Consider the following 139,768-nt stretch of genomic DNA (forward strand, 5'->3'; position numbering starts at 1 on the left):
AGAAGGTAGAAAATCCTGAAATGTCACTGATGTTAATAACACATAGGCCCATGCAAGTTGTTTTGGTCACACAACACGCCACTGTACGTCTTGATATTCCTACATCAATGCTCATTGTTTTTGTTCCTTTTTCATGTACAAAACTTCGCTTTTGTGTAACGTACGTTGCACGTGACCCTAGTGATTTACAACTTGTGATGGTGTGAATGTTAAGACATGGTTCAAAGGGCAATGAAAATATAAAATTTAAGTTACAATAAAAAGTCAGTCTGGATGAATAAAAAAGGGGTAATTTATATTTATTTTGATTTTTTTGTGGTTACAAGGTCGGTCAGATTGACTGATCCCGTTTTGAGTTAGGGTAGAGAAAATAACACTTGAAATATATTTTGGAGGTTTCAGGAATTTCACAAAGGAAACTTGAGATCTGGGCAACTGATCCGATCACAAGATAATGTTAACCAATAAAATTAAACAAAAGCTAACAACACACACAAACATAGTTTGATATATAAACTTTATTCCAGCAGATCGTAACATAAACTTCAGTTTCAGGAATATACAAAACTCTCGTTTCAGCACAATCGGTTAAGTCTATTGATTTCATTAATTACACAAAATGCATAGATCCACAAAACCAGTCACCCACGGCTGGTCATCTAAAAAGTTGTGACGTCCAATGACCTCGAAATTAAAACTGACATCACGTAGAACTGTTAAGAATATTTATTTTTGCATCCTAATAAATTCACAGAAGCATCTTAACTTTAAATGTTGCTCAACTTTAAAAGATATACGTATATAAAATATATATATCCATTGTACGAAGTAACTGTGTATTACATGAGGGGTCAAATGATGGAGTACTTGCAAACACTGAACGTGCACGTGGCATACAATTACGTCTTTTGGTATAAAACAAGTAATTTTTGGGATACAGTGTAACATTATTTTAAAATTACGATGAATAAGACCCCATAAAAATACTTTGGATTAAAATACTGCCCCATAAAAATTTAAATGGATTACATTACTACTTCATAAAGTGTAACTGTATCAAGGTATTTCTCGGTAAATTCACATAAGATTAGACCACTGCCACTGAGAACCATATCAAAGTTATTGTCCAATAAATGATCGTTGGGTACCAATGTCAAAAGTGTTAGAAATTTAGCCAAATATCACATGTGAAATATGTATTCATTTGGCTATACTTCTAATACCAGCTAATGACCCTTTATGTATTAAACAGTTCACACTGAAAGAAAAATAAACGTACCAGAAACGAAAGAAAAATTAAGAGAAAATAATCCAAAAAAAGTGGTTGATACCATAATTAATTTACCCTGATCCTTTACAAAATTTCTTTATGCTACAATTTAAGGGAAAATGGCGTCAGTTTATTGTGGTAAAAGACACTCATGACATACACGCACGCACGCACACACACACACACACACATTAATTGGAAATTTTCTTTAGTCCAAAATTACATACCCGAATGTAACAGAGATAAAATTTTCAGTTCTTAAACATGTATAAACAAAAAAATAACATTTTTTCCGATTCAACAGAAAGTTGAATTTCTAAAATTTCTCGTTGAAAACACATTAAAAAAAACTGTATGGATAGTCCACATAATTCCTTCTTGACCAATAAAAATACTACTTGACAAATTAAATGGCATATTTCAGGTTAATAAAAATTTTTGAAGCTCTAACTATTACACATGGAACAAAAGCTAAACATCTCTTATTTATATTTATATATTACTCAAGAAATACAACACGCCATTGCAGACAAAACACATTTTAAAAGATTTTTCACCTTCAAAACTAAAGAAAATGGGTGAAGCTCAAGAAAAAGCAAATAAATGGCAATCAACAAAAATCTCAGAGTTATCAAAAAGCCATTCTTCAAATCTGATGGAGATAACACGTAATCTCACCGACGAGGACCCCATGCTACAGGTTTAGGAGCATCTCCAGAGCCAAAGGACGGGAATTCTTGTGTACTTGTGGTGTCAGGAGCATTTTGGGATTGTTCCCACGGTCCACCCTTTATGATGATCTCCTTTGTTTCACCTTTATTTTGAGGGAAATCTTCACCAGACGATCGTGCAGTTGGTGCCTGATACTGATACATAAACTCATTCTCCGTTATATCTTGCAGCTTTAGAAAGATATTTGATAAAAGTGGATTAAGAAATATTCATACGTTGATACGGCTTTTTAAGAAACCAAAAATAATATATGAATTTAAAAACTTTACACAAAATTTTGACATACTTCAACTTTGAATGATATATGTTCTATACAACTTCTGTTGGATTATTTATAATCTCCAAATTGAAAATAATGGGATTTCAAAATTCTGACAACGGAAATACACAGAAATGTCATACTGAAGGTCACTAAATGAGACCACATTTTTAAATTAATACTGACTTGTTAATTACATTAGACAATAATAATAAACCTGTCAAATGATCACTTACTGCCTCTACTAATATGAAGGCATACAAAAAGCAATGATAAACATAAACAAACATAGAAATACAATTTTGTTATTATTTAAATCATATTTATGTTGTAAATAATTTCCAGCAACATGCAGAAGTAGCAGCAAAAATAGCCCACATTTCTTCTTCACATAAAGTTTAAAAATCACCAAAAGTGACCCTTGTGGACTCAGTTTGTTATTAAGTACAAAGCCACACAATTGGCTATCTGTGCTGTAACCACCATGAGTACTGAAACCTGGTCAGTCTGCAAACTTACAACTGAGCGACTGGGGTATGAATCTAGGAGGCATTTTAATACATATTCTGTAACCCTTACTTGACTGTCAGAACGAATCAATAAAATATAACCGTAAAAGTGAAGACAGGATGTGGCAACACACCACCTAACACTAGAATTGTTGTTTTAATGCAACCTTCATAGTCTTTCACTGGAATAAACTTCTCTATATGATATATATCCCCAGCTGATTTTTTGTTTTTTAAATCACAAAAATTGTACTTTAAGAAAGTTTGTCTCACGAGTACACAAGTTAACTTACAGTACACAAGTTGCTGGTTAACTTACAGTACACAAGTTAACTTACAGTACACAAGTTAACTTACATATTCTTCTTCCAAGTTCAACATATGATCTTTACAATCTTCAACATTTTCCTTCATTCCTGTGATTACCACCAAGTTAGGATTCGAGTCCGTAGTGCGAGCAAACTGGAGATCTACATCAAATTCATCCATAATCTTCTTTCTTGTGCGTCCTCTTGTGCCAATAAGTCGAGAGTGAACACGAGAGTCAATTGTCACTTCTTCTGTAACCATTTCTTCCTAAGATAAGAAAGAACGTTAGTAATCTAAGACCTTTGCATTAATACCGAGAAATGAACATCAGCTTGGTACTGTATACTTCCACAGAAGTAACCGATGTTTAACAACAGACAGATTATGTTCTTTTCTCATTTGTCAGCACAGTTCTCTACATCAGCTTTGGTATATCATGTACATAATTTTTAATGTGAGGAAATAAATGTTCAATCAAACTCAACTGTAAACTTATCAAATCAGCAATGAAAATGAACAGCTTTGAACTTTTAGTAATTCTTCACCCTAAAATTATTGTTGATGGACCCTCTCCCATCAACTTTTTCAATGAATATTTCATTAAAATAGAAAAATATATACATATGCATGTATTTTAGTGAAAATTAATACATTTTGATAAAGGTAAGTAAATTGTGGAAATACTGATACAAAAATTAATAGTTAAAGGATTTAATAAAGAAACTTTAAATAATTAAACTATTCTAAAACAAATATAAAAATATACTAAATCAAGAAATAAAAATTGGAGAAATTTTCCTTAAATGACCTTCTCTGTGACTAAAAATAGTTATTAGAAATTTTAATAATTCTGCCCTACTTTATACACATACACTCTGCAATACTAGTTTGTTTAGGTAACTGGATGAGGTGCTTTATACTAGTATAATTTGTCTTCTGTGCTATAACTTAATCCCTTTCTATCATATTGGGGGCTGGAATGCTAAATTCAAGATGTATGTTTTCAATTTATCTCCAAATGGTAGTACCTTATTTTTTTTATTCTTATTTCAATTAATTTTTCTTCTTCAGTGAAAGATATAGATTTGGGACATTGTGGGCTTGAGCACTTGCATCTCGCTCTCCTAATTTCTATTTCTATATCTATTGCTACTCTTTTATTTCTTAGGTGAAACTGGCAAATTGAGGTTAAGACTGATAGATGGTGTATCCCCACTGCAATATGGGTCCTACTTCTTCAGTCACCTCCAAAACTTAGGGTACATTTTATGTTTGTACCCTGGGATATTTCCAATTAGTGCAGCATTTCTTTATTTTTGTTTCGTCTGGTTTTTTAAGTTATAACAATATAATACATACATATATATGTATATGTTTGCAACTGATTCCTTAAGAGACCAGAACTTTAACTTACAGGGTCTACAATAAAGCTCACATACAATTTAAACAAAACATTATAAATATTGCAAACAATCACTTTTTGGTCAGTTTCTACACTGGGTATTGTGACAGAGAAACTTATCTCCATCACAATCCAATAACTTTATTCAAAGAAGGATCTATAAGTCATTTCATTGTTCCATCAGCTAAGCTAGATAATCCAGTCATTTCGTTGTTCCGTCAGCTAAGCTAGATAATCCAGTCATTTCGTTGTTCCGTCAGCTAAGCTACAGGATTTGTCAGTCACCTCATCTTTCTATCAACTGTTCAACAGCCATTTTGTTCTTTCCATTGATAGATCTGTAACCCATTGTGTTTCCATGAACTACAATTGCTAACAAATTTTTCTTTTTGTCATTCAATCAGTTACACTACAGGATCTGTCAGCAAAAATTTTGTTTTTCCAACCATTAAGATAAAGAATTTTCAGTTGTCTTTTCATAACCTAGTTTTTAGTTCTTTTATAGACATTTTGGAAGGCCAACAGTTATAAAAGGAGGGGAAAAAAAGCAATTTTGGGTAACATATACACACAAACAACTAATTTCTACTTACATATTTGTGAACAATCTTCAAAATATCTTCCTTGGCTGCTTCAGCATTACTTTCGTAGCCAATGATAGTAATAAAGTTCTGATTGGGGTCTCCTCGTTCAGGCAGATGAATCTGAACTTTATGATTCATTCGGATCTTGCTAATTACAGCCCCTTTCTGACCAATGATGTGTCGGTGGTGCTTTGAATCAACTTCGAGGGTCAACTGGAAGCTACGTAGCACCTGGCCAGTAAAATTATTATTAGTAACCTTCAAAATGTGTTTCTCATTGCTTAGTGTACTTGCTAATCCTAACAAGATTACCCAATCTTGTGACACGTAGACCACAAAAAAAATTCTCAGATGTGTGATTTAATTGCAAATATTCTATATCACTAATTAAATTCCATCAACCTTCTTTGTATGAACTGCATTTAGTTACATTCCTGTAAAAACACAAATTATTTCTCACACAACTTCAATCATTCTACATTAATGTAGACATTTCTTAAGCTGCTTATCCAATGGTATTGAAACTTTGCCTGTAGTCATTTTAAAATTTGAGATTCATTAGTAGTCATTCAGATCGTAAAAAGGTTGAAACAACAGCTTGAAGTCATAAAACCAAAGAAAAGAGTACTGTGAGAAATAAAAAATTAGTTATATTCTGAATGGATGATAGTTTCTTAGCAAATATAAAAATACATTTCAAATGGGCAGAAAAATTCTAAATAAATGTGTGTGTTACTTACAGGCAATGTTTATGGAACTGTGGAGAAATGAAAGTTTGTTGTTTTTTTTACCTGTGAATGGCATTAAACAAATGCTACAAAGTGACAAAATATTAATTTTAAAACATCTCAGTTAAAAGTTGTTGATAAAGAATGAAATTTTCATGTAACTTTTAAAATTTGATATGCAAGTGTACATTTAACATCTAAAAGGTGCTCTGTAGTCTGAAATGGGGTTAATCATCAATGTGATAAAATAATCCAAGGTGAAACATGGGCCATTTTTTGGGCAACACTGCACTGCAAAAGAATTAAAGAAGGTACAATGTCAAAACTAAAGGATTTCTATTATTACTAAAATATGACTGTTTTGTTACAATCTCTTTAAATGGTTCAGTTGAAAGAATTTATTACTCTCAAAATACTACATACAGCAACAAGTTTTCTTAACAAGCTTTCTAACAGTTGCTATAAAAACCTTGATTGAGAAACTTACATAATATAATCTATTTGAGTGATGCCATTTACTCAAAGCAGTTTGGTTTCATGTCTTGCTTTAACATATTTAACTGTGAAAGTCACTTACATACATTTGGTCATGTCATTTCTAATTTTACCATAGATCCAACTTTCCATTTGTATTTTTCACAATTTCTCAGTCTGCATTCACAATGTTGTTATGTGCAAAAAGCTTTTGGTAGCATAATTTGTAAACAAATTGAGTATGGGGAATAATGCAAGTCAACACAGTAAAGTGTGTCCTAATAGTGCTGTGATATGTACTGCTTAGAAGTAACTTGAGATAATCACCAAGTCTGCAAGACACATTGGATTTTTGTGATCACTACACTTCACAGCACTATTAGGACACACTTTACTGTGTTGACTTGCATTATTCCCCATACTCATTTTGTTTACAAATTATGCTACCAAAAGCTTTTTGCACATAACAACATTGTGAATGCAGACTGAGAAATTGTGAAAAATACAAATGGAAAATTGGATCTATGGTAAAATTTTGTTTTGAAGAACCACAAACATTATTAATAGGCTGGAGAAAGTAGTTAAGATTCTTAACTACAATATATTACAAAACAAACATTATGTGACAAATCTCAGCTCAAAACTATAACACTGTGTGAAAAAAAAATATTCTTTAATCTTTACTAACATAAAAATTAACAAGAGATCAAACTCAAGAAAACATTTTCAGTAAATCTCCAAACTGAAAAACTTAAGTATATATCAACAATGAAAGACAAGTGTAATAATGATAATTAGACAATTCACTGTTCAGTAAATAAAATAACACCAGAAAATGAACCAGATATTTTCCCTAAAGATAACACGTAGATCATGTCAAAGTTTATAACAAAAACACAGTAGTTTTGTTAATCTTAATATTTATGGAAATAGACCAAAATGCAACAGCAACCTTTGACAAATGATGACTGCTGATTTTAATAAAGAAATAAACCCAAAGTGGGTGATATATTTAAAAAGTGCACACATATGCACAAATACAATGCACCCACAAGTTTGCTAATAAAAAGTAAATAGCAGCATGATGTAGTCTTTCCCTTCATTATTTGTACCTAGTTTTATAAATGGGCATCTTTCCAACAATATAAAAAAATTCAACATCCAAACAACACGTGAACACATTACAAGAGCCTTTACTACCACAAAATGGGTAGAAAATGTTATATTTACCCTGTCCTGTTTCTCTTCTTCCAGCTCTTGAACTCTCTTCATGAGGGCTTCTCTGGCTTGCTCTACGTTTGCAGGTGGCCCACTTACTTCAATTATCTCACTTTCCGAGCTGGCAGCAGGCACTTTGATGCTCACATCATACCTGTCCATCATATCACGAACATCTTTTCCTTTCTGACCAATTATGTACCGATGAAAGTCATAGGGGATACTCAACTCTATGGTAACTGGCACAAGAGCCTGAAAGAATATGACACTTTTAAATATTGTTGTGAAAACCTGTAATTTTTTTTTTACACTTTAAAATCGCATAACAGCTATTACACATATATAAAATATTTAATGTTAACATGCAAGCAACTGCCCAATTATTAGCACAACTAATAACCTTATGAATTTAATATTGTTTATTATTCAATAAAGAAACTTAAAGGACAAAATAAAATGGTTTATCTAAGATTTTACCAGCAAAGCTTCCTTGGCTGCCAAACAATTCTCATGCTTTCCAGTAATATAAATGATGTCAGATTTTCTAGGTTTTTCATCTGAGTCAACACCATCAATGTCACCATTAACAGCCATTTCTTCACCATTATGATGTGGATCGGTTTGATCTGGAGAAATATACTAACTTTGTAACAACAGTAGTACCATCACACATCAGAAAGGTAGAAGTAACATGCCTGGAAAATGTACAGTCGATAAGCTGCACAAAGTATTACGTTACCAAGAGTGAGAACAAGTTAAATGCTTGACCTGTACAAGAAGAACATTAAAGGAAATTAAAAACAAATGTAGGTGAAAGTTCAAACTGTCATTCTAGATGCATCAGTATGATTTTTATGCAAGTAATTCAGTTCTAAACCAGTTTAAAGTCCTACACGAGTACAGGTTGTAAAACTGTGAAACAGAATAAGAAATTCTTAGTTTCAGATTTTCTTTACAGTAAGTTATTAACTGTTACATATCCTTCAGAGAATTTTCAAAGTTAGTTTACATTTATCAAACTCCTCTAACTTTTCTGGATCTCATCATGAAAAACAGACTAAATTTATTACAACTGCTGCACTATTCCAATTGATTTTACACAAATAACATCTTGCTATTTCATTAGATTAGTTTATCATCTTACAGATTAAAAACAACAAAGCAAGATTTGCAAGTGTTCTGATACTTTCCTAAAGCCTCTAACTGGAGATTGTTTCTTTATTATTATCACTAGTATAAATACACAAACAGTTTCTGCTTTTGGTCTCGAATCATGACCTCCAATGTTTCCAATTTTCCTTTTTAATAGGTTTAAAGAGATTAGTCCAATTTTCCAAAGTCTTTAACAGACATCACTTAGCTCAAAGTTTTAATACATTAGTTCACAGAAGATTTATAGGTGCTAACAGGTACCACCCTACCTCAAAGTTTGAAGGGACTAACCTGCACAGAAAATTTAAATTTCTAAATGAATTATATCTAAAATGTCATGGAAACAAACTTCTCCATTTGTTGTTGGAAAGCTACTTACCATCTTTCACTTCACGATCTGGAAACTTGACCTGGACACTGTATTCCTGGGTGATTGCTTGTACTTTGTGCCCTTTAGCACCCATCACTGTTCGATGATATACTTGTGGGATGATACATTCAGTTGTAACCATTTCCTCCTAAACAAGTGAAAACTGAAGTCAGTAACATATTTTGTGGAACAAAGGGGAAAACTTCCTTTTAAATATATTAAGAAATATATTTAACTTTTAGAACATTTACACAAACAATATCCATACATAGTTGACCCTCATTTTGAACCAAAAGGGAAGGTAGCCAGCTATTTAACACCACCACTAGCTTTTAGGCTATTCTTATTTGATCACAGAGTGGGACTTCACGTCACTCTTATGTGAAGTGCTTTATGTGGCGTCAAGACTCAAACTAAGAACCTTTGGATTCATAATTTGGTCATGTTGACAGTTAAAGTCACACAAAACCAAAAGAACGATGCAGTCTCAGATTAGTTCATTTTTTGTTTGCCATTGTTGAACTAAAACCACTTGAACTGTTATGAACACTGAGCTTAAAACTCAAAACTAACAAAATATATATATTATAGATTTGCTACCTCTAGTTTGTTTTGATCAAGGCCAACAGACATTATAAGCACAGTAATTCAACAGCCTGACAATTTTGTCAACAAAGTAAACTAGAAGTTTCAAATCTGGAAAAAGTATTCAACTTAATGCAATTTGAAGGTAGATCTATATCTCTTAAGTTACACTGCTGATTCAGGTTTTTTGTTAGAGTGACATTAATTCAACTCATTAGGTAAATTTTGCATAAACAAATTTTCAGATGTTGTGGTATTTGTTCATTATTAGCACAAAACTACATGATGGAGTATTCATACTGTGTCCACTATGAGTATCAAAACCTAGTTTTTAGCTTTTGTTGGTCCTCTGACTCACTGCTGAACCCACCAGGAGGCAAGCTAAAACGTTTTGTGTGACTACTCAAACATCTAAGATATTAACTGAGGTTATTCTCCTTGAAGAACAACATAATATGAAATAATGTAGTCACTTGGAAAAGTTCCTTCAAAGCAACAAGTTATATATAAAGTAGAGTCCTTTATCAACTTGTAAATATTGTCATTTCATTCTCAATACTCTAATTCATACTTGGACACAACATCAGATCTTTTAACATTAGCTTTAGATCCATATTTATTCTCTACTTAGCTTACTGCACACATTTAATGCAGCCGTGAAACTTACCAGCTCAGAAACAATTTCCATTATCCTTTGTTTGGCCCCTTCAACACATTCTTTGGCTCCCTTTAAAATAACCAGATCGCTATCACTGCCACTACGAGGAAAGCTAACATTGACTCCACCAAAATCTTCAGCAATTTGACGAAGTACCTCTCCTCGACGTAAAACAAAATGCCGATGATGCCTGGGAGGAACTCTCATCTCTGCTGTTACCACCTTGTCCTAAACAACAACAAAGTATCTTTACTTTTTGTCTTCTTAAATATGACTTTGGTCTTAATGTAGAGTAGTTAGTTAGGCCTTGGAGGTTATAATCTGAAGTCAGTATATCTATCACTGCATCTTTAACAAGTACAACTCTTTAAAAATGCAGAGACCTGAAATATGATCTCAGATTTTGTCATAAGCTTTTTAAATGAAAGATAAGCCATGTAATCCTTTACATGTGGGTAGGTCAAGGTGCACAAAAAATAACAATAAATAATGCTCTCCAAAATATTTAGGGCTAATTATAACCAACAGAAAGTTTTAATTTACTGGCTTTTTACAAGTCTAGATTTTTGTAGCTAGTATTATTAAGTTGGATGAATTGTAAAAATTAAAAACTTTCAATTAGGTAAGCAAATCTATATGAAAAAATACTAAACAGGATTTCTCTGCCTGTGAGCTACTCATGCATGATGTAATTCAATGTGTTGTTTACTGTAAACTTGCACTATGCTTTCAGTGTTGAAAAGTGCATAGTTGTATTTCCTTAGTAAGTTAATTATTAAAGTTTAAAATAAAAACTTTGCACTGCAATGTACATAATTAAAAAATTCAATTTGTCACATACAATAAATGCATACTAAAAGCTTGTAAAATTTTGTGAAGGTACACTTAGTAAATTCAGTTATAGTATGTATACTTTCATGGTTACAAGGTCATATATATATATATATATATATGCATGCAAGGGGTAAAAATATAATTTAAAAAAACAAAAAAAAAGCACATCATTTCTGAGAGTTTAAAAGTTAAATGTATGATGTTTTTGAAGTGTGTATACAATATAAATTTGTAGTTTCATACATTATTTTAAATTACACAGAATAAGCATACTGCAACAGTGTTTTTATTATAATATGAAATATGCATTGCAAAGCTTTTCCTTTCTCGAACTTTAAAATACAAGTATTCTGTAGTAGTAACACCGTATAGCAGTCACATTACTAGGCATAAATTACTCAATATGACATTCATTTCAGAAGGAATAAATTAATCAACATACTGGCCTTATCTATATATTTTTATAGGTAGAATAAATACTATAGAAACTAAATTAAGTGAATTATAATCCAATCTATCATAAACAGTGCCAATGCAAAATATATTTTTAGTAGTTTCTTAAAATCTTTCTTTATTGTGAACATACAATGGGTTGTGTATCATATACCCTTAAATAATAATTCTGTTATAAATATATTTCTTTAAAATGTAAGTTGAATATATAATTAAGAGTTCCAAGATGAAAATCTGGAACAGTACATGAAACATTCATTAATTCTTTTAGGCATCAAAAATCTCAGACGTATACCCTAGACCTTTGATAGGCTGCAAATGTATGGCTAGTGTGCCTGAGAAACAGGTACAACACATTTATAAAACTATAATGAAATCCATGTCACCTTCAAACCAAATCATCAATATATGCACATCACTTCATACAGTTACATTCAAAATTTAATTGAACCACTTTATTATCAATGTATATAAACAAACTGGTCATATTACAGTTAATAAATTAAAGTTCAATGCAGTTTAAATTCTTTAATTTCAATATTAAGATACAAAAAGGAAATATTGAAACACAAACTACTGTTAGATTTTATTGCCAACTTCATATTTTTGTCATCACTATGATGTTCTGAATGTAATATAAATTACCCATTATAGAATAAATATTATTAATTCTCAGACTAACTTTTATAGTATTCAATCTTTGTTTACAGAGACGCGAGCCAGAAAGTAACATCTTATGTTTCATAAATTACCAATAATTCTCTAACAATTTCTATTTCATCATTCACAACAACAAAATAAAAGAACAAAATGTGTCAAACTTCTAACTTACTGAAAGCCATATAATTCTACCTTGTTCTCAGTAAGGATTTTGTTATTTTGCCTACAGATTCAAAGTTGCTATTACTTGTGTTCAAAACAAATAGCTAAGGTAATTATTTTAAAGCACTTATATCTCAGTTAGAAAGCCAGTTAAAATCATAATAGCTATACGATGCTTTTTACTTTGTGTGATTATTTTGTGTTCTTATGTATGTATTTCAAATAAATTATTCTTTTAGTTACTATAATATCATTACAAGAAACTACAGTTAAGTTCTGTCATAGGACCAACAGCAAAACAAAAAACAGAGGCTAAACGCAAGTGTTAATTTCTCGTTTCTATGTAAATGTTATATTTATTGCTCTACCTAAAAAGGTGAAAACTAACGACGTACATGGTTAAATAATGAAAAAGATATGCTCAAGAGTAGCTTGTGCGTTATATCATTTAGTACTCTCACTTTACATACATTTCGTGATCTACAGTTTGTACCGTGGGTCTATTAAATAACAACTTTCGAAGAGCAAAGCAAACATTATAAGCCTTATGACAGTTATGGTAAATATTTGTAATTTTCTGTTACAATCTGCAGGCATTCTAGACAGAAAAACAGGTATTTCAGCCAAATGGACTGAGCCATAAAACATTAAGTGTAAAGAAAATAACAAATAAAATAGAATTTTAATTAAAATATAACCTGATATTCATTTATGAGGTTTTTGAAATAACTCTAATGTAATAAGAAAAATAAGACAGAAAAAAGTATTTTTACTCTTAACATGATAATCATTTTACACTCAGACCATATATTCACAGATTAATCTTGTAAAAATACTTAATTAAAATATCCAATATTTTTGCGTACAAACGACTTTTAAGGTTTACTAAAACTTGCCAACTTTTGTGAAAATACACATACCACATTAGTAGTTAAAATATAGATGCTTTTATGGTTATGTAGTAGTCACAAGGTCAGTCAAAATGGGCAAATGTGTGTAGAGAGAGTTAACACATCAAGATACTAATATTTAGTTGTTTGTATCCATTCATGAAAGTTATAAACCAGTAATGCTTCAATTTGTTATTTCTGAAAAGTTGAGATATGTAGTACAAAAATAACTTACCAGATCTTTTACCATGTCTTCAAGCGTTTTCTTGGCTTCCATTACTGCTTCTTTACGACCAATTATCACAATGGATTCCCTGTCTTCATCTTTGTCTGACGGGAAAACAACACGAGCTCCTGTCTTTTCTCGTACCTGTTGAAATAATTTAAAATATATGAAACTATATGAAAGCTTTTTATTAATGGTGCTAAGAAAAAAATTAATTACTTGTTTCAAAGAAAACTCAATAATGAAGGCTTGATGAGTTGACAGATCTGCATATTCTACAGTAGTTCCTGTACACTAAATCCAAAAATACCCATTTTTCTCCATCATGTGCTTTTACATTTTTTATAGAAATTGGATAACATTTTGTCATGCTTTAAATGTTGACAACAACTGGCTATAGATTTCTCTAGACCAATTGCAACACGAGTCTTATCAATCATTCCAGAACCCAAAAATAATGGATTAAAATTAAAGTTGTGTAAAACAAAAGTTATCCTCATCCGTTGAATGCTCCTGAGACCTGAATGCTTTATACAAAAAATTAATAGTAATTCCACTAGAAGTCTATGATCACATAGTAGTACTGATGTTATTTTTTATGCCTATCTACCTACATGCATATACATTTGCTAAATGACAATATTCTTTTTGTAAAAGACTTGCGTTATTATCTTGGCATTATTCAAACTTATACTTGCTTTAAGAAAGGCAATTAACACATTCAGATATCCCTGGTCTAAAGTAAGCGTCCTGAAAATAAACACTCTTACCTTTTTAATATTTGTCCCATTCCTTCCAATTAAGAACTTGTGATGTTCAGGTTTGGCTTTCAGTTCAACTGAGTAACTAGAGAGTTGCTGGAATGGAACACAAACATTACAGCAAGTAATGAATAGCAAACCAAAGTTAATCTGGCCTAGAACTTTTACACAATACCTGATGTGCAATTTTGATAAGTACCCATTCAGTCTTGAAATATCCTGTTCAGAATGGATGAAAGATAAACCAATATGGCCTATTCTGCTCCACAAAGCAGTAGGGACATCCACTTGTTGAATGATGTTTTAGGTAAATGCCCTTTATCAAGCCTATTGATATGACAGTTCAAGTGGCAAGCTATTGTATAAACAGACTTAACTGAGGCTTACTCAATAAATCTTGTTTAGGCAACAGTATTCCACTTACTTATCCTACAATTTTTTAATCACTTTGACATTCATTCCTCAATGCTTGCAACATAAGACAATTCATTTTTGAAAACACAAATACACCTGAGATTCTTGGATACTTTGTTTTGTAATACCATAAAATTGTGATGCTAAATTTTCCATTAGTATAGACTGTGGCCACTGATCTGTTAGAAGGTAAGGAAATAAAAACATTGAAACTCCTTTGAAAAAAAACAACTCGTGGCATGATACTCATTTTGAAAATGATTAAATATTCATTATTTATAATGTTTTTTAACAAAAGCAACAAAACGTAGCTATTCAAGTGTTAGTACAAGTTGAAAATTTTTTTGTTTAGTGTTTAAAATCAATTTCCTAAATACAAGATAACCATACGATATAAACTTAAGCAAGAAAAAAGGTATTATTAAAGCAAAGGGTTATTCAAGTAAAAAATACAAGTTGGCCACAAGAAACAAACAATATGTGAATGTCACACATACTAACAAATGAAAGATCTATAACAACAATGGATAAGGTACACAGTTATAACACATAACAAAAGCTGTACAAAATGGCTACCAACCAATACAAAACTTGATAATGACCATACATTTTGAAACTATTAGTCATTTATATTTTACAATAAAAAATTAATACTGCAAACAAACAATTACAAAATACTGTCTGTGCATGATACGTTAATCATGTTACAACTAAACACAGGTTCGTATTGTGTTTGACTTATTACTTCCACTCAACATTATAATGAAAATAGAAGTGGAAGTAATAACCTTAATGAGATCTTATACACATGAGCTAGGACTGGAATATAACAATACCAGTTTTTAACTATTGACCAGAAGCAAAGAAGTTAGCCAGCAGAACCAACTGCCACGAAATCTTTTTCTAGCTCTTTGATCCAGTAAATGTAACTTCTAGTAGCATAAAAGTTAGAAATGAGTTCAATGAGACATCACATCTCCAACCAATTATTAACTCTCCAGTTTATTTAGGCCATACTGAGCCTTTCATAAATTAGATTTGTGACCACCTTCAGGCAGGAGGTAATAAACAAGATTTTTTTAATAAAAAAAATTTACTTGCTAAAGATTCCATTTCAAAAAAAAAATTTAAATATGTTTCAAGAATGCTTTCATGAATTTCTAAAATAATTTCATAGTTTTCCTTAAAGTATTTAGTGTAAAGTTACCAGTCAAGAAATATAACATTGTACTTAAAAACAACAAATGCCCAACACCAACACTGTAATCAACATTTGGGAATATTGTTAACAGTGTGACTTGCTGCAAAATATTCTTCCAAGACTTAAAACAGTTTCATCAATAATCTACACTAATAACACTCTGTGTGTTTGTACATGCGTGGGTGAGAGAGAGAGAGCGTGCACCAGTCAGTGGCAAAACTTCAAGAGGAAAGAACCTATAGACCTGAAACTTTGCATGCAAAATAAGGGGATTATGAGGGTGTGCACCTGGGTATTATTTTCTTCTATAAAAAGCCAATTTTTTTTTTTGGGGGGGGGATGGCTTATAAACCTTAAGCCATAAAAAAATAAGATTTTTAAATAATTGAAAGAGGTACAAATGATGCAAAACCTTCTTCAACCATTTCTGGATGATGAACAATGCAGCTATGCATTTCATAAAAAGTAAAAAGTGAGGGAAGAGGAAACACCTACTTAGAAAGAGCATCATAAAAGGTAAGCAATATTTTTGATCATTCTTAACTAGTCCCTAAAAATGTTAAGACTCATAATGAGGGTAAATTAATATATAAAATTATAAATGGAGTTTTATCTATGTTAAATCACTTGTTTGCATGCTTTCAGCCCTCTCACCAGGTTTTCATTGGATAACAAGGTACTGTGCAATAAAAAATATTATCACTTCTGCCAATAATGTATAACAGCAGCTTTTTAAAACAAAAACACACATTAAAGGGTTAGAATTATTATTATTAGCAGAAATTATTATATTTAAATGTTTGTTCATCCAAATTTCATATTCATAGAATGAGTGCAAACAGTACATCTTTCTTTTCACTATTAATATGATTTTACATTTCATGTTTAATGATACAAAAAAGTAAAATTTTTATCCTTTCTGTTTAAATATTGCTAAATATCAATCCTCCATTCAGGTAATACCTAGATAATGATGGCTAATGATACAATATTTCAACCAATGTTTTTCTAACCCACAACACAAATCACATTTTGATAGGGATTCTGGCAGGTGTCATGTATTACTGTTCTTAGCAGTTGCTCATTTACTAGTACTGATCCAAGAAAGGAGAAATATATATACATTTAACCTTTCCAAATATTTTACGAAGAAATAAATTGCCAAATAATCATATGAAATGTCTAGCTGTTTAATTTCTTGCCAGTTCGATCACAAGACAAGAGTCTTATGATCATGTACTCAAGATACTGAGTTGTTTAATTTAACATGCTTGTGCCAAGTTCATTTTATAATCTCAACAACTATGAAAGATTTAATCATTACAGTAGTAGTAATGCATGTAAAGTGAATTAGAAACAATTCTGTTTTAATACACATTTATTTTATTCACGTTGCTATACTTTTCCCTAATTCTTATGTTAGGAAAGAATAAGTTTCCCAAACAGATTCCAGACATAACAACTACTTTTGTGGTTTAAACCTGTGTAACATAACATTAAGGCTATCACTGTTGTATACAACTGACACTAAAACCATCAATTCTCTAACAGAGAGTATATTTTAAGAGTACTTTGGAGTTTACCTCAAAAATACTTATATAAAAGTAAATACCTGATTCATAAGCATAAATAAATTTAACATATATTTAAGGTCCAGTCACCTTTGTACAAAGCTTTCCAGCTGGTTTAAGGCACATACTGTGCAACCTGCCAGTGTTGCAACCTAAACTAATAATACCTTGGAGACCAATGAAAATAAATTTTATTCAATGTATTGTACTATGGTTAAAATATTAAGTACAATTCTGGCAATATCCACACCTTATCAGCATACCTTTTCATTAGATAATTCAATCAGCTGTTTTTTAGCTTTGTCCACATCTTCTTTTGGACCTCTTAAGTTCACTTTGTCACTTCCAGAGCCCTCTGGAGGAAATCGAATAGTAACTTTTCCACATTCGTCCATAATGGAGCGAATCAACTGTCCCTTGGCACCTATGATTGAGTTGTGGAACTTTGCTGGAATGATAATATCGACTTCAACGATATTGCCCTAAATGAAAAAAATCAGTGGAAGTTGTAGGCATGACAAAAACAAAACATTTATACATCTTATATATCAAACTACCTAGGTAATGTATTATACTCCTGAAGAACAAGTCCGAATCTTCAGAACAACCTTTAGCACTAAGGAGAGACTAATTAATTATAAGAACTCTTAATTATGGGGTCACAGATACTTAAGTATGCAAATGTAATACAAAAATAAAGAATTTTAAAAAATGATAAAAAACACTACTTAACCCAGAGAGGCCTGTTGCATTCATGCTTTAACATCCAGTCTTCAAGTTAGTAAGACTACATTTTGAGATTGCATGGGATAAGATAGGGTATGGGTTGTCAACCTTAAAACACCACACACATTACTTCTAAGAGATTCACCCATCAATGGTGTTTAACCACAAAGTAGTAAAAAGCATTGATGTCAGACAAAAACAGAATTTTAAAAAATGATAAAAACAAACTTAATCAAGGCCTGTGGTATTTATTCCTTAACATCCAGTCTTCATGTCAACAAGACTAAATTTTGGGGAAATATATTTTTTTGGAATTAACACTAAACATTTTACTTAACTCGATGTACTATGATCTGTGATGCAGAAATCAGTTTAACAGTTTATTCTCACACTATGCTCATGTTTCTGACTTTTCCAATGCATGCTCCAAATTTTCTCTCTCAAACTCTCCCTGACACAGAATTATTTAATTAAATTTAACAGGAAAACTAAGAGAAGAGGTAGAAATAAGTAGTAATTAAAAAAACAAACAAGTTTCTCTTCCACAAATTCAAAGGAGAACAAACTAGGGCATGACAAACTCACTACTAATAAACCATAAAAATGATACTCAAACCTTAACTAAAAACTTAGTGAAAATTACATATATAAAACACATACTTGGCTCTGCTAAAGATTAATTAGTTTCAATATTTTAGGAATATTTAGATCTTAATTAACAAGTTTTAATACTGACAAGATACAAATGAATGAAAAGAACTGAAAACAGATTTTAATATTAGTCCAAAACAACACAATAGATGTGTAAACCCTCAAGCTTAGCACAATTATAACCATATATAAATTGAAGAGGATCAACTGTTATATGCATTCAAATGCTTAGGTTTATCAAAATGAACTTTTTTGTAATTTAAACATAAAACATACCATCTGTTGAAAATTACCCTTTGTCACCTATTTTCCCAAAATACTAAGTGTTTGTCAATTTGTAGTTTGTAAAGTAGCCAAGCTACATTAGATTACTGTAACTTTACTAATATGGGTGCATACATATTCTACCTAGAGATGTTCCTATTAAAAATCTATATAATTAACATACTGGTAACAACTTTGTGTGCTCTGTACAAGTAGAATACTTACCTTCCTCACATCTCCAAATACATTTTGATAAGTATCCATGCTTACAAAATGGTATGGATTAGTAGAACTGTACATAGTGCAAGTTTTATTCTTTAAGAAACACAAGGTTTTGAATACTTAAAAATAAAACTGCTGTAAAAATACCCCTGCTGGTAGCAGTAAGTCTACAGATTTGCAATGCTAAAATCAGAGGTTCCATTCCTCTCTGTGGACTTGGCAATAGCCTGATGTGGCTTTGCCATAAGAAAACACACAAACTGTAAAAATATTTAACTTGCACAGATAGAAACAACAAATTAAATTTCTGGTTGGTTCTAGGTGTGAATCCATAAAGTCCAAAGGTTTAGGGACCACCCAAGACCCCAGAAAATTGAGGGCCATTCTTGGTGCACTTTAATATTTACTACAAGGATGATCAGTAAACACTGGATTTAATCCACTTTAACTCAGGTTCAAATGATCAAATTTATAATCCTGTTAACACACAAACTGGTCATTTCGTGAAATATTAATGAAATACTTTTACAGATCAGTTTCTACTGAGGCAAGTTACTAAATGATCATTTACAAACCAAGTCTTTTAAAAGGAAGATATGGAATATTATGTAAATTCATACATGAGCTTCTGCCTATCATACTATACTTTTGTCTTCAATTCTATAATAAGCTTGTACATTGTATTGTAATTATTAAATAAAAGGAAGATGGGAATTTTGTAGAAATACAAGATGGTATATTCCACAAAAAATATGTTTGCCTTTTCAGATGTCTCATAAAAAGGGAAGAGGTTTGGAGAAATTGACTAGTTTGAGATTGGCATCAGTATCTTGTCTAATAGATGGAATATCACTAATATATTTAGGTACTATGACCACATACATTATCCATCATGAGTTTTAATGATGACAAGGACTGGTGATGGAAAAATGAATTTTGATCTCAGAACATCTTTGTAATGTTTTTTATTTATATCAATTTCATCATTATTGTTTAATAATATTCATTTTAAAAAATTGTCTGTTTACAATTAATGTATATAATAGCTTCAGAACTATTGATTTATATATATAAAACACACATTTCATATATGTCCAATAAACACACTTATAAATAACTGAAAGAGTAGGTTTTCTTTCTTCTACATATAGCTTATTATTGTTGTTCATTTTTGGCAAGCATACTTCTTCGGTCCTGAACAGCTAGCAATTTTTTTTTTAACCTTGTCACAGCCTAGTTCAAAACCTAGATAAATTACAGTAGTTTATGACTTTCTGTTCTAATGACTGATACACATTTTGTGTTCTAAAATGCATATTTGAAATCTGAATGAATTTCTTATTGAACACCCAATATTGATACACTATAATGCTTACCAAAAGTATCTACTAAAGAGAACAAAAACAAACTGATTTTGTGTATAGTTTTTCATGTATACATTTTTTTGTTGTTATTGTTAACCGAGGCAATTAAGTTGCAAAAATTACAAATTTAGGTAACAACTAGAGCTTTATGACCTCATCTAACTGGGTAGGGCATGCTTACATGACTGTAATTTGATTGCCTGATTACCCTAAGCTCCAAGAAAAAAATCTAAATGGGTTACAACTGTGATTTGTTACTTTTCACATCAGTATGGACCAAAGGTATTGTAAAGAAACTATGAAATAAAAAAAAAATTTTTTGAAAAGGTTAAAATCTGAAGCTGTCAGGATAAATTACAATGGTCTGTTACAATTTGCAGTCATGTTAAAATGAAAAAAATTGTATTCTTTGTTTTATTTCTTATTCTAAAACTGTTTATTTCACTATACACTGATGACTTTGCACTAATGCAAGTGCCAAGGTTGAGAATACGAGGGCTGTTAAAAAAATACACGGACTGACGTCATAAAACAAAATGTACTTTATTTAGAAGTTACAGGTCTGGGACCCCTTTAAAGTACTCTCCTCCCCAACGCACACACTTATCCCAATGGTGTTTCCACTTGTTGAAACAGTCCTGGTACGCTTCTTTTGTAATGTCCTCCAGCTCCTTCGTCGCATTTGCCTTAATCTTGGGAATCGTCTCAAATCTTCTTCCTTTCAAGGGTCTTTTAAGTTTGGGGAACAAGAAAAAATCGTAAGGAGCAAGGTCAGGTGAGTAGGGGGGATGGGGAAGAACAGTGATCGAGTGTTTGGCAAAAACTCACGAGTTCTGAGGGCTGAATTTCGCAGCAGCGCGGTGCATCTTCAATTTTGGTCAAAATCTCGTAACAAGATCCAACTGATATCCCACACTCTTTAGCAAGCTCCTGATAGTCAGGCGTCGATTTGCCCACACCAGGGTGTTGATTTTGTCGGCGTGTGGGTGCGTCAGTTGGCGTGGAAGGGCGTCCAGGATGCTCATCATCTTCAATGGACTGTCGACCATCCTTAAAACGTTCATGCCACTTGAAACATGCCGTGCGCTTCATAGCAACATCACCGTAAGCCGTGTTAAGCATAGCAAAAGTTTCAGTCACAGATTTTCCAAGTTTAACACAAAATTTCACAGCAAGTCGTTGCTCCTTCAGGTCATTCATTCTGAAATCCGCCAAACGAAAAAATCGCACTTCACTTAAAACCACGTAGCTAATACACAAATGAAGATATCTGCAATCGGGAAATGGCGTCGTAATCAGCTGATCTGTGTGAACCTAGCTACACCAAGCAGATTCCCCTGGAACCAACTGGAACCACGCAATTCAAACAGTCCGCGTATTTTTTTTTAACAGCCCTCGTATAAGAAGTTTTATTGAAAAAACAAACATTTATTTAGAAGTTTCTAGAGATTATACAAATAAAATATGTATATTATAGAATGAAAGTAAATTATTTTATCACCATGCACTTAACTATCTTGGAAAAGGTTTCACAATTTATGAACAACTCTTTAGTAAAAATATTTCATTAACAAAACTCAGATTTTTTTTTTGCAGGGAAAGTACTTTAATGATTATTAAACTTACTGAATTTGATGAAGATATACTTCCTAGAATCAGAGTTATTACTAGGTAGCCTTGTAGTTACAAGATCAATGAAACTAACCAAGTATATGCACAGATAATTAATAAACATGGTAAAAGTTTTATATTATATATCACTGTAGTATGAATGTAATACTTTAAGAACTCTATTTTACTACAAGACCAGCAGACTTTTTAGACAACTGCAAATCGATAACATAATTTAAGAAGCAGGTATAAAAATCTTATGATACATAAAATAATTATGAAATCTTTAATATTTAAAACATTTGTAATTACTTTCATTCAGAGAAATTTGTTGTACATTTGTCCATCCCCTCCACACACACACACACACACAACCTTGTGCATTTTAGTCATCTAAATGATCTATCTTGTGCAAATAATATCCCAGGAATGTATCATTCTTAAAAAATAGATAAAAAGGGTATAAAATTAAGGTGGATGGTAAAATACTTAAAGCCAACCTCTATGCTAATCCTTTGACTACATATCAAAAATGGATACATTAGACTTCATAAAGTGTTTTGTAATTGATTGACTTAATAGTAAAAGAGAGCTTCATGTATGGATTTAGGTTTAACAGAAACATCAAAGCAGACAATTCAACATCAGATCAAGCTTCCATATTTTTTTTGTTGCAGTACAGTACCTCCAGCAACATGTTACTAGTGAGATCCTAACAAATTAGGTGGATTGCCAATATGACAGTAGAAAAGAAAGAAATCCACTAAATGGCAGCAAATTATCATCTCCACATGTGAAATACTTCAAGAGTCAACAATCAAATTTTTCTTCCCTTTATTTTATCATGATGATAAAATTCTTAAATTTCTTTTTTTAAATATTCATGTAAAATTGAACAATAACTATCTGCATCTCTAATTTTGAACTTGGAGTACAGAGAACAAAGTTACTCAATAGCATTTATTACCAACTCTTCAACTTTTCTAAGCACATGGTGATAATACCATCTCTCTCATGTATCTAAAGTACCAAATATTTTTTTGCACCAAAAGCAATCATGTTCCCAATACGATAATCATTTGGCCAATACTTTTAAAGAAACCATAGTCATATTTTGCCACAATAGGCCATTAAATAAATTAAAAGAAAAATATTTTAGTTACACAATTAGAGTGAAATACTCTATAAATTTATTTTTATTGCTTAACCCTTAAATTGCAGATGGCAGTGTACAGACCACTCTGACATTGCATTAATTAAACGTATCATCACTACATCTGAAATACACACCCTCCAAACACACATATAATAACTACAGAACCTTTTAAAATTTACAATTGATTGTGTTTGTCAATTTATGAGCAAGAAATTTTAAAACCTTACCATCTAATATAACTACACATGGTTGCTGTACTGTAAATATGCTGCAGCAAAAAAATCCATTTTCAGATAATAAATTTAAAATTTTATTAGTTTTAGTAGCTTCAAAGTTGTAAAATGAAACATGCAAACTGTTTCAGAGATCTTGACATCACCAATTTCAAAGATTCACCATTTCCAAACTACATGAGCTAAAATAAGTCTCAAATGAGTGCAATATGTACAAACTTATTTATGGCTTCACTTCATGTTTATTCAAGTTGTATAAGTGCAAGTGGGAAACTTGATGATTTCTACTACTTCAATAACAGTTAAACAGAGACAAAAGGTGTGATAATATTGCCCTAAATCTGGTATTATACTATTATACAAAATAACTGTTAATAAAGGTTAAATCAAAAGAAAATTTAAAATCAACATTTTTTCTGTAAGTTTAATTTAAATTAACATAGAATTTTTCAAAATATGATTCTGACATTTTGTTTTTAAAAATCTATGAAATTAAGCTAAAAAGGTTTTAATTGGACTTTACTGATTAATTTTTAAGCTTAAGATTTTTTTCAAATACAAATTTTATATTGATAAATTTTGTATCCCTTTTCTATTTCAGTGGTAATCAAAGTCGATTATCATTTATTAATTGGCTCAGCTGATTCATTAGCATTGCCACCAATTAAGTTAATCCAATTAGCTGTAAACTAGTTTGCACAGTTCTACTACTTATTACCTAATCATAATGTTAAATAAGTTCCTTTATAGGCATTAAATTCCAATGTACAACATCTGATAAAAAAAAATAAAAATAAACACATAGATTTTCCATCATAAATAAGTCAACCTGAGGACAAAACAATCTTAAAATGAAACCAGTTTGTTCTGAATAGCAAAAATAACCTAAAATCTTACCAGTTCATTTTGAAGGGCAAGTATACGTTCTTTAGCAGCAACAGTATTTTCCATTTTACCAGTGATAATAATAGTATCAGAGTTACTGTTCTCAGGTGGTAGTTCAATTTTAGTTTCTGTTTCTGCCTGAATCTATAGGAAAAAAAAAAGACATTGCACATAAAAAAACATAAAGTGCAATAGATTATTTAACCATCACAAAGTATTAACATTACTTATATATTAAACAAGTAAGATTTACTCAATTTCTGTGTGATAAACTTTTTCTGCAGTGTCTATCTCAAATAAAATATCATAGCTAAGACATGATTTAATACAAATGCACAGTACCTTCTATACTTACATATATGTTCATACCTATGGAATAAAAATAAATTTAAAATAACATTTACTCGTTCCATTTATTTAATGTTTTTACATACATGTAACAAAACTATCTTCAAATGCATACACAAAACAAAACAGAAGGGCTTGAAAATTCAGATGTAATATGGTCAATATGGAATCCAGTTCATCCAAATGCCTTTTATAGTAAGGTGCCTTTAATATTAAAAATCAGCCATTCACAGTTGGAAGGGTACCCTTAACGTTGAGGTTCTTGTGAAATTTTATTTTTTTAATATTGCATTTTTATCTAAAACGATGCATGTGTAGAACTTACTTTTCGAATATCAACCTTTCCTTGGCCAATTATATACTTCAAAAACTGTCTGTACACTGAGAGCTCTATGCGGTGATTGTTTATAAGAAGGTCTCGTTTCAGCTGAGCCAGATATCGGTAGCAGTTTTCCACATCTTCTTTAGGACCTCTTATAGTAACTTTGTCACTTTTAATCCCTTGCTCAGGAAAATTCACATTCACCTACAAAATTACAAACATTATCAGGATAAAACATTTTTTCCCTAATATATGCTATGAAGGTTGTTTTCTTTACTTTTTACACTTTAAGGCTTAAATCCTACAAAGGCACAAATTACCTGAAAAACATTTTCTTAACAGCTCAATGGTGTTTTGTGAATTTTGCAAGTTTGGAATCTTAATTTCCTGTCATGTCTTTATTATTACGTCTGTCTAAAAATACATTTAAAATACCAACAGTTTATGATGTGCGATTTCCTAATTTTTAACGTGCATCTCATGAACAAAAGGTGGTCTTTTACCAGCAAGATTATTGGTTACCAACACTTTTCCAATGCAGAAACAGCTAAAAACTGTGCATTTAGATATATCTGAAACTAAAATTTCAATTTTGAAATTAAATATTTCAAAAGTTATCATGCTTTGTTTCCTAGTGGATATGCACAGTAAAGCACACAGGCATAGTAATACAATTATTATGGAATGGTAGCCACTCAGCTCTTGTTCTTCAACTTCAATTGTATTCAAGAAACTAACGATTCCAGGTCAGACTTAATTCCCATGAGAAATACATTAATGCACTTAGTTGTATCGTCAAAAGCAAAAGAAAGACTATTAAGTACTATATTTCTTTTTTTCATGTGATTACTTTACTTTTTATGTGATTATTATAAAAATAGCTAAAATGTAAAAATTATAAACTTTTTAAGCTGGATAAAGTTAAATTGGGTAATTAATAATGTTTCATGAGTTATGCTCACGAGCATACTGTGTTACATAATTCAACAGAACAACATTAGCTGTATTGTTAACTGATTGGTTTACATATTTTATGGTAGAAATATTAATTCAGAAACAGTTTAATAGGCAATAAAATAAAATGTATACTGTTGTGTTTAAAGCTATTTAAAATAAACAAATGTAGGTTTGTATTACAATATGATTTCAAGTCACTCTAGAATGAAAAAAGGATAACCGATTTATTTCTAATTTTTTTGGTGGTTACTAGATCAGTCAAACTGATCAAGTGCATGTGTGAAATTGGAAAAGTTTCAGACAAATAAAAGTATTTTTAAATTTTATCATAAAAGTCAGTTTGCATTCAGACTAGTATATAAAACTACTCAATACACTCACATACAAATCTTTATTAAAAATACATAATGTTTACTAAAAGTCTGCTAAACTCTAAGAAGATACACTAAACATATAAAAAGTTATTGTATGGAAACTTTAGTGAGTATATTATGGTTATGAACTTGGTCAACTGGCCAAGATCTGGAAAGCTAGATATCATATGAATTTTATTATCCAATAAACCCAAAATGCATTTAATGTATTTATACCAAAACATGAAAAGAAAATGAGTTATAAAATCCATGAAAAATCTATACATATCTGTTTCAAGATAAAAAAAAAAAATATGCAGAAACACTTTTAACCTAAATTATCACATTCAGATGAAATAGTTTTATTACAAACCAAAATTATCTTTGAATATCAGACGTTTTATGCAGTGTATCTTAAAAGTATGTCTTAAAATGCTTAACTATATTTTAATAAAGAAGCTGAAACTGTTTACATTCTGTCTCAAACACTAGCAAGTAACATCAGAATAATAGTGTTATCACAAACAAGCCAACCTTAACAGCCAATTATGATATATTACAGTGCTTATTTTTATGTTTTATACAAATTTTTCTACATTCTAGTGATTTTATTATAAGGTAAGACTAGACAAAATATTACATGTACTTTTATTATAATACTTACAATTTAGCATTTTTGGCCCTTTTCCAATTCCTCTCAATAATCCAATACTCCAAGGCAGAAAATTACTTGAAATTGCATGTTGAACTTCATGTAAAGCTACTCAAGGTTTAAATATCCTAGCTATCCTTAATTATGAAGTGATAGGCAAGATGAAAGGCAACTAGTCAACACCACCCATCATCAACTCTCTTTGTGCTCTTTACCAATGGATTGTGGCATTTACTATATTATAACACCCTCCAGAGATGAAAGAATAAATAAGCATGTTAAGTGGTAGGTTTCAATCACACAACCCAAATACAAATCAAATGCCTTAAACACTAGGCCATACCACACCCAAAATTAATTGGGAATTTGCTCACGAGTAAAAAAACGTGTGCATATTTGAGTGAAAGTGTGTGTACATATAGCACAGAAGCATTCTGGTAGATATATTCATAGTGTTGCTAAGACCTAATAAAGGTGAGAAATCTGTAACATTACTCAAAAATAAAACTTTTATTAATTTGCTTAGAAATGTGCGTTCATGTGAACAATAAACTTCTGTGTATCATTAAATGAAAAGTTGTGAACTATATTCTCAACCTGTTTCTTTTATGAAAGAAAGTTTGTAAACACTACAAGTTTGGTGAGCTACATTACAACTCTTACACAACTGAAAGAGAAACAAAAGCAGACTCCAGATCAATTGAAAATTCTTTGAGACAAAATAATAAATCATATCACTGCTGCAGAAGTTACCTGATTGAACCGGTCACGAATATCTTTGATGTTTTCTCCTTTAGTACCAATAATGTTACCGTGGAATCTCTGCTCGATTATTAACTCCTTGGTTGTTTCGTTTTCCTGAGGAACAAAATGCAAAATACTGAATTGTTCCAAAAGTTGCCACTGATTCTTTTTATTTCTTAAAGTATGACCATTAACAGAGCAATTCCATGATAAAGTACTGAATAAAAAGTGTGAATAAAAATACTGTTTAAACAAACACTTCCTCATATGGTGTGTAATACTTCCACATCCTCATCTACATTTATAACTTTAGTACTACTATAATCAGCCTTTCTCATAAAATATATTCTAAACACACAACAGATAATAATACAATTTAACCAGCTATCTTGTAATAGTTTAACCATAATACAAAACCATCATTATAACATCGGGGGCAAAAAAATAAAGAAAGAATCAAGAATATAACAAATACAAAACAAGAAGATTCAGAAACCTAAACCTGAGGTACATTAAACTTAACAGAATTGGAAATAGCTGGTTAAATAAAATACAAGGTGGGGGAAAACCTAACATAAATGTTTTAAATTGCTGAATCTTTATTTCTTGGTAAGCTTATCTTTATTTTGTTTTGGACAACTCAGTTCTCTATACAATCATACTCATTGTTAAAACTTCTGTAAAAACCTCTTTCATTAAATAAACTGTAAAGAAAAGCAAGAGTTGTTTATGATTTGTTAAATTACATTTTAACACATTTATACATTCTAAGCTCTCACCCCCATCGAACACACAAGCATGCCAAGAAAATAAATAAATGACAACAGGAAAAAAACCTTCCTGAGATGAGCAGTTCTCACCATTTTTTTAACCATGTCCAGAAGGTCCTGCTTAGCTTGAGCAACACCTGCAGGATTTCCCTCAATCCTGATTATGTTGCTGTGTTCCGAGTCAGAAGGGATGTGGATAATGGCATTCGTTTCCTGCTTCAGTCGATTTACTACCAGAGATATGAACATGTGAATGAAACTACCAAATGAACAAAGTTTTATTAATGAAGCCTAATTATCCTCCTGCTATCCTTAAGCTTATACATTTAGCATCACAATGCAACTGTTTGTGATGCATATAAACAAAAATTTCAAATACAACCCACAGTTGCCATAGGTTCAGTACAACAGATGATTTCCTATTTTTTGAAAAACACCCATTGAGCAGTGACTTATGGAAGATAAAAGACATATGAAGTTTGTTTTGGATCTCTAAATTTAAATCCATAATATAAGTAACTACTGGGGAATTTATAAAAATAAGTTGTAAACAAATGTCTTTTCATCAAATTTGTTGAACCTAATTATTCTTATTACTATACCAAAGGTTTCTTAAAATTACCAACATGTCAGGTTACTTCATGCATGTTTAAAAGAAATTAGAATGACTAAGCAGCAGAAAATTACAAACCACTTATTCATTCTAATTGCTTCAGACATTCATGAAATAAGACAACATTACCATCACTAAGTTTTTTATCCGGGGTATGTGTTCTTTTCAGTTATCAATTTATATTCGTGTATCACACTGTAAAACTTAAGAAAGCCTTAAGCCAAGATACTGGGTTTGATTAAAATATTTTTTCTGGAGTTTAACTAAGCATTTTTATAAAAAATATTTTCAATCCTCTAGTCTGATCTGCAAAATTAAAAACTGACATCTTTTTACTAAAGTTTTATCTGTGAATTTATGAAGACTTTACAGAGTTAGTCTGAGTTCATCTTACATTTACACCACTTTTAAAACCTCATAAATACAATGTAAATAGCAAGTTGTTGTTGTTTGTTAAAACCACCTCTTATTTTCACTATCTTAACATTAACTGTAATGAAATCATCAGTGGAATGAAAAGTATATCATCAAGTACAATCCAATTTTTTTTCTGTCTACAATGACTGAACATATCAAACAATTACCCTAACTGTCTCACCTTCTAATCTTTACACAGCTGCTTTTTTTAATTATATTAATTCACAATGTACTTAAAAACCCCTCTAAGAAAACAAAAAGCATCAAATCACAGTGAGATTGTTTTTGCTCACTTCTGTTCTATTTAACCTAACAATTTTCTAATATTTCATTTAGTTACTTTAGTTTAAAATGTATACCAATAAATAAAACAGATAAAGAAAAGACATTTAACACTCACTCACCACTAAGGCTGTTTGCACTCCAATGCACTGCATAAGTAATTTTTTTTTCACTGTATTTGTTACCCCAAAATAATTCATAGGAGCTTTTAATTTATGACAAAAATACATAATGCACTAGAATAGACTGTCCTAAAACCATTATAATTTAGCTGGCTTTCTAAGCTAAAAAAAGTTAAATAAATATCCATTACTACTCGAAGCAATGACTTTACCCAAAACACAACTAGCAAACTGCTGGCTGTAAATGCCAAAACTAAACAAATGCAAGAGCCTAGTCTATTTACAAGTACTGTACTGTTCGAAGACATCCATAAAACAAACACACACACTTCAGACAATAAACCTAAAGCTATGGTAACATGAGAAGAGCCTTTGGCGAGTTCAACAAACAAACACCTCAACAAATTGATTAGAGGTTCATATTTTCTATTCTAACTTGCCCCTATCAATAGTTTATGTTTCTAATTAGTTGAATACTCCCAAATCCACATAAAAAAATATATAAGGGAAACACCTGAGCAGGAGCAGCACAAAAGCTAGAACAGTATTTAAATATTTCTTTCCTTTAGAAATTAAAGGAAGTTAAGTTTAAAAAGGTTACACTTTAAATTTTTATGTTCATTGTCATAGGTTAATATGAGTTAATCAATTAATTTTTGAGTGTAATTTTGTAAAATGTTCATGACACACAAACTTTGACCCATCTGATGCATAGTTAACACAATCACTCAACAGGTGCAGCTTCATTTTACTGAGAGTTAGGACAGGAGAGAAAAAAAAATGTTTCTTTGCAAATACCCCATCATATAGCTAATGAAAACATCCAGTTAAGCAATGCAAAAACCATTTGTTAACATAAAACAAACCAAATGTGTTTAAAGAAGTTCTCCAAGTTCTGTGATTTATAAACGACTCTCATACTCAAATATTGTAAATCTTTTTCACCATAATCAAGAGAGGACAAGCTCAAATCAAAGAAAAAATAATCATATCTATCAAAGTTACTTCATATCTACAATTAAACTATACTCAATAATCCATCATTAAAATATGTCATCATGAAAAAGAAAAGTATCCTGATAGTTAGTTTGAAATCCAAGGCCATGGGTTCAAACAGGAAATATCTCAATACATCTTCTTAAGAAAACAATCACTGAAAGAATCATCATATAGAATAAACTGGTCAATCAGAAGAGAAGTTCAAACAGGCTGCAAGTACCAACCTAACAAAGAGCAACTGGAAAGTTGAAAAAAATCTTCAGCACAACTTCGACAACAAATTCTCAGTCACAGGAAAAGAGAACCTAATTTGAAGGTAATTGAAAACATGGTGATAAATACAAAATGTATGCCACATATTTCAGCTCAAATCTAGAACTTCCTTTAAAGATTTTAAGAACATACCAGAGCTTTATTAAGAAATTGTTCCCCATACCATTGGCTCCATTCTTTCCTATGATATGCCTATGATATTTTGGGTCTACATGAATTTCTTCATATGTCACAGTTGCCTTCAGATCTTCAATCACAATCTCCAAAGCCTGAAGTGCTCTATCTAGTTCATCTTGTGGTCCCTCCAGCTTAATTTTACCAGCATCATTGTTAAATTCCACGTGAACCTTTGACAAAAAAATGAATAATTGTATTCATTCTTTCTGGGGTAAAAAAAAAGTCTGAACAAAGATTTTTAAAGAAAGAAACAACATCAAAATTTTGTTTCATTACCTTCACAATTTTTTGCTTTATTATAAATTTTACACTACAATATTGTTTATGTTACATTAAGAAAAATTGCCTTAACCAGTCTTGAAAACTATGGAAATTCCAAAGTACCAGCTCATGAGTAAACTGTTATAAATACCGGAACTGAATACTTTGTTAAAATGTGCAAGAATAAAATGTTAATTCACATCACGTCCAATTCCTTGCTAAGCAGATGTACCCTCCCAATCCAATTTCTCTCTAACTTGATATATACATCTTGATTCTTTCCATAGTATAATATTCCAGTAATAAAACATGAGTATTCCACACGTATGAAAGGGGAGATACCAAATACTTTAAAAATGTCTACAATATTTAGTTGTAAACAAAATGCCAAAATCTAAACATTATATAAAGTTCACAGAATTCTGTATCTCCTAAAATTAACTTATCAAACTTTCTGGTTTGTTCCCATTTAATTCTAATTAAGAATTTGTGATTCCATGTTTCTTGGACCTAAAATTTACAAATTTTCTAACATTTTGGATTGAAATGCATATAACATCAATCACAAAACATTGTATCACATTCTTATTTCATCCCTATAACCAAGAAAATTTCTTTACATTAAATTCCTCAGACCTACAGACCAATGCCTTGAAAATTTGCCTCCAGTAATTGCTCAAAGTTCCCACACATTCATGACTACAGCTTCTCATCCACTACTTTCCTACAAGTAGTTTCAAAGTTCTTGACAAAAAAAAAACACAGAACTTTATAATGCTATGAACAACACTACATACAGCAGGAAGATTAAGGCATACTTGTTTAATGGATTATTTGACACTCAGGAACTTCTCTAATAAATATTTTCACACTTTCTAAACACTACATAGTTTTTAATTAGGTAAGTGTTGTTTTTAACACAAGTTGGTGGGTGAACTGGTGTGTTTAAAGTTTATAATAGAATTACTAAGAACTAATTAGTCACTAGAGATTTCCATCAGAGTTAACAGTTGTTTTTTAAATATGAATTAAAAAGCTATAATCAAAATTCCATAGAAAATTTTTAATTAGTTTCTTATAAACTTTGTACAGAGCAACAGTCACTAGTATTTACCACCCATATTTTCAAATAAAAAAATTAATTAGTGAAGATTTATGATAATTATTAGTCATTTTTGCCAATTTTTGTAATCGTTAACCCATTTACTGCTGATTTGTCCTACAGGATAATGTCAGCCTCCAGCAGTTGAATGTGAGTGTGCAGTATATGGTGTATGGCTTGAAAAAAATGAGAACACCCTCAATCAATAAGGTTAAATATTACACCTCCTTTATCAAAACTTTTCACTGTGACCATACAGTTTCTTAAAATTTTTTAATTAAACTAATTACTTCTACATTAAATCATGCAAAAGAAAATTTATTAACTATATAGATAACTGGAACATTAGTCAATTACACCACACCAAAGAAAATTATACTAATTACAATTAAATACAGAGGATTATTCATGACTCGTTGGTTGGTTAATTTGGCGTTTTATGGCACAAAGCAGCTAGGCTATCTGCACCAAACATCTGGTAAAAAGTTAAAATTAAAGTAAAATTAGTAAAATTCATAAAAGGAAATTAATGTAAAACAAAAAATTTAAAAAAAAGCAACATAAATAGCATAAAACCAATGATTACATCTAGTCCACAAGGTTAAGAGAAAAACTACAGTAATACAAATTGTAAAGGACTTTCTGTAGCATAATTGTGATTATCATAACTCACCAGGAAAACTAACAGACAAGTACAAAAACCACTGTCAGTCACCTGAAGTTCGCCTTTCCAGTCCTAGTTACAAGTTATTTGATGTTATGGCCATTTTCAGAAAGTAATAAAATATTGCTACAAGTCTTTTAAAACTTTTAATAATAACTTACCAGGATGACTAATGGGTAGTTCAAACAGCAGAGTTAGTCACCTGAAGTTGCCCTTTCCAGTCATGGTTGAGTTACTTGATGTAATGGCCAATTTTTAATTTCAAATTGAACTAGATGGAGTGCGATTCTTAAAAGGGAAACATATTAAAAAAGGTCTAATGTATAAAGTAAAAAACTTAAATGGCATTAAAAAGATTAATATCACCATCACCAATAATGCTGTCTAATGTTACAGATAAACCTTGTGACAGAACATGTTTAAAATGATGCCATCATTGAGAGCAAGACAGTAAAATGTGGCTTATTGTGACCTGAGTTTCACAAAGACAAACACATTGGTGCATCATTTCCAGATAAAAGAAAACGATGAGTTAAAAAGCTCTAACCAATGTGTAGTCTAGTTAGGACAACTTCCTCTTTCCGATCCTTACGGAAGTAAGACAGCCAAAGTCCAATACAGGGTTTTATTTGGAAAAGATTATTTTCATGTTGCTCACAGCAAGTTGACTGCCAGCTGGCATGGAGTCAAGTCTTGAATTCAGAGCCATAGTCCATGTATGGAACATGCACTGTGGTGATAGTATAGTTCAGCAGTGAACACAGATGCTGTAGAGGGGATTTTACACACAACCACCAAACCACAACAAACCATGGCAGAGCCCACACAGTCACATGATTTTGAACCATCTATATAAACAGTAATGGAAGGATGGTTCAAAAGATGTTCAGCAAATTACAGATAGTATTTCCAATCATAAGCGTATCCTTTTCTCAGATGACTTAAAGATAGGTCACATTTGTGAACTGTAAGAAGACATGGTGGGACGAGATGACCAGTGGATACAGCAATGTCATCCAAGGACAGACCCAATTCATCCAACTGCAACTGGATACGAAGGCCAAAAGGAGCAATAGCAGATCATTTGTTCTGAAAAAGTATGGCCCACCAAGGAAGGAAAACACAACCCCAGGTGGGATGCTTTGGTAAGGAATGAAGTTTTGAAGCATATAGTAAAGACAGTTGCAAACGGCAGAGATCCAAGGAACGTTCATGAGACTATGTACAAGCTCTGAAGTGGGGAAGTGTGGAAAGCCCCAAAGCAGAGCCAAAGTCCTTGGTGATGAATGGGGTCCAGCATCTTTAAGGACAATGTTCTGGCAGAGACATAGACCAGTAATCCATAGTTGAGTTTCAATTGAATAAGAGCACGATATATCTTTTAGCATAAAACATTGCCCCAAGTGGTGGAAGAGAGGGCACAAAGGATGTTCAGTGCTCCTGTACATTTGACCCATAGCTACTTGATGTGTAGTCAGAGATAAGCCCCAAGAACTTTGTGTCAGGGACCACAGTTCAGCACAACTTCACCAATACCGAGTTCAGGATCGGAGAGAATACTCCATTGGTGGCAAAAGTGCATACAAACGGTTTTAGAGAGAGAAAAGTTAAGGGCATTTGCTGTGGTCTATTTCATTAAAAGACTGAGGGCAGTCTGTAGCTGCTGCTCAATATACCTCATGTTCAAGGACTGACATGAGATGTGAAAGTCATCGACATAGAGTCCATTTGCAACAGTGAGTGGGAGTTGTTCAGTGATGGCATTAATTTTTATACTGAAAAGTGTGACAGTCAAAACACAGCCCTGAGGGGCTCCAAGTTCCTGTAGAAAAGAACGGAAAGTGTTGAACCCATATGAACTTAGAATCTCCTGTTCATTAAAAATTTTTTAATAAAAATGGGAAAATGGCCACATAACTCATATATATGGAGGTCTCACAAAATGCCATACCTCCATCTTGTATCATATGCCTTCTCAATGCCAAAGAATATTGATACAAGATGTTGTCATTTGAGAAAGGCTTCTCTGATTGATGTTTCAAGTTGAACCAGGTGGTCTATGTTGGAGCGATGTTGTTGGAATCCACACTGGGTGGGCGAGAGGAAGTTGTTTCATTCGAGAAACAAAACAAGATGAGCATTAACCATCCTCTCTAAGGTCTTACAGAAACAGCTTGTCAAAGCAATTGGACAGTAGTTTGAAGGAATCTTGGGATCTTTCCCAGGTTTGGAGAAAGGTAGGACAACAGGCATCAGGAAAAACATTCTCCTGCCAGATCTGGTTAAAAACAATCAGAAGAATAGCAAGAGAAGCATTTCATAGTGTAAATCATCAGGTCAAACTGAGGTACTGTCAGACCAATGAAGGGCCAGTTTGAGTTCCACCAGCATAAAGGGACGATCATAGTTATAGAGTCAATCATCTCAAAAGGAAAGAGGTGATCGCTTTGCCCGAGTTTTAATAGCTAAGAAGGTGGAGGAAGAAGCAGAAGTGCTAGATACCCAGCAAAAGCTTTCACCTAGAGTATTGGCAATGCTCTGGGTATTAGCTACTTCCGGCCATCAGAGAGCAAGATTGAGAGGGTGACAGGATTATATTGCCCACTGACCTTACAAATCTTGTCCAATGACTTTGGAACTGGTGGTAGAAGATATGCTGGTTGTGAACTTAATCCAAGATTCCTTCTGGCTTTTGACATTTTACCTGCTGAGCATGTGCACAGGCATGCTGGAAAGCAATGCAGTTCGAGAGAGTGGGATATCTATGGAAAATATCCCAGGCCCATTTCTGAGCCTTCCATGCAATGTGGCACGCAGGATTCCACCACGAAAAAGGATATCATGGAAAATGTATCGAGGTTTTAGGAGTACATTGAACAGCTGCTTCTATAATACAGTCAGTTACTGCTGTCACACATTCATCTATTGATGGCTTACAGACAATGGCAGGATCAAGTTCTGCAAGAGCAGTGAAAGAAGGCCAGTTTGCATGATTCAGCTTCCATTAGTCTCTCTCAAAAGTATAGAAAAATGATCACTGCCTCGAGGATTATTGTCAACCCTCCATGAAAAATGGAAGAATAGTGAAGGGGAGCAAACTGAGATATCAATAGCAGTAAAGGACTGACTAGGAGCATGAAAAGAAGTAGAAGAACCAGTATTGAAAAGAGAAAGGTTGTGATTAGAGAGCATATGCTCTACAGAGCAACCCCTCCTATCAATATCAGCACTTCCCTAGAGGGGATGATGTCCATTCAAGTCCCCCAGGATTAGAAAGGGAGACAGAAACTGTTTAACAAGAGCATCAAGGTCTGATTGATCAGTTCTCTCCAGGCAACAGGTGGAGAGAAGAAACAGTGATGGTATGACCCAATAAAACAAGGAAGGCTACAGCCTCCAAGGGTGTGTCAAGTGGCAAAGATAGGGTAGGCACATGCTGATCAACCAACAGTGCCACCCCTCTATGCATTCGTCCATCACACAGCCTGTCATTTCTGTACAAAGAAAACTGCTAAAAGGTGACTGTACCTGCAGGTTTCAGAAATGTTTTCTGTAAGGAAAGACATACAGGATGGTAGGAAGCAACCAGTGTTTTGAAGTCATCCAGATTAGAACGTAAACCTGGACAGTTCCATTGTATCAAGGTGGTCATTGTTATTTATGTGTAAGTGAATTGGGTTTAGAGCCCTTCTATTTTTGACCACGTCTTCTTTCTTTAGTGTCTTTATTCGTGGGAGGTCCTTTCAACCTCCATGGATCCTGCCCAATTAACCCAGGGAAGAGGATTCCAATGACTGAGGATGTGAACAAATGATTGCTTTGCATCTTGGGGTGAGAGATGTATCCAAGGAAATGCCTGTAGCCAGAAGCAAAGGAAATGGATCTTGGGATTTATTGGAATGCATGTAAGGGACAGAGATGGGTGTTGAAGTTGATTCATCAATTTTTTTAACCATGGAGGTCAAAAGACTTTTCATTTGTTTTGAGAATGATTCAGAAAGATCTGTCTGGACTCCCACTGTAGTAATGGAATGAAGATCAGCAGCATATGTCCGAGAAGAAGTGGTGGACAGCAACTTTCGAGCCTCAAGATAAATAATGTTATGAATCATTTTCAAATGATCCACCTCTTTTTCTTCCAACCATTTAGGGCAAGAACGAAAGTAGGACAGGTGAGAGCCATTGCAACTGATGCAATGAGGGTCTGTTTCACACTCATAGGCATCATGGTCCTTGCTGCTGCAACGAACACCTGTCAAAGAACCAGGACATGTAGTTTTTGAGTGACCAAACTGCTGACACTGGAAACATCGGAGAGGGTTTAGAATGTATGACCCTATCCGCAATTAAGATAACCTACCTTGATGGACGTGGTGATGTAAATGTCAAAATAAGGATATTGGTCAGCATCGTAATTCCATCTTTGCAAGTGGAGATACGCCTCACTGCAGAAACTCCTTGAGTGGAGAAAACAGCAAGAATCTCTGACTCTGACTGAAGAATGGAGTATGTTCAATGTTAAACCTTATCAGTATAGCAAGGGATGATGCAATTCCAGCAAAAGTTGGGGGAATGTTCCATGTCCAACTATTGGATAAACAACAGAGGTAGTGAAAATTTTAACTTCTTGCCACAACAAAGAAATCAAGATTAAAGCATACCACAATGGCTGATGTAGGAACTTCTGTTAGAACTGTAAAAAAATATGAAAGACCATGACAGTGGTTCTACAGAAGCCACACAAGAGCAGTACTCTATAGCACCTTTCAAAATGGTCTAAAAAACCATATGTAATACTTACATGTGATAACTGAAAGTATGTTAACGTGACGGACAAAACATATGACTGACTATAACCTTAGCAGATACATTCTCATGGATCTTTCAACCAAATTCCTGAATTTGCTGATCTGGTTACAAATAACAACACTAAATATCATGGATTTAGCTTAATAGTAAGCAGTTCCTATTATTTTATATCTGAAACCTGTAAAATGAGTGACCACTAGATTTAAAAGAGAACTCAATTTTTCTTGAAACAATGAAAATTATGTTGCATTTTCAACATTTTGATAAATCCATTAGCAATTCTTACCATAGGTTTATAATTAATATTTCAGAAATATAACTCTCACCTCAGCATTTCCAATTCATTTCACAAAATTCTTTGGTAAATTTCAATATTTAGTCCCTGATCACTAATTCCATATATCAATTACTATAGACACTAAAATATCTATATTATGGATTTGCTGCAGCTTTAAAAAATTTATTGGAATCATTGGTGACTCATGCTAAATGCAAGCCATATATTATAATGTTATCAACAAAAAACTTTATTGATTTATATTTTTAAAGTTTTCAATTGTATGTCTGTGATTGTTGAATATATTATGAATTAATATGAATACAAATTTTAAACTAATTGTATAGAACTAATAACAAATCTCACTCGAGTCAGGTCTTGAGTCACATGTTTAATATTAACTCCTTTCCTTCCAATGATGTACTTGTGAAGCCAACTCGGAGCATCAACTTCTGCCATTACTACACTGTTAGCCTAAAGAACAAAAAATATTACTACCATAAGCAAAAGAACTACTAAACTGGATATAAAAATGAGGGGAATTCCCCCCTCCACTTGTTTCAGTAAACATTTCAAATTCCAAATAATTTCCTTTCAGCATAACATTTATTTAGTAGTTTCTTTCTTAAGCTTATCAGTAAGAAACCTACAAGAGACTACCTTTTCATACAACATAGACAGCCCAGGTCCAAGTTTTTCCTGCTCTCCACGTAAAGTAATCGTTTCAGAAGGATTGTCTGTCGAAGGTACTTCAACCGATACACCTGTCTGAGCCAAGATTTCTTGAATTGTTTGACCCCGGGTACCAATCACATACTTGTGTTGAGCCTTCTTTACTTCAACAGAAACGGTCTGGCATTTACGTTGCTGAAGAAATAATTACATTTATTTATTTATTTCATTAATACACAACAATGTTACTTAACAGTCCTATAAAAAAATTGGTTACTTTCTTTTACAAATCAAGGTTACGTACCAATAGGTAGGGAGCAGTATTAGATAAAGTACATAAAGATGAAGGGTAGAAGAGAGTTATTGTTAGATTGTGTGCATGAAGATTTGGTACCACCTGATAAAATGATGTGATTTTAGGTAGTTACAGGGTGAGGTTTAGATAGCAATGGACAGAGAGAGGTATTTTTAAGAAATTATAAATGCAAGCAAAGAATAATATGTAAACCACTCTACAATTGTTAAATCCAGGGGTGAGAACACCTTTCACTCAGTACCACAGGTCATCAGGTAGTTGGAATACAAAGTAATGGTTGATGGTAGAGGTACTATTTATATCAACAATTTCATGAAAAACAACATATGGTGTGAACTAGATTAAGTAAGCAAGTGGTAATTATTATGTATTTTACTTAAGTCATTTATAAATCAGAATTAGAGTAAAAATTAAAAACAACATTAATTATTTCATTTTCATCATCTATTTTTTTTCTTTACTGCACAAACACAAATAAATCTTAAATCACTGTTACCTTCTCTTTGTAGATCTCCATGATGGCTTCTTTTGCTGCAGCTACAGCTTCTTTCTCGCCAGCAACTGTTATTTCATCCTTGATGACACTAGGTGGTGGCACATTGATACGAGCACCTGTCTGGTTCTTCAACTGATTAATATACTCATTATAGGGTCCACAAATGAAAGGATGGTAAATCTTGGGTATGTTTAACCTCTCAAAAGCAAGTTTAGCCTATCACAAAAAAAAAGTAAAGCATTTTATTTACAGAACACAAAATACTTCAAAACTAAATTTAGGCAGTTTCAGAAGCAGAAATCAATGTATTTTAAAAATGTTTAATCCTCCAAAAGCCTTTTTTAACCTGTTGTAAAAAAATATTATACATTTCAATTTTTTTTCATACACACTCATTCTATTATAAGAAGAATTTTTAAATTTATATTCAAAATGACAATCATACAAAAGTTCAAAAAAACCTAAATTGCTATTATAACTAGAGTTATGGATGTGAATTATTAGGTAATATTAATTGAAGAATTTGGTTATGAATACTTTTCTTATGCCTTACTTTCAATATGTACAGCCACAGGCAAGTACAAAATCAACTAGATACATCTTTCAAACCTTTGAAACAGATATTCTCTTATTTAGTTGCAAAAAAATAAGTAATAGAAATACATAGGTTTTTTCCAATATTATTTCTTAACACTGATTCTCTGCAATATTCCACAATGAATTGTCATATTTACCTGTTAGATGATACTTCACTTACAGTGTGGTCGTACTGTGCCTTTCTGATGCATTACCATGCTTAGCTGAGTGGTTACATTACACCATTCCAGTGTGTTATCATATTTAGCTGTGTGGTTACATCAATGTATCAACATAGTTTACACTTCACTACTTCAAGATTTACTTACCTGCTCATCAGAAATAACTTGAATTTCATGTGCAGCCTTGTCAGTACCTTCCTTGGTTCCACTGATTCTGATAATGTCAGAGTTATCCTCAGGTCTAGGAACAACAATTTTAGTAGCTGTGCTCAGCTCCAGTTCAGACAGTTTTTTGGCATTTTTACCCAATATGAAACGATGATGTTCTTTTGGAATGGATATATTTATAACAGCCTAGAAAAAACATCTTATATCACATGAAAAGTATCTATTACATGTAAATATTTCCCTTTTGCTTCTTTTCAGAAAAAATAACAAAAACAACTAAAAGTAATATCAGTAACAACACTGCTCAACCATTGTGGACCTCAGACAAAACACTGGAGTAGCCGCTAAACAAAATCACTGCACGATTTGAACACTGGTGGGAAATTCTATATTTAATTTCAGACCTAAAGACCTTAGGTTTTATTAGGCTCTTTATATACATATTGACTTTCATGAAGGTTAGAATGACAATTCAGAAAACAAGTTGGTCACTGTAGACTTGTGAAAAAATAGTTGCAACTTGTTTTATCTATTTATGTTTCTTAATTTCATTCAAAGAACAACTAGTTTCCTACAAGTGGTCACAGATGGTGAATAGTAGCTTCAGATACTAAACATTGCTCTTAAAGCATTCCATTTCACTTTCATATTTGAAGCTTGTGACTAAAGGTCACATCTGACAGCGTATCCTTATCAACATACGATTCCTACCTTTACGGATAGATGTATCAGTGTGGGAAATTTTCCCTTACCCATATTTTAGTTAAAGCCCTAATTTACTTTGGTTTCTTTTAATTTTGCTGTTTATTTTCAACATGTTGTTTTGGTCTTGTTGTCTTTTTACTGTCCAAAACTGTAGAACACTGCAGTTTATGTTAACCAAAAATTACAAAAGAACTATAAAGTATTTTAAGATGTCATCTAAAGTACAGAAGTATCTCTGTTACATCATCTTTCTTTTGGACATGACAATACTAATAATACCCAAAAAAGTTGCCAATATTTTTGGTGTAACACTTGAAACATTTCTAAAACAGCAAGTTTTTCTTCATGTCAGCAGGCTAGCCTCTAGACATCTCAGTCCATTGCTACAAACATTCTCCAGTTTACTTGACTAGTCTGTGGGTAACCACTTTTAATATTCCAATAAATGTATATAGATTTTTTTAAATAAATGGTAAGTATATTGTGCATGTATTTAAGTATCTTTTAACCCCAAATCAACCAAATATATGGTGCTACATATTGATGTAACATAAAAATTAAACAAACAAAAGTATTCAAAATTATTAATTGTTGAAATAAAGTAGAGATTCTGCTACAGAAAATTGATGAAACAAAAATTAAATTCCTTGTTTGGAAACTTTATTCACTTACCTATAAGTAAGGATTGCATTTTATAAATTTACAATTTTAATTTAGTTCTTGTCAAAGTTACAGCTATCAGGGATATAACTATAATGAAAGTATATAGATGTGTACATTCCATAGTAATATAAAAACTGAACCAATAAATAGGGGAAAAAAGTTAATTTAACAAAATTGGGATCATTGGTCATTCAATGAAACACTATTTTCAATCCAAAATAGAGACAGAAAATAATTTAAAAATATATTCAGCTAGTATAACTTTCCTTGTTTGTGTACTTTTCATTGAATCATTGTTTTGGAAACTTCTTATCATAATTCATAAGGTTTACTACACTCAGGTTAGTGGTACCAATATTCTATGGTAATTTAAACCCTTTTATCATACACAACCACATTTTAGTATTACCCCACAAAAACCATGACAACAAAACAAAGTATTATCAACCATTAAGAGTTACTGCCAAAAAAGACATACAATGCTTCCATTATTAAAAAACAACTAATTTTGAAATGTATCACATAAAGGTTAATAAGTTATTTTAACTTGTTCTTCCTTTATACAATTTGGCTTAAATAACTTTTTGTAGCCCATGCTGCAGCATTAAGTGACACTGGCACCATGAACAGACCCTGTAACTCGTGATGACGAAAAACCCCACTTGCAGAGAAAATTATATATTTAAAAATGACTGGTATGGATAGAAAAAGCACTATGTAGAGGAGCAAACAACGTTTTGACCTTCTTCAGTCATCATCAGGTTCTATTAGTGCTTTCTCTACCCATACCAGCCATTTTTAAACATATAAAAAGATCTTGTAACAGTCAAAACAGAGAAGCAATATTTTGGTTTTTAGGTGGAATAACACCTAACAAACCACTTTTTTGTTTTAATTCTAGAATCTAAATACAGGTTTAAAACACCACAGTGAACAACGCATTATAAAAATTATATCCCAGTTTTCTAATATATACACACACACTTAGAAGCTGTGATGTCAAAAGCAAAAACAATTAACCGAGATGCAATTTAAAATTTTTCTTTAGTCTATTAATATTGCTATATTCTGAGTTTTACAATAAATGTCAAACAAACATGAGAAAAATCACTTCAATATTATCACAGAACAAACCTGAGTCTGCAGTTCATTCACAATCTTTCGTCGAGCCTTCAGTACAGCATCCTCCTTGCCAGTCACTAAGATAGTCAAGCTTTGATCCTTTGAAGAGCTGACCTCAATGTGAGCCCCAGTTTTCTGCATGATCTCAGCACAGGTTTTGGCTTGCTCTCCCTGCTCACCAAAGCGGTTTGTACTCATCTCCCTGTATTTCCTTTCTTCTAAAGGGACTCGAAACACCTGTAAAAGTTAAAGGGAAGCATCAGTATTACACTAGTAAGATGTAACAGTCACAAAGATGCTAAAAGAAACCCCCCCAAAAAAACTGTGAACTGCTTTATCTTAAGTATTTTCTGATCTTATTATATTATTTATATTTTAACATTTGAAAAAAGGTTTACAGATTAATCAAAAAGCTAGATGCAAATAAAAAAAAAGCATAAGAATGCAAGTTTATCTTCTTAATGTACAGACTAATAACAATTAATTTGTAAACTATATAATCATTTTTCAAATCTGATATGTTACAATAATAAAATGCAAAGTTTTTTTTAATGGTTGACTAACGAGATCTAATGAAACTTTTTCCTTAATTTTTTTTTACATTTTTTTAACTTAAAATTTTTGCATAAGATTTACTTAAGTGCTATTTCTCAAAACTGAACAGTATACATATACTTTTTAACAGACAGTTATTAACATCCAATATAGCTGAGCAATTATGAAAAAGGTGAAACTTCCCTAAGCAATGTTACAACATAGTGTTACATGTTATGATCAAAACAAGGTCTTGCTGAACTGTTATTAATTTACCTACCTGTTCATTATCATGTTGGTCCTGGAAGGTGCTGCTTCAATAACTTGTAAAATAATTAAGAATAAAATTAAAAAAAAAAATGCTCATCAACGATCATTGCAGATTCCAAACCAGGACTTAATTCTCATGATATCCTCGACTAGACTTATACAAAATTGTTAATTGAACAGGGTCTTAGAAATTAATATTTTGTTGTGACCTACAAATGTAAAAACATCTACCTTTTAGCATTTTTAAAAAAATTAAGCTAAAGAGAATTAAGAGTTACAACACTTATGTATGGTTGTAACCAAACTGACCCTAGTATCATACATAATTGTAATCATGCTGGTCTAATATATCAAACTAGCTCATCTCAAGTATCTATCAACCTACCATAATATGGAAAGTCCGATCACAGTAATTAACATAACCATCACAGTCTGTTAACAGTGGAGGCTAATATGCAATTAGTTTGCACAAAAACTTGGCAAAAAGTGTTAAACAGTGCCAGAACACTATTGGTTTCACCATTTTATTTTCCACAAAATCTTAACTCTGAACAAGTTTCTTGTTTTTCTGTAAAACCTGCATATGGCATCCCCCACAATTCATTCTGAAAAACCTTCAAGCCCCAACTACCACATATACCCATTTGTATAACATTTAATTAACAATTGTATAGGCAATAATATTTACTTCGTTATATACAAGTAACTACTTTACACATACTATTGCAATGAACTAAGTGTTGAAGACTTTTAATTATCTCTAAAAATATTTTTACATCAAAGTAATGAATGGTTAGAGTGGAATTATACTGTCAAAACCAATACAACTTTAATATAAACATTAAGTGAATAACAGGACAAAACAATTTGAAAAGTACACAAACTTACTGTTTTGAATTGGTTATACATACATCAACCAAGATGCAACTTAAACCTTTTAAATTTGTCAAATATTTTAAAGATGCAAGTTGGATTACACCCACAACCATTATAATTTAACCAGCTCAATAAAAAAAAATTTTCAAACTTTATTATATAAAGATAAAGAAACTGTTTAAACACTACTTAGAAAATTTCAAATCTGCTCAAAACTTTCTGTAAACCAAACTTTATCCACTTCATTTTGTTTTAACAGTGTAAGACCAGAGGAAAATCACCACCCACTGCCAACTCTTGAGCTATTCTTTTATCTATGAAAAGTGGGATTGACTGTCTCAAAGGGTGAGCATGTTTGGTGTGATGCAGATTCAAACCCATGACTCAGATTGTGAGTTGACCACCCTAATCACTTGACAATGCAAAGCCATTTACCCACTTAAAAATATAAAGATATGTATGAGTTCTTGTTTGAAGCTTCTACTGATGGATAGATTTTTCCATCTTATCAAATAATTAACAATAGCAGTACTTGAAAAGGAAACAACATACCTGTGTTATGACAGAGCTTCGGACTTTCATTTGTCTGTTCCATTGTCCCATATCAGTCTGCGGTGTCATCTGGATCAGCTCCTTCTCCGGAAGAGCCGGAAAAAGGTCATCATAGTTGTACACAGTTTGAGGTGTGTATGCTTCACTACCTTCCAGAGACAAACCTTTCAGGCTAGCATCTGAAATTTCCTCATTTGTGCTTTGATAGGCTGCAGAATGTTGAACTGCGTCCATTTTAAGAGCCGGTTACACGTGCCAAGTCGAACAGTACAGCTATTTAAAAAAAAAAATTTCTATACATACATCATACCTATATGGATTAGGTGAAAAACAACGGTTTTAAAAAATGTGGCATACAAGCCAAAATTTAGTTACATTAAGCTTGAATATGCTTATCGTGTATACCTGATTGTTTATGTACAATATAATGAGCCTATACTTTTTACTCATTTTTTAATAAACAAGTCAAAATTAAACAAAACAGATCTCAAGTTTGACCCCCTACTACCTTATATTATTCACAGATAAAAGAAAATTACTTGAAAAAACAAAAAAATCCCTGAGTACCAAAAATTATTGATCTGAGCTGAAACTATCTTATTTAGGCTTTAGCAATGCAGTAGTGTAATTTGAAATGAAGTTTTACACAAGACCCTCAAACCATCAGGTAGACTAATTACAAATTCTCTTTACAAAATTTGTTAAACCAAAAACTAGTACAAGTTTAAACAACTACAGTAAAATCACAAGTAAATGATACCAACAATTTTTGCCCAAACTAATACTACTCCTATAACTTAATTACCTCATAATGACAATCTAATAATAAGGCAAATATAACACTTCCAATAGTCAGTGGAATGCTTATATCATCATCTCTGGACTTTCAGCACTGAAAGTGCATTACAATGCAAGACTCCAAGTAATGCAGTAACTCAGAACCTTATCAAAGAATGGTATAAGCTTCACAGCCAGATGTAATTATCAAATAATCACAAAATTGTGGATGAATATACATTCATTCCAAGATAGTACGAGTTTCAGCTGTCTAACCCTTGTATCCAATATAATCTCAACTTAAATACACCATCCCTTATTGAATCTTATTAACTGGTGAGGTAGTAGAAATGGCATTCCACTAACATTCTGAAGAAGGCTCTTTCAAAACCTCAGTGACATACAGCAACTATTGGCATCTACCATGGAAAACATTTAAATAGCACAGTAGTGGTACCTAACCAAAACAAATTTAGAAATTTAAATTTTACTTTAAAGATACAGACTATAAGTATTGTTATATGCCATGTTCTTAATATTTTAATTTATATATTTAGTATTAATTGCTAGAGGAAGTTTTGGCATAACATAAGACTGCAACGTCTAAATTTTTTTTAATGTCTAGATCTGATGTTTCAAATTTCTGCAAGATAAGGCAAACAAATATATATATTGGGAAGGGTATAAACAAAGATTTATAATAGCCAATACAAGGATATCCCTTGCACTTATCGGCATTGGAAAATGAATATGGATCAACTTAGGATACCAAGGACCATCCAGAAAGGGACCTGCAACAAGTCGTAATCTAGAGAGCATATCCAATGTTATGTATAAAGATATTAACATGTGTGAATTGATTATAAACAGCATAATAACAAATATACATTTACTGTATCAAAATTGTATTTCAGTAACAAAGATTTATTGCTTTAGTTAGATTCTTATTTCTGCTTTAATTTAAGGTTTTCCACATACACAGCACATGAAACAAAATAAAAAGATAAATTTAATGAAAAACACACCAACACAGCTTTAAATTTTATTAATTTATTTATTGAGGAATCCCAGTTGAATTTCATATTTGGTACAAAGCTACTTTACTCTTTTTAACTTAATGTTCATTTTGTTTACACTCCATTCATTCTATTTATCTATCCTTCTTCACCCTATATCATGTGTTAGGTGCAAAGCTACACAATGGGATATCTGTGTTGTGCCTACTATAGGTACTGAAACCTTTAGTGTTACAAATATTCAAATTTACCACTGTGCCCATGCAGAAGATTCCTGATCAATTTATTCCAATACATCAACAAAAACATCTATATTTCTATGACTGACAGGGAGTATATCACGACACTGTGCACAGAGTGTGTGCATTTTTCTTAAAGCAAAGCCACATTGGGCTATTTGCAGAGCCCACCGAGGGGAATTGAACCTCTGATTTTAGCATTATAAATCCATAGAATTACTGCTGTACTGGCAGGGTGCTCTGTGCATAAAACTGGCAAATATAGTTAGTACTTTTTTTATACTTGTTGAGATCTATGGACAGGACATTCTAATTCATCACCATCATCCTCAAGTATTTTCTGAATCTATTTACAAGTTTCTCAAAAATGATATTAGGTGGATCATAAAACTTGGAAATTATCAAATCCTTAGAGAGTTATTGTGCATATTTAAAACTAGCAGTTATTGGATCTTGCTTTTTCTTTAATGTTTGGTTTAATCCATTACTTATCCACACACTTTAACAAATACAAATTATACAAATGTTAATACACAGTATTTTATATACTTTAAACATGCCTCAAATTTTTGTCCTATTATTTCAGACTTGATGGACTGAAACATAAAAAAATATATACATCAAATTAGAGGTCTAATTGATTTTCTACTCGAGTTAGTTATTTCAAGCAAACATCAAATCCAACTTCAAATTTCATATGATTCACTGCACCATTTCATACTAAAGATTACAGAACTGGCAGCATTGATTTCATGTAGAACATTAACAGCAACATAAATGATTTTACAGATAAAAAATTATGATATTTATCTACAATAATAACCTTCACACTTGATAAAAACAAAATATACCTAGGTCTGTGATAATAAAAATATTACAGAAGATATTACAAAAAAAAGGATAGTTTTTAATCTCACTTAATTTGTATTTATTTTTAAACTATACTTAATTCATAAGTACCATCCGACTCAAAATCAAATTTGGTAGGGTCAAGTATTCAATACACAGTGAAAGCTTTGTGCAATATTAAAAAAATAAATAAAAAAGTTTAATAAAGATGTTATACTTCTGAAACCTTGCTCTACAAAAACGTGTTTTTAAGATTATCATTTCTTTTATATTACTAGACTTTTCACACTTAAAATTGACAAATTTAACATGGACAAATAATACTATAAGAATTCCATGAATTACAAATATGATTAATTCATTAAGTTAAAACTTAAAGAAATAAATACAAGTTGTATTCAAATCAGCTAATACGAAAGGTTTATAATAAAAGTATGTATTATTCTCGAAATCCCCGTTTAACAAAACATCAACTAATTCCATCAAACTAAATTTACTAGGACAAACAAGTATGGCCCATTCGCCGACGTGTCACCTAAATCCTAACTACCCGTCTACATTTGTTCGTCATTTAGTCAACTACGTTCAACATAAAGATAAGAGACCTACCGTACTGTGTACAGGAAAGGCAGTCCTAGAAAAAGTTAGAAGCACCCGTTTCGAGATTTCGTCTCCTGTCGATTTATTCTGTAATATAAAACATAAGTTAATACTTCATAGAGCTATTCAATAATGAATTTAACCAATTATAACTGAAAACAAACTATAAATACGAATCGTTAATCATTTACCAACAAACGAAACTAACCTCACAACGTCGTCTACTAATATCGTGCGTCAAGCATGAGTTTACTTGCTCCCGTGTCCAAAGCTTGTATGACACGAAACACCTTATTGGTTAAGTTTCGAGATATGTGGCAATTTTAGTCCAATTCCCTTTTCGGAAATAAAATCAAGCTGTAGTATTAAAAGACACAGCATAAAAACTAAATACAATTACATATTATTTATTCTGAACAAAAACTTTCCGTTAAGATTTCATATTAAAAAAATGATTTGAAACAAAATACTCTTAAAATTATAACACAGAAATAATACTGTTTTTATTGATACAATAGTCTTTGTGAGAATCCAAGGTGAAGTAAAAACTGTTTTTAACACATTTCTTCAAATTATTCAAATATGTGGATCCAGACAAGTTACATAACTATATAAGATTAAAAAGTCAGATGAAGCTTTATAAAGAAATTACCCATTGTGCCCTAAATTATGTGCCAAATTAACGTCGCCAACAGTAAATAAGGGAAACATAATTCATGATGACAAGAAACCCACTTGAAGTAAAAAATATGTTCTCAAGACGGCTGGTACGGGTATTAAAACTAATTAAAGTACAGAACAACGTTTCATCCTTCTTAGGTCATCTTCAGGTAAGCGTGTATACATCATGATGTTTAGTAATTTAATAATGTCTAAACTACGTAAGAAAAATAATTATGTCTAATTTGATTTAATCAGTTTAATTAAAAAATAATGAAGGCTTAAGTTTTAGACTTAGACTTACGCAGCCCTTCATGCTCTATAGGCTATGTTTATTTAACTTGGTTAAGATGAATAACACTGCTACAACTAAGACTTATTTAAATTATTCAAATTAATTTTAACATTTTCTCACATATCGTGGTGATGGTAAAATACACACACTACCTGCTAGCATATTTAAATGAAAACGAATGGTTTTGTTCTTTTCTTCTTGTTTCAGAATTTCGCAAGGACCATCTACCTATATCAATTCCACAACTTCCTCTTGGGCCACTCATATTTAATCAGAAAGTGAGAATTGGTCGTTCTCTTATAACGCATTCGTATACATAAAGTGCGAATAACATTTTTTTTAAAAAAATCGATAATCATTTCATTCATATTCTCGTCAAGATAACGACCCGACCACGTTCCACGGTATTATTCACTTAATTCATTTCACCTAGAAGGATAAAATTAACTTGGCCCTCTTTGACAAAACGGAAATAAAATACCAAAAGATTACAAGTACAAAAATATAATTATACCTAACACACACACAAAAACGTTAAACACTTGGACTTATTTTATTGGAGCGTAGATGAAGTATAGCTACTGTCACTTGTGACATGGAATAGCAGAAAAACATTAATAATATGCTTGTATTTCTATAAAGCTTCTATCTGATATGCATCTTTCCATACGCAAAAATGAACTTCCAACTAATACAATATGAAAGTATTTAATAAATTAATCAAAACGTTGACGTTTCACTTACACACACACACACATATATAAACATATACATAACTGAAACTTATCAAAAAGTATTAGTCTAAGGAAAACTTAAATTCATAAAATTTGACTATTTGTTCTAATACCTAAATAAAATATTGTGAAAGTGATGTAGTTACTTTGCGAAATTAAAAATATGAATTATCTGTAACTTCCTCAACTCTTTTTATTACACACTGTGAGCGAATATGCAAACGTATAGATTTTTTTAGTTTTTATTGTTGAAGAAAATAATAATAAAGTTTCAAACACGTATTTTCTATAATATTAATAAAGATGTTTATTTATTCAATAATGTAACAACTCTTAAGCACTTGTAACAAAATGAGGTTATACAGTTCAATATAATAAAGTACACAACTGGCATTATGAAAACAACATTCGTAGGCTATTATTCACAATTCTAATATAATTATTAAGGAATTATAAAAGTGGGTTTGCAATAAATATAAAAATAAATTATATTTTTGAGAAAATTATGGAAATAAGTGGAGGAAATATTGGAAATAGATAAATTATGCCAACTAGTCGATTAAAATATCTAATAAATATTTTATTATTTATTGTGCAAAAAAAACGTCGTTTATGTCATACACTTAATATCATGGTACAGTGTACGTGAAAAGAAGTTATAAAATTAATTAGATGGTGTTTTAGTCAAGGAAAGTGTCAGTCTGTTGAGAAAGATATCAACTGAAGTTCCAGAAGTGGTGAAAGATATCAACTGAAGTTCCAAAAGTGGTGATAGTTGGAAAGGTAATTTAGAAACTTGTGCAACACAAGTTCATCTGATGTAGTTCCTTGAAATTTGGTGAGCATACAAGTTGTTGTGGTACAGAGTATTACCACGTGTTTCCTACTTCTTAAGATAATATTTACTTTTTTACGAAACTTCTGTATTTTCTTTCAGTTCAGTTTTGACGTGGAAAGTCAATCAAGTAAACACTTTTCAACTTTGCTTCTTGCTAGTTTTATCCAGGACCTCGTCTTTTAATTGGCAATTAACAAAAGTTCTTCATGAAAGATAGCAGGTGATGTCAAAGAATAGAAAGCTTATTCTTTAATCAACAAATTGGGTAACGGCCTGGAGATCTTCCTGCCTCTGTGATCAACGTAAATATAAAGAAATCATGTGGATAATATAGTTTAATGTGCATACTTGGCTAAACTTGTCATTTTATGATTTCTAGTAGATTGTTTCAGAACTTTTGCTGAATTTCTAAATTAAATTTGAATTGAAACTTTACTTTTGACGTTGAATATATAACGCAGCTGAACTGAGACTTGAGTTAAATGTTTTGCTTAACATTTCTCCAGGGCTTTTACTTTACTGTAACTTTAACTTCGTTTACGAGTTTTTATTTAGTACATTATTTTATCACATTATTTTGTTTTAACTTAACTTTGGGTTTAAGTTAATTATTGCATAGTTCTAGTTTAACTTATAGAGGGGCATCTAGTAAACTGATTAGAGAAAGCTTTAACATATCACTTCCATTCTGTCTTATACCAGTCCACTTCCATTCTGTCTTATACCAGTCCACTTCCATTCTGTCTTATACCAGTTCACTTCCATTCTGTCTTATACCAGTTCACTTCCATTCTGTCTTATACCAGTTCACTTCCATTCTGTCTTATACCAGTCCACTTCCATTGTGTCTTATACCAGTCCATTTCCATTCTGTCTTATACCAGTTCACTTCCATTCTGTCTTATACCAGTCCACTTCCATTGTGTCTTATACCAATCCACTTCCATTCTGTCTTATACCAATCCACTTCCATTCTGTCTTATACCAGTCCACTTCTATTCTGTCTTATACCAGTTCACTTCCATTCTGTCTTATACCAGTCCACTTCCATTCTGTCTTATACCAGTTCATTTCCATTCTGTCTTATACCAATCCACTTCCATTCTGTCTTATACCAGTCCACTTCCATTCTGTCTTATACCAGTCCAGAATACTAGACACACATTTCCCCTTTTTCTTTATTTTTAATGTTTTATTGGTAATTGTGTTGTAATTTGTAAATAAAGATAATTTTATGCACCTTCTGTGATTCTAACATTTCGTTTTGATAAATTCCTTTAGAGATCGGAAAGACAATCAAATACATCTTCCATAATGCAATAACCTTTGAGCCTACAGTTAATGGATACTGACTGACTATTGCGAGGAAAAGACCACAATGTTCAACGTGGTCAAGAAATAAATTTGAATAAAAAGGTTTCATTTTGTCTTCGTGTGTCTGTTTATGTGTTATGTCATTAAAAATAATGTAATTCATGGTGAAGTCCAATTCATTAGACGAGGAATCGTACTAGTAAATGATTTTCTTCAAGGAAACGTTAAAAAGCTTTAAGGTTTTTATTGTGTGGAATTACGGTGTAAAGACTAGAAGTGTGGGCGATGAATAATGCTAAGCTTTTGAAGTACACAAGAAGAGTCTTTAATTAAACGAGGAAGTGCTTGAAAAATAGGGGAAAATATGCTGTCTAAAATGTTTAAAACATTTTTAAGTCAAAATATTACATGTAAAAACAACGAGTCTGCCAAAGTTGTTGGGCTTGTGAATTTTGAAGAGTAGATCAATAATCTAGGATTAGGCAATACACTATGACAAGTTTCAGAGGGAAGAAGGATGATGTAATACAAAACTTGTTGCCGATTAAATCAGTAACATGTGTTTTATCAGAGACTGCAAGGTTTAAAATATGTTAATATCAGAGATAAAATGATAAAACAGGTATTGGACATTCATCTCTCAGCTTCGGTTATGTAAAGATCTTTTCTCCGAAAGACAGTAGGTAGCTCTTTCGTTTTCCTTTAATTTGATTATATTGTCATTGATATTTTATGAGGATTTGGGGAAACTCCTTAGAAATATTGTGAAATTGGTAAATTGATGTGAAATAATCACCTACCACAAAAATCGGAAACCTTTTCTCGGAGAGAAGCTAGAGAAAGATGTGCTCTTCTCATGGCAGGCCATGAGTTTTAAACTCGATGAGAAAAGATTCTAAAATAGTATTTATTCGATAGCAAACACTGCAAATTTAATAAGCCTCATCATTAGTGATATTTAAATAAATAAGAACTCTACTGACTTATATCAGCAATAAGTTTGATATTTTAAGTCTTAAAATTTAAGACAATAATTATTTATAGAGTCATTACCAGTTAGTGTGATACTTCTGTTTCTCACGGGAATATTTTTCTAACTCAGATTCCAAGCTAGACGAAACAAGGCGCAGTACGTCATGTAGGTGTAAATCAGAAAGTTGGGTGCGCAACTTGTTCTTTGCGAATTTCATTTTGGAAAAAAAAAGTTGCTCACATACACACATAGGTACTTCCAAAAATACTAAGTTTGGATAAGTCCCAAAAACGTATTTATGGTAAAAGACCAACATCTTCTGCATGACATTTTGACTTCATAAGTTGTCTGCTATGGCGTTCAATGAATTCCATTTTAACTTTTTTTAGGAACTTTATCCATTTCCACATAAAAATGAGTAGAAAACAGCTTAAAATCAACTTTACGTGATTAAATGTCTGCAAAAGATAAGTAGAACTATGTTATAAGTTCACGTATAACAGCGACACATTTTGAAGTGTCAGTGGGTTTATTTTCCTGCAGTGTAGGAAAGTTCGCGAAGTTCGAATTTTCAAGCTGGCATTCCAAATGTCAAAGTTTCACCTCAAATTTTACAATATGTTCATAAAGTACATTCAATAATTGACCGTGTACTTGCAGCAGAAAATTCAGTTTATTTAACCAGGAATGTATATCCATTAAAAATCTAAGATCCAAGAGCCATTCAGGATCACGGAACTCTTTTTACTTTCCAAGAATACAGCAATATATTCTCGAAGCTCATAAACTCTTTTTAACATAGCACCTCGGCTGAGCCAGCGAACATCACAGAAGTACAATAAATAGGAATAATGTACCTTTGCTTCCAATAAGAGTTGTTGAAACTGTCAATAATTCAGTCTTCGAGACAGTATGAAGTTCACTGATTTCACTACAATTTCCATTAGTTCTTGCATTTCTGAATCTTCAGCACACAATGTTTCCTGATGAATGTTGTCCTACAATTTGACAATTATGTTTTGAATGCTAACTTCTTCCATATGCTTCTCAAGAAGTGCCACAACACCTTTCTTTTCACATGCCATTGCTGGTGCACCATCTGTAGTCATTGAAATTAACTTTGAGAGATCCAAATTCATGTCTTTCGTACAGTATAGGACTGCTTAGTGAAATTGTGCTCCGGTAGTTTTGTCCTTAATAGGTACTAGGTGAACGAAGTCTTCAACAATATGAAAACTTGAGCTGATACCGTGCATAAATATTGCGAGTTGTGCAGTGTCTTTTGCATCTGCACTTTCATCGTGTGCAATTGAAAAGTGTTCACGTAGCACTTGTTTAACATCATCAGACATTTCTTCAACTCGTCGTGTAACTGTTCTTGCAGAGAGGCAAATATAAAATAAATTATTATTATCTGGGCATACAATGTCTACCATTGCCATCAAACACTCCTTAAAAAATTTCTCCTCAGTGAATGGCTTCATATTTTTAGTTATCAATGAACTTACTGCATAACTGGCACGTCTATCTCTCTCCAAATCTGTACTTTGTTTTGTGAATACCAAACTTTGCGTTTTTAAACTTTTACTCAATTTATTTTCTACTTTGGCCCGGCATGGCCAAGCGTGTTAAGGCGTGCGACTCGTAATCCGAGTGTCGCAGGTTCGAATCCCGGTCGTACCAAAACATGCTCGCCCTTTCAGCAGTGGTAGCATTATAATGTAACGGTCAATCCCACTATTTGTTGATAAAAGAGTAGCCCAAGAGTTGGCGGTGGGTGGTGATGACTATGTGCCTTCCCTCTAGTATTACACTGCTAAATTAGGGACGGCTAGCGCAGATAGCCCTCGAGTAGCTTTGCGCAAAATTAAAAAACAAACAATTTCTACTTTCACTATTAAGTTCTTGGAATTAACTCTGTTGATAGTTGTATTTTGTTTTCATTGTTGCTATTCTTAGCCAACAAACTTACCGGCATCAAAATATTGTTGTCCACATATCTTACCTACATGGTTGTATAGAATATTTCGTTTGAGCTTTTTTTTTCGTTGCATCATCTTCGTCCTCATGACGTATCTTCTTCGTTTTGATACTTTGATTATGTATACTAAAAAAAAAAGGTCAGCAAAATTATAGTTTCGTTCAAAGTTTACTTAGTGATAAATATATTTTATCATAATGTACAGCTTTTACAGTAAATAAGGTTAGTTTTAGAACAAGTGCGGCGTTACGATCACTGGTGCGACCAGTATCAAGTAACCGAAACATCGTACCTATTCTAAAAACTAATCTTATTTGCTGTAAAAGCTGTAAATTGTAATAATTTTTTAAATCTTTACCCAGTCATATACACAATCTATTTCAATATATTTATTTTAGAAATTCAACCATTTTAAAATACTATAACAGCATTTTTGTCTTTACTTTTTGAAAAATATGAATGCAAAATTCTCACGTTTATCGCATAACAATTATACAAATGTTAATCATAACTGTACCAGGAAGCATTATTAACTGTGGTAGAGATAAGGCAGAGAAAATGGAATAATATACCAATGGAATACAAATACCAGTCGTTGCTGTCACATTTGTAAACTAATTTACATACTAAATACTCAGTACCCGTTTTTACACATTTGTAATTTTTAGTATCTCAGAATGTATTTACGAAACACATACGTTTGAGAAAAAAAAAAAAACTTTCTAAATATATATTAAACAGATGCAGGAATACCACCTTAAAACCAACAGATAGTCCCTCGCTGGTTCATTGGTAAGTCAACTGATTTACAACGCTAAAATCAGGTTGTTCGACTCCTCTCTGTGGACTCACCAAATATCAAAATTCGTTGGAGATTTGCTTAGGCCTATCAACCAGGGCCGTAGATCCTGGGGGGTACACATCCCCCCTTCGTTTTAGGTGGGGGGTATGGTGCATACAATCATCCCCTCCTACAGTTTGGTCTGTTGAATTGTTTTATTGCATCACAGGCCTACAAATTGTATTTGTTCTTGTGATTCTCGTGTTCTTACCAATCGAATTACATAATTAGACCTCGATGTAGGCTTTTTCAGTAGCCGAAATATACATCTTTAATATAGGCGTGCTTCTAAGCTTTTCGATCTAAGCGATAGTTCGTAAGTATCAGTCAGTAAGCCTAAGTATACATGCAAGTATCGTGGCAACAAGATTACTATGTGACTGCATGTTTACAGCTTTCAGGTTCACGTAATCAGAGATTACCAATTTGCAAATTGAACAGTCCACGTAAGTGGTTGCAAAAATCACCCTTCCCCCCCATCGGGTGTAAAAAATTACGCTTCTGCTATCAACTGTCGTAAAAATGGCGTTGTAGAAGTTATAAAGAGAAACAAATTTCAGCACTGTTTTTACTCCTTATTGGACAACAGAATTGTTAACTGTTTACTTTTTGCTCATTGGACAAATAACGTTTAACTAATCACATAGCTAAAACTCATTATATTCCATTGTCGACCGCATATCGAGAATTATTAGCGATGCTTTTTCAGAAATAAAAAGCAACAAAATGTTGGATAATAATAAGTTTAAAAGTACCAGTAAAAGTACTATCCATATAACCTATTTGTTTGTGTTTTAAGTTTATAAAAATATTACAATTTGTGGGATAGCTACTCGAGGGCTATCTGCGCTAGCCGTCCCTAATTTAGCAGTGTAAGACTAGAGGGAAGGGAGATAGTCATCACCACCCATCGCCAACTCTTGAGCTACTCTTTTACCAACGAATAATGGGATTGCCCGTTACGTTATAATGCCCCCACGGCTGGGAAGGCGAGCATGTTTAATGCAACCGTGATTCGAATCCTCGACCCTCGGATTACGAGTCGAACGCCTTAACACGCTTGGCCATGCCGGGCCCAACAATATTTGAAAAAGACCGTTTTTGAATTGTTGATTAAAGCCTGTGCACTAATTGTAATATTTATGTGACTTCGATCAGTTACGGGCCCGGCATAGTCAGGTGGTAAAGGCACTCGACTCGTAATCTGAGGGTGGCGGGTTCGAATCCCTGTCGCACCAAACATGTTCGCCCTTTCAACCGTGGGGGCATTATAACGTAACGGTCACTCCCACTACTCGTTGGTAAAAGAGTAGCCCAAGAGCTGGCGGTGGGTGATTATGACTAGCTGCCTTTCCTCTCGCCGTACACTGCTAAATTAGGGAGACTAGCGCAAATAGCCTTGTGTAACTTTGCGCGAAATTCAAAACAAACCCCACCAAATCTATCAATTATGCCTCCTAGGGGCACAGTAATATGCTTGCGGACACACACCGCTAAAAACCAGGTTTCGATACCCGTAGTGGGCAGAGCATAGATAGCCCATTGTGTAGCTTTGTGCTTAATTCCAAACAAACCAAAACTTGCCAATTAATTTTTAAATGATGTTTTATCGTATCTGTTTCTTGCTGCAACTCTTAGTTGATGTCAACCAAGATCAGATATTTTGTTATATGATAACAACTAGGGTTTGTAGATTCAGAAAGTCACTAAATAAGTTAGCTAAAGTTGTTTTAAGTTCAGCCGACTTTAAACAACAACCACGACTCGCATTTCCTTCAGAAAGTTGACACAAGTCTAATAGTATACACTGCTGGCCAAAATCTTAAGGCCAATGAGCATAACGAAAAAATATGCATTTTGTGTTGTTAGACTCAAACACTTATTTAAGTAGAGCTTCGAAATATGAAAATAAGAAAAGGAAAAATAAAAACAACTTTTTAGCATTTAATAGGGAAAATGTGAACACTATGAAATTAGCCGAAATACAAGCTGGTCAAAAGTTTAAGACCATACTGAAACGAAGCGTTAATCGGTAAACACGTAACGAAATTTAGTCATTTGTTGTCAATTAGCGTTGTCAACATCTCCCACTGCCATGTTTTAACCCAATGCAACACAGACGATGTCAAAGGCTAAAAAATTGACAGAGTTTGAACGTGGCAGAATTGTCGAGCTGCAAAAGCAAGGTATCTCTCAACGTGCCATCGCATGTGAGATTAGGCGTAGTAAAACTGCTGTTGCAAATTTCTTAAAAGACCCTGAGGGAAACGGAAAGAGAATTTCAAGTGGTCAGCCCAAAAAATTTTGCCGGCGTTGAGCAGGAGGATTCGACGGGTTGTCCAGCAAGATACCAGTTAATCGTCGAACCAGATTAAGGCCCTTACGGACGCAGAATGCAGCTCAAAAACAATAAGACAGCATCTACGAGAGAAATGCTTTAAAAACCGTAAACGTCTTCAAAGGCCACACCACGAAACAGCTCGGTTAAGCTTTGCTGAGAATAACCAAACATGGGACATAGAAAAGTGGAAGAAGGTTTTGTTCTCTGGTAAGAAAAAATTTAACTTGGATGGTCCAGATGGCTTCCAACGTTACTGGCACGATAAGGATATCCCACTGGAGACATTTTCTACACAACACAGTGGAGGAGGTTCCATCATGATCTGGGGTGTTTTCTTCTTCCAAGGAATAATGGAGCTTCAGGTTATACAGGGGCGTCAAACAGCAGCTGGCTACATTGGAATGTTAGAGAAAGCATCCTAAATTGACTGAAGGCCCTCGCTTCTGTGGAAATGACTGGATCTTTCAGCAGGACAATGCTGCAATCCACAATGCCCGCAGGACAAAGGACTTTTTCATGGCGAATAACGTGATTCTTTTGGACCCTCCAGCGTGTTCGCCCGAACTGAACCCCATTGAAAATGTTTGGGGGTGGATGGCAGGAAAGTCTATAGAAGTGGACGCCAATTCCAAACGGTGCATGATCTTCATGAAGCCATCTTCAGCACTTGGAATAACATTCCAGCCAGCCTTCTGCAAACGCTTATATCGACCATGTCAAAGCAAATGTTTGAAGTTATTCGCAATGACGGCCGAGCAACTCACTACCGAGACCTCTTTTTGGGCATTTCCTACCCTGTTTAGGACTTCTTTCCGGGATGGTCTTGAACTTTTGACCAGCTAGTATTTAGGCTAATTTCATAGTGTTCATATTTTCCCTATTAAATGCTAAAAACGTTTTATATTTTTATTTTCCCTTTTTATCATTCGAAGCTCTACTCAAATAAGTGGTTGAGACTAACAACGCAAAATGCATATTTTGTTTTTATGTTCATTGGCCTTAAGATTTTGGCCAGCAGTGTATGTAACATGGCCAACGTATACGTTACTTTATGTGACATACGGGATGAACGTCCTAATCAGAGACCTCTAAAATTCAAGCCTATCAAATCTAATTTAGAAATTTGTTTGTTTGTTGTTGTTTTTGTCTTTTTTAATTTCGCACAAAACTACACGAGGGCTATCTGCGTTAGCTGTCCCTAATTTAACAGTGTAAGACTAGAGGGAAGGCAGCTGGTCATTACCACCCACCGTCAACTCTTGGGCTACTCTTTTACCAACGAATAATAGGATTGACTTTCACATTATAATGCCCCCAGGGCTGAAAGAGCGAACATGTTTAGTGTGATGGGGATTCGAACCCGCGACCCTCGGATTACGAGTCGAGCACCTTAATCACCTGACCATGCCGTGCCTAATTTTGAAATGCTGAACATAGGAAATGCCGTCACTCAGGAGCACCTGCCTCTTTGGTAAAACTTATGGTACATGTTAATGGTCTATCATGGCTCTTGCCTAGAATTTTTCGATAAGCAACCCAGATCATTTCCGGTCCGTCTGGAATTAAATTCCAAACCGTTAGCATATAAAAGCACAGTTGGAGTACCGAAAAGGTAATAATTAGCGACTCAACGATAAATCTTTTGGTTTATGAAGCTAAACATTGGGTTTCCATACCTTGGTAGGCAGAACACAGAGACCTCACGATGTAGTTTTGCGTTTAAAAACATCTGAATTAAAATTTCTGTGTAATCAATCAAACCATTCAAAAATTCCAGCAATTCATCGTAGTAAAAAAAAAAAAAAAGTTTTGTTGTGATAACTTCGTATTCAGAGGATGAATGAGTAAATTTAATAATGTGTAAAAGTAAGACTGAATCTGTCTATACCCACAGAAAAATTGTACCTTAGAATCGCATTTTGGTGAAATTAGACGTTTATAGATATCTGACAAGGCAATCAGTCAGTCAATGGCTTCTAGCTCAGTGAGGCTAAACATAGTTGAGTCATCATCGCTCAAAGGTCTACACCTTAACATTTCACCTTTGAGTAATGATCGTAACATTAAAATATGAATACAACTAGATGAGAAACATTGGAGTGGAATCAGGTATCTTGAGTATGCTTACAAGTGTTAGAATACGAATAGCTTAGTGTTTCTGTGGAATGTTGATAATATGTACAGAAATAGGTGCTGGGACAGCGGTAAGTTAACGGACTTAAACGCTAAATCAGGGAGTTCGATTCCCCTCGGTGGACACAACGGATAGCCTGATGCAGCTTCTCTTTAAGAAATCACCCCTCACCTTTCTCCTTCTGTAAATTGAAATAGTTGTGACACTATGAAAAATGAAGGTACAGCTTAGAACTTAATATAATCCTAAGCGGAGTTAATTCTTTCTCAGAATTTTTCCCGTTATTTGTTTTGTGAAAGACATCAGTTAAATCACTCCAGTATCCGCCTTAAACACATATGAGAAAAAGACTTTTGTTACTGGCTTTGTCTAGTAAAGTAACATACCTGTTAGTTAAAGTGTTTTTTTTCTTCTATATTACGAACACTTTGTTTCAGTATTTTTCCATTTCTGCAGATTCAAACTTATTGTGGACTTAATTAACTTACTCGATGTCGTTTTTCCACAGTGTACTCTTGAATACTATAAATGTTAACATACAATAGTATAGTTCACTATTATTGTTCAGAGTTCAGTGTCGTGATCTAGCTAATACGTGTTTGGGGAATTTGTTGAATATGAAGTATTTCTTGTTTACTGTTATGTTTAGACTATTACAATATGACACTGTATTCATAGTCTTAAGACTTTTGATAAAAAATCAGTATTGTTTTCGTTTTGTTTTTCCACATTCCTTTTAACTTGCCCCCCGCTAGTACAGCGGTATGTCTCTGGATTTATAACGCTAAAATCAGGGGTTCGATTCCCCCTCGGTGGGCTGAGCAGATAGCCCTATGTGGCTTTGCTATAAGAAAAACACACACAAACCTTTTAACTTGATTTATTGTGGCGAGGCGTGTAACAAATAGCATTTCAGAAATATCCTTTGTCTTTGGCGAGGCATGGTAAGGGAGTTAAACTCTCAGTCTTAAGGTCACGGTTTCAAAAACCCGTCCCACTAAGAATACTTACCCTTTCAGCAGTGGGGGAATTATAATGTATAATCAATCCCAAAATTCTTTGGTAAAAAGAGTAGCCCAAGTGTTGGTTGTGGATGGCAATGACTAGCTGCTTTCCCTCTAGTCTTTCACTGCTAAATTAAGGACGGTTAGCCTTTTGTTTGTACTAAGACTCGTCAGTTGGGCTGAGAACAAATCCAGATGAGACAAGAAAATAATGAGCCATTGATTGCCAAACAGACGTTTAAAATATCTTTATTTTATTAATCCATATATCTTTTGAAGAAATATTACAACTAATCTCTTCAAGTAGCAGTATTAAAATAATTCCCAAATTCTTAAAGAAATAGGAAATTAAAATTTTAAGAAAAATTCTCTCTCCTGATGTAACAAGCTACTTTTAAAAAATAAAAAACTCATGCTTGACGCAGTCAAGTTCTGATGTTTACTTTACAAATATAATCCCCGTCACAACAAACATGCTCGCCCTTTCAGCCGTGGGGGGTGTTATATTGTGTCAGTCAATCCCACTATTCGTTAGTAAAAGAGTAGCCCAAAGGTTGGCGGTGGGTGGTGATGACTAGATTCCTTCCCTCTAGTCTTACACTGAGAAATTAGGGATGGCTAGCGCAGACAGCCCTCGTGTATCTTTACGCGAAATTCAAAACAAACAAACAAACAAACAAACCAGTTGTCAAATGTGTGTGGCTGAAGCGACAGGCGACAGACATAATATATTTCTTACACGTTATACCTATGTGTGATGGGCAGAGCACAGATAGCCCATTGTGTAGCTTTGTGCTTAATTTAAAACAACAACCTGGGCGTGTTACTGTAAATTAAAACAAAATAAAACACAACAACACGTGACCAAGTCGTTTTTCTTGTATTAACATAACTACATCAAACATGGACAACGCTGAAAATTTCTAGGGAAGTGAAATTTTGTTAATGTTGCATCTTTATTAGATACATACAAGGGATGGAGAAAACAAGTGGCCCCCTTTCAAATGTTAATTCGTTATATCTTTTATTAGATAACAGAAAAATATATAAAACTACATGTTCTTAGGATGCACTAGAAGAGTTTGGTTTGAATTTCGCGCAAAGCTACTCGAGGGCTATCTGCACTAGTCTTCCCTAATTTAGCAGTGTAAGACTAAAGGGAAGACAACTAGTCATCACCACCCATTGCCAACTCTTGGGCTACTCTTTCATCAACGAATAGTGGGATTTACAGTCACATTATAACGCCCCCACGCCTGAAAGGGCGTTTGGTGTGACGGGGGTTCGAACCCGCGACCATCGGATTACCTGGCCATGCCGGGCCCACTGGAAGAGATCTATTCAAATATGATCTTAAATCCTTATTTCAACACTGGCTGAACTTTTCACGATGTTACATTTTCTCATAAAAAGTGTTGTACACCTGCTGTATTTTATTAGATCTTCTTGTTACATTAGTTTACAAAAAGATCAAACAAGTTTCTCCGCAATAATCGAATGTAAAAATGGAACTCAAAATAACACAAATCAGTTTCACAAGTTAATATTTAGTTGGCTTTCCCTTGTATTTCAGTTCTGCTTCACATCGACGTAGCATGCTTTCAATGAGTTTGTACGGATATTCCTCAGTGATTGACTGCCATCCTTCTTTGAGTACATCAAAAAACTGATTTCTCGTGTTTAGCTTGCGATCTATCGTTAATTGGTTTAACTCAGCCCATAAATTCTGTCAGATTGATATGAGATGATTATTTTGGCCCTTCCATAACATCAATTATCTTATTTCCAAGATATATTTTAATGACTTCACAATTGCAAATAAACGTGTAGTAGTTTTATAACTTGCAATCCCCCATTACCGCCCACCCGTTTCGTTGGCCCTGTTCTTGTTACTTTTAAACATGGAAATACACGCTGATTGTTGTCTTCAAAGGAGTACCTGTGACGTTTCAATATGCAGATATACACTGGTTGTTGCTTTGAAAATCGTACTCAAGTCTATAGAAATTACTGAAAAAATGCAAGACCTTTTTCAAAGTCCAACTCCACCGTCATTGTTCAAAAATTAATGTTTGTTACGCGACAAAAGGATGTACTAAACTGCCAGAAAGCAGGTGAAAACATTTCTCGTAATTCCTAAAATAATCTTTATCACTGAAATCGTTTTTTATTTATGAGTTATTTTGAGTTTATAAAATGATTGAAAACATACCATGGGCAGTACGTTTTCTACTTCTGTTTTTAATTTAATAATCATTTATTGATAAATAAAACAAATAAGGATATGAGAATACAAGATTAAACATTGATTCTGTTATCAACGCGGACATACAAGATGTTACGTTATTTAAACACTGTGACAGCAATCAAAGCAAAGCGTCTCTTGTTATATTTGATAGAAGATTTTCAGCTACACAGGAAATAGTTCGGTAACTTAATGAAGGCCACAAAAAAGGATTCAAATTATTCCTGTGTCAAAAATGTGGCATTTAAAGTGTGAAGAAACTCCGCCTCATGAATTTCCAAACTTTAAAATTTGAAGACAATTTTGTGTGGCGCTCCTCTGTTTGAATTGGTTCGTAACACTTAGAACTCCGTACGGTTTCGTATGAATTTCCAAACGAAATTCGATAAGGAGAGTGAGGTAATCCAACAGGTAGTGAAAAGTGTAAGAAATAAGAAGTGTTTCACTTATTGTGGTATGAAAAAGTATAGAAAAATGAATAATTTTGCAGGAACAACTTTTGCGGTCCTAGAATTTGATACAATATTATTGTGTAACATAGGCCTATTTTGCAGTCGCTACAAGAGCGTTTGTTTTGATCAGTTGGTTTACTTTTATTAGTTATTTAACAGGCTTGGATCTTACTCATTTGGGATCTAACAGAATCTATTACTTTTTCACAAATTGTAATTTTATTATAATGGACATAGCGAGTATGTCAATATCTATGTATGTAACCAAAACTCATATGCCATCCATTTAATGGAACCACAAACAAAATTCCATAAAAAATTCACACTTTTGGTATTTATGATTCAGTGAATAACTACAGTATGTGCAACAACTATTCCTTTATAACGCAATTGTAAATAAAAGTAGTCTTCTAATAACATAAACACGATTATCACTAGAACTGTACATGAAGGTTTGGTTATATGTTTATTGATATAATTCTTAAATGTGGTACTGAGAAACTGGAGTTCTTATACAAACTGTTATTTTTTCAATAAGCGTTATCACTTTTAGTACATAAAAACATTACAATTAATATCAGTAAATTTTATCAAAATTTTGAGTCAGTATCTTGAATGATTTTGATAAATCTTTCACTAACTTAACTTACACTAATTTGGTCGCATATATATATACATAATGCCCATCTGAGGCCCAGAGGCGTTTACAAACTACGAGACGCTGCAATGTAGCAATACTCAGTTAAAGCAACGAGAAAAATACAGAAAAGTCGAGTAATGTGTCGTCAATTCAGAGCGATTGAACTAAACAACAGATTCGCAAACAGTTACGTAAGCAAACTTGCCATAACTATCGCTTTTGAAATAATTAACTTTTAACACTCTTGTCATGAAAACTAAATAATCATTAAATATTAAATCACTAAATTAACTGAATAATAGCTCTTAAACTGAACAGCTTGTTTTTCCATAATCCATCTAATGTACGAAGAGGACAGTTTTTTCAGTGCCCCCGTTTCAATACCGTGATTGCAGAAAAATAAATAGGCGCTGTTTTCAGCGACTTCACAGGTATATTTTTGTATAGAATGAAACTGACTAATGCTTGAAATATGTTATGGTTGAACAGTTTTGTTGTTGTTTTTGGAATTTCGCACAAAGCTACTCGCGGGCTATCTGTGCTAGCCGTCCCTAATTTAGCAGTGTAAGACTAGAGGGAAGGCAGCTAGTCATCACCACCCACCGCCAACTCTTTGGCTACTCTTTTACCAACGAATAGTGGGATTGACCGTCACATTATAACGCCCCCACGGCTGGGAGGGCGAGCATGTTTGGCACGACTCGGGCGCGAACCCGCGACCCTCAGATTACGAAGCGCACGCCTTAACGCGCTAGGCCATGCCAGGCCCTTGGTTGAACAGACATGCCGTAGAAGCAACACGTGTCACTTTTCCAGATGGATTGGATTGGTTTGTTTTAAATTTCGCCCAAAGCTACACGAGGGCCATCTGCGCTAGTCATCCCTGATTTAGCAGTGTATGACTAGAGGGAAAGCAGCTTGTCATCACCACCCACCGTCTAGTCTTGGATTACTCTTTTACCAACGAATAGTGGGATTGACCGTTACATATAACGCTCCTTCGGCTGAAAGAGCTAGCATGTTTCTTGTGACGGGGATTCGAACCCGCGACCCTCGGATTACGTAGGAGTCGAGTGCCTTATTCACCTGGCCATGCCGGGCCTTTTCCAGATGAAAATCCTTCTTGATTACGTTGCATACCGTTACATGAAGCAAGTATATGGATTTTTCCACTGACCTTTGTGTTCGTGGTTTCTGAACTACTGCAAAACGTTGTTCTTTGTTTACCACGACAGGGGTATAAAAAAAAAATCTCAACCCAAACCAGCCGTTTTACATATACCTATATATTTTTCTCGACATCACTGAGGGGTATGACTTGATGCAGATGTCTTCATGGATGGTCTTGGTTCTACAAGTTTATCAACATTCCCTTGTTTTTCAATGCCAAGAAATAAAAGAGATATCTTCATCCCAGAAATTTCAAATCGCCCATTTTAATGAAATTTTTATTATTTAAACATATGAATATTTAGCGAAGGAAGTAGTTATTACACAACTTTCCCAAAAGATTAATACTCGGTAGCATCACACAACATACAAAACACCAAATAAAACCAAAATGCAGTCCTGATGCATTCCATTGTACAATGATTTTATATCATGTGAGCTGGTGATCTGCATATTCATTGTCGTTGTAACATAACATGTTAATTACCGGTATGCATAGGGAGAATAATACGTCACCGTTCTTTATTTCCACTGAATATTTCGGAATCAAAAAGTATACTTTCTCAGCGTTATTGTAGATATGTTGCTTTCTTTGTCTGGACTCTCTCGATCTTTGTGTAAATTCATTCCCTAACTTATCAGAAGAGCGAAATTAATATCCAGCTGCGCTGTCTGTTTACGTGTTTTATTGCTCTTAACTACTTTCACGTTTTATATCTATCTTGACATAAGCCTTACTACTTAATAAATCCTTTTTTATTAAAGCAGCTTTCGTATGTTCTGCAGTTTATATAATTTGTATATTTTCTCCATATAGTACGTGTTTATCATATTAAAAACAAAATACTGATATGACAGTATTAGGTAATTACGATTTTCAAGCTGACTGGCAAGTTACCATCACATGTACGGGTCACAGATTTCTCGGTATTACGTATAAGTATCCCTAACTTTAAACTAATTACCAGAAAGAGGAGTACCGAGCGAGCAGCACCTACTTTACGAGTTTTTTAATTTGGCGCACACGTACATGAGGGCTCACTGTCAACTTTTGGGCTACTCTTTTATCAATAAATGGTAACATATAACGCCCTCCCCCCCTGCTGAAAGGGCAAGCATATTTAATGGAAGGAGGATTCGAACCCTCAGATTGTGCTTTAACCACTTGGCCATGCTGGATTGTTTTGAATAACGGAACTTACCGTCACTTTTTATAATATGCTCAAACATATTACAAGTACAAAGTACAGCATCAGTACATCTCTCTAGTAAGCAGCCTGAAACGCTAACTACCAGGCCATATCCGGCCTAGAACGAACTTGGTGCTGGTGAAATTCATTCAGCTTAAATGCTGACCATCACAGTCGTCTTCGATACATTTTTTTAAACTTTTGTGTTTTCCTGTAAAAGGTTACCCATCTGTCTTTTATTTAAGGAGCACTAAACAATATATTAAAGTAATGTGGTATATTGAAAGTACTATGTTTCGTTTCTATTTTAGCTTACAGGGGCTAAAGAGGAAGAAAATAATACAGGATGTGCTCCCACTGCAACCTGTATTACTACACTCTTTCTACGCATTGCTTAGAAATCTAACCTGCTAAGAACACCCAAGTTTAACTCATATTCAGATGTACAAGAGTTTTGATTAGTCAGACTCCACGTACATGAAATCTACCTTCTGCTGTAATTTCGTTTTTCTTCATGTTCTAATAAGACACAGTCAAGGGATTTTATTACAAGTTAGATTTGTTTTTAGAACATATACGACTTTTCGATCACTGGTGCGATCATTCTAAAGTGCTCAAGTTTTAACAGCCAAGGGGTGTCCCACTTAAGTATTTTTAGAGGTTTTTTGTTTTTCTTTATACTGACAATGCCAGTAGACAGTTATTTTCAGATCTTATGTCTGCTTGATGAAAGAAGTACATTAGGTAGGCAAACAACGATCTATAAGCACAAGGAAGTTTTATTGATAGTGAAACACGCTATGTGTTTCAACAGAATATGTAAAAGGCAGACCAATGTTCTATTGAAACATGTAGTATGTTCCACCATCAATAAAATTCTTCCTTACACTTATAAAGAATTTGCCTTCTTATTATCATTGTGTTGATGTTTATAAGTTCCTGAATGTTAAATTATCCTCTGTTTTCACGTGAGACAATCACTGACGTGAGTTGTACACATGCTTACAGAAGATGGTCATGGTTGTTTTAGTGTATATGTAATATCATGCTCCGTCAGCTTAGAACAAAATCTTTTTCTATAACGTAGAAGCGCTTTCTGATTTAATGTTGTTTGTATTTTATAAAGATTGATTTCACTTTGTTTTACGTCGTATAGTCTTTTTTTTTCAACGCAGTCATTCCCAGCTTTCAGTTTTAACTTCATAATATTCATCCTGACCGTTCCTCCTATGATTTGAAGGTACTACCCAATAGGTAAATCAGCATATCCCAGAACACCAGTATTCACTTTCTCTACTATCATACAAGCTGTCATGAATACTTTCACTGCTTTTTTTTTTTTAATTCAACGTCTTTTCTCCACATACACACTTCAACATTTCCGTATACATCTATTTAAGTTATTCTGTGAATAAGAATTAATCTACGTATTCTGCAGTACTTGTTCTGCGTTTAGTTTTATTTCGATAAGCTTTGCGTCTTTATCTTTAAACAAACTCATCTGGATACAATGCTTATCGAAATAAAAACTACACGCAGAACAAGTACTGTCATCCCCACCTGTATGTTGTATATTATCCACAAACTTTGGTTCTTAAACCGTACTTATTACAAAGTTAATACATAAACGTTTAGAGACAGCTTTAATGGTAAATAAACAAAACTTTATTATAAATTTATAACGTTTTCACAGAATTATGTCATCAGCGGGCAAGCCGTCTCCAAACTTTCATTTCCTAAAAAGTGCGTAATCTGAGGGTCGCGGATTCGAATCCCCGTCACACCAAACATGCTCGCCCTTTCAGCCGTGGGGGTGTTATAATGTTACGGACAATCCCACTATTCATTGATAAAAGAGTAGCCCAAGAGTTGGCGGTAATGACTAGCTGCCTTCCCTCTAGTCTTACACTGCTAAATTAGGGAAGGCTAACGCAGATAGCCCTCGTGTAGTTTTGCGCGAAATTCAAACAAACAAATCTAAAAAGTGGGTTTCTCGTCATCAAAGCTAATATATGTTAGATTCCAAAACAGTTCCACAGCTTATATACAGACGCACATTTGAGGCCTCTTTTGTTTGCATGCTAAACTCCCAAGTGCTAAGTGGGCGACTAAAACTTACGTCATAGTTTCTAATAGAAAGCTTGTGTCAGTTATGGTATGCTAAACTACTGTAAGCAGGTATATGCTTTGTTTAAAATATGGATATATATTCAAACACTTCAAGGAAATTTGTTCCATGTCATAGGATATTTTTACACCGGCATTCACAAGTTCAGTGCTGAATATTTACGTATTTTCCTTTTTTTAATTAACACGCGCAGTGACTCGTATCTTAAACTTCCTATCAAGTTGTTTGAACATGTCTTCTCCAAACTTTAGTCTGTCAGTTCTTTTATCCTTCGTCTTATGTTTTGAACAAACAGTAGTTACGTATAGTTATACACAAAAAAATGCACCACATTCATTAATTTATATAAAGTATTTTTTGTTGTTGTTTTACAAGTTTTGCCAGCCTTGGCCGTTTCTTACTTCATTCAATTACTGTGTTTAGTTTATAATACCAAGTTTCATTCAGTGGTTTTCCGAATGTGACAGACAAGAGAAAACGTCGAACAACTACGAGCAGAAACACAAAATAAAAATATCATTGTACCTGACATATATAAATATTGACAAACTACGTGAAAAACATATTGTACAATAAAATATGGCTCAGTTACGTATCATTCTGTGGAGCCATGAATAAGTAAACCACATGGGTAAACTGGTTCATGCCCGACCACTTGTTGTTCATGGAAATTTGATTGCATATTTTTCTAGGCCAGGCATGGCCAAGTGGTTATGGCGCTCGACTCGTAGTCTGAGGGTTGAAGGTTAGAATCCCCGTCACACCAAATATGTTCGTCCTTTCAGCCGTGGAGATGTTACCACTATTCGTTGGTAAAAAAGTATACCAAGAGCTGGCGGTGGGTGGTGATGACTATCTATCTGCCTTCCCTCTTGTCTCTCACTGCTAAATTAGGGACGACTAGCGTACATAGCTCTCATGTAGCTTTGCGCGAAATTTAAAAAACAAACATATTTTTAGGGACGGTCTTAGTCATTCTAGGGCTGCGGGAAGAATTCAGTAAATGGGGCTCCATAATAATAAGAAAACTCAGAAGTGAATCAAAAGGCACAGCATCGGGGGCCCTTGCATGTGTGGGACCCCGAGATTGCCCAGTAGGTAAGACGGCCTATGCAAATATGTGTGTGTGTGTGTGTGTAGCGCCTAGACCACTTCTGTGTCTGTTATTTCCCGTTCTGTCTGATGTACGATAGTACTGTGCGAAAGACTTCGTCAGCACTGGATATGGCAGATGTAGTGTTTTCGCATGGGTTATTAAAATTCGTAAAGTTTAGGTTACAATTCCACTTATTAGTATGTAAAAACATCTTTACAATAAAAAGAAAAATGTTGGAATTTATCTTGTTAACGCGAGTCGTAAAAACAAACAAAGGTGGGAAATAAATTTATCATTGTGCCACGAGGTCTATCTAGACTAGTCTTGATGTGGCAGAAAAGCATTGTGGGTTTCCGTTATATGATTTACCATACTTACTGGGGCTTAAAATGATATGGTGGAACTTATTTAGCCGTTTTTGGAACTCTCTCCTAAATTCAGCAAAAAGCTATAAACGCTAATATCACTATCATTTTTTGTTTTGTTTTTTGCGCAAAGGGCTATCTGCGCTACTATCAATATCATCACGTGCTACGCACATTAATATTTCTTTCACGTTTCCTTCACTTTCGAAATGTCATGAACCCGGCATTCAAGGCGTTCGACTCGTAATCTGAGGGTCGTGGGTTCGAATCTCCGTCGCACCAAACATGCTCGCCCTTTCAGCCGTGGGGGGGGGGCGTTATAATGGTACGGACAATCCCACTATTCATCGATAAAAGAGTAGCCCAAGAGTTGGCGGTAATGACTAGCTGCCTTCCCTCTAGTCTTACACTGCTAAATTAAGGACGGTTAGTACAGATAGCCCTTGAGTAGCTTTGCGCGAAATTCAAATCAAATAAAATCAATCAAAATGTCACAATCGAGCTCGTAATAATAAAAATCCCTGTATTTCGTAAACCTGAAATACTAAATAGTTTACATACACACAGGTTTACTTATGCATTTCACATCTGGTAGTAAAGGAAATTTGTATGTCTGAAATGAACCAGAAAGATTAAAATATTTATATATATATCTGGTTAGTGACAAAAATGTATTTTCAGTTTTGTTTTGAAATTTTATTACAAGTTGATTGATAAGTTGTGTTTCTTGTAATAATAACTCATTTTTAAATATATTTTATACAGGTTGAGCCTGAAGTTATCACTGCTTGTTTTATTATTAACTCGGCAGTATATATATATTACTAGTAAAACTTGTTAACAACAGCATTTAGGATAAAACCTAAGTAGCAACACTGTCTGACACTAACCTAGCTGCATTCTGTCGTGTAGTTCGATCTTTACGAAGAACCAAACGTTTCTCACGCTAACTACACATGCTTTACTTGTGAGACACAGGTAATCCTTAGGACTAATTCCACAAAACATTTAAGATGCTTAAATGTAACCCCAGACACAAGCTGTTCTTGTATCCCGCATTATAAAACCCGATTTTTCTATGTGACGTGGTTTTCAAAAATGGCGGCAGTGAACTATTGGTACTATTTATGAAAATGATATAGATGCAGTTCTAAGACAATGTTAAAGGTGAATTTTACAGAAAAAAGAAAACTTTGCAGTCAAAAGAACTACTCATACTGATTAATTTTGCAGGTTCACATTTTTTATAAACAAAATATGTGCTAATAAATGAAACATAGAACTTGGTGCAGAAAGAGCTCTTTCCGAGCGGCAATGCGAACGTTTCAGTTTTTACGTTTGTCGCAAGAAAAAGTACTGTGACGTAATGGTTACCAAACAAACCGCCAATGCCAGCACGTTGAATGTAAATAAATATGGCCAGTGCATACGGAGAAACAGACTTTGTGTTCTGAACAGTGTCGAATAGCGCCATCATCTACCAGCTTTTAAACTTGGAATATACTCTATTTGGGATAGATTTGTCCACTGTCTGGACTAGGAAATCAAGGTTTCACTGACTTTCAGGTGCCACAAATGCAAAACACGCTCATGAATGTGAATTGTGTATGTCTAGTACATTCTTCAAGAACTTGTACTTTTTAAATTATTATATTATACTAGTTATTGCTTATCGCTTTATACTGCACACATACCTTTAAGTTTGTTCTTTTCGTGATGGCTTCAAAGGGTGGAACCTGTACCAAGCAGGCTGAGATCAGTCCTTAGCTCTACACGAGGAAATATGGTGGGGACGATCCTATCTACTGACGATGGTTTTTTCAGCCTCAACCTGCCTGGCTTGAAACCCACGGAATCCAAAACAGTGGGATCCGACACAAAACATGAGCGTTCAAAGTGATCTTGACAAAGCTTTGCATGGTGTGAAGGCGTCCAGTTTTTCCTATTGACCATCCGCACCCACTGTCGCCACCTTGCTGGTTCCTTCTTCTTGAACGGAAACGAAAAGAAGCTTTTACACGATGCCGAACTGTTTTTACAACCATAAGCAGCACAGTAAACTAGGTTATCATAAAACAAACATAAAGTAGCAATATCAGGACAAAAAATAGTCTCACAAAGTATGTAATCCGATAAAAGCACCGATAGATTTACATAAAACACCAGCACCAAAAGAAACAAAATGGTCGGCGCAAAACGAAGCGTGTTTGGCAACTATTACGTCATAGTTGTAAAACGTCACGGAAATAGCCGAACGACCGAGAAGAACTTGAGTTCGAGGACCCGCATATTTTATTTCATTTTTTACTCAAAAACTAAAGAGTTTAAAAATATGGCAACCACACAGGAATTATACTAAACCAAAGTACAGTTTCTAAGGTAATTACTAAATTTGTTGAAAATTCACCTTTAACAAGCGTTTAACACAAAATCTACTCGAACAACATTGCTGAAACCAATGGCTTCTGTTATTCGTGCTTATTACGAGCTATAACAATTCACAAAAGCTGATGTGGGAAAAACATGTACACTCCTTTCCAAACTGGCCTAATGCTATGATTTATTTTCAGGTTAGAGGTAACGAAATACTTTATACGAGTTACATCAGGCCAACTGGATTAAACATCCATGCTTATTCACAACTGAAACACTATTCGACGAGGTGGATAACATACGTTATCTGTTTACGGTAAATAACACGTAAACATTATTCCTGTTAAGTGGTGAAATATCATGATGTGTTATGAACAGTTTTCAAATACCTTATTCCTGACACTGCCGATAGGTGCTGGAGCAAGTTGGACATGCACTGCCAGCACTTGACGGAGACAGGAACGAGAACCACTTTCATATTAGGCCAGAGAGCTGATGCATTGTCCCACGATCCTAGATTACCTACATCAACGATAATTCTCATAGTGTATTTTCATGAGATAAAATAGCAACTCGTACTAACTTGTAAAAAGTGTATACCACCATTTGAAAACGAAGAGCATCACAAAAATAGGTCAAGTGAAAAGTGTTTTGGCATGCTGTGCCTAAGTTGTAGGATTAGTTCAATTTTATGACACTTTAGAACCCTACTAAGTACATGCAGAAAGCATGGCATGAAAATTTTGAAAAATCCACAAAATGTACACTAACAAGGTGTAATCCTTTAAGTTATGGAAAGGTGAAATTAGCAATTTTTCAACTCCTACAGTTTTTCTTTTGCTTTTAGTAGCTGAAAAACATTTTAAAGTAGGATTTTTGTAATAAGCATTATTTAACAAAACTGTTGTCTAATATGTTTCTCAATGGTCTCTAATTATTTAGTAATAGTTTTCTTTTTTGTGTGCAATAATTTATAGGTTTTTCATAAATATTCTGACCAAAGTAAATAGTTTAAGAATATATACATGTGGTTAACTTTAATGCTGTATTTCAATTATACAAACCCATCATAATAACCATCTATCTGACTAATTTGCCCTAAAGAAACTGCCCCAATCTTTAAGCATTCACAAGTTAGTGTGATAGTATTGTAAAAATACCTAATAAACAATAAACACACAAAACTCATTTTATATTCAACTTCTTTAATCTTGTATCGTTTAGACAATAAAACAGATCTAGCCACTGTAATACTAATGTACAATATTTACATAATATACATACCGAGAGAACCAATGACATATACTGATCTAATAAATCTCAACTTAAAAGTCTAAAAGTGGGATATTTTTTTTTATTATACAGCAAAAACCTTTAAATAGATTTCAACATTCCTGTGAATATGAATTACACAGTTGGTAATATAAGTGCTAATTGAGTAGAACAGTTGCACTGTGAAATAAGCAAGCTTTTTAAAAACAAAAGCATCATAAAATAGTATCTTAGCAACCCAGTATCAAACATCTGAATTAGTTTCTAAAAGCCTCATACAATTTTATCTAAACAACGCATGATTATCCAATTACCAGCTCTAACTGTCGGTTAAGTTAGTTTTATGTTTAACAACAACAGCTCAACAAATAAATGTTCTTTTTTACCAACCTATTTCTGTTAAAAAAATCCCATAATGCTTGATATGTTATTTTTGCTCATTTTTCAAGACTAAACCAGTTTCCTAGAAATAATACTATTCCAAATCTGTAATCCTAGTGACAAAAACATTAATCACATCAATTTAAATTTATGGATTTAATCTGGATATTGAAAATTTCAATGTCTTATTTTGGGAGACAAAATACAATAATGTTAGAAATTCATTTTGACACTGCTCCAAGTAGAACATTACTGTCTGCAAGACTGGTTAAGTTTTCTTTCACTCTTAACTCAGTAAATGGATTTTTTCAATTTTAGAAAAACACATTCTTGTAAAGTAAATGATTGTATACTCTTTACAAATCATTCAAAATGACTCGTTATTAATAGTAACAATTCCAATCCTTGAAACATACCTTAAGAAGTAAAAAGAAAAAAGAAACCTAACTAAATGAAAACAATGCTATGTGGTTACTTATGCTTCTAAGTAAATAACCTAAAAATATGACATTTAGTACTTTTGAAAATTTATGCTTGACTTGATAAAAACAATGACACAAAAAATAATTCCAGTTTTGCAATTACCATGTTTTTAAGTTTTAACAGTACTTCTAAACATGGATTTTTGTCAAGAATAAAAATATTCTCCACAGATTAATGCTGTTTGGTTTGGATCAGAGGTGCATGATGTTTTATGTTTTACAATGGGGTTGAATCCAGACTTCTAGTGTAACACATTTTCATGTTTACTAATCATTTATTGGGAAACTTTCACACACACAGATTGAAGTGCCACAGTACATTTGTTAATAATTGCAAAATTGCATGTGATTAGCAGATGCTTATATCTTGCAAGAAAATATTCATATTTTCATAGAAATGAAGAAGGGAGAGAATTAATGCCATTGTCCTTGGTAAAATACATGTAAATGAATACACCTTCTAAACAAAACCCTGCACATGGGGAAATACTTTGATAGAATTGAGTGACTCAGATTTAATAGTCATTTATGTTTAGTTATAATCATACTGATTCTTCAACTTGATTTTTTGTCATTGTTCCTTTTTGTTTTCCTATGCAAAGTTATGATTAAGTCATATATTAATGGGTTACTTATATATATACAACAATAACTTGTTAATTAGATAGTTTCAACACTGCTACCAAATGTCTACACTAATAAGGAAAGGTACTGAGGGCTTTAGGTAGTCTCGCATTTGAAACTTAAGAAAGTTATTACACACTAATTGAAGACATTAACATTAATTTTTGTTTCTTTTCTGTGACTTTGGGTTCAGTAGTACAATTAGAAGTCACACATTATATTACATATTATAATAATACATAAATTTGACATATTCTGTTGATAATAAATGCAAGGAAATATAAATAAAGGTATTCTGAAGTACAATTTTCTAAACAAAATGAAATATGATAGATGAAAAAAAAAATCTATTACTATTCAAATTGCTCCAATTGTTTCAACAGAACAGGCTGTTAGGTGTGTATTGTTTGTCAGATACATGACTGCATGAAGTATAGATCTTTGTATTCTAAACCAATTCACTGCAACTGGGTAGTATATTTTCCAGTGCAGTGGAAAATGTACATCCAAGCCACAGCAAAAGGGTTAAGTTACACGAGATGTGCATATGATGAGCACTGTGCATTTACTAACTACGGATCAGGCTCTTCATCAAGTACAACTGTGGTAATTTGGGGATCAGCAAAAATGTAACAATGGATATTTTTTTTAATGAGAAAGGTGGATTGGTGGACTGTGATGCAGAGCAGTTTAGCCAAGAAAGAGTTGCAGGTAACAAACTAAAGTGAATGGGGAAGACAGTGAGAGGTTTGAATTTTTTTATAAAGCCACCATACAGCCAAATCTTGAGAGACTACTCTCAGTGTTTCTCCAAATAAGAAAAAATCTGTTGCTGTGTACCTAGCAATAGAGAATGTTGCTTGTTTAAATTCCTGTAGTTATAAAGAAATTTGTGAGACACAGATTTCTAAAAAACTGAATTAAATATGCTAGCACATCAGTCACACAAGTAAAGCACTGAAATTCTGTTGACAGACCTTCTTATACAGACAATGTAGTATTTACATCAGTACTGTTACAGCCATTGTGCTACATGCTTGTCCAAAATAGTAAGAACCAAATAACAAGATCTGTTGTGTTAGGAGCTAAATCATAATTTTTACCATTCACACCAACAGGTATATTCAATCTTCAAGATTAGATTTTTAATTTTCTTCAAATTATGAAAATAAAAATTATTGTTACATAAAAATATAGCTTAGCCAATTGATAATTATAAAAAATGTGGGTTAATTATGGTGATGAATTGATTTTTTAAAATAGATTTACAGCATGCTGAACATCACTTAACAGTTTCCTTCAAACACCCTTTAATGTAGCAAGAATTCAGTAAAACCTGTTACAATACTTGTTTGTCATTTCTTAATGGTGAGCCAACTAAGCTTATCTGGCACTGTCCCTAACTTTAAACTAATGACCACAAGGAAAGCAACTCAACAGTGGCACCCAAAGCCAATTCCTGGGCTCCACTTCATCAACAAGTAGTGGGACTTGGTAGAGACACTGCCCCACCCAGCTGCAAGGGCAACATGTTAGGAGATCTGTTTTGATCCCATAACCCACAGACTAATTACCACTTTAGTGAGGTCTTATGATACCTTTCTGGACCCCACTGAGAACTTAAAAAAGTCAAAATTGAAAAATGATTGAGTAAGAAATAAAGTCAGCCAGCCTGGTGTTGTATAACACCAATCTAACATGGTAAGAAGTATATAATAAGTAGTCATTCCAATACTGTTAGAAAACACATTTTTTGTTCAAATCATAGACATTTATTATTCATACAAACAAACATTTACTTGGAAATATTCAGTTTACCAGTGTGTTTAAGCCTATTTTCAGTGTCTACATTTATTTGTATGACCGTGTTTTCTATGTCCTGAAAATTTATAGGGTTGTCAAGCTTACAAAAGAAAATAAATATGATATTTTCTGTTGGCAGGCTTTAAAATAAAAGTTATTTCAAAATAACTAGAAATTTATGTAACTTTAATTATGATGTGAATACCACTTCCAAGTTGACAAAGATACATACTATAAGACATTGGTATTAGGCCTATTATATTTTTCAAAGTTATGAGAGTGTAATAAATCACCTTTTATTAACCAAAAAAACATACACAATAAATAAATATATTTACAGTTCAAATCCTAGTCATTTTGGGATTTCTTTTATTAATAACTAATATCTTTTCAACAAGTTCTTTGAATATTAAAAAAAATTAATTTCCATGATAGTTAAAATTAAGGATGATAAATATTTGTTAACACTATCAAATTGACCCAGTGGTTAACAGCACTTCACTTTCTTGTGGAAGCCTTGCATCCAAATTTTGTGAAAGAAACTTCATTAAGGTAAATTCAAAAACTGTTATTATAAAAGGCAAGTAAATCTGGAAGAAAGAGAACCATTTCTCCCCTTTTTGAAAGAACTTGTATTGAATTCAAAGTTTCCACTGTATAAAAACTCCCAAAACAACATCCATTTATAAAACAAAGTGTGTTGTCCTTTGCATCAATGGCAGCATAACTAGTTAATGTTTAAGATAAATGGACCACGTTGTTCCAAAGTTCTTAAACAAATTTATAATTTGAATACACCAAATGAAAAGCTACTTTAACCTACTCAACTGGATGCTCTTGATACCAATGAAATAGAAAAGTCAATGAACCTGACAGAAAACAGACAATGTAACAAAAAAAAAAAAGCCAATGAAATAATAAGAGAGAAGAATCCATTTACTTACATGTACGAAATGTTAAGTGATATTAAAAAGGAAGAGTGTGGAAAGACACCGGGAGAAAAATGAATAATACAATCTGATAATAATGATCCTACAGAGATATAGAAGTGACAGAAGATGTTACAATTTACCAACAGCCAAAGAATTTGCAATGGTTTTTGAAAATCAAAATGGAGAGCCATCAAAGAGATACATGCCCCAATCCAAAAGTGGAAGGAAAACAATTAATAAATCTAAGCATCTTAAGCTCAAAGTTAGGTCCAATGATATGCATGTTGTTTTACCCATTGAATGAACCTGGCTGGCAATTAAACATGAAATTTGATGGTTAAACAAAAAATACTGTTAGAAACAAATTCTTTGCATTTTGTTACAAGGTCACTCAAAGAACAGTGATGACTTCAATCCAATCTTGAGTACTGGGAAGCTAAACTAATAGTGGATTGTGGTTTCTTATCTCCAGGTAATCTTAGTTACACCAAATAAAATCAAAGTTACAAAAAGGACAGATATGGACCATATCTGTAATAAAAATGTGATATTACCATTATTGTTTCAAGGATCACTCAGAAACATAAGAAAGTGATTTCATGATGAGCTGACACAATTACATTAACATCTGAATCTCCCAATCTTTTTTGTGATGTTCACATGTAATCCTAATTGGCCAGAAATTGGTGAAAATTTATAACTGGGTCAACATCTAGCAAGTCTGATTTAGTAGCACATGTTTTAAAGTTGGATGCTCTATTTCAAAATATTTTAGCAAATGGTGTGCTTGAAGAAAATCCAGCTCATATTTATACAGTCAAAGATCAAAAAAGAGAAAGAGATTTGCTAGAGGGGCACATTTAGGGTATTCTCAGAGAAGATAAAAATCAATAATGTTGACTTAATCAATTGAACAAAGTGCTAATTTACCTGGCCCATGCACAGCTATCAATTTTGATGATCAACATATGGAAAACAGAGATTATATTAAAAGCTTTAAAAAAAAAACTTCAAAATCAAACACAAGTAAATAGTGATGGATATCCTTTGTCAAGGAGATTACCATAATGAAAAGTTTTAATAAGAAGCATTCCTGTAGACAATAGATGCTGCAGTACATGATAAATATTTAATTTTAAAATACAGTGCACACGTCAATGTAGAAACATGTACTTTTGTGAAGTTAGTTAAATATATATATTCAAATATATATATACAAAAGTTACGGTTGAGCAAATATTGTTATTGGAAATAACAACAACAAGTAGTCTATCAAGGATGAGATACCTTTTTTGAAATACAGATTTGTCAATGCACATAAAACAATTTGGAGATTACTGGAATTTAAACTGTCTGGTCAATCCCATTTAACTATTTGTCTTGTTGTCCATCTTCTGTTTTCAAAATGCCCAATAACAAAAAAATTTGGATCACACTTACACATCAACAACACTGACATCATGGTTTACTCTCAATGAATCTAATGTTAGTGCAAGACAATATCTCTGTACAGAAATTCCATGTCATTATGTATTTCAAAATAATGTTTGTAAGGAAAGGCAACTTAATCACAGTAAATTTTTCCACACACGTATACTGTTAGCTTTACGGAATCAGAAAATTTATATCTTCAGTTGCTTTTACTACAAGTTCACAGTGAAACAAGCTATGAAGATTTGTAAAAACAGCTGATAAAGAATTCTTGTTTTTACTTTTTAAAAAATCAGCAAAGAGATGACATTTATTGGAAAACAGTGACAAATAAAGTAGTTGCCTTTAAAATGCTATCACACTTAAAGGTAAACTTTTGCTTTCACTTGCACATTTTGTCAGCTTTAACTTTGTGGGAAAACTTTGGTAATCAAATGACAGCTGGTTTTTGCAAAAAAAAGAAAGAAAGAAAAGCAAACAAAAAAAACAACACTGTTTGACATTAAAACCACTCTGAATATTTATAGTCTGACATGTTCTTCATTCAATCCAAGACCTATTTCAAGCAACGAAGGCCTAATTTTTTAATGTATCAGAAGAAGCTTCAAATGCACAACCAAGAATTAAAAATTTGAATCAACAACTGCTATTGGTATTAAGTAAAATAATCAGTGCTACTAACAATGATGACATTGCTGTTACTACTTATATGGTCAATGTAGCTTTACAATAAAACTATGAGTTATATGAGAAAAACAGGATACACAGTTCTACCATATGACATTACTGGAGTTGAAGCAGTGGTATCAAAAAGAGTTGGAACTGTTCCCAGTGGGTTTTGGCTGCCAGTACCAATTTTGAATAATATAATATCTAATACTAAACCAACTTTTGATGAAACAGATGTACATTTTATAAAGTGTTGTAATCATTATTACAGATGAAGCAACAATGATGCCCAAACAAGTCTTCCATTCCACAGATCAGCTTCTTAAGTAAGTTACAAGAACAGACAAACACTGGAGGTAAAGATTAGGATGAGCATTACTAGTAGTTCCTCAGGGGACAAAGAGCTCATGTTTTATAAGCATGTCTAAAATTGAGTAATCTTTGGCAACAATTTGAACAACTTTAGCTAATTAAAAATATGAGATTGGAAGGCAAAGAATAATTCAATCATTGACTCCTTCAGGTCAATAAAAAATAAACTATTTTAAATGATTCCCAATTACCATATTATTAAAATTCCAACAATCATTATTGTAAATGAATCTCTAATTGATGCTATTTATAGCACTGACATCAAAACCAATAATAGTGAGGAACTAACACAGAAAATAATTTTGACTACAAAAAACAATGATGCATTTAATATAAATAATGAGATATTAAAGCATAATGCAGTGCTGATTCAAGTGTCACTTACGATGATCACAATATTTTGAAATATCCAATAAATTTTCTGCATGCACAAAAACAACCTAGTATGCCACTGCAAACTGAAAGTGGAAGTTGGAACCATTGTTATGCCTACCAGGAATCTGAATCCTAAGAATGGATTGTGTAACTTGATCAGAATGAGTTTTTTTGCCACAGATTGATTTGACACTAAGTGACACTCAGATGGCATTTATTTTAAAGAGGAAGCAATCTTCAATAATACCAGCATTTAGTATAAACGTTAATAAGTCTTGAGGACAAATATCTGATTCTGTTAGCACATACTTGTAACAACCTGTTATCACTTGGGCAGCTTAATGTAGCCCTAACATCAACAAGGAATCAAAACCAATTAAATGTGTACATCAAACAAACAACACACACACACACACACACACACACAACAGTGTTAAACAATTCTAAAAGTTTTATCAAAATGTTGTATATACTGAGATATTTCAGAATTGACAAATTTTATGTTTATATTCCAACATACAATTTTCTTTTGCCCATCATATAACAGGTTTATAAACTAGTTATATATAGCATGTAGTCAACTTGTTATAGTAGAACACCCGTTTAACATGGTGACAATTATATAACAGCCAGTCAATTTGGTGTTGTACAACACCTGTTTAACATGTTAAGAAGTATATAAGTAGACAACCTAGTACTGTACACACTTGTGTAATATGTTAAGTATATAATAACTAGTCAACCTAGCATTGTACAACAACTGTGTAACATGGTAACTAGTTTACTTGGTATTGTAGTAGTGCTGTTTAACACTTCATGTGTTTCAAATTAAATTCAATCCAGTGTTCAAGTAAGCACAACATGTAATTTTTTACATAGCACATGTAACATTGATGAAAACATGGAAAGACTTAGAAATTTCATACCTACTTAATAAACATGTTTTCTTGAATCAGTCAAAATGAACTTGAGAAAATGCTAATATTATTGTTGGTTATGTCTAATAAACACAACAGGCTGCTACCTTAAGAGTAACACACTTTCTCACAACATAGAAAATTTGATAGAGAGACTGCCTAAATGAAGTTCATACTGGTAGCTGGAATTTAAAAATCATCTGGCTTGTAACTGCGTAACAGGTTGGTTAACCAAGTGCAGTCACTTTTCTTGGACATTAGAAAAAACACAACTGACACCCTAACTTCAGCAGTCTTTACCAACAAATGATTATGTTGCATTATTTAAGCATAGGAATACTTTGGAATTAACTGATTAACATGTTTTGTTAGCCAGAGAAATGTACACTTACAGTAAAACATGAAAAACATTTTATCCTTGTAAGAGGGCAGACAGGGATCTTCCTAACAATACATACCAATGGTAATGAAATCATACAAAGCACTAGGTCATTCTCTGAAGGCAGGTCACCCCATTAAAAAGGAAAGTTTAAACACTGCTACTTTCTAAACATTTTTTTGAAACAATTCACTCAGATACCAATATACTTCAAAATTCATTTGTAATTATATTCAACACTTGAAAAAAATTATGTTTCAAGAAAAAGCTTTTAAACATGCACATATTCTTGTCAGAATGTTCTATTATTTTTAAATACTATTTAAGGAAGAAGGGAAATATTTTAGTACCTTTCACAATACATTGAATATTATAAGTGACCCCTTAAATAGACTCATAAACATAAGTTTGAGTAAAATCTTTTGACAAATTGTTTTAATATATCCCACAGGGAAAAAAAAGGAGGGGTGAGCCAGTAGTTTACAGTGTTGAAGCAGACTGCTGCAGATTTTGATAGTGCACCATAAATTGTTTTGTGCTTCTACGTGGAAAATTCTAATTACCGAATATTTGAAAGACATGTTTGCTCAGCACTGTTAGCTCTCTTATTTTTTGCACAAAAGAAAATCCATAATAGTAACCAATCTCCACATACACATGCACATACAAAATGTATTGCTTAAGGTTGATACAAGTTTTTCTTCAAGTTCTGTTTAACACCACTGTCCTGCATTTAACTTTTTAGTCTCAATATATATTCCAAACAATCCAATAAAACTCACAATGGAAAGCAACAACAACATATAAAAAATATTATATAAAGATTAAAGTTCTTGCAGTATTCTAAACAAAGCACACAAGAAAGTCATTGTCAACAAACACTGGTTAACAGAAAGGCTAGGCTTTGTTACAGAAAAGCTGCAAGTAATATATATGTTATATTAACCATGGCAATAACTCAAAAAGCCAACAACCACTGTGAAATTAAGCTCATGCAACTGGTCTGCTTCAATCACCAATTACAATCTCATATTCTTCTACTACTGCCAAACTCATCTTACCAATAATTTCTGTCAAGACAAATTTGTGTGGTCATATTCCACCCTAAAATAGCTGTTAACTGTTAACAATATTGTAGATATTTGTCACTAGAAGATACAACAAGGACAATCTTGTGCGGACAATGTAGGCACCAAAAAAGTTAAAGTTAACCATTTACAGCATGGAAACTATATGCTGCTTAACAATTTCTGTTAAAAACTTTTAATTGTCTGTCATACTATGTTTTATAGAACCTACCACAAAACTACTTTTAAAAGTTCTGTACTATACTGTTGTGATGATCACTGTGAAATCTTCCCCATTTGTAATAATAACCATGGTGAAAAACTGTTAGTAAAAACCAAACTATTCCACACCATTACAAAAACAAACTTAATATCTACCACATCATTCTATATCACTATGACACATACAGCATTAAAAATACAACTGTTACTAAGATGATTGATGAGAAAAAGTTCATAAAAAAAACGATTTTGCCAAAATATGTTTATCTTTCTAATCATCTCTAATTTCACATTCTTAAAGTAACTAACCATTATAACTATCTCTACTAAAAATTAAGTAAGGTAAAGATAAAAATATATATAAAGGTTTCTCCGATGTACAAAACTGTTGAAATGTTGAACAGTAGCTAGAATAAAAGCTTAATTTTTATATATAAAATGAAAGAAAAACAATGGTAGTGTACAATGACATTAAACCAATAATTAAAACAAATGTAAATTTCCACAAGATATTAATACACATGCTGAAACATTTGAATTAACATGGTAGTTTTCTTAAAATGAATCTCAACCACTAACAAATAAAAATAACATGAAATCTTCAACAAAAAGACTTTAAAAATTAAAACCTAACATAAAAATAATCTGAAAGGAACATATTACTGCAATTTACTAATGTTTACTTATTTGTACACAGATGTTTAATATTTAAGCACAAGTTGCTTTATGATGAATGAGTTACACACTTTAGTGTAGCATTGCTACACTTCATTTCATTAATACAGAATATTATTTTAACAAAAACACTCCTAACACGTTGTTTGAATGAAGGTACTTCTATCCAAATACTTTTGAATTTTGACTGTATCTTAAAGTCATGTACTGACCATAGATTTTTTTAAAACAGAAAATGCAATTTTATAAGAAAAAAACTATAACTGTGATAGCAACATTCTACCTCACTGTTTCTGACTAATGAAATCTTTATTACTGAGAAACTTAACCCATTTTACACTCTGAGATAGCATAATGGGTACCCTGTGAAAATAATTGGAAACCTAACCAGGATACTTCTGAACAAAATATTTAAAACTCCACCAAAATGTTCAAAGTTAATAAATGTCCAGTTTCAATGATGATCTCTTTTTCTGAACTTTAATGTTTTTACAGAAATTTCTACCCATGTGTCAAACTGAACATTAATTTCAAACTATCTTTTAGATTAAAACATCACTTTTACACAAAGGATCCTCAATCGGTCTATCTTCACTCCTGAACATAGTGACTACAAGGCCACCTATACCAATAAAACTAAATACAATTTTACCATCTCCACCCATAAAGCCAATGGGTGTAATACTCGGTTCAGGTAACATCCTTTAAAGTCCATTGAATTCAGTGATCTGAAATCACAGACATGGGACATGCCTAGAGTTCTCACCATTCTTTGCAATGGTAATTTTGACTTTGAACCCTTAATCAAAGAATGTCTATCCATAGAACATATCTGTCCTGTTTCAAATATAATAGTTCTCTCCCACACACTTAATTTCTTTGAAGTAGAGGGTTAAAACATTGCATGGCCATACTTTTACATACATATATGTATGTAATAAATGTAATAAATATTCCACAAATTACAAAGAATGAGGTATAATGTTTATTGTGCTTACCACAGTTTTTTTTCCTGGGATATCTGCTGATAAATATTTGTGTTATACTACATATCAACAAAGTAAAAGAATGCACACATTCCTGAAAGTGCACGTTATAGCTGTTGTGTAATGTTGAGGTTCTTAAGAAGCTTAACTAATTAGTTCCACTGTCACTTACTTCCATAAGGTTACATAGAAGCTGGATGGTTAGTTTATTAGTCATAATGAAATCTCCATCATGTTGTTCTTGCACAATTGGCTGAAGTATACAATGCTACTTTGTAAGTTATAGAAGACTTGAGATCATGTGAGTAGTAAGTTCTGTTTCAGTTATTACCAAGACATTAAAAGCTGTCCAAAGAAAGTCTCATGATCTTGACAAGTTTCCAACTGTTTATTTTTACTTGCTAGATGCTATGAACATACTGACAATAAAACCAAAAGGGTTCTCCTTTTTACAACTGCTGTATATGTAAACATTCTATACAATGCATACAGATGAATAATGTGAAAGAGAGAGAGACAGATGACAGATGAATAGGTGCACTAAATTTACATTGTTTATCATAGAAACATTATTTACAATGTATGAAACATGATAACGGCCAGGAGCTTTAGATTCACCTTGAATCTGAACTTGAGGTTTACACTTCATTACTATACCATTCATTGGACTGCTTTATCACAATTGCTCAAGTTAATTTCATGTATTCTGACTAGCTTTTTCTTAGTCCAAAGTTAATCATAATTTTTCCTGATTGATCATATCGCTTCATTTTTTGGACTCGCATCCTTTAACAGAACTATTAATCATATAATTCGGGTACCTATCTCAATTCTGTACATTAACAATACAAAATAATATTTCCAAGATATTCACCTGTTATATCACACTGGTATTTAGGTTTATAAATCAGATTATGATAAATAAACTTAGTTTCTTGCAGTCTGTATCATTTTCAGTTGTTTTTCACAAGTTTCTAAAACAATTCCAACCTGATGCAACAGAGAGCAGAGCCATCCTTCCTGCTGGCTCTACAAGTAAAATGTAAATATAATCCCTTGATTTCCCTGCTACGGATAACCAGTTGGATGGTGTTCCTTCTAGTATATAACAAAGCCTAGTTCCTCATCTATCACTCTAACCTGTCAAGAAAAAAAAAAGTTTAGAAATAAGTATACAGCTAATTGTAAGAAAAATATACAATGTACAGAGAAATGAATACTTATACAGAACAATTAAAATATTTGTACTGATTGATTGATTTAGTGTTATATGGCACAAAGCAGCTAGGCTATCTGTGCCAAACGTCCAGTAAAAAGATAAAAATAAATTAAATGTAGTAAAATACATAAAAGGAAAGGAAAGTAAAACAAAACATCAATGAAAAACAGAAAAAGAATAAAACCAATGTTCACACCTAGTCTACAATGTTAAGAGAGAAAGCAGAGTAAGAAAAGTTGTAAAGAACTTTCTCTAGCAAAATGGTAATGATCATAACCCACCAGGAAGACTAACAGGTAAGTACAAGAACCACCATCAGTCACCTGAAGTTGGCCTTTCCAGTCCTGATTCCGAGTTATGTGTCATTAAGGCCAGTACTAAAAGGTAAAGTAATAAAAGTGTTAAATGACATGCAGCAAAAAAGTGTAATAACAACTCGCCAGGATGACTAACGAGTAGTTCAAATGGATAGTTCAAACAGCAGCGTTAGTCACCTGAAGTTGGCCTTTCCAGTCCTGGTGTTGAGTTATTTAATGTTCTGGCCATTTTACAATGTCAAATTGAACAAGAGAGATTGAGACTCTGAAAAGGGAACCACAATTAAAAAGGTGTAATGAATAAATATCAAACACTTAAATGAGGTTAAAAATATTAATGGCCATTAAAAAACTAAAAACTGTATCAAGATGGACAGTGTCACCATCACCAATAACACTGTCTAATGTTACAGATAAACCCTGGAACAGAACATGTTTAAAACAGTGTTGTCGTTGATAGTCGTAATGATGGCAAGAAAGTAAAATGTGGCTTACAGCGATTTGAGTGTTACACAAACTACACACTAGTGCATCAGTTCCAGATAAAAGAAAACGATGAGTTAAAAAACTGTGACCAATGCGTAGTCTAGTTAGAACAACTTCCTCCTTCCGAACCTTATGGAAGCTAAACGGCCAAAGTCCAATATAGGGTTTTATTTGGAAAAGCCTGTTGTCGCATTGCTCACTCCAAGTGGACTGCCAGCTGGCACGGAGCCGAGCCTTGAATACAGGACCATAGTCCATGTATGGAATAGGCAAAGTGGTGATAGTGCCAGAGCAGATAGATTCAGCTGCCGTGTCTGCAAGCTCATTCCCTCAAATACGAACGTGGCCTGGTATCCAGAAAAACTGGATAGAAGTAGATGTTAATGAGAAATGGGCCAGTCAGTTTTGAATATCAACGAGAACAGGGTGTGAGCCAATGTGAAGTGATTCCAAGGCCAGCAGAGAACTAAGGGAGTCAGTATAAATAGTGCAGTCACAGTACTGCTCAGCTTCAATATGATCCAGGGCAAGAGATATGACGTACAATTCAGCAGTAAACACAGAAGCTGTAAAGGGGATTCTGCGCGCAACCACCAAACCACAACAAACCATGGCAGAGCCCACAGAATCACCTGATTTTGAACCATCCGTATAAATTGGAATAGAAAGGTTGTTTGAAAGATGTTCAGTAAATAAAAGGCGGTACTTCCAATCGGAGCATCTGCCTTTTTCAGATGACTTAAAGAAAGGTCACATTTGGGGGCTGTAATAAGCCATCAGAGGATGGGCTGACCAGTGGATTCTGCAATGTTTTCCAAGGACAGAACCAATTCATCCAATTGTGCCTGGATGCAAAGGCCAAAAGGAGCAATTGCAGATTGTCTGTTGTGAAAAAGTAAGGCCCACTGAGGAAGGAAAACATATCCCCAAGTGGGATGCTTTGGTAAGGAGTGAAGTTTCAAATAATACAGTAAAGACAGTTGCAAACGGCGAAGGTGCAGAGAATGTTCGTGAGATTCCACATATAAGCTCTAAACTGGGGAGGTGCAGAAAGCCCCAGTGCAGAGTCGAAGTCCTTGATGATGAATGGGGTCCAGCATCTTTAAGGCTAAGGGTCTGGCAGAGCCATAGACCATTGATCCATAGTCGAGTTTGGAACGAATAAGAGCATGATATATCTTTAACATAGAACATTGATCCACTCCCCAACTGGCAGTAGAGAGGGCACGGAGGATGTTCTGTGCTCTTGTGCATTTGACCTGTACCTGCTTCAAGTGTGGTATAAAGGTCAGCTTATGGTCAAAGATAAGCCCCAAGAACTTGGTTTCAGGGACTACTGGCAGCAAAACTTCACCGATATGGAGTTCAGGATCAGGGTGGATACCCCATTGGCGGCAAACGTGCATGCAAACGGTTTTAGAGAGAGAAAAATTAAAGCCGTTCACAGTGGTCCACTTCAGTACACGATTGAGGGCAGTTTGTAGTTGCTGCTCAATATATCTCATGTTCAACGACTGACACGAGATGTGAAAGTCGTCAACATAGAGCCTGTTTGCAACAGTGAGAGGGAGTTGTTCAGTGATGGCATTTATCTTTATACTGGAAAGTGTGACACTCAAAACACAGCCCTGAGGGACCCCAAGTTCCTGTACAAAAGAACAGGAAAGTGTCAAACCCACACGAACTTTGAATCTCCTGTCCATTAAATATTTTTTAATAAACATAGGTAAATGGCCACGTAACCCATATATATGGAGGTGTCGCAAAATGCCATACCTGCATGTTGTGTCATAAGCATTAATGTCAAAGAATATTGAAACAAGATGTTGGCATTTGAGAAAAGCTTCTCTGATTGATCTTTCAAGTTGAATTAGGTGGTCTGTGGTGGAATGCTGTCATCGGTACCCACACTGGGTGGGTGAGAGGAGGTTGTTTGATTCGAGGAACCAAACAAGACGAGCATTAACCATCCTCTCTAAGATCTTACAGAGAGAGCTCGTCAAAGCAACTGGATGGTAGTGTGAAGGAATCTTAGGATCTTTCCCAGGTTTAGAGAAAGGTAAGATAATAGCCTGGCACCAGGCATCAGGAAAAACATTTTCCTGCCAGATCCAGTTAAAAACAATTATAAGAATATCCAGAGAAGAAGGAGAGAGATAGCGCAACATGTCATAGTGTACATCATTAGGTCCAACAGCTGTACTGCCAGACCGATGAAGGGCCATTTTCAATTCCACAAGTGTAAAGGGACAATTATAGTAAAAAAGACAGTCAGTTCGAAAGGAAAGAGGTGAATGCTCTGCCCGAGTTTTGATGACCAAGAAGATTGAGGAACAAGCAGAAGTGCTAGATACCCGCAAAAGCTTTCACCTAGAGTATCAGCAATACTCCGGAAATCAGCTACCTCTTGGCCATCAGACAGTAAGATGGAGAGAGGGACAAAATTGTAGTGCCCACTGACCTTTCGAATCTTGTCCCATATGACCTTGTAACTGGTGGTAGAAGATATACTAGTTGTGAACTTAATCCAAGATTCCTTCTGGCTTTGACGTCTTACCGACTGAACACGTGCGTCGACCTGCTGGAAAACAATGCGATTCAAGAGTGTGAAATATCTACAGAAAATATCCCAGGCCCATTTTTTAGCCTTCCGTGCCAAGTGGCAAGTAGGATTCCACCACGGACGAGGATATCGTGTCGAGGTTTTAGGAATACACTGAGCAGCTGCTTGGATAATACAGTCAGTTACCGCTGCTACACAGTCGTCTATTGATGGCTGATTTACGATGGCAGGATCAAGTTCTGCGAGAGCAGTGAAAGTGGACCAGTCTGCCTGATCCAGCTTCCACTGGGGCACACGGGTAGGGTGGCATCGACCACGACCAGTCTCTCTCAAAAGTATAGGAAAATGATCACTGCCTAGTGGATTATTGTCAACCCTCCATGAAAAATGGGAAAATAATGAAGGGGAGCAAACAGAGAGATCAATAGCAGTAAAGGACTGACTAGGTACGTGAAAATAAGTGGAAGAACCAGTATTGAAAAGAGAAAGATTGTGATCAGAGAGCATACGCTCTACAGAACGACCCCTCCTGTCAATAACAGCACTTCCCCAGAGGGGATGATGTCCATTAAAGTCCCCCAGGATTAGAAATGGAGACGGCAACTGTTCAACAAGAGCATCAAGGTCTGATTGATCATATGTCTCTCCTAGAACGTAAACCTCGACAGTTCCATTGTATCAAGGTGGCCATTTTTAATGACGGGTAGACAAAGTGGCTGGTGAACACTTCTGTTAAGACCACGTCTTTTATCTTTACTGTCCTTATTCGGAGGAGGTCTATGGACCTCCATGGATCCTGCCCTGGGTCGATGGGGCAGGTCTTTGTTGTTGGAAGGGGATTCTAGTGACTGAGGACGCAAACGAATGATTGTTTTGCATCGTGGGGTTGGAGAAAAAGATGTATCAGAAGAAATGTCTGTATTTGAAACTGAAGGATGTGGATCTTGAGATTTGTTGGACTGTATGGGAGGAACAGAGATGGGTGTATAAGTCGATTCATCAACCTTTTTAACCATGGAGGTCAAAAAGCTTTTCATCTGTTTTGAAAACGATTCTCTTGGAGGTACAGAGAGATCTGTCTGCACTCCCACTGTAGTTGTGGAACGAAGTGCAGCAGCATATGTCTGAGATGGAGTGGCGGACAGCAATTTCCAAGCCTCAGGATTACTAATGTTATAGGTCGTTTTCAAATGCTGCACCTCTTTTTCCTGCAACCATTTTGGCCAAGAACAAAAGTAGGAAGAGCGGGAACCATTGCAGTTGACACAATGTGGGTCTGTGAGACACTCATAGGCATCGTGGTCCTTGCCACCACAAAGAGCACATGTCAGGGAACCATGACAGGACGTCTGAGTGGTCGAACCTCTGACATTGGAAAGATCGAAGAGGGTTTGGAATGTACGGCCGTACCATGCAAATTAGATAACCTGCCTTGATGGTGGCATTACATGTTGTGATGTAAATGTCAAAACGAGGGTATTTGTTGGCAGTGTAACTCCATCTTTGCGAGTGGAGATGCGCCTCACTGCAGAAACTCCTTGAGTGGAGAAACCAGCGAGAATCTCCGACTCAGTGACGTTCTTCAAATCCCTCTCAACAATAACTCCTTGTGATGAATTCCTATCCATTGATTATTCAAAATATCAATATATACTGTATATTAAACATTACAGAATATGACACTCAAAGTATTTAACCAATTTAAATGACTTTAAAGAAGTTTTATGTTCATCTATAGTTCTTTCTTTCATTATAGTTTTGTTGTACAATACTTCAACTGTTCAATGCCAATACAGAGGTTGAGCATATTATATTAAAGTGATTTTGGAACTTCACTGTTTTAATAGTTCATGTCACTATGTCCAGTCATACTCATTTAAAAAACTGTATATGCTGGAAATAATCCTGTTCATCAGAGTTCTCATTGCCAAAGTCTCTCTTGTTACGATGTCATGTATAAAGCAAACCACTGTGCCTTACCTGTTTTCCATAATCCATCAAGTATATATGACAAATGTATTCCAGTACCCATGTCAATAATCTTGTCACACAGAAATTTATAGGCAATGCATCCTGTTACTTGGCTAATATATTTTGATGTGCAACAGCATGAATATCTATTTTACTCTCCACCTGCTTCAGATACACACTGATTAACTTGATATGTTGGGAAGCAGCTCGTGTACACATGGCTTATTGCTATCTGGGACACAGATTTTCTATGACTCTGACCTTTCTCTTTGAAGGTTCTCACTAATTACAAGACACCACATTTTATTTACCACAACCAAGATATGACTTGTTGCAGGTCTTTTTCCAGATGATCCCAATACCCTAAATTCAACCATATTTCTTTAAAATACTAAAAAAAAATAGATTTGAATCTCAATCTATCATTCCATTTACCATTTGTCACCTTGTTGTACCAGTTTCAGGGAACTCCACCCCTTAGCAGTTGCTCTGAACAAGAACAAATAGAAAAAATAACACTAGGTTTCATATAGTGGGAGTGTTTACTATATGTATGATGTTTTAAGATTTTTTATTGCATAGTGATACGTTATTTACGTATGAATAACGTGGATGTCACTTCTATGTTTTAGTATTTCAAGTAGCTTTTTAGCTGAATAATTCATAAAATATATTAATAGTATCAGTGTTCTACAGTTTTGAACTTCTTGTACAAATATCGAATCAAATCATATCAAGACACTAGATTTCTTTGTTTATCAATCCCCTTTGTGAAAATTCTAAATCTTCATGTGGAGCTCAATCAGAAATGATTGTTATATATCCTTCTCAAAGGCATTCCATTTTCAGTGCCATCATATAATTAATAAAACATCAAACAGGGTCAAAATGTAGTTCTGACACACATTATTCATTTCATCTGCAACTTTATACTGGCTCATATTGTTATTCAACTTGCTGATTTACATATTCAAAACAGCTTTAATATAATATACTCAACCTCCTGTAGAATGATGATGAAATACAGAATGATAATACTGTTAAAATATCTTAAACAATTTTTCTCTCCAAAATTTACTTTTTCTAAGTCCCATATAGGTTCTGACTACACCCTTTCCCACAAATAAACAGTTATTTTAATAAAGTATTTTTACACATCCAAAAAAACTAGGTACAAAACTGCAAGTTGATATTGTGAACAATTTTCTGCTTTCAAAATCTAATTATCATTGTTTCTTTAAACCTTCCTGTTATCTTAAATCTTTGTTTTTACATCAAACAATTTAGACCTGTAAATGAGATTGGACTTAAGATTTTATACAGTAAACTAACAATATCTGTCCTGGCCATTAAGTTTAAATAAAATCTGTCCTGTCTAGTGTGGCTTAATAAGCCACTCAAACATAGGTTAATGTCCTCAACTATAATCTTTGAAAATTTCAACAATTACAATTACCATCTTTCCAACAAACTGGATATAAAACTTTCTGGAAATATCATCATTTGATAGTTACAATTGCTGCATAACTTGCACAATAAATAATGCTTTAACAACAAACTTACTTTTATAGAGGCTTTGAGTTAACAAATACTACCACATATTATGTAACTGTAGATTTCGACTCAACACGGAGCGGACATCACTAGTAAACCTTAAAGCATCAAGAATGGGCAACAAGTTTAGCAAAGCTGTGTCTGTAGGGTCAGAAAACCAAGATCTGATTGGGATAGCATTGTCTGTAGAAATAAAAAAAAGAAAAACGTTACACCAATTTCAAATTAACTTAAGCAATTGTAGTAGCTTGCTCAATTATGCAAGATTACACAAAGATCTAAGTTATGAATTTTATAAAGGCACATACATGAATCACCTGAAACTTTCGAAATCGGTGATTACACTGAGAACACTTGATTGAAATTACTACTGTACATTACACGTGAACAGAGACAAAGTCAATTTTTTGGATGTTAGTTAAAAAAAGAAATGCAATATGAAATACATAAAGATCATCAGCACACAATGAAAAAAATAATTTTGTAAATCAAAATCTGTCCTCTTCCTTTACACAAAAGGCTATAAAGTTGAGTTTTTAGTTAAGCCAAAAATTCAACTTAAATATCCAAAGGTTCTATCTACTTCTAGTTATAAGATGATACAAATGATAACATACATCTATAATGATAACTATATTTAAATAAAATGATATCAGTCATTTAGTGATTAGGGACCAAGGTGTTAAATTTTTCAAAACCTGGAAAACATAAAAATGGCAAATGTTCCGTAAAATACAAATATTTCTAACAATTTCATAATTCAGTTTATCCTACCTGGATATGCTCTGTAAGCTCCAGGTGAATTATCCAAAATAAATATGCTCGACAAATCTTCTGTAATAGCTGAAAGGTCTTTGGTGTAGCTACCACAGTCACAGGTGCAATGCTGAAACATAAGCAATGACAGTACCAAAAATCACAATCACAAAAACAAACAACTGTAGATAATAAAGATTTTATCAGTCTGCTAAAATCAGTCTCCTATATAAATTATCTATTGTTAAAGGATGTGTCAACATTCACCTGTAAGCACATTATCCTTTTCAAACCATCCACAGTAATAGATGTGTCACAAGTTAATGGGTAAACACATCCTTAGATGTGTCAACTTCCTTTCCAAACCATCCACAGCATTAGGATGTGTCAAAATTAATGAGTAAACATATCCTTTCCAAACCATCTATAGTAACAGGATGTGTCAAAATTAATGGGTAAACATCCTTTCCAAACTATCCTCAGTAATAGGATGCATCAAAATTCACTGGTAAGCATATCCTTTTCAATCCATCCACAGTGATAGGATGTATCAACATTCATCTGTAAACACACTATACCTTAGATTCTTTTACTTTATAAATTAATATTGCTTCTTTATATGTAATACTTAGAACTAAAAAGTAATTCATTGTTCATCAAAAACAATTTTTTACTATTACATATAAGAAACATCTATAATAAAATACTATGTATTAGACACAGTTTTCATTGGGTATATTTATTTATTTATTTGCTATTCCTAAGTAAAATCAACCAATCATATCTAAGCTAAAGATTTATCAATAGTTTTAGTTTGGCTTAGAGGATGGGACAGCAGAGAAACAACAGATCCCTTATCAACCCTAAACATGTTAACTTCTTACCTTACAACTGCTTTAATATTATTGTAAATATATTTATTCTGTTATAAATTAATCTGTAGATTTGTATAATACTTTAAGTTGATAAATTTAACTTGAAAACCCAATTTTTAGGACCAAAAATATCAAATTTATGAATAATCCATTACTAGCATTTGTCTGTACAAAAGCACAGATCAATTACATATGTAACTCATTACAATGATCTCTCTGTTAGATAAAAAAATTGTGTAATCCAATTGTAATATATCAGTAAGAAAACAATAATTTCTGTGAAATACATTACAATTATTTCCTTGTAATAAATTTATTTGCTTACTGTTGTAATCTATCTGTATAAAAAGAACAGCAAATTTAAGTATGTGTTACTATTGTCATACATCTGAAAAAAACAATAATAATTAATATCTGTGTAATACATGTACATCCTACTATTTCAAACAGTCTAAAAACAGATAATTTCTCTACAACCTTTTACAACTGTTACTGGTCTCTAAGAAAACAACAAAATTTCAGCTATTCTTTGTGCTATATAATTGTCGTCAGAAAAACAACAGTTAAAAAATCCATGATAACTACTTTACCTGCTATTGTTATTACCCATCCATAAGATAAAAAAAATCTAAAACAGCAAATTTTGTTATATTTTTTATTACAATTACTTGTTTTTAGCACAATAAACACAGCTAATCTTTGTAAATAGTGCTTCTGTTCTTACATGTCTGCAAAAAATAGAATTGAAGCTGAAAAACACAAGGTAATTCAATTAGCTACTTCTGATTTTACCTGTCTGTAATATCGTTTTCTTAGAATCCCTCTGTTATTATCTAGCTTGTCAGCCACTGCTGCCCCATATATTTCCATGCTGGCTGTAAAAACCACAAGTTCATACCAGTGGCTAACCTATGAAGTTAAAATATTATTTTCACAATTAACTCACATTGTTGAGCACTTCATATTTTATGACAAGAATGTTTTATTTATTTATCAATAAACATAAAGCTATATAATGGGTTATTTATGCTGTACCCACCATGAGTATCAAAATCAATTTGTTTGTGTTATAAATCCACAGATTTACCACTGAGCCACTGGAAACGTACCATAAGAATAATCTTTTGGATGATAAAAAACAACTTAATGGATTTTTATTATCTTAAAAGCTATTTTTTGTAAACAAAATTTCACTAGAAGCATGAAGAGGAAATTAAATTTTATAAAGGAAAGTTTGGATATGGTCTACCATGTGTTTCTTTTTCTCACTTCCAACCATACAACAATGGCAACATGAATAAAATACACATCACCGTGAAGAACATTACAAACATTTGTGTTCACTGTTCAGATTAAATAATGCTCTCAGTAACATATTTTAGGGCTAAGCTTGATATTCTAACTGGAAATGATGGGTAAAAATATTCATTACCTTTTGTAACAACTTTTAAATTGTTCTATGACTACAAAGAAATTTTTAGAATGTACCAATCACAAGGTATGTTTAATCTTTTTTTAAAATCTTTAAAAGTCAACTTAACAATTTTTTTCTATTTAAATCTAACAAGAACAGCAAACTGTAAACAACAGTTGAAATCAAATTTCCATAGATAAATAAACGAACATTCATTATTAATAATTTATGAAACACTTAAAGTTGTTTTCAAAACTTGGAAAAAATAACAAGTTTAATGAAATAATCTCATATTACTGTAAAACAAACTCTTCATCTGAAATGTCTCAAAACAGTAGCTTTAACCCTTAACCCACAGAGGTTTTGCTAAAATTCCCCAATTTTTTTTCTTTCAGAGAAAATATTTTAACCAAAGTGCAAGGGACTCAGTGGTATAAAGTTTACTTTAAAAATTCATGTAAGCTTTATTGATATTCATAATATTTCTGGTTGTGTAATTTTCAAAATCTTGTTACAGGACACCGTTTTGGGAAACTCAACATTAAAAATCTCTTCTTTCATTTCATGAAATATTGTTTTTACTGTTGATATGAAAGTTCTGTTTTATACATCCAATCACTTCACTGACATTTAACATTTCTTTTTGAACATTTATTTTGCCAATTTTAGAAGTCCCCACTTTCAGCTATAAATTGCAAAACAAGAGGAATTTTCAATAGTAGCAGCTTTAATTAGATCTCAAATTGGTCAAGAGATGAAATTATGAGCTACTGTGCTGCAGCTAAAAACTGATAAATTCGTATTGGCTTATGATTTAACATTTGAAAATAGTGTCACAATGGCTCACTATTAATTTCTTTTGTATGATGATGTTGATTTTTCACTATCAATATTCTTGTTCTAGATTAATTTGTGTCTAAGAAGTAGAGTTTCTTTTATATAAATAATATATATTATTTTATTCAAAAAATAAGGATTGAGTCATTAGAATTTATCAAAGTTTACCAAATGTTTTGTCATACAAGAACATTTATGTAGCTCTGAAACATACAATCTAGCATTTAGATATTTTCATTAAAGAAAAGATGCCAAAAGAAACAATAAAAAATTCTGAGATCTTTGGTTTGTTCACAAGTTTTCCAAACTTCCCTGTATGTTCCTTTTAGGAGTTTGGTTTGTTCACAAGTTTTCCAAACTTCCCTGTATGTTTCTTTTAGGAGTTCTAGCTAGTCACTTTCCAGGAACCAAATTTTCACTTTAATGTAACCAATTTATAATCTCTATTCAATCTTATCTAAACCCTGCAGACAACAATTTTCAAAAAGTATTTGTAATTGAAAAGCTTCATTATTATTATTATCAAATAAATAAGTTATAATGACAACGTATTTCCATTTATTATGTTAGTAACTGTTCAGATCACATACTGTAACAGCATAAGAGAGTAAAAACAAAAGACTGTAGCAATAAAACTATTAACAGAGAAACAAAAGTGCTTGATAAACACAACATGAATATTGATATTCTCAGGAATATGGGTGGAAATTTAAGAAAGAATAAATGACTGTATTGTTTAAAGGCAAAGATCCTTGGAACTGTGCAGAAAAAGGTAGAACATTTCCTTCATACTTTTTGTGAATCACACTAAATAAAATGTGAATTGCAAAATACAATGCTAAAATAATTTATTGTTCAAAAACTGCAATAATAACCCTCTTTTTAAATACTTTAGATTTGACCTGCAAGTGTGCACTCTGCACCTGAAAGGTGCTTTGTGTACCAAATAGGGTTAAAACAGTTCTATTGTCACAATTTTAAACATGTAAATAGAAACTACAAAAGAAAAGTATTGCAAACTTTACAATTTCCACAGAAACTGCTTTTCATTACCCATCTATAAAAACTCTCTTACACGTAGTTTAAAGCTAACATGACTTTATCAAGATAAAAAGTTTGTTACAAAACAAATCTATTAACTGTTTCATCTTGGTGTTAAAGTCAAAGCTTTACTTACAATATCCAGAAAATAATCAACATGAGGTCTTTTGTGAACAAAGAAACGAACTGGATGTCTGTCTATTGTGACCTGAAACACAATACGAAAAAAGTTAAACACTTTCAAAACTTGTCTTAGCAATAGATTGTTTAGTCCTTGAGTGTATTTTTGTTTAAAATCACTTGTCTTAAAATAAAGTTTAAGAATGAATATACTAGTAATTGTAAAACCTTATGCTTGAGCATAACCTACAATATCACAAGTAATAAACAGGTTAACACAACTGTTATTTTATTAACATCCTAGCTTTCAAACATTTTTTTATAACAAATTACACAAACTGATAGTTATTATTTCATGTGTTTTGGTATTTTGAACCTTACTAGTACATTATAAAATACACAGGCTACATGGCAGGTCTAAGAACTTTGAGGTTCAAGATAGCTTGTCCCTAATTTAAAACTACAGGCCAAAGGGAAGGTTAGCAACAACTGTTGCTTGCAACTCCATGTAGCTAAGTTTTATCCAATTAATAGATTTACTATCACAATTGTGATGTCTATACAGTTGAAAATTTGAAACATGTTCAGAGACTTGAACTATGGACCAATCAATTCACAGCCTGGTTAACTAACCACTAGGCTTAATATTTATTTATAATTTCAGTCATAAATAATATATTTCTTCAATTTAAATGATTAGTTTTCCTCTACCTTTTGCACAGCATTTAAAGTAATATTCCTTACCGTAACTCATTTCTACAAAAACACTAGTTATTACACATACTTTAGAATGCACATTAATTAGATATCAATTGCTTATGTTTTGAAGATAACAAGATGACTGTGGACACTCATGAAAATATTTGACAATTTCTAAGAAATACAAGTGCTGGAAGATTAACTTCATATAATCAATTATACATGACCTAATCAACTAAACTTATTGTTTTCAATTATTCTAACTGTCCAAGTAATTGAAATATATCCATTATGCTTTCTCTATCTTTTTTTTTTAATTAGATTCATGACTCATTAAGACAATAAATTAATTGAAATAAGTTTACACATGATATGAGATCTAGTACTACTTTCCTTATGTGCAACATTATATAGATATTTTAACAATTGTGCAATTTACTGACAAGGGTGTAGCCTTACTTATTATATACTTGAAGTGTACTACTGTTATATTAGTTATAGTATGCACATGATGAAAGTGGATGGTTTGAGGGTTCAAGCCTTCCCTTCAGCCATAATATTTTCAAAAGCAACATTTATGTTTTTCTTATTCACTCAGAAACCATTATAATATACATGAAAGATATTCATAACTTGGTTTCAGTATTTCAACCTTAAGTGCACCTTGTACAGAGCACAAATCCAACCTATGTACACAGAGTAATAAAGACAAAAGTAATAACTATTTATATACTGTTATACCTATACCTCAATTATTTTCGACACTTTTTGTGTAATAAATGTTATGTATCTAAATATCCAAGGTATATTTTATATAAACTGAGTAAAGTTCATAATTGAAAAATATAGCGAAAATAAAAAAGGATCTCACTTTATTACACAACATCTATAATATGAATATTATCATACAATAATGAAACTCCTGCTCGTATGTACGATACTGGAAAAACCTTTTTTATTATGCAACGTGCAACCTCCAACTTCGCAAAATGTTTATCCTGTGTGCAATAGGGGTAACAATATTCCTGTTTCACCTCAGTTTTCCATCAAAGAATTTTATTTTTCTCCACTTGAATATATAGAAAACTTTCATCAGCTGAATCTGCTGTGCATAGTGAAGCAAAACAAAGGTGAAGAGATCACAAACAGATTCAATGTTTACAGAGTATTTGGCAAATTTTTGTCTTTGGACAAGAAAAAAAATTTTTTTCAGTAACAGAGGTTACTGAGCAAGGCTGCAAGTTGCTCATAGCCACCATGCACTGTTATTCCTACCAGCTGTTGGCACCCCAAGTGCACATTGGTGCCACTGGTAATTAGCTAGCATTAGTAATTAATCAACTATATTTAAGAGATATTTTTTCCTGTGGATTGAAAGGGAGTCTCCCACTTTAAAAAAAATCTTGATTATACATCTTTGGGATAAGAGTGCTTTAACAAAAACAAGTACAGTGAGTTAACATTCATTATTCTTTTGGGAGTGTTGCTTATTTAACTAATAAATTCCATCAGTATGTAACACCATTATGATACCACTATTCACATGAACAGAACTCCTGTTCCATTAGAACTAGTTCTAGCTAGATAAGAAGCACTGAAAGGGGCAAAACAAAACCTGACTGTTAACAAGTACCACTTAAATATGGCCTAGTACAGTAAATTGTTTTATCAGTTTCTCAGGATGCACATGTATTTCTAGTTTCTTGGATTTCATACTATAAAAAGTAAAATTGTTAATCTTTTAAACATGTATCAACAACTTATTGTTTGAAGAATGCTTCTAATGTTGTTTTTTGTAGTTTTATATATGTATATACACACACAGCTACTGATAGGAACAGAATAAAAATAAGTTCAAAATGCTGGCAGTTAATCATTTTATTTTCCACTGACATGTTTTCTTTAATACTTATAAAAAAATTGGTTTACACCTTGCTACTTATATTAATCTCCACAAATAAGTCACCTCATATCATTAAACTTTTCATTCTCTTTGTATTTCAAAGATAATAGTAATTTTTTCACCGATTTATATACTATCTATCACACGATGAAAAAAATGTTTAGTAGTTTTATCACATGAAATCTATGGACAATTATTTCCAAAGATGAATTACTTCATAATATTGTACTAAACTAAAACTAGATACCAAAGTTTTTCTGTAACAGTGCTATACTATATTTTTTATTTTGAATAAAATGTAACTAAAACTGGCACATCAAAGCACACAGTTTCACTCTTGAAGCTTTTTTCTTTTAATGTCTGCTCACATAAAATACAGTAAATGTTCTAACTTCATTAAGTAACTTCTGGGGTAGGAACATGTTTAGATAAAAAACTAGGTCAACAGTTAAAAAGTTTCAACGAAACCTGTAAAGCTGCCAAAAGTATGTAGTTTTCTTTCCTTCACTCTCTTGCAACTGTTAGTGCAACAAAAGCAGGATGACATACTGGCCAGGATCCATACTAAACTACTGGATCTCAACTGCATGTACAAAACTTTATTATTCTCACTAATATCAGACACATCACAGAAAAATACATTTCATCTGCACCATCAAATATATTATCAAATCTCAAAAAAAACAAAACTGAATTAATTCAGCATTGAACAAATATGAAAACTAGTTTGTAAAAAAGATCCATCATTTGTGCATAAATTGGTTTAAAGTGATTTTGTAATTGTATATAGCTTAAGTACAGTTATTACATGATCCATACTTTATCATTAGATCAGTTTTAGAGTCATTGACAAGCTTGCCACTAGATATAAAAAACTGACTGAAATCCAAAACCATCTTAGTCATGGTAGATCAGGAAGTAACTACTGGTTTCTAACCCCTGAAATTACTATTAAAAAAAAAAAAAAAAAAAAAAAAAACACGACATTTTTCTAAATTGAAAATGTATTTCCATGATCACTTATTTCTGCTGACAGTATAACTATTCTCTCCATGATGATGAAAAAAGCCTACTTGTAGAGAAAATTATATATGTAAAAAATGCCTGGTATGGGTAGAGAAGGCATTGTAGAAGAGCAAACAACATTTCAACCTTCTTCAGTTATCATCAGGTTTAAAATGGTGCCGTCGCTCTTTATTGTAATGACGGCATGACAGTAAAATGTGGGCTATCATGACCTGAGTGTCACACAAGCCACACATTGGTACATCAGTAACAGACAAAAGAAAGCAATGAGTTAAAAAACTGTGACCAATTTGTAGCCTACCCAGAACAATTTCCTCTTCCTAATCCTTACAGAAGCAAGATGGCCAAAGAGCAATAGAAGGTTTGATCTGGAAAAATTTATTACGTTGCTCACTCCAAGCTGACTGCCAACTGGCACAGATCCAAGCCTTGAATACAAGACCACAGTCCATGTATGGGACAGGCACGGCAGTGATGGTACAAGAGCAGACAGAATTTGTTGCAATGTCAGTGAGCTCATTCCTGTGAATATTTGCATGGCATGGTATCCAGAAAAATTAGATAGACGTAGATGATAAAGAGAAATGGGCCAGTCGGTTCTGATTATTGATGAGAACAGGGTAAGAACTAACAGAAAGCCATTCCAGGGCCAACAGGACTAAGGGAGTCAGTATAAATAGTACAGTTCATATTCTGCATAGCTCTATGTGATCTAGGACAAGAGAAATGGCATACAATTTGGCAGTGAACACAGAAACTGTAGAGGAGATTCTGTGTGTAAGAAATGAGTTGCAGCAAACTGTGGCAGAGCCCACAGTCACCTGATTTCAAACCATCCATATAAATGGAAAACATTTTGGCAAATAGAAGGCGATAACTCCAACTGGGAACATCCACCCTCTTCAGACGACTCATAGAAAGGTGACATTTGAGGATGGTAATCAGCCATGGTGGGATGGGCTGAACAGTGAATACAGCTATGTTATCCAAGAAGAGATCCAATTCATCCAACAGTACGTGGATATGAAGGCCAAAAGGAACAATGGCAGACCATCTATTCTGAAAAAGCATGGCACACTGAGGAAGAAAAACACAACCCCAAGTAGGATGATGTGGTAAGGACAGACATTTTGAAGCACACAGTAAAGACAGTTGCAAACGGCAAAGGTATAGAGGAGAATCATGAGATTCAGTGTACAATCTCTGGACTGGAGAAGTGTGGAAGGTCCCAGTGCAGAGCCAAAGCCCTTGATGGCAAACAGAGTCCAACATCTTCAAGGCTGAGGTCCTGGCAGAACCACAGACTCATAGTCCAGTTTTGACTGAATAAAGGCACAAAGAGTTTTAGCATAGAACATCGATTTGCTCCCCAAGAGGTAGAAGAGACGACACAGGAGATGTTGAGTGCTCTTTTACACCTGGCATGTAGCTGCTTGATGTGTGAAATAAAGGTCAGCTTATGGTCAAAGATAAGTCCCAAGACCTTTGTCTCAGGAATCGAAGGAAGCACAATTTCTCCAAGACAAATCTTAGGAGTTTTGGGTGAATACCCTGTTGACTGCAGAAGTGTACATAAATGGTTTTGGAGCAAGAAAAGGTAAAATTCTTTGTTGTGCAATTCAGTAAATCTCCAGCTTGAAGACTAACACAAAATTTGGAAGTCATCAACATAGAGACCATTTGTAATTTGATGAGAGTATTTGTAATGCTCTGGGCATCAGTAACTTCTTGGTCTCTAATTGTCCACTAACTTTTCAAATCTCATCCCACTTGACTTTGGAACAGGTGGTAGAAGAGATGCTACATGTGTACTGAATCCAAGACTCCTCTGATGTCTGACTTGCCAAGCATGTGCATAGGCCTGCTGTAATGCAATGCAATTTGAGAGTGTGGGGTACCAACAAAAAGTATCCCAGGCCCATTTTTGAGCTTTCCTTGCTATGTGGCATGAAGGATTCTACCAAGGACAAAATAATACTGCAAGAAACATGTCAAGGTTTTAGAAATACAATGAGCAGCAGTCTGTATATTACAGTCAGTCACTGCTGCCATGCAGTCGTCTATCAATGGCTTACAGACAATGGCAGTATCAAGTTCTGACTGACCAGTGAAAGATGGCCAGTTGACCTCATCCAACTTCCATCAAGGCAAGTGGGTCAGATGGCATCAACCATGGCCAGTCTCTATCAAAATGACAGGAAAATGATCACTGCCCCATGGGTTACTATCAACCCTCCATGAAAGGTGGGAGAAAGTCAATGGGAGCAGATACAAAGATCAATAGCAGTAAAAGACTGAGTAGGTGCATGAAAATAAGTACACAAACCAGTATTGAAGAAACATAGCTTGTGATCTTAGAGCATATGCTCTATGGAATAACCCCTCCCATCAATATCAGCACCACTACAGACATGAATTACGTCCATTAAAATCCCCCAGGAATAAAAATGGAAACAGTGACTGCTCAGTGAGGGCATCAAGGTCTGACTGATCATTGATCTCTTCAGGAGACAAGTGGAGAGAATAAATAGTGATGTTATGATCCAAGGAAGCACAAACAGCTACAGCCTCTAAGGGTGTATCAAGTGGCAAAGACAGGGTGGGCACATGCTGATCAACCAGTGCCACCCCACCATGCACTTGTCCATTATACAACCTGTCATTTCTCTACAAAGAAAACTGCCAAAGGGTGACTGTATAGGCAGATTTCAGAAACATCTCCTGTGAGGAGAGAACACTGTATGGTAAGATTACTCAAATCCTTAATGTCATCTATATTTGAATGAAAACCCTGACATTTCCACTGGATCAGAGCAAACATTTTTATTTACATGGAGGAGAACATGGTGGGGAGCCCTTCTGTTTTTGACCACTTTTTTTTTCTTTATTGAACAAAGGTCTATCGACCTCAGTGGATCCTGCCTTGGGTCAAGTAGACAGGTCCCTGTTTGTAGACAAAGATTCCAGTGACTGAGAGCGTAAACGAATGGTCATTTTTTTCTTCTCAGGGTTGCAAAACAGGATGGACCCAAGGAAATACCCAAAGTCAGAGTAAGTGGAACCAGACAGACACTGGAAGTTGTGGCAGGGACACAAATGGAAGTAGACATAAAATCATAACTCTTTTAATCATGAAGGACAAAAGATTCTGCACTCTCACTGTGGCATTGGAATGGAGTGCAGCAGCATATGTCCAAGATGAAGGTGGGGTCAATAATTTTCTAGCCTCGAGGTAGGAGATATTATTTGTAGTCTTAAGCATTGCACCTCTTTATCCTCCAACCACTTCAGGCAAGAAATAGAATAAGAGGGATGTGGACCACTACAGTTAACACAGCATGATTCTAGATTGCACTTGTAATCATCATGGTCTTTATCACCATAATGAGCACATGTTAAAGAAGCACAACATGATTTTTAGTGACCAAACTGTTGATACTGGAAACATTTGAGAGAGTTGAGAATGTGTGGCTGTACCTTACAGTTCAGACTGCTTTGACTGTAGTAGCAGGATGTGGTGATGTGAACATTAACATCAGAACATTGGTAGGCACCATAGTTCTGTCTTTGTGGGAGGAGGTTCGGCACACTGCAGAAATGCTTTAGCTAGAGAAACCAGTGAGAACTTCCGACTTAGTAATGTTCTCAACTGTAACTCCTCAGGAAGTATTCATAGTCATATGGGGAGTAACCTCAATGGGTATAATCCCAATAGCTGTTGATGTCAGGAGGAGTTTGGTATGTTATGGTGAAGATGTTTGCACCAAAATATCTCCAGAATGCAACTTCCTTACTGAGTTAGGAGAGCCAGCAAGCTCCTCTAGTCCCCTTTCAATAAAAATGGAAGACATTTGCCCCAATAATGTCTTGGATAAGGAAAGAATAATTAGAAATCAAGGTACAGAATCTGACTATGATGTTGGCTGTACAACAGTGTCATTCATGAGTGGTTGTTTTCTGGTAATTTGTTTTTTTTTCCAATTTTTTTATAAATGGGGGTATCCATGGTAAAGATGCTACATTTCAATGACCACTGACCTCACCCACCATGGAGCCCTATGAGGAGACATACTACAATGCCAAACAAGAACACTCCAGCAATGCCAGGGTTTCGTAAGCACTATATCCAAACACCAGTATCAGATATAATGTCCACAACACCTGTTAACAATGTCCAACACCGGTACTCGGTCGATCTTAGCCCAAGTGGATCAGCCAATTGACCGTTGGGGGCCACCCATCTACAGGAATTCAAGGCCAAAGTGATGTGTTGGAATTGGACCCCTCAATCTCCAGGATCCTCTCTTCCTATTTACAGGTTACCACACACAACAAACATGTGGATGGACATTCAGCTCTCAGAGGAGATAAACTGAAAGTACAGAACCTTCTCTGGGAGTTCCCCTCACCATGTACAAGAATCCACCTCAAGGGGCATTTTTTTCTTTGAAAGTCTTTAAATTTCATGTTTTTCCCATGTAGGGGATAACAGTTGAAGCTGATTAGGAGTATAGAACCTGATTTTGCTTTTGGTCATTACTGTGTTCTAGAGTCACGTGTGCAATGCTTTTTGCTTAAGGGCTTGTTATGTATACTATACCCACCATTTATTGTAGCACACATCCAAAATCCTTTATCTTTTAAGAAATCTCTAACTTTTCCTGACATTGCTATTAGATATGTTTTTAATTAATAGGAATAAATTATAAATAACTAAAGATTTTACTCCAAGCAATAATTAATTTTTTAAACCAATTTATAGGTTAGTTAGAAAGTCAGGTAAATTAATGTAGTTTTGGGGCATTTCATTTTAACATGGAATATATTTTGTGTTTTAAAAGGCATATCCGAAGGCTATATCAATTAGTTCAGGGTAGCCAACATGGCATAAGAAAAATAGGCTTACAAAACTGAATGCCCAAATGCAAGAGAGGCCTTAAGACTAACGTATATAAATAAAGTTTTTGATTTTTTAGATACAGTTTTCATTCATTCTTATTTTAAAAAAGTAAATGGAACTGTTTACGTTACATGAAAAAATTAAATAAAAAAAAGCACAATAAATGTCTCTTCAAGAAATATACACAAGCTGCTGTTGTGTGATTTAACTGCAGATGTAACCCAATAGTTTTTTTTTTTACCCTTACTTGCTCTAAATCCTTGCTAGGAGATTTATTGCTTTGTTAGGCTAGTCAGAGGTGGTTTAAAGAGCAATAAAACTTAATGATACTAGATGTGAAACTGGTAGAAGTCTGAGCATGTTTAGAATAAGTAGCTAACTGTCTGTTATAACCTGCAGTCATGAAAAAAATTGATATTAATAATACATTTTTTATCTTATTTCATATTTTGCAACTTTTGTTATAGATTATTTTGCTACAGTTAATTTTAGGGTAGAGAAAGTACAAGATAAAAAACTAAATCTGCCAAAAACTATTGATAATCATTTGGAATGTTCTAGAGGTTGTGTGTATAAAATATACAAACTGTTTTGTTCTTAACACATGAATCATCTTTTGCTCAAACAGGCTCAGATAAGAGTTTATAAATTCACAGACAAATGTTGGTTACAAGTGCAGCCAAATTTATTACATGTAGTGTATAGGATTGAAAGAAATGTGGACAAAAAACATATAATTAGTCTTTTCAAAAATTTTAGGGCTATCTACCTTTAATCATTTCAATATTTAAACAATAATTTTATTAACATGATTCTTATCACAAATTTAGGGCTATTTATCTTTATCATTTAAACAATAAATGTTTAGAAAATTACACTGTGTATATAAACGATTCTAGGCAATATTTTGTCTTTTATCACAGGGCCCTCAATTAACATATTCTGGTATTAAAAAAGGCCTCTTGGGAGAAAATAGTTAGATGTCAAAAGCTATTTTTAGATTGCTGTTTTTGAACAAATTAAGAGGAATGTAAAAAAAAATGTTAATATAATTTTTAATTATCAATAATTAAGTATTATACAAAACGAACAATGTGAAAAAGACATTCTATAACAAAAACTGATTGTTTTTGAATTTTGCACAAAACAAAAACTGAAGTGACATATTTTGGTCATGAAAATTTTTCTTTTGAACTACAAAAATGATTTTAGTTGTTCCACCTTTAAACTAAAATGTTAACGTTATACTGAAAAGAAGTAAACTCGGTACAAGTCAGAAAAGAATTAAAATTATTGCAGTAAAGTAAATTTAAATTTAATATTAGGGTGAAATCAAAACTTTTAGGTAACTACAGAAAGATACACTGGTCAAAGTATTATAAACACTTTCAAAATTTTGTTTCAAAATATCAAAAAAGTTTCCTAATGTCAGTTTGTAAAAAAAAAATTGTTGGAAAATGTTGATTTTATACAAATCCAAAATGGGAATTAGCTTAGTGTAACATTACTGATCTAATATAGATCAATCAAAGATTTGTATCTTCAGAATTTCTTTAAAACAAAAACATTTTTGTAAATTTTCTATTGTACAGTCACTGGTAAAAAAAGAAAAAAGGAAAAGTGCAGATTCATTCTTTCATATTTCAAAGAAATCTGTATGTATCAAACTGACACACTAATTTTTAAAAAGTATCAAAATAAATTTATGGCATTTTGAGCACACAGTTTATTTAATGCTCATCACAACTTATTCAGAACATATGAATATTTACCTTTAAAACAAAGTCTGTTGGAGTTCCAGGCTTCACCATATTTCTTATAACTCCATCATGTTGTGAATGTATTAATGTCTCATCCAAATCTAAAACCATTATTTTCCTCTTTACTAAATCTTCTCAGATGGAAACAAATGCAAAAAAAAAAAAAGGAGAAAAAAAGCCAATTACTGTATAGTACAAATAAAACATTGCAAATAAAACAATTTGCTATATTGTAGGTTCATTTTATGATTGAGATCTTAATTTTTAGCAGCAATAATAAAATGTTACAACATTCTTTCTGAAGAACTAATACTAGTCATAATTTTAATTTTATCATCAATTTTTTCTCTTCTCCATAAGCAAAAAGCATATATACTTAAATTTTTTTAAATACATAGACAAATAATACACCTCTCATCTGACAAATAGAGAAAAGCCAAAAATATAAAAATAAAATTTCCTTGTTTCATTACAAATTGAGCTAATATTCTCTTTCAAAACACACATACTTCAAACCTGTTGTTCAGAAATTGGTTTGTATGTTATTTTTCATCTACATTTAAAGTATATTCATTCATAACCAATTACAAATACAAAGCACCAAATTCTATCAAACCTTGATGATAACTTTTGTACTGTTTTTTAAAATAACTCAATTAATATATACATTAGCAAAAAAAATATATATTTATAAAATCAGGCAATTTCAAAATTGAACTTAATATAAATAAATGTTATTAAAATGTTAGTATATTTTCAAATTCATACTTACTCAGTCTATGTCTAGATAAAGGTGAAAGGGGTAATATATCATATTTCACTGTCTGGTGTTGAATTATCTGCAACAACAACAAAAAAATAACTACATTCTAAATACGTTATTCAATGTACAGGTGAATCTTTGGTCCTTCATCAACAAACCTGATTTAGGAGAGCTACATCACCATTATGGAATATATATATGGACTAAATAATGGAAAACTAAACTTGCAGTTCAAAAGATACAATTATGTTCTTTTCACAAATCAAAAGGTTTTTATCTGTTATCATCTGAAGATAATTTGAATACAAAATTGCTTTGTCCTCTTCCTTTGGATGTCTATGGTAAACTTGATCTAAAGAAGCAAGTAACACAATTTGTCACAAACTTGCTTACAAATTTACATAGCAAACTCAGTAGTAACTGGCTATCAAAAAGCCAATGAGTTCCAGTTTTTAGCCAAAGATCATCAAGGAACACTGACTTTTTCAGCTAATAAATGAATAAAAAACCCTATGACCCAAGTGCTTTCATAAGGTGAACCTTTCTTCTTCATGAGCAAACAAGGAATCATATTTCATATTGAAATGCAGAATTTCTTTAAATAATGATTAAAATATTTAAAGTAAAAAAGCAGGCTGTAAACACATTTATGGAAAAATCACATTACGGTAAACAGCCATTAAGCCTCTTACACTATTTTTTGCAACTAAGTTTTGTTCATCTGTCAATGGAATTCCTCAAGCTTAAAATAGCAAGTTCAAATGGCATGTTCAAATGGTATTTTAGTCAGTTTTCCTGCCAGCATAGCTGACACTTTTGCAAGTAAACTTCACCATGACCACAACAATGTTTCATGCCCTTTTTGTTACTTTTGTTAATAATACAGAGCATAAACTTTTTCTTGCAATGTGTTACATTTTCTTCTGTTTTCATAATTTATGATTTCAATGACCTTTTAAGAGTAATTTTCAGAGTCATAATGGGTTCAATGTAATGAATCAGTATCCCTTAAGAACCCATAGAAACAAATATTCTGACTGTTTTCCATTACACTCCCAAGTTCAACAGAAAATAGGAATTCCTCGTTAAAGTTGGATAAGAAAAAATGCAGCAGACATACATATATATAGGCTTTATAACTACAACTTTAGAGACAATAAATTCCAATTGAAGCCTAAAACCGTTACTCAAAAATATAACAGTGTAAACTCAGAAGTTCATAAAAAAAAAAAGAGAGAGAGAGACTGGAACATCCCAAACAGTCTCATCATATCAAACATGTCACATGAAAAATGTTCCTACTCACTTTAGCTTCAGCTATATATGTTTCTTGGTATAAACAGAAAAACTTTATTGGTAACAAATGTCACACAGCATCCTTATCTATGTGAGGAGCTTTTTTTTTATTTTATATATTTAAGTATGTGAGTGTGTAACACTAAAGATTCTTCTAAAGTAGATGTCAGTGATTTCTTGATGAGAAATTCAAATAAAAAAATAGCATGCACTCCACTTGTTTTGTAAGTTAAATATACATATAAAAATTCTTTATGCTATGGAGATCATGGTTGTATTTTAAACACTATTCAGTTCCCCTTTTGTCAAAAGTCCATTTAGTACAATTCAATTGCTTTAGAATTCATTTGACAAGCCAGACTATTTGTCTCTATTTCTTATTGCTATGGTGTCTGTGTATAATTTATTTATATTGTCATTGAGATACTGCAGTTGTATCTTCAGCTTTAAAAAGAAAAAAAAGTCTGCTTTTTTATATAAATGTTTATACTCTCACCCCTAAGACATGAGCCTGGCAACAGTCAGTTGCAAACCCTCTCTTTGTTAATCTGAAGATGACCTAGGAAGTTCAAAATGCTGTTCTCTGCTTATCAATAAAAGTGTTAATATCTATACCAGCTGTTACAACTTGCACAAAATCTATATTAAAATTTAAAAAATATTAAAATACCCACAAATGTAATGTGTTCTATAACAGAACAAACTTAAAACAGATAAAACAATTGTGTTGTCAATTACAAACTTCCCAAAAGTTTGCCAACTTAATCCTCTATGGGAACAGCTTGTTTTTCTTTTTACTTAATACACAAACAAATGCTTCAACTTTGTAGTTCAATGCTCTTACTTCCAGACAATGTTTTGATATTAAGTCATTAAACACTAACATCACCACATTAAGATATTACAAACATGCGTGTACAAAACAGCCTACTTTGCAGGGTACTGTTGTTATACAGTAGTGAAACCCAAAGAATCTGGAAGACAATGATGAGATTTATAGTTCCCTCAGCTGATGATAAACAATTTATAAGAGAAAGAATTAAAATTTAGAATTTTATCTTAGCAGAAAAAATAACAATGTCAAAAAGAAATATAATTAATAATTCCAATTGTACTGAAAAAATTTTGAACAACAAACTCAATCACAAAAAAAACATTAAAGAACTATAAAGCTTGTTTCTGATAATATCAATCTATCAGGGCATATATAGGTACTAATACATTTTGAAAATGTTACAACTGAACAATCTTTGTAGCTCTCAGAAGCTATTTACACATAATTCATACACAATACAGAAACATGTTCTCTCTCTCACAGAAAGCACACTATATTAACACCTTCATTTTTTTTCTTTTAAAACCCACAGCTGGCATATAGCCAAGATTTTCCACTAACATACACTTGCATTTCTTCAAAGTAACCTTTTAATGTTACAGTTAAAAAAAGCATCCCACAGTCAGTTAACTCTCATTCTTTGTGACATAAACATAACCTTTAAATATCCTGTTTAATGTATCTCTGTTTATGGAACTATTCAGGAGCCGACTATGAAATGGAAATAAAAACTTTGAGTAAATAAATATTTCCAGGATTTATTATTATCTATTTCTGGTTCAAATGATAAAATATAATTTAAATTCACTTCTTATTTGTTTGGACTAAAAATGGTTACAGAGAAATAATAAACTTTAAAAGACCCTATTAAAACTAAAGACAGAGAATACAATTTTTGATCAATTGTAAAACCAAATTAGACCTGTTAGATCAATGTATAGTAGTATTAAATATAGTCTATCTGAACTACATAAAGCATATGCACCAATCAGACCCATTGTATCCAACACAGGAAGAGAGTTATAAACTAGTATTTCTATACAAATTCTTACTTCCATTTACTGAGAATAACTTTACTGTTAAAGCCTCCTTTGATTTCTCTAATTTAATAAAATCCTTGGAGTTCGACTCATCTGTACACATCACGTTTTTCTATTAAGTTATTAAATACTAATATTCCACTTGATAAAGTAATCAAATTAAGTAGCAGTTTTGTATTTCCCAATAACACTGAAGCCCATGGCTTAATTAAGAATCAAATTACTAAATTACTTGAAATTATTACCAAAGAACCTTATTTTGTGTTTAACAATAAGGCATATGATCAAATTGACAGTGTAGCCATGGGTTCACCACTTCCATACCAGCTAATTTGTTCTTGTCTCATAATGAAACCAACTGGTTACAGTCATGTCCATCTGAAATTACTTTATAGTTTATAATAGATACATTGATAACACTTTTATCCTATTCAGAAACCCAAACCATGTCAAAATGTTATAAGATTACTTAAATTCAAGGCACAGGGGTATTAAGTTCATGAAAGAACAAAAATAACTTAAGCTGCCTTTTTTTAGGTCTAGAGGTTATCAACCAGAACAACAGGCTCAAAAGTAAGTACTACCACAAACCAATATTTTCTGGCTTGTAATATCATTTCAGCACATTTGTATTTGACAGTTACAAAATTAATTTAATAAGTATTTAAGTTCATAGAGTTAATAAACTTACCAGCTCTTATGGTTATTTTCAAGATGAACTTATCAATATTAAAAAAAAAAATACTTGATTAAAAATGCCTTCCCTCTAGCATTCATCAACAAAAGTACTTTATAATATATCAAAAGGATTACAACCCGATTATCCTGACCTAAACGTCCTGTCACCTTGGTGTTTCCTCTCACTGGTTCCTAGGACATCAAACTAAAATATAAAATCATAATCATTCTGCTTTACTTATGTTAGTCCATAAGTGTATGGCCCAGGATAAAGTTGAAAAGCAAAACACTGTGAGAAAGAACTTATAAGCAGTCTTACAGACCAACCCATCTCAGCAATAAGCCCTAGCAAAAACTGGTCACATAGTGAGAATTTAAGAATTAGTATTCCTGGACAAGCACCATTCTGCATAGAGCAGGATCTGAAAAAGAAGTGCAAGGAGACCCTGTATCATGAAATAATAAAGAAAAATGGCATTTTCTTACTCAAAGATGAATTGATGATTGAGAAATTTTGGCAGAAAGTAGACAATATCTGGCTAGGAAGGTACATGCCATATGATACAGATGATATTACATAAAAGTATAAAATGTAGTACCCATGCTAAACTATATAATCTCCTCCAAAGTTTGACAAAAATAAGCATCCATTGTGAGGTGATAAATCTGATAAGCAAAGATATGAAAAAGTGATGAGAGTCAGGAGACAAGGAGAATAGAGTATGCATATGAGCTGTCAAACCAAACCAGTTAGGGTAATAGGAGAAAGATCACGGGAAACTGATGGATTCCAGTGTCTAAGCACACAGGAATGGAGGCATGCAAGCCACAGAACACTTCAGTCCTGATCAAATACAGTGGATAATCAGAATAGAAATATATATATATATATATATATAATTGTGAAATGAAAGGAAGAGATACAGGAGAGAAGATAACATTGCTTTTACATATAGCAGTGGTTTTGGTAGGATCAGGATAAAGGAGGACAAAAGTTTCGTGGTAACAATGCAAAAGACACTGATGGCAAACACATCAGACATTCATAAGCTAATAGGAGAAGGAAAGAAATTTAAAGATAGGCAAATATATAAAACAAGAAGCCAAAATGAGGTAGAAAAAGGGCAAGGAAGACAACATTAAGATTCAAATCTGACAAAGGAGTAGGTCAAGAAAGATAATGCAGACAAAAACTGATCAAACAAGAAACAATGAAACCAACAGAGAAATATATACCATCTACATTGGTAGAGGGACATAGAAGAGGAGTGGGGAAAGTGGAAAAGAAAAGATGCTATCCAGGTGGATATCCTGGAATGTTGTGCAAGGGAAAGGGCAAAAATCACCCTTGAAGTCAAAGAGTGGAAATGGGCTGATGAAGCACTACTGAGGAAGATTGATGGAGAGGGCAGAAAGACAAAGGTAATGTTGGTGACACCTTAAGAGGGAGAAGTAGGGGAAACCAAGGTTAAGCTGGCAGGAACATAGCCATTAGAAGGACTAGACACAGAGATTACAAATATTCTTGGGCCAAAAATGGATTGGAAGGGACAGCTGTAAATGCAGAGGTCTGTCCAATCCTGACTGAAACTGTCTATTGCATTAGTCAAATGATTGTTATGTAGCTTCTTCATTGATATGAATTGAAGGTATGGAGAAGACTGACACACATACCACATTCTTGCTGAAAATATTATACAATTCATCAATAGCATAGGTAGTATTCCTTCATCATAATAATCAAAAATGTGCACCAGGTCAAGTGAATTTCTCTTGTTATGTATGACGTTCTGCTACACATTTAAAAAAAAAAAAAAATAAAGGTTTATCCATTATTTATCTAGAGAACCAGTTAAATTATAGTAGTTTTGAAAAATTCTATTATAGTGAAAGTATCATACATTATTTTGTGAACAACAAACACTGAAAAAGTAGGGGCATTGAAGTATGTTCTGAAATACATATAGCTAAGATGCTGGTAAGTTTCTTGTTTTTATATATATATTTTTATTTATTGTTGCATACATTTTTTTTACCAAAAGTAACTAAAATGTAAACATTGAAAACTTGCTCAGTTAGATTAGAAAACTTAAATAAAATAAAAATTATCATAGCCACTCCTAGGTGAATGCAAACAACATGACTAGTTTAACATTTCATAAATGTAACCTTATACTCTGTTTACTATAAGCTCTCCTTCAAAACCATATACTGGTTGTCATAGTACTGATAATGAGTCAAAGTACAGTAATAAAGCAATAAAACTAAAATAGAGTAGATGTCACAAGGCTAGAAAGCTCAGGTTGTTCTTAAAGGTTGGTGGCCAGTGCTGTAAAAGCCAGTTACCTTCTCTCTAGTCAGCAGTTTGAGATTAAAAAACAAGGAAACACTACAGACAAGTGCTGCAAGTTAGATCTCTGTGATTTAATAGATTAACCTATTTAAATGATTACTTATGAATAGTGATTATATTAATTAATGTCATGTAAAATAATCTAATAATTAATCCAAATTATTATTATACCTACAGATCAAAATTACTGTTTCTAAGTAATCCCACAATTGATTAATCAAAACTGTTTAAATCAACTGCAAAAACAGTCAATTAATTAAAATCAGCATGTCTAATTATTACTACTACTGATTACTTCAGCTAAATAAGTAATCATAATATCGCTATTGTTATTTCAGTGTCTTTTAATAATAATGAAAATAGTGATTACAAGTTATAAAAGTACTTATTATATCAACTTTAAAAACCTAAATCGGATCAAATCTAGTTCTATCATATTCCAGGTTGAATCTCCGAGTCTCTCTCCACATACTTTAAATGTTTCAAACCATGAATCATTTGGCAACCCATATATGAGAAGCTTCTTCAAAGTTTTGTTGTACAATTACTTTAACCACACAACTTCTGAATGCAAAATATGTACAAGTAAATCCTTGAATCTTACTTGCAAACATTTAGCTGAAGACTTGAGTAGTTATAGTTTAACCGCATTACCTACACGTCTACTACTAACACTGGTGAAAACAAATACACTTTTGACCGCATCACCTACACGTCAACTACTAGTACATATCAAAAATAGACCTGTAACCCCATCACCTACATGTTAACTACTTACACATGTCAGAAGTAGGCCTCTAACCCCAAGAGCTACATATTATCTATTTATCAACAATCATAAAATTTTTCTCATTTTTCACAAACTACTATTTTTCCCACACAAAGAAATAGTATTTCCAAACTTTCAAACTCTAAATATATTTTGGCATAGATTAAGCAAAGCTATCCACGACCTTCTGCAAGATGGTCAAAGTCCTGTGTATAAATTGGAAGCTTGGTTAGATCACAGACTGGACAGTTGTATACCTTTATAATATATGGTTGAAACTGAAAGAAGTTACTATAGATCGATAGTAGCTTCAAGCTGGTTATACTATACACCCTATTCTACCCAAATCCACTTCATTTTCCAGATATCTAAACTAATATATAATTTTGGATGTCAATTTAAGAGATACAAATGCAAATGTAAAAAATTTTAGAATGATTATTTATGTTCACATACATTTTCTTGGAAAACATTAATTTATACACAGCACGTGTATATAAGCCTTCCCAGCTTTGGGGATATTCATATTCACGAGCTATAGAAAATGTATCATAAAAGAAACATAATTTATAAATAATACAAAATATTTTTTCAAACATTTACTTGTTCTCAAGTTTCTTAATCTACATTCTTGAGGTCAGACATTCAGGAATTTTAGCCTTTCAGAGTGCAATGTCCACATAGCAACTGAGGCAAAGGGATAAACAAACAGCATGACAACAGGGAAATTTCATTTATTACACTTGTTTGCTGTCTAGATCTGTATTTATAATGGCTATTTGTGTTTGTGATTAACTTTTGTTGTTCCAAACCTGCAATTTCAGTGAAAAGTTGTGTGTTCAACTACATCAATAACAAATTGGAAAGACCTGATCTTTCCTTCGATTTCATACCAAGTTAAGTTACTTAAAAGGAGAGGAGCTAGGGCCAATCAGGTCCACCAATGAGAAAAAATATTGACAGAATACTAGGACCAGGCAGGGATTTACAAATTAAAGTACCAAGATTTGAACAAAGGAAGAGTGTTGCAGCTAAAGCTACCACCTGCAGAACACAGGAATCATGAGAAAAGTTATGGGAGCCAAAGTCTGACTATAACTATGTGTTTTCAGCTCAATTTCTACCCTGTAACTGTTGTCTTACAATGTTTTTTAATACAAAGGGAATTGCACACATCCAGCTTCATCACTCTGGACCATCCTGTCAGTTGTTGATCCACAAGCTGGTGGTGATGAGAATCAAGCCAGATTAATTGTAACTTTATTCAATACCTCACTAATGCTTCAGCCGACAACTTCTCCATGTATTGATAACACGTTGCAATAGATGATTTGACTATAAATAAACTAGACTATAAACAGCTTCAGTAACATGTATACAACAGACCTATATAAATTGCATACACACAGCTGTATTCACTCACTATTATTTACCTCTTTGTAAAGATGGCAATAAGATTATCAGGCAAATTCACTACTGTGAAATAACACCAACCTCCAAAATCTAAAATTATATATATTCATTCTACAACTGTATGATCCATGTTACTACTTTAAAGTTCACGCAAGTTAATTAATACTGGTTTGAGTGTATAAATCATGACTCCACCTACAAAATTCCACACTGTTAATACTATGATCCCACTCGCAGCTTGATTAGATTATTGTACATATAATCATTTATCAATATCAGTGAAAGTGGAGTGGAGGAATCAGTGACGAAGTAGTACTACTGAAGGTCACGATATATCAGTTAGAGATGGACTAAGTTCTTGTAAGTTGGTTTTAGCTAATTAACCAGAAATAGTACTGAATATCAAACCACCAAATTGCTCACATTGTGAATTTTATGTAACTTAAAACAATTGACAATGACACTTATATAATGTAAAACCGGTCGTCATATTTTTGTAAAAATATTAACTTATGGCTAAGCCTATCGACTTACCGCTCTCGTTTGTTTGCGTAAAACATAGCAAATAAAATTCCAAATTTTTGAAGCCAACAGTAGAAAAGCTCGAAGGCCCATCTGCATTTGCTTCAACATTTGGTCCAGAATTTCAGTCACCTCTTGAACCAGAAACAGAGAATACGAGTTACATTTTCAACATCTTCAAAGATTTATACTTTTCAAAACCTGGACGACCGCCATGAACTTATGTCCTTACAGAGTTGACTTTATAATCTATCACGTCTATTATATTGTAGTGCCCTCTATTTTCTTAATATACATACATATATATTATAATCTAACGCTTTGGCTGATAGCTCTGTAAAGAGTGGGTTTATTACAGTACAGTGATGTTAGAACATAGCTATATTCTATGCAAAAACGGCTCGTTTGGGCTGAGAAAACACTTTACATAGAAGAGCGAACAACGTTTCGACCTTCTTCGGTCATCGTCAGGTTCACAAAGAAAGAGGTAACTGACCGGAAGCTGACCACATGTTTGATCAAAGACTCTTTTAATTTCAAGTCTAATCTAAATCAACTTAATCATAAAGCCTTAATGGCCAGTTTCGATGTTATATCCCTCTTTACAGAAGTTCCAACCACTGAAGCCTGCAAGATAGCCTTAGAACTCTATATCCGAGACCCTAACCCAACTATAGAAATTCCCAGTAACCAGTTAGCAACCCTCATAGAATTCACCACGATAAAGACAAACTTCATGTTCAACAACCAAAACTATATACAAACAAACGGCCTAAGCATGGGCAACCCAGTATCACCAGTTCTAGCCAATATTTTTATGACACAAGTTGAAACACAAGCAATTAACACAGCATTACATCCACCACTATACTGGTATAGATATGTAGATGACACGGTTGCGGGATTCAAATCTACAGAACACATACTTAATTTTTCAATCACATTAACTCTATACATCCCAACATCAACTTCACATGTGAACAGGAAGAAAACAATCAAATATCATTTCTTAACCTCAAAATTACAAGAACTGATACACAATTTCAAACAGAAATCCACCGAAAAATCACCCATACTGGACTATACATTCCTTGGGACTCAGCACATGAAACAAAACAAAAACTCAACATACTAAGAAACCAAATAAACACAGCCATAAAACTATGCTCACCAGATAAAATTAACGATGAATTAGACAAAATAAAACAATACTTCACCAACATCAATAAGTTTCCTCCACAAACCGTAGAAAACATTATACGCACACACCTACACAGAAAGCAAAATCAACCAACTAAAGTAAATACAACTCACGAGATCAAAAAAACCACGAAACCATATACTGCTGTATACCATATATTCCCGACATCAGCAAACAAATAACCAACATTTGGCAAAAAATAGTAGCAAAATATGACATTCAATTAATACCAAATTTATTCAAAACCCGGCACAAAACTGGGGTCTATACTATGTAAAAACTACACTGACAAACACCACACCAACATTATTTATAAAATACAATGTGATAACTGCCACGACTTCTATATTGGAGAAACAAGTAGAAAAATGGAAACCAGATTCAAGAACATAAAAGTCACCTTCACACGTTTTCGAACACTGCAAGTCAAATAAACACAACATAACCATAGAAAACACTCAAATACTAAATAAAGAAACAAACATAAACAAACGTAAAATTAAAGAAGCCTTACTTATACAACAACTTAAACCCAAAATAAACCAATATAAAGGAACGCCTTTATACCTATATTAATATAATAAATAAAATTATATATTCAAACATCTAATACCGCCCTCTACATTTCGACACACAGTTACACAACCCCTTTCAAACATGTGGTCAGCTTCCGGTCAGTTACCTCTTTCTTTGTGAATCTGACGATGACCGAAGAAGGTCGAAACGTTGTTCGCTCTTCTATGTAAAGTGTTTTCTCAGCCCAAACGAGCCGTTTTTGCATATAAATTTCTCAACAAGTGGGTTTCTCGTCATCACTGATTATTATAGCTATATTCTGTTTGTGAATTTGACAACTGCTACCATTAGTTAATTTTGAAGTTTAACTCAGTGGATAAAGCACTCAGATTTACGTGATACACAGTAATTTTGAAGAGATTTCGTCAATGACCTAATTATAAAATGTGGGTGTGAATATTACTTTTATAAGAGTAAGATATGCACAAGGTGATCGTAATGATGTATAGCTTCTCAACTCTCACTGCTTAGGAGCCAAATGGCTAAAATTGTTATTTATAAGGTTTGTAAAGGGCCGGATTATTTACAGTTGGCGTCTGTAATTTATTGGCTGTGAATTTCAACAATAAACAGACGGCACACAACCCACTTGTGTTAAAATAATATATTGAAAACAAGTCAAATGTATGTATGTTCAAGTAATGCGACATCAATTCATGACAATTGAACAACACAACAACTAATTTATAAATGGATACACAGGCAAACCTGCGATATGTTGTCTCTTCTGAAAATACTAAATTTACCAGCCGCACTTTATAACTATCAAAATCATAACTATTGTATTAAAATGAAATAAAACAGTTGTGTACATCTGACATATTATAGTATTTCAAACAAGTGAACGAGAAAAAGTGTAAAAGTATGCTCTTTGTGGGTGAATTTAAATCAACAATGTTTGGCAACAAATATTGATACTTTGTTCAATGGCAGAGAGGAGAACAATACCATGATCAGTGTAAACATTTACAGTGAAACGTGTTGGAGAGAGCAGTATAGGTGTAGGCTGTATCTTAACAAATGATTTTTGAAATCAATATAAAATTGCCCATACCTCGGAATGCTGGGAGATTCAACACGTTTTCATCCATCAAGTCATTGCTTTAGGACAAAACCTGTTGGGCTGGGATTTATACTCCAGCGAGAAACTGTTCTCACATATGTGCTTGAACTACATACTCAGAACTAAAAGAGATTGGTGGAGCACTTGCAACCCTGGCTTCTCTTGCACGAAGCCCCATTAGAAATATTAACAATGCTCTATGAGTTTATAATGAAACTGAAACAAAATATGAACAGGAACCAAATAACCTGACTGAATTGTAAGGAGTGTACAACACATTTGGGACAATATTTCGCAATTACTCATTGATAAATTAATAATAGCATAAACAAGTTTTCTTTTACTGCCACTCGATGGCACAGTGATATGTATATTCCAACTGTTGTCTTCAAAGCCATTAGTGTACGTTGTAAATATGGATTTGTACGCTAACTCTTTTCACAGAATCGTTGGTTTGATAATTAATTGTGGTGGTGTACTCTAACTGTTGTATTACGAGATTCGTGTGGCTTGCAAACGTAAAACTGTGCGTTGACTATTGTCGTTGATGACTTTCAAACTTTGAAGTGTACTCTGACCGTCGTCTTCAAAGCTATTGGTATTGTATAGCTTTGTGCTTAACTTCAAATACATTCATTATTTAAAGCAAATACAAAATCGCTAACCATTTGTGTATTTTTATACTTCTATTTAGTATTGGATTATTTTCTGTATTAAGGTATTACATTGGCGATGTGGCCCGTTATGGCCAAGCGTGTGAAGGCGTGCGACTCGTAATCTGAGGCTCGCGGGTTCGTATCCCCATCGCGCCAAACATGCTCGCCCTTTCAGCCGTGGGGGCGTTATAATGTTACGGTCAATCACACTATTCGTTGGTAAAAGAGGAGACCAAGAGTTGGCGGTGGGTGGGAATGACTAGCTGCCTTCCCTCTAGTCTTACACTGCAAAATTAGGGACGGCTAGCACAGATAGCCCTCGAGTAGATTTGTGCGAAATTCAAAAAACAAACAAACATACATTGGAGATATATTGACCAATAAGTTGCAATTACTTTTTATTTGTGGCTTTTCTATGTTTATCACCTACACATTTTCATAACTGTTTCCACTGCTGTAATATCATATAAGCTCGACCTGGCGTGGCCAAGTGGTTAAGGCACTCGACTCGTAATCCGAGGGTAGTGAGTTCGAAACCCCGTCACGCCAAACATACTCGTCCTTTCAGCCGTGGGTGCGTTACAATGTTACGGTCAATCCCACTATTATTTGGTAAAAGAGTAGCTCAATAGTTGACGGTGGGTGGTGATGACTAGCTGCCTTCCCTCTACCATTACACTGCTAAATTAGGGAAGGCTAGAGCAGATAGCCCTCGTGTAGCTTTGCGCGAAATTCAAAACATACCAAGCCAATCACATAAGCTACTGTTCAATAACATGTGCTTTGCTAACATGATATTATGCACCACAGCAAATTACCACAGAAACGTCGAGATTATCAATGGTCGTTAGATTTTGCTCGTTCACATCACTTGAAAGAGAAAGAAGTGCCATGAAAAATAAACAGACTTTATAGAATATTTCAGTAAATAGTGTATTTCAGAAGTTTCCTGTGAGTTGTAATTTTTTTACATGAAACCATAACTTTCTATCTGTCATCTTTGTTAACTTATTTTTTATAATACTCTTTAATCAAGTCTAAAAGACACATATTCAATAAAATTGCACATTCTTCGAATCTTATATTGAACCAAATGGAAAACAAATTATTAATAAATGTAGAAGCCTGGTAATTTATTCATATAAACTATGATTTGTACGAAAGCCAATACTAGCTTCCAGTATTTGTTGACAAAATATCTTCCCGAAAAATAAAACATTTCGAATAATTTTTCACCAAATATTACAAAGGAATTATGCTTTTAAATTACTGATATTACGTAGTATGCAAAGGGCTCTGCCGAATCTTCTATTTTTGTGATGTAAAAAAAATTATACTATTACAGTTCCAGCGAAGCCAATTATGGTATTTAACATTTTATATATAGTCTACATTCTTGTGACGAAACATTAGCATTTTTTTTTTTGAAAAAACAAGGGCTTCTGTTGAACTTTGTAATATCGAAGTTGTATTGCTACTGTCAGGTTTTGTAAACTGGATTCTATTCTTCTCCGCATAGCAGTATGTCTGTAGATTTACAACGCTTGAAACTGGGTTTTGATATCTGTGATAGATATAGCGCAGATTGCCCATTGTTTAGCTTTATCCTTATCTTCAAACAAATAAATAAACTATATCTCTCCAGGACAGACACCAGATACTGGTTGACTGCTTAAAGGCGCCCTTCAGTGTACAACATATCCTTATGTTATTAAAACACACTGTCACTGAAGAAAGTTTTGTTTTGGTTTCTTTTGAACTTCGCGTAAAGCTACACGAGGGTTATCTGCTTAGCCAACTCTTGTGCCACTCTTTTATCAACGAATTGATTGACTGTTACATTATAACGCCCCCACGGCTGAAAGGGCGAGTATGATCGTTTGGATTTATGGTGATTCGAACCCGACACCCTAAGATTACGAGTCGAGTGCCTTGACCACCTGGCCATGCTGGGCCTAACTAAAAAAATATTGATTGATATAGCTTTAATAGATAATCATTATGACACCGTTACCAACATTGAAACTGTATGTTAGTTATTTATGAAGATGGAGCACGATAATTTATTTCAATAGTTCACACAGGTACATGATTGAAATGGTTAATATAATGTAGTTGTACGGAATTGTTTAAATTATTAATATAATTTAACAATTAATAACTGTATGTAGGTAGTACACTACTTTAATGTAATAAAATACACATTTATGATAATTTAATTCTAACTCCTTGCGATGTTGAAACAGAATGATGATTTGTTGACTTTTCATTGGATGTTTCTGTGTTTTATGTAAACAGTCATGCAGTCGTTTAAGCTATATTTCTGGGAAATTACTTCCAGTTTTAATATCACAGCACCTATTTTTACTTTTTTTTTTGGGGGGGGGAGGCAAGTTCCAAACATTTATAACATTAGCATGCTGATTGTGCTCAGCACAATATATGCTGGCTTTTGATCTCACAAAATAAAACCACCTCTTTCAAACATTCTGCGTACGCCTGGATATGTGTAATATGTTCTAACTGACGTATTTCCCTTGGGGTAGTCATTTTCTGCCAGTTAATTAAAGGTTCGATCCTTGTGATAAGCACGGCAAAGATAGACTATTGTGTTGCCTTGCGCTTAAAAGCAACTTTTAAAAAATTCTAAAATACCTTTTTTAAAGTACAGTACACATAAAATTATGTTACTTTGAGCTACATAAACTGTATATTTCAGATGTAAACGTTACCTATTTCTAAACTTGAAGCAGATGCAGACCGTAAAAAGGAAATTAATATGTTTGTTTTATACAAAGCTTCGAAATCAAATAATTTTCACACATATATGCGATTAGAAAGAATGCCAACAGATGGCGAAAACATAGAGTTACGTCAAATGAAGAGTGTTTGTTTTTGAATTTCGCGCAAAGTTACACGACGGCTGTCTGCGCTAGCCGTCCCAAATTTAGCCTGTAAAGACTAGAGGGAAGGCAGCTAGTCATAACCATCCACCGTCATCTCTTAAGCTACTCTTTTACCAACGAATAGTAGGATTGGCTGTAACATTATAACGCCCCCACGGCTGAAAGGGCGAACATGTTTGGTGTGAGAGGGATTCGAACCCGCGACCCTCAGATTACGAGTCGAGTGCCTTAACCACCTGGCCATACCGGGCCCAATTAAAGAGTATCTGTGTATGTTTTGTTATAGCAAAGCCACATCGGGCTATCTGCTGTGTGCTCCGGGGGAAATGAACCCCTGATTTTAGCGCTGGAAATCCGAAGGCTTACTGCTGTCCCAGCGGGGGCACATCAAATTAATCCCTGTTTTCAAAAGGAGAAAGTAGCACCTCTATTGCTAGAGAAAAACAAGTTGGAAATGTCTTGAGAGAATGGTAAGTTTAATATTAAAAAAAAAGAAGTTATGTTTGTTTGTATTTCTCGCAAAGCTACACGAGGGCTATCTGTGCTAGCCGTCCCTAATTTAACAATGTAAGACTAGAAGGAAGGTAGTTAGTCATTACCACCCACCGCCAACTCTTGGGCTATTCTTTTACCAATGAATAGTAGGATTGATCGTCACATTATAACGCCCCCACGGCTGAAAGGGCGAACATGTTTAGTGCAACGGGGGATTCGAACCCACGACCCTCAGATTACGAGTCGAATGCCTTTACCCATCTGTTTATATTTGTAATACATAGTTAATATGAAATAAATGATCGTAACATGCTTGGCGAACAAAATCTGGGAGTCCTTGTGTATTATGAGCGAATTTACTTTTAAATTCAATGTGTATGCGAATATTTTATACTTGCTGGAGTACTCGTCCATTAGACGGGTGAAACAAAAAATGGTTTGTAGTAAAGGATAGGAAATCGCGCTTTTTTTTTTTCTTTTGGTGCTATTAAAACATACAACGGTATAAAGAACAGATATAAAATGATAAATATACGACCATGTATTTTTTTCTCGGCACGCACTTTGCTTTATATAGTAGATGTTTTTGTGTATGAACTGAATATTGTGATTATTAACCAAACTGTTTAAAAAAAACTCGATGGTGAGGTTTGTATCATTTTAATCTTCTATGAACCTATGTTTTTAAAACTAAGTTATCTGTTTATACGATACCATTATATTTAGAGTTCTTATCAATAAGTAAGTGGTAAAAATGGCAGTTCCAAAAATGTACAATACTTTGCAACTCCAGGGGCATACTTTCCCGCTATAATAACTATCACATACAAAGTTTTAAAATATCCGCTTTAATATTAAATACTAAAACTGTCTTTGACTTAGTTCTAAAATGCTCTCTTTCGTTATAATATAAAACCCTCTTACCATGATCTAGAAATTATTGTTTTAAATTATGATGTAAGGACATCCTACACTGACCCAATAAGCATTCTGTTAATGACGATGTAAGGCAATCGTACACTAATCTTAAGTATATCATCCTTGTTCATTGGATAATGTAACCTCACACTGATCTTTATGATGTTTTTTCTTAAACGAAGAACCAGGCAACACTGATCTAATCTTTAACAATATCTTTCCTGATCACAACATAGACCATTACTTTTATTTTGTCCTTGAGAATGAACTGTTGACCACAACACAGACCATTATACTTTTATATTGTCCTTTAAAATAAGCTAATTCACTACAACATAGATCCTTAAATTTTTCTTTTGCCTTGAGAATAAACTGATTGACCATAACATAGATTAGTGCTGGGCAACTCCCCCCCCCCACCCCCCAATGGTACAGTGATATGCCAGTGAAAGTATACTTGTAGAAACCGGTTTTCGTTGTGTAGAGCACAGATAGCCCTTTGTAAACCTTTGTGAACTATAACAAACCTAGCCTACAGTACTTAATGAGCCACACGTACGGCTTTCAAACACAATAAAAGCCGTAATGGCCCCTTTGGCTAGTCATAAGCAAAAATATATTTTTAAATAAAAATAAGTTATACGTGAGACATATTAGAGATGTATAAGCGATCACCTAATAACAAAAGAAGTAAAAACATTTGTGTATATAAACACACTTGTAAGCAAAGTTAACAGTGTACCTAGACGTAAGGTGATGTCACCTCTCACAGATAGCATTAACTCTTGGAAAGCCTCGGCATGGCTAGGTGATTAGGGCGCTCGACACGTAATTCGAAACCTCGTCACACCAAACATCCTCGTCCTTTCAGCCGTGGGGTGATATAACTTGACTGTCAATCCCACTATTCGTTAGTAACAGAATAGCCCAAGAGTTGACGATGGGTAATGATGACTAGCTGCCTTCTCTCTAATCTTACATTGCTAAATTAGTAACGACTAGCGCAGTTAGCTCTCATGTAGCTTTACGCGAAATTCAAAAAGCAAACGAATAAACTTTTGAAAAACATTGTATTGTTGTGATAAATAATGCGGGAGGCAGGGGCTCATGTTGATTTTTAGAGAACTGCAAAGTTTCTCCATAAACATAAATCATTCCACACCGACCTCGTCCATGCAAATATACTATTTATTTTCAGTTTGTGCCATTTCATCTGTTACAACACTTTTTTTTACCACCAACATCCACAACTCACTTCTACTTTGCCAATGCGATTAAAGTACTCAGTTGAGCATGACCCAACAGTTTATTTGCTATAAAGAAGGTCCAAGGTGTGAAGTCGTTATAGCTTTCATTGTCAATTCTAGTATTCAATCAAGAGTATCCGAGTAATAAACGGTACTGCTCACTGGTTGCTCTTTCTTTTGCCAAGTCCTTAACTTGAAATTTTTAAGCTTAGAACTAACAATTTAGTAACAGGTTACGTTAAAGTGTAAGGTATCAAATGGCGAGTAAACTATTTGACATTAACATAGAACGTTTCACGTTTATTTCATCCATACCAGTACACGCTAGTTGACCAAAGCATAGATCATCATACTTTCATGTCATCAATAAGAACACATCATATATCTACAACACAGGACATCCCACTTTAATTCTATATGAAATAATACGTTACTTTCTGGCCTGGTATTGTGAGATGGTTATAGAGCACTCGACTCGCAAGTTTGTGTTTTCTTCCCAAGAAATATGTTCGCTCTTCCAGCTCTGGATGGTGATGACTAGCTCACTTCCTTCTATTATTTTATTGCTAAATTAGGGATGGCTAGCGCAAATAGTCCTCGTGTAGCTTTCGCGAAATTCAAAATGAATCAAATGTTACTTTCTATAAAACACACTATTCCACTTTGAGTGTTTTCTTGAGCATACGTTACTATCCACAATACAAAACACTCCGGTTTGATGTTTTCTATGATAATACTCCACCTTTTACAAACAAAATATCCTATTCTGATGTCTTCCATGAGAATACATTAACTTATACTACCTTCTGATCAAAGCAAACCACGTTGGAGCATAGTTAAATTACTTGTTTAATATTGTCTATATTGTGTTTGTTTTGAGTTTCGCGCAAGGTTACACGAGAGCTATCCGTCTAACTTTCTTAACGTCAAGAAAGCTGGCGACAAAGTGCATTGTTTTTTGTTGAAGCTATCTATTATCTCTTTGGGCCTAAACCCTTCTTCTGGTGATGTTTGTCATATTCGAATATACGGAACGCATTCAAAAAGAACGATAAAAGAACCCGCAAAACATTGTTCGAATTGTGATGTAGCAATACTGACAAATTAATTCTTGTAAAAAAATGACGTAAGTTAGAGAGTCAAAAATACAAAGTGATTTGTAAGGTCTAACTGTGGGAAATTCGGAGGATGTATTACAGTAAAGATGCGAAAAAGATTCTCATTTAAACCAATTAGAGAAATTGTACTAAAAATATAACCAAGGCGTTGTTGTTTGCATTCACGCATATAACGCATACCTATCGAGCAAACTTCGCTTAATTCAAAAACGTTATCGGATAACTTTTCGAATAAATGCCATTTCTCAGTCTTTCTGCTTACTTGATAGATTCGTTCAAAACCAGTAAAAGAGGGTTTTGGTTGTATCATCACACCACAAGTGTTGTAATAAGGCAACAGACCGGCTTTAAGCAAGAAATATTCTTTTTATTAATTATTTATCATTTTATGACGTTCCCATCATGTCAGCTTTATATTTCTTTACAACTTTTCCATCTGTTTTCTCTTAAGTCATTTCTTTATAGTGTATTAACCAGTAGTGTTACATCACACTTTAAGCTATTTCCCACGTTCTACTACTGAAGCTTTTTAAAATTTTTTAGTGATATTGGAATGTTTTCTGTATATACTATAAAAGACATCGCCTAGAGATACGTTTAGACCTGAAACGTGCAAATTTAAAGTTCTAATATATTTTGTTTCTGGCACACCTATTGTCGTCTATTTCTTAAACTAGGGTTAACTTATTAGTTTAATACGGTAAAATCTAAACATTTAAGAATGAAAGCATAATAAATATGTTAATTTTAAATTTTTAGTATTCAATGAATAACCTGTTTTTAAGTATCAACTTAATTAAACATTGATTAAATCGAATATTAGAGAATTGTAACCACAATGGCTTGAATGTTTTATTGAAAAATTAAATATTTTACGACATCCATTATGATCAACAATATGTAACTCGATTGTCCATCAAGCTCATTTTATAATGTTAACATAACTATATCTAGGTGTCCTTCCATAGGGTCTTCATAAAGAGTTTTAAAAGTTACAAAAACCAAAATTAAGTGCAACAGTTTTTTTTATTTCTTGCTTTTGAAGTTCATATGTCTTGCTGTATTGTAGCGTACAAAGTGCACAACTCTTCTTTATTCCGGATTTACAACGCTAAAATCAGGGGCTCGATTCCCCTCGGTGGACTCAGCAGACAACCCGATATGGCTTTACTACAAGAAAACACGTCTTCTTAATTCATGACACGCGCACGTTCAACTGACAGTACAAATTGCAACGTTAATTGTCCATTGTGTAATGTCATTTTAGTGACTGAGAGACAACACATTGCTGTCTTGTGGTGTGAGCATTTAAAATAAGCGACTCCTGCAGACGGTCTTCCAATGCCCCAACCACTTGACCATTTAAGGGTCGCGGGTATGAATTCCAGTCACGCCAATATGTCTGCCCTTTTAGCCATGTGGGGTTCTAATGTGATGGCCAACCCTACTATTCGTTGGTAAAAGAGTACCCCAAGAGTTGACGGTGAGTGGTGATGACTAGTTGCCTTTCCCCTAGTCTTACACTGTAAAATTAGGGACGGATAAGAAATATCCTACACTTGAACACAATAATAGAATAGCATACACAAATAAAGAAAAAGCCGAAGCTTTCAAACACAAACTACAGAATACATTTAAAACACATACTGATCCAGATATGAATACTTATTTTTACAACAAAGTCACAAATTATATACTAAACAATAAAGAACAATTTGAGCCAATTTTCCCAACAAATATATCTGAGACAAACACAAGACACATAACAAACTACGAAGACACGAACCTAACGAAAGAAATATCTATACATGAACTTCTTGAAGCAATAAAAACACAAAAAACAAATCTCTGGGTGAAAACGAGATACAAGCCATCCTCCTGAAAAAGGGCACTCCGAAATTGTTTGACCACCTAAAAGCACTTTTTAACTTATCACTATCCTCAGGACACACATCAGTTTCTTGGAAGCTTGCTAATATATTAATGTTCCATAAGGAAGGAAAGCCAGCAAATAAACCTAATAGCTACCGACCAATCAGCCTGACCAGCTGTGTAGGTAAAATTCTTGAAAGAATAATCAGTAATAGACTCTCCACATTCTTGGAGATAACATCAAAATTACCAGAAGAACAGAATGGATTCAGAAAATTTAGACAAACAACCGATCACTTAGTCAGACTAACTGAAGAGATAATAGATAGCTTCAACAAAAAACAATCCACTGTCGCCTGCTTTCTTGACGTTGAGAAAGAATTTGACACTGTATGGTGCAATGGTCTAAGGTTCCGTATGAATGAAATGGGACTACCGCGTGGAATTATTCGCTGGTTTTCTAACTTTTTGGAAAATACAAAATGTAGAGTAAATGTAGAGGGAACCTTTTCTGAGTACTTCACTCCAGAAACTGGTGGCCCTCAAGGAGGGGTGATTAGCCCTATACTCCTCATCATGTATGTAAACAATTTGCCATTGAAGGATCCTAATCATGGATTCTTCTTACAGTTCGCTGATGATGTGGCAGTCTGAAAAAGGGCCACAACACCAACAATAGCAGCCACAAGCATACAACCTCGACTAAATAGAATAAGCGAATACTGTCAAAAATACAGAATAAAAAGAAATACAGCAAAAACACAATTTGTCGTCTTTACAAAGCTAACAAAATACAAAAACCTACAGCCTGAAATATATATGAATGGAACACTACTTCAGACTGCCACATCGGCAAAATTTCTAGGTCTAACCTATGACTCAAAATTAACATGATTTAACCATGTAAATGAAATTAAAAATAAAGTCTGGAGAAAATCTAACTATGCCAGGAGTCTAACTGGCAAGAACAGTGGAGCATCAACAGACAACATACTAAAAATTTACAAAACATACATTAGACCAGTAATCGACTATGCGGCTCCAGCATGAATAACTGTAGGTGACAAAACAATTAAAACCAAACTACAAACAATCCAAAACACACTCCTTACAACAGCATACACAGTTCCCAGAGCAACATCATCTCAATTTATACATAAATATTCAAATATACCAACCCCAGATAGATTCCTACATAGTACAATAACGTATTTTGATAAAAATTGGATGAAAAATGAATTACTATGCGAACTAGACAGGTACCTCATACGTGATGAAGTTAGTCCTAAACATCTCTCCCAGATCAACATATATTTTAAACATGAAAATAAATAAATGAAAAAATAATAAATATATACATAGATATATATATAGAGAGAAGGAGGGAAAAAAGCCACCATCAAACTAGACTTCATACTGATAGAGCTAAAGAATATCTGTAAATGTAAACCAGTACATGGACATTGTGTATACCAGTACATGAACATTGTGTATACCAGTACATGGACATTGTGTATACCAGTACATGGACATTGTTTAAACCAGTACATGGACATTGTGTATACCAGGACATGGACATTGCCCTGAAAAGTGTCAAAGCAATTCAGCCCACTCTGACTCTAAAGCAGTAACCAACACCAACCAACACTGCATGACTATACAAGTAAAGGAAGGAGGAAAAGGTTAAAGAGCACCTGACCCTCCAGGGTATATATATAATACCCAAAACCCGAGAGACAGATAGAGAAGGCAACTAGTTAACATCACCCTCCTCCAACACTTGGGCTACTCTTGTCGAACCTAATAGTGGAATGTAACCATCAATCATTGAACGCAAACACGTCCCTAGATAATGGAACATATTTTGTTTTTTGGTGGTAACCGGACACGAACCCTAAACCTTCAACTTGATCATTTCCTTTGCTAATCACAAAACCATACTCGGCCAGAAAATAAGCTAACTCCAGAAGTGTTCACAATACAACATACTTCTGAAGAAAGAGTGAAAAACAAGGGTTCGCTTTTTGGAATCATACATTGTGTTTCAATTTTAGGCTTCAGTCGCGTAAGTAAGCAACTAAAGAGTTCATCAAAATAATTGTAATATAACAATGACAGTAAAAAAAAATTAAGAAAAAATTCACCCATGTTTATTTTTATTGTAAGTTCTCTATAACCCGAAAGTTTTTATTTAGAATATGCTCTGTAAATATGTTTACCTTCTATTTTAAGTGGTTGCTGTTACAATACTAGAGGATGAAGACCGATGAGCGACTGTTCGTGCTCATAAAACAGTCTTCACGGTAAACTTAAACTCTCTTTTTTTTTAAATTAGTTTATTTATCACCAAGTAGCATTTTATTTAAATTTGTGTAATAAATACAAATCAAGTATCGGAATACGGACGGTATTTATATTCTCTTAACAAACCCTTTGAAATCGATCGTTTATTTTTAACTTTCAAGATAATGCACTATAGTGCTTCAGAGATTATAAAAATGATGTTTCTCTACACATAAAAAATAAATTCTTACAGAAGGTTTTGGATAATTGCTCTTCTTAAGAAGTTTCACCTGTTAATACGAATAACCAAACACTTGATTATTATACTCTTTTATTTTTATCTCTTCTTTATTCATTTCTTCGATAGATTTTGTGAGTAAATATTACAAATCGAACAATAAAAGTCTGTGTAATTATTTCCTGAAGAATGATATTAAATCACGAAACTGATGAAAGAAATTAATGAAGGAGAGAAAAACAGAAAGGTCTGATATTCGAGTGTTTGACTAACTTAAGACTTCTACTGAATATTCAGAAATAAAAAAAAATCATATACGACGTTGAATTTTGACATACATTATCAACACAAATTGGAATAACAGAATTCAAAATATGTTAAATTAATTCACAGAGCTCAAAGAAGCCTTTATGCTCTTCGACGAAGATTCGAACGGTATGATTACAGCAGCTGAGCTAGGAATTGTCATGAAATTGTTAGGACAACGTCCAACAGAAAATGAACTACGAAACGTGGTTTGGATGGTAGATAATAGGGTAAGGATATTATCACTGGTCTGTTTCTTTGAGTTAACATTCAAATTTCTGACACTAATTTTACTGACTGATAAGAGATTTCTTTTATTGCTTGTTGGAAATTTCTTTAATATACGTTTTGTAATTCTCCATTATATTAGCAGCTAGGCTAAGGAAAGGTTAATGAAAAAAAATTACACCAAATGCACCCCCTTAAAAAACAACAACAACTTTATGTTATACCTACGACCTGACTAGAAACTCCAATTTAGGGATCATAATCATTCGAACTGATAACTAATCCAATGAAGATAGCTACCTGGATATGTTCTAATATGCATTAGAATAAAGCATTTTTCTTACTGACATTTTAGATTTCCTTTGAAATCATGGCTCCAAACATTTTCTTTCAACATAAATTTTTAGCCGGGGCTTATCGGCTCAGTAAATGGCTCAGTTTTTCAAGTACAAATTTTTACCTCAAAGCTCCGTAATATCTTGATCGATTTGAGATCTAATTACAGTTTGGAACTCAGGGGGTCAAAACTTTTCAATTGATGTATTTGATCATGCACAAGTTCCCATATATTAATTTATTCTAATCCTGCCCAAAAGAACTTAAATTAGTCGGTAGTCTGGAGGAGATACTTGTGAGTAATAAAATCGAATCGGATAGGCGCTTGTCTCACCCTTATTATAGCTGGAGCATAAAGATGTTGTTAATAGAAAAGGGGAAAAAATCTCATAGGTTAATTTACTTTACTGAGATTTTACCTCTTGTTAACATATCAGATTTTCTCTTGAAAGCATAAAGATGTTGTTAATAGAAAAGGGGAAAAAATCTCATAGGTTAATTTACTTTACTGAGATTTTACCTCTTGTTAACATATCAGATTTTCTCTTGAAAGCATAAAGATGTTGTTAATAGAAAAGGGGAAAAAATCTCATAGGTTAATTTACTTTACTGAGATTTTACCTCTTGTTAACATATCAGATTTTCTCTTGAAAGCATTGCACCAAACACTGTCTTCTTACTTGAAATTTTATTAATTAGACAGATGACTCTTCTACACCATAGAGACTTCAACACATAACTGCGTACAAGTTGTTATTCCCCGGTTTCCAGGATTTTACCCCTGAATCCTGTAGGATCAGTGTGTTTGGAAACCAATCGTAAAGCTAAAGTATAATGACTACAAAAGACAAAATAAATGAACTGTGTAATACAGATGAAAAAATATATAATATTATATATTCTTATATTGATTGTTTATTGTTAAGCACAAAGCTAAATAATGGACTATTCATATTCTGGCCATTGCATGTATCGATCCTGACTTTAAGCGTTATAAGTACTTAGACTTTATCGCTGAGCCACCAGGGGTTATATGCATATATCAGTCGAAGTTTAAATTTAAATATTGTTTGTTTGAATTTCGCGCAAAGCTATTCGAGGGCTATCTGCTCTAGCCGTCCGTAATTGAGCAGTATAAGACTAGAGAGAAGGCAGCTAGTCATCACCACCCACCGCCAACTCTTGGATTACTCTTTTACCAACGAATATTTGTATTTACCATAATATTATAACGTCCCCACCGCAGAAAGAGCGAGCATGTTTCGTGTGACTGGGATTCGAACCCGTGACTCTCAGATTACGAGTGGAATGGCTTAACCATCTGGTCGTGCCGGATCTTGTGATTATTTTTCAAAAGTAATTTCTTATGATTAAGTGAAATAAAAATATTATAAAAATACGATGGTATAACATTTAACTTCAGATAAAATAAACCTTTATTTCTCAATATTTCAGTTTTACACTTTTATCAAGATGTTGCAGCACGAAACGCGAAGACATTTTAATATATAATTGTAGGCTAAGACTTTGTTCGTTTTATTAGTATTATTATTTATAGTTAGGTAGTCAGTTATCACCATTAGATTTCATCAAGGAACATAGGGCCGCAATCGCTTGCGGATTCTTCAAGAGGTATTTTAAGTGAGGTTGCTAGCCCGCTGCATCAAGCCGTCCCTAATTTAGTAGTGTAAGACTAGAGGGAAGGCAGCTAGTCATCACCCCCCACCGCCAACTCTTGGGCTACTTTTGTACCAACGAATAGTGGGATTGAGTGTCACATTATAACGTCCCAACGGCTGGGAGGGCGAGCGTGTTTAGCGCGACGCGGGCGCGAACCTGCGACCCTCGGATTACGAGTCGCACGCCTTACGCGCGAGGCCATGTCAGGCCCGTTATTATTTATACAATTGCATTCATTTCTACTGGGGCTTTTGACATAACGAAATGAGCGTGTAGTGTGGGTTCAACTTTGAAACTCATTGGACGGTTGAGGAAACGATTAAAGTGATACTAAATGCGTGTTAAATAAGATTAACAGTAATTTTTTATTGATTTCATTTTTGAATTTAATAGTTCATTTGTTACTTCGGTTTTGTGAATATTTAATTTGTATTTCAAACGATTTCGCTTGATTTGTTTTGATTTGCGGAAAGCTAAATGTGGGTTATTTGCGCTAGCCGTCACTAATTTAGCAGTGAAAGCCTAAAGGGAAAGGCAGCTAATCAACACCACCCGCCAGCAATCTTTGGGCAACGTGTTTCTTTTACCAATAAATAGTGGAATTGAGAGAATCATTATAAACCGTGACCCTCAGATTGCGAGCCAAACACGCTGACCACCTGGCCATGTAGGGTCGTGTATTTCGACGAATTAGTAGAGATAAGACAAGTTATCAAGTCAGCGAATTAACTGTATTGTTTGTCTATTATGAAATGTAGGCCTATTAGTAAACATAAGTTTACTTGTACTTGAAACTGTAGAATAGACGGCACTTACCTGTTGTGGAGACACAAGTGTAGAGGACGACTTGTGCCTATAAAGCTAGAATTATGTTGAATTGTTTACCGAATAATTTGCATTTTTATATTTAAGTATTTTTTGGGAATTTTATAAAAAATATTTAAAAAACAAGAACTGCTCCGTAGTATCTACTTTGATCTTTTTTATTTTCCTGTAGGTTGCAGATATAATTTAATTAATTTACTTTTTCGTAATTATAGTACACCTACACTAAATAATTTCTTTTTAGTTCAGTAATGCATCTAAAAGCATAAACTAATGCCCTATAACGATTATAATTTAACTGGGTTTCTGAGGGAAAAAGGAGCTTTAATTAATTACCTTAGCTGTTTGATTTCAACCGCACGAGATAAGCTTTCAAACTGGAGATGAAACTGACAAGCGTGAACAGTATACATCATTCGATAGATTAAAACTTTTGTCTTTCTTTTGGTTATAAATGATATAGTGTAAAAAACCTCAGAGAGAATTATTGGCAAGTTGTGAGAGAATGTGACAGTTAGGTATGGCATTTGGGTCTGATTTTCTAGTCTATAAGTATTGACTATAAAAACTAGACTCAATATATTATAATGAGCAATTTACTTTAAATTCTATATTTCAAAGAGAGATTGTAAGTAAATTAGAAAAGAGAGAAGATCTAAAAATTAAATGTCACTATTTTCATGCTAAGGGAGGTTGAGGATTATTTAAGTAATTTATTATAAATTAAGAGCTTAAAGTTTATAAAGTATTAAAATTTGATTTATTATATATTTTAATGTCGAATTTATTTGCATATATCTATTGCAATACAATAGTACATTCTGTTGTGTGTTGTATGTCCATGTAATTACTTCGCAGGGTGTTGATGGATCTTTATGAAAATTGGTGTGGAGGTTCATTGGATCAATGGGGAGATAGACGCAAACTTGCGATTTCACATTTTGTGTTTTGAAGTTTTTATGGACGTTTTTTTAAACAATTACATATAAGGGAAGCAACTTTTAATATCCTAAGATAACCTTTCATTAATAATTTATTTACGTAACTTTCCTTTAGGAGACGAGTATGTCAGTTAGGTTAATAAATATTTCATTGTACGTTGCGTTTGGTTTTTGGTCATATATTTTGAGACAGTAGGAATATTGGGCTTCCATGCGAGCTAGCAAGCATGAACATAAGAATTAACCGATATATATTGTCCTTTTAATTACATAGATTATTGGAACAGTAACTGTTCAGTAGGAGCTAAATTAGGTTAGTGACCTTTAATTTTTTACCAATTAAAATCAATACACATCAGAATTAGAGTATTATTTTTATTAACATCAAATTATTTATTCATTTCACATATCAGTCAACACTGTAAATTAAGCTAACTTATTAAAGTTGCAATTGAAGAAGTAAAATGCTTTCACTACTATCAAGCGAAGTGGATTTCACATACTTCTTTTTACTAAATAAGCTGAAAGAATCCATCCAGTAATAGAAACTGCTATAACATTGGCGTCAGGAGGAGAGGTTACGATTAACATCAACTAGCCTTCAATGTGAAAATTGATGGGGGTTTACATTAGCAAGTTTCATGAAATTTGGCTTAATATCTATGCTCATTGAGCATCTTAGCTCCACCTCTAAATTTGTCAGTAAGCCGAGATCTTTATCTAGACTTGAGAAAATCTAGCGTAGAAAATGTTCACTCACACGCCCATGTGGATCCAAATACGGAAAATAATTTCGAAATTGCTATCTTTAAATTTGGAAGACTCATTTATCAGAATAGTGAGCCACATCTCTGATAGGACATTTTTGTTTACCTTTTATGTGTTCTACACTTTGCAAGGTAAGCGTCTCGTCTTGAAATCCGCACTTATTTAAAGACAAAAAAAAAGATGTAATTTCCTTACTGAAAGTTCATAAGTCAAATTGAAATGGATCATACAAAATTTTAAACATCAATTTCAAATTTTTAAATTCGGAGAAACGTGATTCAAATTTTTGAGATAGATTTTTGATCCAGTTTACACATAAATCATCTTTAGCATCAAAAAAATCATAGTCCT

General features: G+C 33.4%; 1 protein-coding gene across 1 annotated transcript; it reads right to left on the minus strand.

Moving 5' to 3' along the window:
• Positions 1–500: 500 nt before the first annotated feature.
• LOC143230518 (vigilin-like) lies at positions 501–49,624 on the minus strand. The gene is made up of 23 exons (XM_076464224.1): positions 49,498–49,624; positions 49,299–49,376; positions 45,809–46,081; positions 43,589–43,813; positions 41,066–41,272; positions 40,161–40,376; positions 39,337–39,543; positions 39,043–39,150; positions 31,550–31,733; positions 28,771–28,910; positions 27,920–28,024; positions 25,208–25,408; positions 24,547–24,678; positions 17,686–17,904; positions 14,246–14,332; positions 13,485–13,619; positions 10,260–10,478; positions 9,017–9,155; positions 7,963–8,111; positions 7,498–7,737; positions 5,075–5,296; positions 3,128–3,346; positions 501–2,172 (listed from the first exon to the last, which is right to left on the minus strand). Exons 3-23 carry the CDS (start codon positions 46,040–46,042, stop codon positions 1,945–1,947), a joined length of 3,816 nt encoding a protein of 1,271 aa, XP_076320339.1. The 5' UTR covers positions 46,043–46,081; positions 49,299–49,376; positions 49,498–49,624; the 3' UTR covers positions 501–1,944.
• Positions 49,625–139,768: the final 90,144 nt, after the last annotated feature.

Source organism: Tachypleus tridentatus, chromosome 10 (genome assembly GCF_004210375.1).
Source record: "Tachypleus tridentatus isolate NWPU-2018 chromosome 10, ASM421037v1, whole genome shotgun sequence".
In the NCBI taxonomy this organism is placed as follows: domain Eukaryota; kingdom Metazoa; phylum Arthropoda; class Merostomata; order Xiphosura; family Limulidae; genus Tachypleus; species Tachypleus tridentatus.

Excerpts from the sequence above, each read along its gene's own strand:
- LOC143230518 (XM_076464224.1), bottom strand. The coding sequence starts at position 46,042 with ATGGACGCAGTTCAACATTCTGCAGCCTATCAAAGCACAAATGAGGAA. Across the intron at positions 24,679-25,207 it reads GAAAGGTTGATATTCGAAAA|ATTCAGGCAGAAACAGAAAC; the intron begins GTAAGTTCTACA and ends TTTTTCCTATAG. Across the intron at positions 2,173-3,127 it reads TGAACTTGGAAGAAGAATAT|CTGCAAGATATAACGGAGAA; the intron begins GTAAGTTAACTT and ends ATCTTTCTAAAG.